Genomic DNA, 141,690 nt, shown 5'->3' with positions numbered 1-141,690 from the left:
GGTTTTTGGTTATATCTTGACACTGCAAGTTGAAGTCCAAGACATATGTACTTGATTCATTCTTTTATACTGCTATAGGCTGAGCAAGATACCCCAGCCTTTCAGGGGTGGCTGATCCCATTGAAATGTCTCCTTGCTGGCTATTTGAGTCCTGGACAAAGTCTAAAATCCCTTGTCCTGAGGTCAACATTGCATCCTATGGGGTTTGTGCCCTATTCTCCAAACATACACCCTCTGCAAAACAGCATCCCTAAACTGGGGGAACTGTGTGAGGGACCTTCTAGCTCATGGTGAGATTTGGATCCTCTTGTCTGTCTCTGGATCCATAAACTCAAGAGTCTGTTGCCTGTTCCTAAATTCTTGTGTCATTGCCTGAATCACACATAGGAATGGCCTGCCCAGGAGGATATCAAAGGGAGCCAACTTGACAACTTGAATCAGCACTTGCCCTTGCACTGGACTGATCCTGAGTGAAGCATCTTGCACTGGCCCAGCATTTCATCCTTTGACTGGTTTGTGGCTTCCATCATGATTCAGCTATCTCTCTTGGTGGGGAGATGCAGAACTTCAGCTATTTCCTGTCACAAAGCCATGATCTGTGAACTGCTGTCAAGGATCCCTTCAAGCATGACCTTCCCAGCCAGCTCAACCTATACCATCATAAGTCACATCAAATCCATCTGCACAAACCTCTCTTCTCCTATACCACACTCAAAAGCCCTCACATCATTCAACTGCACTGACCCTTCCAGCATCCCTGATGTGCCTGAGAAGGTAGCACTGAGCACCACTCACTTTGTCATTGCTCAGTCCTTGAACTCCCTTTGAATGTCTGGACTTATAGTGAGTAGATCTCTTCCAGAAATCATAATGGTCTGGTCCAGTTACTGGTTCAAAACCCTCATCACTGCTGTAGGGTCTTCAAACAGGCTTGTATACCTATAGCCTTTCCTTCCTGCATCCTGATCTTCCATGCCATGCTGCTGGGTTTTTGGCATAGGGGTAGGTCCTAGTGACCTGCCAGCACCTCTGTCTGGATGCTTCCCTTTATCCTTCAAACTTGCTTCAGGAGTGTCCATTGAGCTGGACTGACTAGGTCCTGCCTGCTCTGCTGTCATGGTCGCTGTATGTCTCTCTTTTCCAGGTACCACTACTCCATTGAACTTTGGGGCCTTTCACTGTAGTTTACTCTCTTCCCTTCATGCTGCTGCAAATGCTTGTTCTACTTCTGCCTGTCATGCTTCATACTCTGTTTCCAAGGTGACCTCCTTGGCCATGTCCTCTCCTTCCAAAGCAAACTCTTTGATCCTAGCTCTCTCAATGTATTGGAAAGTGTTGTGTGCTACCACAAACATATTCATGTTTGTTGGAGGTTCCTCTTCATGCTCAATACAGTTGATGGGTGCTTGTTGCTCTTCTCTCCTCCTCCTGTCTCTAGCCATCCACTCATCTATTAACTGGTACATTGGCTCATCTGTCTGAGGAATGTGCATGCTGTCATTGAACTTTACCCTATTGTCTTCAACAACACACCTGCCAGCCATGCAATACCTTTCCAACATGCAACAAGTCCTTGTGCAGTGTCCTTGAAGGAAACAAAAACAGCAGATTATTTCTTGAGGCAGCTCATGTGCTCCCTTGACAACATTTCTGGCCTGTACAGGCACTGCCCTTTTCTGGACCTGTGCTTCTGCTCAAACCTGAGGCTGCCTCTGGACTAACTTGCATGCTATCCTCCCAGCTTCCTCCCTGGGTGATAACTGAATGATGCCCCTCCTTGCAACACAGCTTCTTGTCATATGGTATCCATGCCTCAGCAACTCTTTTATTTCTCATATGTGTCAAGTTCATGATGTCCAGGTTGAGACCAGACTGGAGACCAAAGTGGGCATGAGGCCAAAGGGTCAGGAACAGGTGGGGAACAGAGAAACAGAGATGGACTGGTTGGACTTAGTGACTGGGAAGGCAGTGCTATTCCCTTGTGTGGGTTTCAGTCCAAGTCTGAGGCCAAGGTGGGATTATCAGAATGAACTTAGTTGATTTCAGACTGGGCAGATACAGGCTGAGTATCTACAGGTTTATATACTAGAGACAACTATAGTACAGAGACCAGTAATGCCAGTCTTGCAAAGATTGCTAAGGTGATTGGTAAGACTAGTATTAGTAAGGTATGACTAAGGTAATGAAGACCAGGACAGGGCGAACAAGGGACAAGACTGGGCAGGGTTTAACTGAAGTGACAAGCACTGCAAAGCAGTGTTCACCATGCTAGGACATCTGGGGATAAGGGATTGATGAGGCTGAAGCTGGCTGGGGTCAAGACATGGTTATGACAATATGACCTTGTTCATAGGCCAGGGGTCATCTGAATCACATAAACCATTCCTAAACTTCAAATTCTTGAGCATATCTTTCTGAAGTTCCAGGTCCAAGCCCTCCCAGAAGTAACTGTCATAGTCTTCTTGGGTGGGCTTGTAGCATCTGTTGGGATAGCCCACAATGGTCTCATACTGCCTAAGGTACTCTCCAAGGTCTTCTTCTGTCACTATAATCTTCCTGGACTGTGCTCAAATGAGGTCAGCCAGGTCTGCTTTAATGTATCCCTTCTCTCATTCTCCTGCACCAGGGTACACATTTGCCAGCACCTCCACAAACTCATGCCATCTACCTGTCATCTCTCCCAGGAGTTGCATCCACAGGTTTGCCATATCATTGTCCAGATACCAGATAGCCCACTTTGGCCACTCATACTCATCTGTACACCCTGCCTTCTTGCACAGGTGGTGGATTTCTTCCAGAGAAGGAACCAGGTTGGCTGTTTTCCCCAAGAACTTGGGTGCTTTGTCTGAAAACCTAGAGTGCATTTTCTTGAGTGGCTTGGGTTTGTTGGACACAAGGGCACCTTGTCTGAGAAGCCTAAGGATATGTTGCCCTTCAGATAGTTCTTCTGGCTGGGCTGTTCTCTTCCTCAGCTCCTGTGCTTCTGTAGATGGAGACCTATACCTTGAGTGACATTCCTTCTCATGCTTTTTCTCCTTGCACCTGTAATACCTTCTTCTCATGCTTTTTCTCCTTGCACCTGTAATACCTTCTTCTCACGCTTTTTCTCCTTGCACCTGTAATACCTTCTTCTCCTTTCCTCCTCCTTGCTCAAGTTGCTCAATGAACTGTCCATGGAGTAGGACCTCCTATGGCATCTACTTCTCAACTTGTCCAATCTTTTATGTCCATGGCCATGGGACTTTGACCTGTGCCTTGTCCTGTAACTCAACCTGGAAGTTGATCTGTACCTGGGCTCATGTCTTGACCTCAACCTCAAGGATGACCTCTCCCTATGTCCTGACCTATGTCTCCACTTCACCATCATCCTCAACCTCGAGGGCAATTTTTCTCTGGTCCACCCTTGGTGGACCACAACTTTTGGGTCATTGACATAGATTCTGTCTGGCAACTGCTCTGTCACCCTTTCCTTTCCTTTGTCCCAGTAGGTCATAAATGGCAGTAACTCTGCTTCCTTTTCCTTCTTAGGCATCACAAACTTTGATGAGCTTGTTGGTTGCCTGTCATCCCAGATTGCTTTGTACATGTCCTCTAAGCCTGTAGTGTTGACTTTTGCACCTGTAAATGTAGGAATGAAAAATGGAACATCTTTGGGCTCCTCTATGAATACTGTGAGGGGTAATTCCATGAGTGGCAAAGGTGGTTCTTGTAGGAGCTTCACTGCTTCTTCTGTCAAAGCAAATGATGTTTCTGAGTTTGATCTGATAACTGGCACTGGTGTTTGGTATTCTGTGAAACTGGGTTCTCAGGTCTGTTTTGGCTCTTCTGGTTCTGGGGATTCTGGAAGAGGAACTGCAGTGGGGAGCTTCCCTAGAGATGACTTAGCCAAACAAAGAGGCATTGCTTTCTTCCTTGATTTGAGCACTTCTTTCACTTTCTTGTATCTCTCCTTGTGGGCAACCCTAGCTGCCATTTGCCTGAGGTTGTACTTTACTTCCTGGTCATTGGTTGAAGCCCCTCACAGTGGGCTCCAAGTGTAAGTAACTGATTTCTGATGGCCAAGAACTCTGACTCCAGAAGAGCTAGGTTCTGTTCAAGTTGGGTTGACCCTGAAGGGGCTTCAGTCTAGATGCAGGATAAGCACTTTAGATGAACAAAAGGGGACTCACCCAGGAGGATTTTCTAGACTGAAAAGAAAACTTGACAACAGAGCTGAAGCAGTGATTCTTGCTCTCCAAAGAAGGACCATAGAGTAGACAGTGACATGTAGTACAGTAATCCTTGTCTGCACTGTACTGTAGTGTCTATGTGATGTGGCACACACTGTGACTACTTGTGCACTTAGTCAGCTCTCAACCTTTTGACACTAAGTTCCCTCAGCCACAACCCCTAAGTCTGAACCCTCTTTGACCCTTGCCTACACTCTCCATCCCCAAACCATCCCTTTGACACACTAGAGGAGTGATTTCTCATAGGGAAAAGGTCTGCATTCCCTACACCACACCCAGATGTTTCACCACAAAGCACAGTCACTTGTAAGACAACATTATCCTCCATTCTCCTTCATGGATTCCTGCAAAGTGCCTGATGAGCACATTAGTCAAATCATGGGGATTAAGAGATATGAAAAATGCATGTTCCACACAACTTCTTGGAAATCATACTGAGATCACAAAATAAATGTGCCACTCTTTTCTTGTCTAAACAGGCTTTGGGACAGTCACAGTTAAGCACTTTTTGGCATACTCACAAACACAATCTGCCATTTCATGCAATTCAGCAGCAAGCTCATTTTGATGAGCAGATTTAATGGAGAATGTGACATTGTCACTTGCCTCCCTCTTCTGAATGATATTCCAACAAATGAACAAAAAAGTTGGTCAGCCACAAAGGGTGAGTCAACCTGCTTTAATAAGTTTTTTAACTGACATTTGAATGAAATTTGCTGGGTCTTCATTCTCTGCAGAGCATTAAAGCTGCCTATCCCCCAGGGATCTAAATGAGGAAATGTGCTCATCAGATATGGTTCCATATCTGAAACCAAATGAGACCCCATGGAATTGCTCAAAAACAGGCCATGATTGAGAGCATGTGCCATTGCCTGCACTTTCATAGTCTTGCAACTTTGGGAAGAATGATTACCCATGGTGTAAGCAATCTTCTCCATAATGAAGTCTCCACTGAAACCCTCCCAAACATGTTCTCCATCATTTTCATCTGCTGTAGCAGATGGCAAATGAGTAATCTGCATACCCTGCACAGGAACACAACCATCACTTCCAATGAGGATTGTTTTCCAGATTTTGGCAGTTGAACATTACACCTGAAATCCTGTACCACTCATTCTCAGTGATGAGAAAATTGATTATTGACTTTATAATATTTCTCGACAGAAGAATCAGTTGAAAATGTGCAATTGCTTCCCTGGAGGGATGAAACTTCCCCCTGCAAAAAATGACACAAAATGTATCCCTTACTTCTTGGGGTGAAGGAGGCAACACACATTGCAATCCAGCTACATCCTGAGGTAAGATGGAAATGTATGGGCATCATCAGGCATTCTCCCACCTCACATCAGGTTTGATTGATAGTGATGAGTAATTATTGAAGCTTGTGTTAAACACACCAATGCCAACCAAAAAACATCCCTTACTTCCATAGGTGACTCTTCCTAAGCATAATACTGGAAATTTGCAAGGGTATCAGATGGTTGAGAAGGAGTTCTGCCAGTCAAACTACACCTACAACCATCACACATCTGAATTGTGGCAATTGTGTTCAATGATCACATACTTTTAGGAGATAAAATGGCACCACGGTAAACATCAAGAGCATAGGTTTGTGGTAATACCTTATTGGGCAAGAAATCATTTCAAAGAAGCATTAACATAAGCTCCATGGGCAAAACATTGTGTAGATCACTGTCAAAATTCAACTGAGCACAGACTGTGCACACTCCCAGTTGCAGGCAAGAGGGATTCATTTGTTCCTGCCACTCCTTTATGATTTCAACTTTTTCTGCAAAATCATGCATAGGAGGGAAAAGCTCCTTGTGCAAGTGTGGCTCATTACACTCCTCACACTTTTCAATAGTTTGATTGTGATTGCAGGACTGCCATTGCTGCCAATTATTACCCTCATGAATGATTTGAACATATTCCTCCATAGGCACAGTGGCCACAAGATCCTGCTCTGAGCAAGCACATTGTTGTTGTTGTAACTGCCAAAAAAGAAAGGGTGCACTGTGGTACTCCAGAGTACAACTATGAAGCCAAAGACTGTCATGCAATGCCTGCACAGGAAGATGACAGGAAACAATGATACCATGCCAATCACAGATCCAGTGAGGGACAAAAGTGTTGCAATGTTTGTGAGGTGTGACTTGCTGCCAATGTAGCTCAGGCTATTCTGCACAGATGATCATGATACCCATACCATTGGAAGGGGGTGACTCTAAGCTTTCCAGATTACTAAGGTTCAGTCCAAACAAAGCAATTCATGCCAAGATACACCCTATTCTTTCTGAAAAGTGCATTGCAATGCTTTTGTCCCTGACTGGTGAAATAGTGAAAAGTGATCTTTTGATGGGATTAAGGGCATGAAGGATGGGAAAGTATGATTACATAATAAATCACATGGTCTTCCAGATAATTTGTCAGCATGTAAACAATGACAAACATTGGACTTGTACCATTAACCCTCCCTCTGTTACCACGACTCATGAAATCATCTCTCTAGCTCACATGGTCATTTTTGCAAGGAATTCTTATCAAATACTGGTGGCCACCACAGTGCCATCAGCATAACATGCTCTCAGAACCATCAGTCCCTTAAAAAATCTGCTGTCAGTCATTCCCTGCACTTTTTCTCCCCCATGCCTGATGTGTTCTGGGACTAATCTGTACTTGGAAGGCTGAAAATGTTATGGAGGTTGATCTGGCACTTCAGAACATGATGGACAAACCAGTCCCCTCTCAACCAATGCATTTCTGGCACAGGAACACTGGTATGGAAGTTAGGGCAAGACAAAATCCTCTTTACCCCTGGGTGTCATTAGAAGGATATGCTACTGAACTGCCATGGAGCAGAATCCTGTGCTTCCATCTGGCCCTGAATCTTGCCTTTGGTCACATATGACCAAATAATCCTTCCCCAGTCATCTACAGTTCAGATCAGAGCAAGACCTAGTGAACCCTCTTATGGTGCTCAGAGCACAAGGAGGTTTTATCTCACCCCAACTTCCATACCAGTGTTCCTGTGCCAGAAATGCATTGGTTGAGAGGGGACTGGTTTGTCCATCATGTTCTGAAGTGCCAGATCAACCTCCATAACATTTTCAGCCTTCCAAGTACAGATTAGTCCCAGAACACATCAGGCATGGGGGAGAAAAAGTGCAGGGAATGACTGACAGCAGATTTTTTAAGGGACTGATGGTTCTGAGAGCATGTTATGCTGATGGCACTGTGGTGGCCACCAGTATTTGATAAGAATTCCTTGCAAAAATGACCATGTGAGCTAGAGAGATGATTTCATGAGTCGTGGTAACAGAGGGAGGGTTAATGGTACAAGTCCAATGTTTGTCATTGTTTACATGCTGACAAATTATCTGGAAGACCATGTGATTTATTATGTAATCATACTTTCCCATCCTTCATGCCCTTAATCCCATCAAAAGATCACTTTTCACTATTTCACCAGTCAGGGACAAAAGCATTGCAATGCACTTTTCAGAAAGAATAGGGTGTATCTTGGCATGAATTGCTTTGTTTGGACTGAACCTTAGTAATCTGGAAAGCTTAGAGTCACCCCCTTCCAATGGTATGGGTATCATGATCATCTGTGCAGAATAGCCTGAGCTACATTGGCAGCAAGTCACACCTCACAAACATTGCAACACTTTTGTCCCTCACTGTACCCAACAAATCAACACAGGAAAGAAACTGAAACTGTTCAACAAACTGCTTTAATGAACTTGGAATGGTGGTCAACATGCATTTGTCACTACAATGTGCCTGACCATGCATGCCATGTTCAGCAAAGCCCACAAAAGCAAACTTTTCCCTCAGCTCTGCATAACTCAAACACACACTGCAGTTGTTGGCATGCATGTTGACCAATGTCATCACCTCAGCTGCAGACTGTTGAGGAAGCATGGTTGTCTGGGAAGAAGGTTGCAAAGCCCCTAGCAGGCAAAGGGTGAGAAAAGACTGATGATATGAATGACATTGAATGCTTATAACAAAAAATGATATGATATTTAAGAGGCAATTTGCAAAGTTATTGCAAACCATTTCCATTGCATGTTCCAGAGATGCACATAGAAATGGTGGTGTAGCCATCTGCCTTCAGCCCAGTATGACCATGTGTGACAAAAGATGAAAACAGACCAGGACTGCTATGCACCCTGGAATTCACTTTGATGCACATTCTCACAGTGCTCATAATTCCCTCAGACATGTTGATGCCAACTTCCACAAGTTCTAATGCAGCAAAACTTCCTGAATTCAAGATCCAATTTCATCCAAGAAGCAATTGACCACTGATTTATCAGTCCTATGAAGAGTTCTGTGTTCACAGTGAAAAATCCTCATCCCCAGTTGACAAAACACCTTGGTCCCCATTTCACACATTGGGTGACTTTGAATTCATGGAAATTACATTTGCGTCACTGCCCAACTAGCCACAGGTCAATGCACTGCTGGATCTCTTTGCTCATGTCACACAGGGAGCCATCCAAGTCACACTCAAGAATGATGCCAAACTTCACAAAGTGTGTGATGCAGCTGCAATGGAACTCACTCCAGTAAGATTTTCAAATATCCATTCATTGCCATCCATCCTACCTCTCTAAATAGTTCTCCTGGGTCAAAGTTAAGGTACCATACAAAGAGGAAGAATGTATGTTCAAAGCACATATTCACCCACTGTAGGAGTGGGCACTCAATATCTTAGAAAATCCTTTCCTGGGTCTGCACTTCACATGGGATGCACAGTGAATCTACAGGCACAATGGCATTGAGTATGAATGTTTTTATGCTGAGCCCTGGACTGGAGATCATTGGTGGGATATTCAAGTATGTGCCTGGCTGATATGTCATTCATTCCCATACATGACATGTTGTATATCTGCTAGTTGAGTCTACCAGATATCAAGAATGCCATACTGTTTGGCCCATCTTCACATGACAACATTACCCATTGGCTCTTTCCAAGTCTTATGATACTGTCTGCTGATTTTGAAGAGATGTAATATACTTTCTTCTTCTTGCTCAGACTGGCAATACTAACTCAATGGCCTACTACAGATGCATGATGGCACTCACTCATGGTCACAGTGGCAAATGCCCTTGCCCTGTATGTCTTGTATTATCAGATCTACTCCATGACCTCTCCAGGACTTTTGAACCTCATACACATGCCCAGGGCATTGATACATTATGTGTTCATGCAATGAATCAAGCCAAAAGAGATGGATTGCTAACATGGTTTGGTTTATGACCAATTGAGGTAAGTTTCCACCAACAAATTCCCATCAGCAAACTAATATATAATGGGATGCAGAACGTGTTCTGGCTGATTGGGTTCTCTGATCTCCACCTGGCCTGCAGCTTTGACCCACTGCATTATGGGCATGGTTTTTGGGGCAAGTACGTCTTTGGGGACCTAAAGGTGATTGTAAAGGTGCTCAGGCAACAGATCAAAGCTGACATTGAGAAGTTGTGTGTCACTGTTTGACAATCAATCACTCTGAACATTGTCACTTCTCACCTTTGACAATGACAGCATTACAAGTTTTCCTTGTTGGCAACACCATGCACACTTCAACAAAGTTATCCACATCATTTTTTCAGATGGTAACAAGCTGGCTGATATCTCCAAGGTATGTGTGTCCAATACCAGATGGCTGTCAATGCACTATTTCCCTAGCAAATCTTCTACATGGCAATCAATGTTTTGAAGCAGAACATAACCCCTGAAGGGTACCAGCTCCTCTGAGTCATCCAAAGCTATATACATATGGCTTGATAGCCTTGTTGGCTTAGATGTCCAAGATCAGCAATAAAATATTGACATTTGATCAGCCACTGAAGGCAAAGTCCTCAATGGGTACAATATCTTTGAAAATTAAAAGTTTGTGTAAAAGAAATGATCTTGGATGATCTTACCACAGAGAAACTTGTCTTCAATGTGAACAGCTTTGTTAATGAGCTGTTCAAAGATTTTCAGGTTAGGGTGATGTCAGAGAAAATTAAATAGCAGGCAAGTGAAATGGATATGGAAGTGGATGTCTCAATAGATGAGTATATTAGACAAAGTAACACCAGGCAGGAGGCAGCATTCCTTCAGCCACAAGATGGCAGCAAATGAGCTGGCATAGATGATACCCTTCATTGTGGTGAATGCAACAAGTTGCTCAGCAAATGTGGAATGGTCAGGAGGAGATGCCACTGGGCACATTTGGTTTTTCATTTCAACCAGGCCATGTTCTCAATATCATCTAATGCCATATCTTGTGCTGAAAAACTTTCTGCAAAGGTTTTGATAAGGAGAGAGTAAGTTTTAGCACGAACATTCTGCATCATATTTGAAAGTCATAGAAGCTGCATGCTTCTGCAATTTGTACTTTGCAGCAGAATTGCTTTGCAGGTTCAGGATCAACAACATCATTTGATCTAGTGAGAAATGCAAGTCTGTGAATTATGAAGAAATGTTGCAGGTCATTTAAGTGCTGTTTCCAGTGAAGAAGGTCTCCATTGAGTGGTATGTCTTCTGTTGTCCAGAAAGTACTTTCAGCTATCTTATACATACATACTGCAAATCTGAAATAAGGGTTTGGTGATGTAGGGAATATTTATGGGGAGCACTGTACTTTTGGATATTGAATGGGAAAAAGTACAAAGCATTGATCTGATTTTTTCAGTAGAACTTCTGTATCTTCAATCTTGAAGGGCATTTAAAGTAGCAAAAAGCAGGAGCATAGATGTCCTAACCTTTTGTAACTCAGACATTGTCTACCAAAAAAGGGGGGGGGAGGGATGAGAGGGTTTCATTAATGTGGGGTAAATATTATGTGGAGTAGACAGTGGAGCAGTAAGAAAGGCATCATGCTGGGTGTTTTGTGAACCTACAATGAAAAAGTGATGTCATATACCACACCATTGTTGCATATTGTACTTCAAATAACATGAAATTTGTAGCAGTTAGAAGTGAATATGGTAGACAAGGTGAGCAATGATATTTGTACAATATGTAGGTTCATTAGCAATGTGTGATAGACTGTGCAGAGTGATTAACTTGGAACTGAAATGTGAATGGTTGGGCTTGGAAGAAATGACAAAGCAACATTGGGATTGTGGTGATCTTGAAGTATGATCAAGGTGGTCAGATGGAAAGCAGCATTTATTGGTAGAACTTACTAGACAATGACCATGATTGCAAACAGAGAAGGAATTTGACATTTCTCTGCACAATGTAGATGTTGAGGTCACAAGGAGTCCACATCATTTCCTTTTCAGCTAACAGAAAGTGAAGTGCCATCAACCCCAAGATGACTGCTTGACCTGGATGTAGAAGGTCATACAAGTCTTGTGGATTCTCAAAGAATCTTGTAGCAAGGCTTCATTGACAGTATTCCAGGTAACATCTCCCATTGTCAGTGTGCTGTTTACATGTAAGCATGAGAGTATAAATTTGTGCAATGTTTAAGAAGGTGAGGATGTGATTCCATGTTTCTGCAGTGAGAGAAGAGGATCATCTGTCCATGTCATGGTGAGAAGATATCACAGTTGCAAGGTCAGATCCACAGTGTGAGAGGACAGCCCTTCTTTTTCTTGGTGATGACTGTTCAGGGGAGGGATCTTGATTTTAGAAATGACAAAGGATGCCCCTAATCCTCATAGTTAAAACATCTTTGATATCATGTGATGTGTAAAGCACTTTCATAGTAGGGAATTTCAATTGTGAGAGACAAATAGCTATGAGATTGTGAAAGGTGGCACTTACAATTGAGATGAAGTGTGAAACATATTCACATCTGCAGAAGAAGTTATTGGAAATATGTATACTGCATCTTTAAATCCCATGAAAGTGAAGATCCAGGCTGAAGCAAATGCATCAGGAGAATGCTATGAGTTTTAAAAAAGAGTGGCATGGTACCTGTCAAGGGTGATGACATAAGCTGGCTGTCATAGAATCAAACTAAAGCAATGACATTGTAATGTAGATGAAAGTTGACATCTCCTGTTTGATACCACAAGGAAGAGCTGGAGAACAATGGAAATAAGATATCAATGTTGATGATGTTGATGATGCAATGCTGGACTGTAACTCAAAGAGGTCTCCATTGTAGGACATGTCAATGTGATTGCAATGAATACTGTTTGATGAAGGTGAGATAGGAAAGTATTAATCACAGTTGGCTAACAACACTTATTTACCTTCTCCAAAAAACACACTAAAGTGCCACCAATCACATCTGTGCCAGTTGACATTCTGTATTCAATCATCAAATACATCAATTTAGATGGTTGGCTCAATTTGATGAAAGCACTTCCTTACACATAGAAAATCATCTAAAAATCACTGTTTCTCCACCTTCATCACATGATTGTTCAATATTTTCATTGTCCAGACTCATTTCTTCAAATGCTTGATATGCATAATGCAGTTGTTGGTGGTTCTGTGGCCTTGTGGTTAATGCTCAGGGCTCATAGTGAAGATTGGTCACCAAAAAGTTTGGATGTGTTTGTGGGAAGGGATGAAGCACATGCTTTCATTGAAAGCATCTGGAAAATGGGATTTCAATGTATTTCCTTTGATGATCACCAGAATTTGCCTTGCATGACTTTGCATATTCAAAGTATTGAGATATTGGAGAACTCTCATGCTCTGCTGGTGGTGTTTGTCACTTGCTTGCAGTGTGCTATCACCCCCATATTTGATGCCTGTCACTCTATCACTATGAATGTTATAACCACCACACATCTCTCCAGTGCATATCCTTCCTATACTCTGTGGCAAACAGCTCTTATTAATCCCCATCACCTCATCGATGTTGAACAACCTAATGAAATGGCTTGCAGTAACATTCAAAAGTGTCAGCAAAGGGGGTTTTTGTACTTGGGTTGGTCAAGTTCTGACAGTGACTACAATGACAGCATTTTTATTGCTCAAAATGTGCATGACAATCTCTGCTTGTGGTTAAACTTTGATGCCACCAGCCAATGGTTAGGATTTGTTGCAGGTTTTCACTCTGAGGTGAGGATGGTGTCATGGAAGCTGGGGGGAATGAGGTATGAAAAGAGAAAATGAGTAGTGGTTCTGTACATTCACAAATTGTAAAAGCATCCTCTGTTTTTCTTGTTTTTTAGCACCAGTTTTTTCTTTTTTGCTTTGCATTGCAGATTAGTATTCCGATGCTTCCATGTCACATTACCATCATGGTCCCTATGGTATTTGCTGCCAAACATTTATGTAAAAATATCCAGTTTGCTTACCACAAGCCATTAGATGCACTAAAATTTTGAGGTAAGGAAATTGACATCATTGTACTTCAGGCTGAGGACAGCATCAATTTAGCAGTAGTATATTTTGTTGAACTAGATATGCAAATCCCCAATATCATAGTTAGTAGAACCATCAGAATCATACACATCAGCAGAATGAAGAAGGGACACTGACTGTAATTCAAACTGGGCATGATGATGAGTATACTGACTATCATCATCTCTCACAAAATAATGGATCAGTTTTACTTCCAGCAACACTAGATCTTTCTGTTTTAAATCCATCACTGGATAAAGGTCCATCCTGCTTTTGGCACAGAAGACTTCACATGCATCATAAATGGAGGAAAAATGAGACAAGGTGAGGGACCTGAAGTTGGGATGCACCATATCTCCATGCTTCAAGCTTTGCCATTGGGAAGTGCATACAATGCAAGAAGGTGTGTTGGCAGACACTAGGAAAGGTTATCAATAACAAAGGCAAGAAAGGAAATGTTAAAGAGATAGGACAGACCTAAAGGAGGCTGAGAAAAACCAGAAAGTAGCTCTCCTTGGAGTATGACCTATCAGATTTGGGCAAGGCACAATGGATCTTAGGAATGGAGATCATCCAAGACTGTGATAAAGGAGAAATTGAGCTCTCACAGGAAATATATGTCAAGTCTATACTCCAGCACTTCAGGTTGCAGGATATACATCCTGTTGGTACACCCATTGAACCCAGTCTCAAACTCAAGAAGCTTGATCAGGCTGAGTCAGATGTTGCATGCTATCAGAGTGCTCTTGGAGCCCTGATGTATGCTATGTTGGCTACTCACCCTGATCTTGCCCATGCAATGGGCACCCTTAGCAGGCATGCAGTGACTCTGGGTGAGTGCCCCTGGGTGGCCCTCAAAAGAGTCTACCACTATCTCCAAAGGACTGCTACCTTGCATCTCTGCTATTCTGTGGCATCAGGACCCACTCCAGCTGGGTATGCCAATGCAGATTGGGCATCTGATGTAAATGATTGATGTTCTATCACTGGCTATGCCTTTGTCTTGGGTGGTGGTGCAGTGAGCTGGTTGTCAAAGAAGCAAACCTCTGTTGCTCTTTCAAGCACTGAGGCCAAGTATATGGCTGTTTCAGCAGCCACAAAAGAAGCTATTTGGATCCACACATTGCTCAGTGAAATAGACATGGCTGCATGAGCTGACCCCACCCCTCTCCATGTTGACAACCAATCAGCAATTTTGTTGGCAAAAAATGCAATGTTTCATGATCATACAAAACACATCTCCATTCATCATCACCTCATTCAAGAAAAGATCAAGTCAGGGGACATCTCCATGGTGTACTTGTCTACAAATGAGCAGCTGGCAGATGTCTTAACCAAGGGACTTTCTAGAGATAAGCACATTCATTTTTCTATTGGCTTAGGTGTTACTTATTGAGATATTCACCATTGAGTGGGCATGTTGATGCACATTAATTATGTTTCTTATACCAGTAATATCTTACATAAGCACAGTCATTTTGGCACATTGTTTTTCCTTCATGCACCTCAGTCTTCTCCCAATAGAAGCCTGAGTATCTTCTCTTTTTAGTCTGTCCCTACTCAGAAACAACCCCACAAAACAGTGATCTCATACATGTGTATTCATGTCATCAACCTCCTGTCTGGATTGTTCCACCCTATCAGATACTTGCAACTCATGAAACCTTTTCAGTTTTGACACCCTTTCAATTTGTTCAATAAACATCCATAACAACATCTTGCTGAACAGTGAAGCAGAGGGATGTAAACAATAGTCAATGGTGTTGCTACTGACTGTTAGTGTACCCTTGCCAGCCCACACAACACAGTGCATACCATACAGTGGAGAACAACAGGAGGAATGTTCTTTTTTTTCACAATCAATGCAATTTGATTGTTCAATGATATCAAGGAACTGACAAAGTGCATGTGCCATTGCTTCCACCTTCATATTCTCACAGCTTTTAGAAGAATGATCACCCATGGTGTATGCCACATTCTCCATAATAAATTACCTACCTAACTCATTCCATTCTTCTTCACCACTGTTATCCTCTGCCATAAAAGATGGCAGATGAGTAATCTGCATGCCATCCACAGCAGCATGATCATCACATTGTCACACACCAAAGGTGTTGTGGACATGGTTACAGCTGACTCTGCCTAAGGCATTGACAAGTTGCAGGCCCATGCATGCAGATGAAGACTAAAGCCCTCATGTGTAGAAAGACTGCTGGACATGAGCAGTCATCCTTCACACAAGAATGAGTCATCAGTGCTAAAGAGAAAAGAGGAAGTAAGTTAAGCATGCATTAAAGGTTTTTAGCACCCATGTATGGCATTCCAGTTTTTGCCATATCTCCACCATTTCCAAAGATATTGACTCTGTTCTCACTCTTGCTTAATGTGCTCAGCCATGCCATCCTGCCTTCCAAATTTGGAGAGGATCCTCACACCCTACACATTTCTACAGCACTCCATCCATCAGATGCTCATTTTGCTAAGTCCATCAGAAATGGCCACCTCTTTGTCAATCATCTCACTTGTCTCATTTGCCAGAGACAGTGGCTACATATATCTGCCAGGCATTCCCACCAGCTTCCATACTGAAGCCCCCTGGTTCATCCCATCATCGTCAGCCCCATCTCATCCCATGCAGCTTGGTCAGCATGTTCTCCTTGTCAGTATGACATCCAGAAGGACATTCTTTGGTTGCCTCAGGACTGTCACATAGTCTCCCCTCTTGATGAAGCATATGGATTGTTCCTCCCTGTTCCTTGCACTGTCTTTATTCCAATCTTGTCCATCATTCTCCCCACATTGTGACAGCTGCAGCATAATCTACTGTTCTCTGCCCTCCCTGATTGCATCCATGATGAGTATGACATGCATCTTGCCTTTTTACTGAAAGATCCAGCAGAAGATGTCCCCCCTTCTCCTCCTCCATCAGAGCCCCATTCATGAAGCTTTTGTTAACTTCACTGAGAGGATGAATGGGTGGGAGACACAATCACTTATGCTCCCATTGCCCCACAGACCACCAATGCCCTAGCCCTTTGATGCCTGACTCATGCCCTTCAATTCTGGAATTAATACTTCCCTATCTGGAAACACTGTCCATCTGTCATGCCATCTTTGGATCTAGTGATGTCTCCACTGCAATCTGACTTGCATCACCACCCCCTAATGTGATTCAGTGCACTTACTCAGTTTCTGCCATTATTCGACTCATTCTGTGATATTTTGACTGTCTTTGACTCATTCATTTCCAACACTTACCAATCCTCTTTGCTTGCTTACTTTTCATTTCTTGCTTACTCATCATGATTACTCAGTCCTTACTCATTACTTACCAAGTGTTTGTGCCTCATTTGTCACAGGCTATGCTCCCCCTACAGTATATAAACCCCCTGTTGGAATTGTTTATCAATTACTACCGGTTCTAGACTTGCTTACTATTAATGATGACTCACATGATGTCATGCTTTATAAGTGACTCCACTATGACGTCACTTTACTCCACTTATTCTACGGCGTTCCATGACTTTCTATACTATACATAGTAGGTAGTATCTTTACTTACCATATGCGTCACCTGGTCTGTGCGCATACCTGCATGTATATAAACCAAGGGGTTTCTGCCGTATCCCCTCAGACTAGCAGTCAATCTACTCTGTTATCTCTTCGAGCCTCAACAGCTCTCTTCAACAACCGAATACTTCTAAACACTCAATCTTACTATAAGGCAAGTGCTCGTCTTAAGCTCTCGCCCTTTTCCCCTTTTCGTCCTCGTCCTCTGCCAATAGGTTATGAGCCCTGACATCTAACCGTCGGTGTGCTATTGTCATTTGTGCATTTACTGATCTCTGGCGACGGCCATATCAGCATGCCGATTGATGGCCTAGATGCGCTGGGATTGAGTGTTGCTGCTTACATTGTCTCGCTTTTGATGGCTTTTTATACTACTATCTTTTATATGTCCCTTGGAGGATATGGTGCTTTTAGGGAAATGTTTGCGTGTTCGCTAGCCTTCTGGACTGCAGCTTTAGCTGGTCCGTTGTGGCGCGACATCTACTTGTATTGGGTACGCGCTCGAATCGCTGCTGCTGTAGGAGCTGATCTACGCCTTATCCGCGACGGTCTCCGTCCTCCAATGGTTGAGGCTCCGCCTCCCAACTATTTACTCCACGCTATTCCCGACCGTGACGACGACGCCGATCTCGACCCTGTTCCGCCTTACACGATTGAAGGTGGTGCTGACCCTGCACCTCCTGTTCGTGAACCGACCCCTCCTCTGGAGTTGGTCTTGGCGTTGAATGACGCACTCGCTCAGGCTAATAACCTGATCGCTGAGGTCGATCTCGCTGTCGAAGACAACGCCGAGTTCGATTTGCTTTTTTAGCTGCGTCTTTCACTCTTCTAGAACAGTCGTCTTATGCTTTTCATTCAGCATGTCTCTCGTCGTCGCTAAGCGAACTGAAATCAACATCGCCCGTACTCGTGACGGGATGTATGCGGGAAACAAGTGGAGAGAGGAGTACGTGAAGAAAGTAGTGGAATATATGGAGGCGTTATATGTTAGAGAGTGTTCCCACTGGCGATTCGCTGTACCATCAAGTAGATCTTTCTTCGTGCGCCTGCAGCCTCTGCTTGCCCACGTCCCTCTTTCTCAGATTGAGGTGACTTGGGATGGCTTCCCGACGTATCCCGGTTTCGACACGCCGTTCGAGTTTCCCGGTATCCATACCGCATATCATGGTTACTTAACCGACTTCGCCCCTAAAATTTCCTTCCTCTCCTCTCCAAACGCAATCGCTCATTTTAACGGTTGCGATCTTCCCAGTCTCACGTATGAAGATCCTGCCCTCTGGACCATTCCGGCCTCCACAATCACGCACGACACGTTCGTTTACGTCTATTACAACTGCCATCCCCTCTACATCTCGGGAAGTCCCTTCCGCGAGCTCGTCCCTCCTCTCAGGGTTTGGCACGAGTATTTGGAGAGCCATTACAGAGGACTTTGGAGAGAAGGAATCACCGACGTCGATTGCGTCCCCCCACTCTTCAGAGAGCGACGACCTGGGGGACATCTTTTCGACCTCCAATTATTGGAGTTCATCGACAGTTATAAGGCGGTCGCAGGTATGGACGAAACCCGAGCAGGTTTCAACTCAGCTCGAGGTACTCTTTGGTACCTTGACGCTACCGGTTACAAAAGATTCGTTTACTGGCCCTCAACAGGCACAGTTTATGCGGATCTCGAACGTGCGATGGCCAGTGATCTTGGCCAGGCTTATGTCAAACCCGGACGTCGCGGAATTTATGCCAACGCTCTTGCAAGGTCTCGCGCAGCTGCCGAAGTTAAGCGCAAACTATCCTCTTCCCGGTACGATGGACGTACCGTACGCATCCGCAGGCCGATTCCTCGAGTATCCTGATGGATCTCTTGATCCCTGCCTAGATAGCCCTTATAATTGTTATGAAATTCTGGCTTCTAGGGAGTACGGTAATCGAATCTACGGCTGGTTCCCTTTCCCTTATAGTTGTGCCTCTGAATGGTTAGGATTTTCGAACCCCCATGGACTTCATGAAATGGGGTGGTCGTTCTTATCCTACCATTACTTCCCTGACTTATGCTTCGATTTTCTCGAGTATAACGTTCAGCGGAATTCTCGCATCGCCGAATGGCGTTACGCTGAGAAAGGCACGGAACCAGAGCCTAAAATAAAACATCGAAAACCACGTACTCGGAATCGTCCCGGACAAAAGTCCCGCGCCTGCAAGCGTCGTAAACTTTTACGCGCACTCCTCCAAGGAGACTTTAATCCTTCTATCACCGATCCAAGGAAAACTTTCCTATACGACCATCTAATCCTCGACATCTATTAGAATGTCTTCTGAAGGAGGTCTTGGAAAGAACATCCCGAAACTCAACGGGATGAACTATGCCGTATGGCAAGTGATGATGAAAGCATACTTCCAAACTCTGGGAGTGTGGGGAATCGTATCGGGCACCGAAGCTTTACCGGCTGACCCAGATGCTGCTGCGGTCTGGCGCATTTCCGATTCTCGGGCGCAAGGCTGCATTACGCTATACTGCGATCCGATGATCGCACTTTCCGTTGATGCACATGCGACTTCAAAACTAAAATGGGATGACCTCGAATCCAAGTATGGCAAGCCTTCTGCCATGACTACATTTATGGAATTCCAGAGGCTTCTCCGAATTCAAATCAAACCCAAGGATGATCTCATGGCAAAAATTGCCGAGATCAATATGCTCTTTAAAACCATATCTGGTCAAGGCATTACCTTGGATAACAAAATGAAGTCGTTGTTATTAGTGCACACTATGACAGCAGCGTGGGACCAAGCTCCCACAAATATCCTATCATCTATCGACCCCACACATCTAGAACCAGACACGGTCATTCCTCGAATGAAGGAACTCTGGTCTCATCGATCCGGACAATCGTTATTACCAAGACAAATTGGAGAATCTTCTGGTTCTCAAACTACCGTAAAAAGGGAATCTAATTCCCTCCTATCTCGCATGAACAAACCGCCTTTGTGCAATATTTGCAAAGGCTCGCATAATACTCAGGACCATCGTGGTGGCGGTGGTGGCTCTTCTCGTGGCCGAGGTGGCCGAGGAGGTTTTCGAGGAAGACGCGGAAGAGGGGGAGGCGGCTTCCAGCCTTACCCTCAAAATAATAATAACCAAAATCAAAATCAGAACCAACAGGGTGGTTCGTCCAACCGTGGATGTAACCAGAATCGTCGCCGTGGCAAAGGCAAAGGAAAAGCTAATGCCAACGAGCTTGACATTCCCGGACAGGGTGCAGAAGAATTTAATCTTGCATCCATCGAAGAAGTCCCGGAAAATTACCCTGATGATGATTTTGATATAAATGCAATCAACTTCCGCCATACTTCTCCGGAGTATTCTCCGGATGACGAATCCTTCGAAATTCCTCGTCCTGATATGAATGTCTCCCTTGGCACTCATAACATTCTCGCTTCTCGGGAAATTGATCCCGAGTTAACCGCTGAGGATATTGAGATGGCTATGGAACATGTCGGCCATGTCCCCACTCTGCCTATCCAACCTGATGGTACCCTCTCAGACTGGTATCAGGAGGAGATCCAAAACTCCTTCATCTCTGAAGTTGAGTCAGTGACTCCTCGTGTCAAAATACCCAGATCTGACTCTCCATGCTTATGCTCTATTTGCCTACGCACCTATCGCTCCTCAGAATCGACGGGTTTCAGAATGGATTTATCCCTTCAGGAACCCTTACAACGGGAGAACTCGGATCCTCTATCGAGGAGGATTCCGTTTCCCTCTTCTGAGTCGGGAGCCAGGCCTATACATAGCCCGCCCCTCCAATCCACGAATGGAATGGGAGCTACCGGCTTGGCTAGTGTACCAGTGGCAGGAGAGAGGAATTCTGCAGATGATGAGTCGCAGGTTATTCGAGGAAACAGACATTCTACCAAGTCTTCCCGAAAATCTCGCAGACCACTTAAACTATCATTAGCAGATTTTCATGCGAGCATACCAAATCCTAGGACTTATATTCGTCCTAGACCTTTTATTTGTCTTGATGTACCGGACTTTGATTTTGACCCGGAGAATTCTGTCAGTGGTTACAACCCTGGCAAATTCGACCGCAATGCATACGATGCTTATGACTGTTATCCATTGGATATTTCAGCCAACATCACACTGCCAAAAGGCGAGTCTATTTGGATGCTTGACTCTGGGACTTCACATCATGTGACCCCTTATTACTCTGACTTTTTGTCATTTAAGAAATATTCAACTCCACAGTTGGCTAATACTGCTGGAAAACAAAGAGTCAATTTAATCGGTGAAGGAACTGTAGTGTTGCAGCTTGAAAATGGCTCCACTCTTTCCTTAGAAAATGTGGTATACAGCCCTCAATTTTCGAAGAGATTATGCTCTCGAAATGTGCTTCTTAACAGGGGATACAGAAGCCAAGCGACTTCAGACAATGAAGTAATCCGAACACCTGACGGCCGGATTTTAGTAGAAGCACGATTAGCTTCTCCTAATTCACCGTTACATTGGTTTGTGGGCGTTCCGCTTCCACCCTCCAATGCTTTTTCGGTCCTTTGCCCGATGGTCAAATTAGATGCCGAATCACTTTGGCATAATCGGCTGGCACATCCTGCCAATAATATCCTACATCATACTCGCCGATTGGGTCTTCCTGACATCCCTCTCTATGGGATTCAGTCCTGCAAGGGCTGTGCACAAGGCAAAATGGCTTCCGAGTCATTCAAACCTTCCTGGAAACGTGCCACTCGCCCCTTAGAACTCGTTCATGCCGATCTTTTGGAACTTCCCATTGAATCCTACTTTCGTTCCAAGTATGTTCTAACACTACTTGACGACTACTCTTCCTTCAGGTTCTGCATTTACATGCGCAACAAATCCGACACCTACAAACACTTTACCGAGTGGTTGCTTGCTATGCAAAGGCAACTTAACTTGGAATTGGGTACTCTCCGTTCGGATCGAGGGGGAGAATTTATGGGAAATACTTTCAAAGCGCTCCTCAACTCTTGAGGAATTGCTCATCAGCTTTCTATAGCTGACCAGCCGCAACAAAATGGTCGCGCAGAACGATTCAACAGAACTATTCTGGAAAAATCCGGAGCAATTCGTCATTATGCATGTGTTCCGAAGAAATTCTGGAACTTCGCATTTGACTGTGCACTCCACGTGTACAACAGAACACCGCTCAAGAGGATACAGTTCAAGACACCAGCTGAATTATTCACTGGCAAGATTCCAGATATTTCATACTTTCGTACCTTCGGTTGCAAAGCATATGTATGGGTGCCAAAAGAACAGAGAAAGGATAAACTGGACCCACACGCAATCGAAATGGTTTTCTTAGGATACGAACCAAAAACAAAAGGCTATCGATTTCTCCATGGTCAAAAGATCATATTATCTCGTACTGCCAAGTTCGTAGAAGACTCCTTCCCTTTCTGTTCGGATAGTATTCGAAGAAAATCCGATACCTCAAATGACCCTGATTCCGAAGATGACCAATCTTCTGGTTCTAGCGATGCTGGTGGAAACCAACCAGACTTTGGGATTGATCCTCCCGACCTTGGACCTCATCCAGTCCAACCACAGATTCCACAACAACCTCCTCGTAATCCAAACCCACAGCAGGGTGGTCAAAATAACAGACCAGTCCAACAACCACAAAGACCACACAGAGCTCCTGCTGTACCTCCAAATCTCGTTCAACACCCACACCAACCATATCCTGTTCCCGGAGATAACAGAAATTTACGAAGGGCAACTCCGGAACAACTTGAACGGGAACCTCGTCCTAAAAGAAGAATTATCCCTGTCTCTCGACCTGACAATATCTATGGAGCTAGACCTCCTGTCCAAATTGAGAGAGATATACGGGATAACAGGGACACTGCACAAGAATGGATTAGGAATGCTGAGCAACATGCTCGCAATTCAAGAGAGTATGGAAGACAAATTCGGGAAGAAAGGAGACCTCCATCACCTTTGAGACCACAGGCTCCTTCTGTTCCAAGAGAATGGATATCACATCCTCCCGATTCTCCATTGACCCCTCTACCTGGGTCAACTACTCCTCCTACTCCTACCCAACCAATTGCAGGTCCTTCTCGAACCGCACATGTTGATGAAGAAGAAGATGATCGAAAAGGTGTTTTTACAAATACCTTCGAATTCCTTCTTGCAGCTCGTGTAAAAGAATCTCTGGAACACTTCAAAGACGTCCTTAAACTTAATCCGGAGTTACAAAAGAAATGGTTCGAAGCCATGAAGGACGAGATTAAATCAATCGAGGAACGGAATGTTTGGACTCTCGTGGATCCAAAACCAGATCGCAAACCAGTCAAATGCAGATGGGTTTTCGCTATAAAAAGCGATGGTCGCTATAAAGCACGTCTTGTGGCCAAAGGTTTCACACAAGAATTCGGAACAGATTTTGAAGATACCTTCTCACCGGTCGCTCGTTTTGAGACAGTGCGAATTGTACTAGCATTCGCTGCTCAACGAAATTGGGAAATGAGCGCCCTGGACGTCAAAACTGCCTTCTTATATGGTGGTTTGGATGAAGAAATCTATATGGAACAACCAGAAGGCTTCAAAATTAAAGGTCAAGAGCACAAGGTCTATCGGTTGCTGCGCGCTCTTTATGGTTTAAAGCAAGCAGCATTAGCATGGAACAAAGCCCTACATGCTTCCCTACTTCGCATGGGCTATACAAGATCCAAAGTGGATGCAGGGATTTATATTTTTAAATCCAATGCAGGCATGGTCATCTTTCTTGTTTATGTTGATGATGGTCTATTCTTAGGATCACATCCTAAACTCCTAAAAGCAAAGAAAGACGAGTTTATGAAGAAATGGGAATCAAGAGATCTAGGCGAATGCAAAGAATACCTAGGTCTACAGATCCACAGAAACCGCGCTAAGCGCGAGATCTACCTGGATCAGATCCCTTATGTCAAAAAGGTGATCAAACGATTCCAAATGGAGAATGCACACAATGTCTGCACTCCACTTCCATCTGGCTACCAACCGAAGAAACCTGAAGCTACTTATCAAGCTTCTTCTTCACTTCGCTCCCAGTATCAATCTATCATTGGATCTTTACTTTATATGGCCCTGGGTACTCGCCCAGATATTGCTTTCGCGGTTATTCGCATGTTGCAGTACATGGCCAATCCTACAGAAGATCACAAACAAAAAGCGCTACACATTGTCAAGTATGTGGCATCTACTCCGAAACTAGCGCTTTACTATTCTGGGACCGAATCTCGCATCTTCGGATTCGCAGACACTGATTGGGCAGCCAATGTCGATACTCGTCACTCTACTACCGGATATGCCATGTTTCTTGGCACCTCCCTCATTTCTTGGCGATCGCGCAAACAAAAGACAATTGCGCTTTCATCCACTGAAGCCGAATATATGGCTTTATGTGACTCTGCCAGACAAATCAAATGGCTATTTATGCTTTTCAAAGAACTAGACCTTACTCTGGAGAAGACTATTCTCTACTGTGACAATATGGGTGCTCGCTTTATTGCCGAGAATCCAGTCTCAGATGGTCGATCAAAGCATATTGATGTCCAGTGGCACTTCGTTCGCGAATGTGTCCAGGATAATCTATTTGCCATTGAATATATCCAAACGGACCGACAAAAGGCCGATGGATTAACCAAGTCACTTACCTGGCAGAAATTTGAAACAAATCGCTCGTCGCTTGGTCTCGTGACCTTACCATTCTAGAGCGAGGGGGAGTGTTGGAATTGTTTATCAATTACTACCGGTTCTAGACTTGCTTACTATTAATGATGACTCACATGATGTCATGCTTTATAAGTGACTCCACTATGACGTCACTTTACTCCACTTATTCTACGGCGTTCCATGACTTTCTATACTATACATAGTAGGTAGTATCTTTACTTACCATATGCGTCACCTGGTCTGTGCGCATACCTGCATGTATATAAACCAAGGGGTTTCTGCCGTATCCCCTCAGACTAGCAGTCAATCTACTCTGTTATCTCTTCGAGCCTCAACAGCTCTCTTCAACAACCGAATACTTCTAAACACTCAATCTTACTATAAGGCAAGTGCTCGTCTTAAGCTCTCGCCCTTTTCCCCTTTTCGTCCTCGTCCTCTGCCAATACCCCCCAGTTTGTAACTTACAATAATATCTGTGCATCATGACTCATTAATTCACCAGTCTTGGTACCTATGGTCCAGCCCAGCCTTGGACATCATACATGAATTTGCAGCATCTGACTCCATTAGCTTACCAGACATGGGGTCTCACCTCAAGACACTCCTGGGATCTGCATATGTTGACCAGGATTGGCAGCCTGCAATCAATGCCATATTTGCTGCAGAAAATGATACAAACCTTGCCATCCAAGAAGTCAAGAGACTTGCTACTATTGCAATCAACACATCTCACTTAACAATCCATATCCAACATCCAGGTGGCTCAAGTGGCAAGCAACCTGCACCTCAGATTATCACAGTCAAGAAAGACCTTCTTAAAGCAGTTGAAGAACTTCACAGGTTGAAAGGGATCAAGGATGATGTTCCACCTGTGAATGAGCTGGTGGAACCAAGGGAAGAACATGAGGCTCAAATGGAACCTGACAAACCTATGCATGGGGATGCCAAAATTGTGGCACATGTCAAGCAACTGATCACAGCTGAAAATGAGGATGTTATTGAGATCAGTGACAGCAAGGAGGAGGGCAAAAGTGACTCATCTGCAGGCCTCAGTCTTTCTGAGGTGGCCCAGGTGTGCGAGAAGGTTGAAGCAGCATGCTGGAGGTTTGGTTACTCAGATAATGGGCTCACTTTGCTGCACGAGTTGCGTCGTTTCCATGGCTTCCTTAGGCGCATGGAGATGAAAAGCGCAAAGCAGTCAACACTGGATTCCTGGGCGAAGTGGCAGGATAGTTGAGAGCTCGTACGTGTTTAGTGTCACACATTAGTAATGTTGGTCACACAATCTGTGACATGTGGCTCTTGCATAACCGCCAAAATGCATGGAATTTTCCTCAGCCCGTTCGTATCCGTTATGAGATAATCAACTGTAGTTTCTTTTTTGGTCGAACTATGTTCTGAGCTATGCACACCCGCTTCACTATCCACGCTCTCGTCCGCCTTCTCAAGGCCCCCACAGACCCACCTTCACCAGACGGACCATTCAAAATCGACATCGCGAATGATGTTTGGTCGGATACGTCGTTTGGTGCTGTGAAAACGGCCGAAGTTCTTGTCGAATGGCTGCTGGCCTCTCTCGCACGCGATGGAAGGAGCTCCATATCAAATCCTAAATATTGGTTGCTGCTACAGCAGACACTCTCGTCTTCTGTGTCCTCTGCTCGCCCCTGGAGATCCTGGCTCCTGCCGCTAGTCTATCGTAACAACTTTGCAGGAATTGTCAAGGAACTTATCTCCCTTTCACACGCCCCCGACGTCGATCTTGGCGGTGTATATGCACCTGCACGTGCCGTGTTTGCGACATTATGGCCCTGGGCTGAGAAAAGAGCTGGCATGGATTCTCTCATGGAATGCCTCACAGCCGTATTGGGCGTTTCTGTGCCTTGGAACGTGAGTGGGAAATCAGTTGTATTTGGGGATGCGCTCTCTCAGACAGAATGTTCAGGATGATTTGGCGTGGATATGTATCATGGTAGTCGAATCATACAGAGAGGCTCTTGGGAAATTCGGGAACAAGAAGAAGGTGATCTTCCTACATTCTACCTTCTGTTTGTTTTCCGTGCCAATTTACACATACTAGCTATACACTATCTTCCTTTCGACACACATGCTCCATTGGACTCGTACCCTTTCGCCCTCCGTAGCTTCTCAGTCGTTGAATGCACAATCAAGCCAAGAAGACCCGTCGTCGAAAACCCCGAAACAACTTCATGACACTCTTTACTATGCAGGTATCGAGACGCTATTCTCCGTCGAAGGTCTCAGGCAGCCTCTCGATACGTTATTGGATGCACTTTCGCGCGTATGCACAGACCATCATGGCCTTTCCCTCCTGCCATGCCTTTTTGCTGCCCGTCTTTGTGCAGTAAATCGCCACCGCACAACGCTTTTCCCCTCTTCCTCCGGGTCGGCATCTCCTACCCTGGCCATTCGTGAGGCCGTGCGCGCTGATGCAATGGAGGTTTGGGAGTCCTGCTGGAAGGTTCTTTTACGCAATACCGTAACGATGGACTCCGGACCGCAAAGGAAGGGCGCATGGATGGCGCTCGTAGGGATCTTGGACGTGATCGAAAAGGAGCGCCTGTATACCCCGCACACAACTGTTGGGTCGGGTAATTGGAACGCGGCTCCCGGTCGTGATGCGGAGTCTGCTTTGATAGAAGCGAGGGAGCTTGCGCTAGTCACAGTCGAGCGGGCTGGTCAAGTTTGTAACTCGAATGACATGTCGGTCGTGACTCTGGCAATAGATGTTCTCGACGTACTGGTAAGAGTTGAGTATGAACTGATAGGCAGCGAGACGCGGAGGTTACTGGGCGCTATTGTTAGTGTAAGTAGTAGTAAATTACGTCTTGGTGTACCTCGCAGACTGACTTTCTTCGATTTTTTTAGTTGGTGCGCCCGCTCTCCTTGCGGACAGCGGATGCGATTGAGCGACTACTTTCGGACCTTCTCGAGTATCACACCAAGACCCGCACGGTACACATCTACATCCTCACGCTTCTTACTGCCCTCTCTTCACTCAGCCTGCCCGAGTCGGTCTCCTCGCAATCTCTCCCTATACCACCGCATGACGTGATGTTCAGTCCACTTCGGACACACCTTTCGTGGCTCACTAGAGCTCTCCGTACGGCTTTGACGCCTGTACAATCTGTAGAATTGGGGCCGGCTGTTTTGGAAGAACTTACGCGGGTGTGGAAAGCATACACTGCTGAAAGAGGTCGAAGTCGACGCGGCGATAAGCGACGAAAAACTGACGAAGGGGAGGAGATACCAACAAAAGGACACGATGATGACGATGGCACGCTGCGGTCGAAGTGCCACTCGTTAGCAGTTGGATTTGCTTATGTTGCCCGCGTGTCCGGCGCCGTTCTCGCGAGCCTCCCCCCATATGCGTATGTCCCCGACACTCAGGATCCAGGAGTCCCGTGGGATGAGGTTGGGAAGCTGGGGTGGGATATCGCCTGGGAGTGCATGCGTCACGGACGAGGTGAGTGGCAAGAAGTAGCTCCCCAACGCGAAGACGAAAGCAAGAGAAAGAAGCGCAAGAAGCGGCAACGCGAAAGGGAGCGGCAGGATTCTGATATGCTAACTTCGGATGACGTCGTCGCTTCTGCTGCGTTGCGATGTCTATGTGATGTCCGCGCCCGATTGATACGAGTTGCGAGCTCGCCAACGCCTGTGACGCTAGGCCAAAGTGACGTATTAGGAAGCGATGAAATCGAGGAGTTGCTGGGCGTCGTCCGGGACGAAGGCACGTCTGCAGAATTAGTACTAGAAATCGTGCGTATGGCCTATGTTACTATTCTTTTCTCTGTGCTAACTGCATCCACACATGTACAGGTCAGGACACTCTTCGCGCAAGTTTCCCAAACGCGCGGCTTCCAACATGCTCAGGCTGGTGCCATTATCAAGACGAGCATCGATATTTTAATTCGCCACTTCTCCCCTCAAAGTCGATGGTGCGGCTCTTCAGCAGCGCTTACGCGGGAAAACTTGGGCGTTGCCCTACTTTACGTGTTAGCTGATCGGTGGATAGACGTCGTCGAGTGCGTTCCTTCGATTGCCCCAGATTCGTATCTCATCGGAAACGTCGCCCTACTGTAATATTCAGTGCAGCCGCTCCGGAAGAGGTGCTCCAGAGGTTCATCTGCCTTCTCTTGACCATTCGATTGGAACTTCCATTTGGAACTACCAACGAACTTGACGGACAGTTGGGTTCACACTACGACATTTCACCCCGCGACATTCTTCTCCTTGTTCTAAGGAATGCACAGTTCTGGGAGTTGCCCAATATGCGAAGTGCGTTTCCAGTTGGTTGGCCGTTCCGTCAAATAATTTCTTGCATTTATCCTTCGGTTCTGCAGGTGCCTTCCTGTCGTTTGCATTAAAGCAGACTTCCCTTCTGTCCTCATCTTGCTTCCTTTCTGGGTCTACTGGGACTAACGGACTTGACAAACTTGAGCTTTTACGTGCAAGTGAAGTTTACACTCTTCTTATGTATGTACCTCCCGAGTACTTCACCCGGGCCTCTCGCATGGAACTTGTAAAGAGAGCGGTAGGTGGTGACGTCGCCACATGCTCGGTACTTCAGGTCGTAAGTGGCGGCGGGACAGCGGATCGGAGTGACAGGGAGCACTTGGGGAAGGGAAAGGATATGGTTGATTCACCGCAAATATCTGATGCTGGGTATGAGATGGACATGGACGAAGAAGACGATTCTGGAGTGCGAATGCTCAGAGAACTCTGCGTCCACCATCTCACGGTATTCCGTGCCTTCCTGTATCGTATGGGCCAGTTTACGAACGCGCTGGATTGCACCGTAAGTTGGCGATTATCTTGTCGGATTCGCTTTCCATTTCCCAGTGATTGAACTTTATTAGACATCTCGTGCATACGTCGAACATTTACTGCAGTCACCATCAAGATTGGCCATGTCGCCAGATGCACTTACAAAAGAGACGTTAAATCTTGTCTCGTTTCACCTATTGTAAGTTTTTTACACGAATTTCTGGCCTGGTACAATTACTGGTCATCCTAGTACTCTCCTCCGTGCTCAGAATTCCGAGGCATCAGCAGCGGTGGCCAGCATACTGAGTAGTCTTGTTGCTGCTCAACCATTCTCCGATACATTGTCGCAGGGATTATGGCAACATGTGCTTACCCGATCTGTTGTGTTCCGGCTCATTGAATGTCTAAGAGAACACCATTCTCCAGGAAGGTGAAATTTACTTTTGGAAAGTTTGTCCAGTATTGCTTCTGACGTGCGTACGTAGCCTTGCGACAGTTGTTGTATCCGCGCTGAGAACACTGTACGAATCCTTTACACCCGTCTTCGTCTCAGACGGGGGACAATCCAGAACCAGTGGCGCACTTGCATTGAGCGACCACGTTGAAGCTCGTTCTTATGCGTTATCGTTTGGGCGGTGGCTAGGGATTGACAGTACGTAAAGCCATTGCTGAGCTGCGTGTATACTTGCTCAACTTTTGCAGTAACTGGTAGCGTTGCGCCGATAGGCATAAAATTAGCGACTGGGGTTATGCGAAGCCCACTGCGCAGTCCCTCGCTGCCGGTAGGTGCAGACCGTGCAACGATGTGTCCTCGTGTACTGGCTCTGCTGTTCGAGGAGCTTCGATGTTTCCCCAATATTTCGGACTCGGCATACCTCGAGATAATCGCGGCACTGTATTCAATACATGGCACTGAGATAGAAGGTAATCCATCGTTCGACATCGGTTTCAGCTTTAAACATCTCACGCCATTGCTGTAGTGCGCGACACCCTGGATATGCAAGTCACGAAGGCCACAGCAGAACTGTCGGTAGACAGTTTTGCACGCCTGCTCAGTGTGATAGGAGAAGGAATCGAGGACCCTTGGCTTCCGGTGGGCCAATGCAAAAGCTTGATACACCTCTCGACGATCTTGCTGCATGATACACCCCAAGGTCTGTATCAATCTCCTATTCTGATTATAAGTGGCAGGGTTCGGTAACGTGACACCACAGGGACTCTTAAGGTGGTCCAAGTATTCGTAACGCGCTGTCTCGATGCCTTCAACGATCAACCTCACCTATACGGAGGTTCAACGGAATTGAAAGAACACTATTTGGAACTGATCGCGAAGCATTGTTCTGACAGAGTGAGTGTCATCGCTCGAAACACTTTGGTCAATGTCATTCTTATATCCAATGGCAGCCCGCTGCTGTGCGTTCAGCCGACCTCGGAAACATCTGGTCTTTGCTCTGTAAAATCCTATCGGGGTCCACCGACCACGACACCGCCACCTCGTTTGCGACTTTTCACTGCATCGTTTCTATAGCAGGCTCTCTCGTTCGTCTGAGACGTGACATAGTTATTCATACGCTCCCGCATCTAGCCTTCGTCTTGCATCGTTTGCTGTTGATAATGAGGCGCATGCGCCCCCAGCTAGGCGCTAAGCAGAGTAAACTCGTCGCGGGAACACTTCCGTCTTGGATTTCACCATCCCAGCCGCTCGGCATTGCCGAAAGCCGTGCTCTTAGTCGACTTCTCACCGCACTCACCGTCAAAACCGTCCCTCATACGCACACAACACAACATATCGCGATTGCCGCCGAAACACAAAAAGCTGAATCGCTGGCAAAGCCTTTCGCAAAGCATGTAGGACACGTCCTCTTGGCATACATCGACTCTATGAACAACCCGTTGTGTATCCTAACACCGGATATACGACGAGAACTCGAGCCTGGGCTATTCTCATTATGTGAAATGCTTGGCGAGTACAATCGAGATGCTCTGATGGTCTCTGCACTGGATTCCGGCGGCAAGACTCTCATGAAGTCGCTCTGGAGGGAGTATGAGAAGCAGCGATATGTAGGGAAGGGGTAACACGATATGTATCTGTGGCCTTAGAAATGTCTTCGCCTCTCAGCGAGCAACAAAATCGTCCGTCAAGGGAAGGAGCACCGAGGCATATGTTCTAGAAGCTAATCTATTCAAGTTTAGTTGGAAAAGCCTACGTAGTGGCATATTACAAGCGACTAAGGCATGGAGATTAATAGGTGTCCCATTAGATAGTTATGCAAATTTTGTAAGAGGCTCTGCAACTTCCATGGCTATCCGTTGGAGTCACACACAGCGCGAAGGATAGGATCTCAACTGGTGGAGGTAAGGGAGGATAAGGCGGTAGCCAGAACGCAGCACTCACTGGTGGTGCAATTTGGAGACGAAGCTTGGGTCACATACTGTGGAAGGGAGCAAAGAGACATGTTGCTTGTGGATTTCCCAACTGCACGACCGAGTATTGTGGAAAAATGTTTTTGGAAACCAGATCCTCGAAGGAGCTGGGGAAGCCCTACTGTGCTATGGTGTCTGGTGTGAAGGACGGGGCGAGCATGGAAACATAAAGCCGCTGAGAAGATCGGTAGTACGTTTCACCAGGAGCACAACTAGTGCACCTATCGAGCTGGCTTGGTACCGCGGAGAGCATGGGACGAGTCCCCCTGATATTGCAATGAGCAATGGAAGATAACAAGGAAGGATCGATGGTCGAGTCTTCCTCTCGCCGATACATCACCGGGACGCGGTCAGACGACGAGAAGAAGTGGGACGGTCCAACAGGAACTTGGTGGTCGTAGTTTACGGTTCAATTTTGCATTGACGCGTCGACACACCATTCATTTGGCGTTGTTTATCTTCCACTACCTATGTTCAACAATGCAGTATGCTGATTTACACAACATCTACAAGGTATATTGTGACCACATAAGTGATTACCTGACATTTATGATGGTGTGGTGAGCCTCGGAGCAAGAACATGAATTAGTGTGTGTTATGTAAGCAGGTGTGACTAGTGTTGTCCCGACTACTTGTGTGCCATCAGGCAAGTCTGAGGCCCATGAACACATCTGCTGGCTAGCATTGAGTAAATACGGGATCAACGTCAACCATCCAGTTCTGTCCGAATGTATTAGGCTACTAGCTGTCCACAAATAGCAGTGCATTACTACATCCTAGAGGGATCATGCCTCGTCACCATGGGTATTTACAATTGAGGGGAGTCCCATATTGACACAGATGTAGTCACACTGGTGTGGCTGTGTGAAAATTTTGATTCCATCTTTGCCATGATTGCCAATTCCACTGTCACTCGAGGGGAATCAGTAACTTGACACTGTGATGCAGTTGGTTACCATATGGTGTCACTGTGTGGGTCATCACATCAAATAAGACCATTCCATCATGCCCATTCACTGTCATTGGGGAACCTGACAAGGGGCAGCAAAGAAGGTCAGTTTTACTGGGTGTATCATTGGTATTAGATGTGTACCTTGAATATCTGTGAAGACCAATTTATGCTTGCTGTACTCATATGCAAAATGAGCAAAGGCTGAAATAGTAATTCCAAGTTTGTCTGTTGAAGATGAGTGCTCCAGTGTGCCACTAAACTTCATAACTGTTGTAGTCCGTTGAGGCTTGACAAGCCAAACAGCACCACCATAGTAATTCCCACAGTCTGATTCACCAGATGCAGCAGACAACATCTCATGTTCACAGAGCAGGAAACCTTCAGAAAACACTATCTATGCCATTGGCACAGGTTATTAAGACATAGGGATAGTTAAGGCTGAGTAAACATACCTGAAAAGATGCTGACACCCTGTTGCTTTGCAAGTTCACAGAAATGGCCCAGAAACCACTTTCCCAAGTTAAGTCAGACTAGTTCAGCCTCGAGGTACTTCTTGTTGTCAGTAGTTGTCATGGATTCACCAGTGCCAATGTCAAAGAAACATTTGGCAACAAAAAGATCTCCATTGAGCATTAGCTGAAAGCTGTAAGCAAATGACTAAAAGTGTGATGTGCCTTAGTGACGAACCTTATAAACCTTCTTTGTCTGGCCTTTTGAAAACACATCAGATCCCAGGAAACCCTTGATTGTTTCAACACTGTCATCTGGCCACACAATTTTGACTTCACCTGTCTCAGGCACCATGCTGCAAACTGCATGTAGAAAGGTCACTGAGGTTGAAGGTCCTGATGTAGTATGAGACAGAGATGTTAATGATGGTGTGGGAATGAAGGTCAATGTGAGTCCAAGGTGACCTGTAGTAGTTGAGGTATATATTGCAATTAATATGAGTCAACAATTTGAAATTGAGACTTGCCATGTTGCACCTTTTTGTGTGGTCAATGAGTTACAGTTCTAAGGGCAGTATCCTCATCAGAGGAGTGATCCACAGCAGGGTGCTTTTGGGTGGACATAGTGCAGCTACCTGGCACTTCCCCATGAACATGTTCACACCAGTCAATAAACTTTTGGCAATTAGAACTACAGACTTTGATTGCAAGCACAAAACTCACTGCTTCACAGTCAACATAGAGTTCCAAGAAGAGGGCTGGTCCTTTCACTTCCTTGGATTGGGCATCCCTTGGTTTGTAGAAATCTGCTGACTCGCCAAGCATGTATGCATTATACACATATCCAACAGTTTTAGTTTGATCACCTGGCTGGAAATTCTTGTTTCCAGGAAAACAAAACTGAACTTCACCCCTACCACACACTGTAAGTATGGAATCTGGGGCCAGTGATGTGAAGCTCACTTACAATACCAACCCTAAACCCTCATCTTTTTCCCAGTTGACATTAAGGGCAGTGAGAGAATCCTCAAGGACCTCTGTGGTGCAAATGTCAGAGAGCCCAAGTGGCTAAATGGGCAGTAATAAACATTTAGTATATTTCTCACCAGTAAGGTAAACATCCTTTGCCCAAAGTTTCATCCACTTCCTATATGCATCACCAGCATTGCATTGCTTTGAGGCACCTTTGATTTGGACTTCAATAGCAATTTTGATCTTGTCACTGCCTGGTTGACCACCACCATTCCATGCATAATTGAGGCCAGCAGTTGTGTTCAGAGTGTTTGGAAGTCCAGATGTATTTGGTGATTTCTGCAAGTGGACACTAGCCAACACTGCCTGTGCTTGCCTTGCAGTTTCAATGGCATCATGCATGACCTGACTTGTGCCAGTACTGCTATCACAGTTACCAACTAGCATTGCACCAATCTCAGTCCAGTAATTACTCATTTATAATTGATCACACCTTGGTTGGCTGCAGGTGATGCAGTTTCACAAGTTCCGCACATCTCTCCCTGTAAATTTTTCCATGCCATGCCACATCCTTTGCATTGTGGCATTGCCTGTAAGCAATAGTCAGTAGGTACTTTGCAAAGTCAGGAATCCATGTGTATCAACATACCTGCCATAACTTGATGTCTGCAGAGCCAGCTTGAAAAGAAGCTAATTTATGGCATTTTGCATAGATCCCAGGTTGAGTCTTGTGAGGAAAGATCTGCCCACAGCCATCACCATCACTAGCTTCACACTGTGAAAGAATGGCCATTCTTAGGTTAAAGACTGAAAGGAATGCACTTGACAAAAGAGAGAATCAAACTGGGGAGTACCTGTAAGGACAGAATGGTGTTGTTGGATGACACTGAACTGTAGTGTGCCCAGCCCATTTTATATGACTTGGATTGTGCAGTACATGTGGCCTTCATATGCAGATGGATCAAAATTCTATGTACATCATGTCAAGCCTGCAGTTTCCATGTACATTATTTCCATGGCTGGTGATATCCTTTGTGTTGCTAAAATGGGAGTAGCATTTTGTTGCATGTGGAGTTGTGACCACAGAGATGCTGCTACATCTCAGACTCGTATTAAGTTCTGATCTGTGAAATAGCTAATCAACGTAAATACGGATATAAGAGCTCATCAACCTGAAGTTCATCGACAAGGATTTCCTCCATTTGTTGAAAAATAGCCCAGCCTCCGTGCAGCGTGAAGTTGGGACATCCAATTTCTTCATAGATCCTTTCGGCCAAATTACCAAACTCTTCACTTACCCAACACATTGACACATCTCTCGAAACTGGGATTTCATGCCTCAGTGCATCAATTACGTCTTGGGTAACGGGAACCTTGCAGTCCTGTCCACCTTGTGATGCTGGGAGAGTGAATGCATGTCGTGGAGAGGTACCTGAAGCATTGGATTTTCGTTTCTGGTAGCGAATGCGGTGGTTATTCCAATACTCCACAAAAGAATCCAATTCGCCCCGCAAAATTTTCGGCCAGAGCCAGTAGAAGAGTTGCCTAATGGCAATGCCATCCGTCAGGTAAAGAAAAATATGGGTAGTGAATGAAGCAACGCACTTGTGAAGAGATTTATTTGGGTGATATGCTCCATCATGTAGTCCGCTTCGTAGCAAAATTTTTACATTAATACCCTTCGTATCAAGAAACCAGTGCCACAAGCCCTCAATGGGTGTATTATGGACACTCTTCAAGAACTGGAATGGCGGGTATTGGTTGGCATCGATGTTAGGTGCAAAAACCGTGCTAGCATACACAAGCAGGGTTTAGTATATTTATTAGCAGTGAACTAAGGAATTGTAATATACCACAGTGCTGTCTGGTTGGCGAAAATGATACCTGTTTCTGAGCCTCTGTCAGTAACAAATGTCGGAGGTATTGCTTCCACATCAATATTGAGTACGAAACTGCAAGGGAAACAAGCATAACACTAACCCATGTACTTTGTGATGTAGTCGAGGTGCACATGGCCAATTGTCGCTGCAAGCCGATGGTTTGGAACTACAACAAGATGGAGAAGAAAACTACTCCATTGGTCCTTTATCCCATATATGTCAAGTCCTACACCGCCCATCTGCAAAGCCTGTGCATTCAACTTCGCAAAACCATCCGCATGATGCTGGTGATTTGGCCCAATAGCCGATAAGGTCGATCGGCCAACTTGCTTGCCACGAGGAAACCGTGCATTCAACCCATCTGGTGCATGGCAGGCAAGCACAGTGCGTACAAAATCACTAGATAAATAAATGCATAAGGAATGTTTGTATGACATATAAGGGTCGCACCGAGGCAGGGGCATTCCTTCACTACTCGAAAGTGATGTGATCGTTCGGACTCCATTTGCCTGGTTGACATCATTCGCAACTTTCTCCAGAACAGCTTGGGTTGCAATATCAGTCGGGGGTGGCTTTCGTGGACTTGGACCGTCACACTGCTTGTTTAGTTCATGCAACCGGGACTTCCTGCCAAAAGTATGGTAGTGTCAGCTTGATAGCATAGACGGAATCAAATCCTTGGCCTAACTTGACAGTAAGTTGGAACTCAGAGTTCAGTCTTGCCAAACGTTCCTACACCGTGAGTCGTTCCTTGGCATACTGATGGAGTGCCTCACGAAGGACATCTTCAGGAGGATCTGTGTTGCAGCAACATCAGCTAGTCAGCCAGTGATATACTAATGGGACAAACACTGCTTGACTCCGTATCCATTGACACCCGTTTGATTGTGTGCCATCCAAGTCCAGTATTGAGCATGCACTGAACTTCGCAGAGTCGGCGCAGCGCAGCGCAAGGCCTTGCGGCAGTGTTCTCGCTTACATAACATACACGCATCATCCGGCCTCCGAGTCGTACCCACGACCTGAACCTACACTCTTGCCTACTAATCTCTTATGAGGTCACGATATACCTTGCATCACGTCAATCAGCATACTGTATTCTGAGCTGTGTAGCACATAGGTGGTGAAAGATAACAATAAACAACGCCAAACGAATGGTGTGTCGACGCGTCAATGCAAAATTGAACCGTGGACTTCTCGACTACCACACACGTGTCAGGCTGCGCACCACAGATAGGCACGTTGATTCAACGCAACTTGACTCCGCAGCCGTTTGCCCTTCGCACACCACCACCATCGTTCCCTACAATCATAGCACGCTACTGTTCGAGACATCCTAAGATCTTTTTGCTCATCTTCACATCACCATGGCGCCGTGCTCTCTTCGTTCCTGGTGGCGTTCGTTGCGGGGTTCTCAACCTCCGAGTGGCAATGTTGGTGTGATATTCCCCACCGAAGCCACTTCTTCAGGTGCTCCGGACGCGATCGTCCCTACACGGGCTTCAGATGATTGCTTAGATCCTACCGAGGCCAAAAAGCAGATTGATCGCATCCCTTCTCAAGCCCCGAGTGGCAATGCTGGTGTGTTACTAGTTCCGATTCCAACTGAAGCCACTCCTTCATGTTGCTTCGCATGCAGTCATCTCTACACGGGCTTCAGACGATCGCTTGGATCCTGCCGAGGCCAAAAAGCAGATTGATCGCATCCATTCTCAAACACTGAATCGCAACGCTGGTATATTACTCCCCACTGAAGCCACTTCTTCAGTTGCACCGGATGCAGTCGTCCCTACACAGGTTTCGGACTATCGTTTAGATCCTACCGAGGCCAAAAAGCAGATTGATCGCATCCCTTCTCAAACACTGAGTCGCAACGCTGGTATATTACTCCCCACTGAAGCCACTTCTTCAGTTGCACCGGATGCAGCCGTCTCTACACAGGTTTCGGACTATCGTTTAGGTCCCACCCAGGCCAAAAGGCGGATTGATCACATCCCTCGTTTTCGCATTCTTGTCATGGGCAGAGCAAATGCGGGTAAAACGACTGTTTTACAGCGGGTCTGTAACACTACGGACCAGCCCGAGATCTTCGATGGAAACGGAGAGAAGGTATGTGGATGTGTCATGTGCTTCGTATTTGTAAGCATGTCATTCTGTCAGGTTGATACTGGGGCGGTGGAGGGTTCACTGGGGGTAAGGCCACCGTGTGAAATTACATGGTGCTCACATCAAACTTATGCAGCGTGGCTACCATAACATTGAAGATGAGCTAGTGTTTAAAAGTAACCCGCGCTTTGTGTTCCATGACTCATGTGGATTTGAGGCGGGGAGCGAGGCAGAGTTTGATGAGATGAAGAAATTTGTTATAGATCAAGCAAAGTCCACAAAACTGGAGAAGAGAATACATGCAATTTGGTAGGGACATGTCTGACTAGTGCCACTGGGGGTCCACTGACCTGGATTTTGTGATTGATTTAGGTATTGCATTCCATTGAATGAAAGGCATAGGATGGTCACGGCTGCTGAAAGGAAGTTCTTTAATGAGTGTGATTCAGGACATGGTATGTGTACACAAATATCACATCATATTTAGTGCAAGGGTTTAGGATTTGTGCAGTTCCTGTGATTGTGCTACTAACAAAGGCAGACACCTTGTATCTTGATGCATTCCAGGAGCTCAGGAGAAGTGGGTTAACTGGAGATGATGCAAAGAAAAAGGTGCCAGAGGTAGAAAGACAGCTGCAAAAGAGCTGTCTGGAAAAGATCAAAGGGTGGCTGAATGCACTGAAGTTTCCACCTCAAAGCTACCTGATGCTCACTGGTAAGTATGTCATGAATAAAAAAAACTGCAGGTTGGCATGTATCTCTCCAGGCATGGAACAGGAGAGTGCAGATTGTGAAGAGTTATTGAGATGCACAGCAAATACTTTGACAGAGGAAGGGCTGCAAGGACTGCTTATATCATCACAGCAGTCAAACTTGGGACTCTGCATGGAATTTGCCATAATGGAGTGAGTGGTAAAAATGAAGTTCTACAGGGTACTGATTACAGAAAGGACATTGAAGAGGGCCATGATCAAAGTGGTTGATCAGAACCTGGGCAGCTTACAATATGAGCTTGCATCATGGTTCCCATTTGTAAGCAACCAGTGTGTTGGGGGAATTAGAGGCTAATTAGGTGATAGGTGGTGTGTGAAATTCTGCAAGACTAAGTTTAGCTGATACTAAAGGTGATTGTGGTTGTTGTGTTGGACTGGGGTTTACAGAAAGTGAGTGGATCATGGCGGATGGTGGTGGATGCATGCTGACATGTTCACTCCCACTCTGTTGCACTGGGGTTCATAGGCAGTGAGTGGAGTCATACCAGATGACAGTGGATACATGTTGATGTGTTCACCCTCCCTGCTGGACTGGGGTTCATAGTATGTAAGTGGAGCCATGGCAGATGGTGGTGGATGCATGCTGACATGTTCACTCCCACCCCATTGGACTGGGGCTCATAGGAAGTGAGTGGAATGATGGCAGATGGTGGATGCATGCTGACATGTTCACTTCCACCCTGTTGGACTGGGGTTCATAGAGAGTGAGTGGAGTGATGGCAGATGGTGGATGCATGCTGACATGTTCACTCCCACCCTGTTGGACTGGGGTTCATAGAGAGTGAGTGGAGTGATGGCAGATGGTGGTGGGTGCATACTGACATGTTCACTTCCACCCTGTTGGACTTGGGTTCATAGGTTGTGAGTGGAGGGATGGCAAATGGTGGCAGATGCATGCTGACATGTTCACTCCCACCCTGTTGGACTGGGGTTCATAGTTTGTGAGTGGAATCATTGCAGATGGTGGTGGATGTATGCTGACATGTCCACTCCCACGCTGTTGGACTGGGGATTACAGAATGTGAGTGAAGTCATGACAGATGGTGGTGGATGCATGCTGACATGTTCACTCCCACCCTGTTGCACTGGGGCTCATAGAGAGTGAGTGGAGTCATACCAGATCACAGTAGATGCATATTGACATGTTCACCCTCCCTGCTGGACTGGGGTTCATAGGTTGTGAGTGGAGCCATGGCAGATGGTGGTGGATGCATGCTGACATGTTTACACCCACCCTATTGGACTGGGGCTCATAGGAAGTGAGTGGAGTGATGGTAGATGGTGGTGGATGCATGCTGACATGTTCACTCCCACCCTCTTGCACTGGGGTTCATAGGGAGTGAGTGGAGTGATGGTGGATGGTGGTGGATGCATGCTGACATGTTCACACTCCCACCCTGTTGGACTGGTGTTCATAGTTTGTGAGTGGAATCATGGCAGATGGTGGTGGATGTATGCTGACATGTCCACTCCCACTCTGTTGGACTGGGGTCTACAGAAAGTGAGTGGAGTCATGATAGATAGTGGTGGATGCATGCTGACATGTTCACTCCCACCCTGTTGCACTGGGGTTCATAGTATGTAAGTGGAGTCATACCAGATGACAGTAGATGCATGTTGACATGTTCACCCTCCCTGCTGGACTGGGGTTCATAGCATGTAAGCGGAGCCATGGCAGATGGTGGTGGATACATGCTGACATGTTCACACCTGCCCCATTGGACTGGGGCTCATAGGAAGTGAGTGGAGTGATGGCAGATGGTGGTGGATGCATGCTGACATGTTCACTCCCACCCTGTTGGACTTGGGTTCATAGATTGTGAGTGGAGCCATGGCAGATGGTGGTGGATGCATGCTGACATGTTCACTCCCACCCTGTTGCACTTGGGTTCATAGATTGTGAGTGGAGCCATGGCAGATGGTGATGGATGCATGCTGACATGTTCACTCCCACCCTGTTGCACTTGGGTTCATAGGTTGTGAGTGGAGTGATGGCAAATGGTGGCAGATGCATGCTGACATGTTCACTCCCACCCTGTTGCACTTGGGTTCATAGGGAGTGAGTGGAGTGATGGTGGATGGTGGTGGATGCATGCTGACATGTTCACTCCCACCCTGTTGTGCTGGGGTTCATAGTTTGTGAGTGGAATCATGGCAGATGGTAGTGGATGCATGCTGACATGTCCACTCCCACCCTGTTGGACTGGGGTTTGCAGAAAGTGAGTGGAGTCATGACAGATGGTGGTGGATGTATGCTGATATGTTCACTCCCACCCTGTTGGACTGGGGTTCATAGGGAGTGAGTGGAGTGATGGTAGATGGTGGTGGTGGATGCATGCTGACATGTTCACTCCCATCTTGTTGGACTGTGGTTCATAGAGAGTGAGTGAAGTCACACCAGATGGTGGTGGGTGCATGCTGACATGTTCACTTCCACCTTGCTGCACTGGGGTTCATAGCAAGTGAGTGGAGCCATGGTAGGTGGTGGAGGATGCATGCTGACTATATTCATCACTGCTTTGCTTGACTTGCATGCATAGGATGTGAGTGGATGGATGCAAAATGGTGGCCATGGATAGTTGCTGAATGTGATTCTCTCTCCTACCCCATTGCATTTGCATTCATAGCATGTGAGTTATGTTGTGGCAGCATTGCATCTGCTGGAGGAAAATTTATACTCACAATCCCTATTATTTCACTTTTGGCCTCTGGATCTTAGAGAGTGAGTGTTGTGGACATTCCCCATTTAGCATGCTTTTCACAAGGTCTGCTCATCAAACAGATGGTGTGCTTGATCACTGCATGTATCTCTACTATATTATTGAGACATTGCCTTAGGATGTAGGTGCAATCTTTTGATGGAGTATGCCTTTTTTCTTACATCTCCTTTGTCATTCTCAGCATGTTAGTTGTTATAATTCCTCTAACATCCTGACAAAGTTTAACCTATTTCCAGAATGTATGGTTTTGTTCAACATCCCATACTCATTCATTGCCCATATGTTTTACAGTTGGTTTGTCACTCATTTTCCTACTTCAACATTGGTTCATGTTTTACCCTTTGTATCTTGTTAGGTGGTATGTTTCAATTCCTTTTCCCCCTTAGCTGTCTATGACATGTTGAATTGGTTGGTCACAGCAACCAGTTGAACTTGAAAGCAGTTATATCTCTGTCCCTAGATTGTCCACATCAAGGCAGCCTTCCCTGATGGCACTTGCAGAACATGGCATTGGTAAATTATCTCTTGATACTGCTTTAATCTGAAGCTCATGATTACAGGTTGTGTAATTGTCTTTGAATACTTGTTTTTCCAGATGCAGGTCAAGGATGGGTGCACTACAAAGGAGGATTTGCAGCAGGATCTGACAGTGATTGTCAGAAAATATCAGACATCAGGCATCCAAGAAATTGTTAATGCATGCATTGCAGAAGCCTTCCAGCAGCATGGTGAAAGTGTGGATGATTTATGCTCCATGCTTGTGGGTATAGCACAGGCAAACCAGATGTGTAAGACATTCTTTATCACAATGATGGAAGTCCTATTTGAACTGTCCACAGCAAAGAAATTCCTGAAATGAAAAAAAGATAATTTTAACTCTTATGTGCTTCACTGTTCTTGGTTTGTCCTTTGGTTTCCATCTGCTAACCAGTATGAAGATTTGGTTTGTAGCATCTCAATGCCTACAAATGTCTTTTTGAAATTCCCCTATTGCTATGGAGAATCCTGTGAAATTTGGAGTCTGCATGTTATTGTGTACATTCATGTCCTCTTATATAGTCCTATGCACCCTTCAAACTTGAGACCTGATTTCTTGCCATCAGAAGTTGGGGGTTTGTGCTGCCTTTGTATAACCCCATATAGATTGCTGGGATTTGACAATGTATACAACAATCTCCAAAGTCCCATATACATCCAAACTACCACCACAATGTCACATTTCTCACAAATGTGTCCAGTGGTATTAGCCTTTAAATACCAAGACATCCATGTGCATACTGTTATGAATGGATCTTTTCACCATTCATGCAGTTATTATTCTGAGAAGTTTTCAGAAAACAGACTGTTGATAAAGCAAGGAGGCCAATAAAGTTTATGTATAGTCACAAATAAGAGTAGCATGTTGGGGTATGGGACTATTGCTTATCATCAATTTGTCTGGCATGTTCAATATCCATCTCCACTGCAGCATGACTAGTGTAAGGTTGTGGGGAGTTATCTCAAGCTTGCATGTGTGAAGTATACTACATGGTATTCACACTGTTGGAAGATACACAGATAAACTTATTTACAATATTTTCTGAGCCTGGTATACATAAAGCATTGTGTGCACTGAATGTTACAACCCCGAGATGACTACTTGTTCAGGAGGATATCCTTTCAGGGACTACCACACTCAGTAATTAAGAATGTCTTTGAAGCTTGCAGAATATCTGCTGAGCACTCAACAATCAAGGAAATCCTTGAAGAGGTATGCTGCATGGAAATGGTGCAGAAGGCCACAAACATGCATATGAGAATGAGCCATGCTGGCTTTGGATGGAAACCTCCCAGGGATAAAGTGGTTCACACCCACACAGCAAGAGGACTGATCAACACCCTTCATCTAATGAAAACTTTAAATACATAAAGAAAGGGGATACCATTTATTGAAGAAAGACAAATGTTCCAATGAAGCACAACAGACTCCTGAGGAAGGACAGTGCAGACCATCAATCTTGTCAATGAGAACAGGATCACTTGTATGGTAAGGGGAAACAACCCCAGAAGTTCCTATCAGGGATCACCTGCTTCAATTGCAACAAGGAGGGCCATATGGCTCCTGATTGCCCCTTCCTAAAAAGGATAGAGGCAAAAGTGCAGCAAAGCTGTGACTGTTCACAGTCAATGTCCAAGAGGACACATGGGATGAGTATATATACATATCTTGTTTGACCCCAGCAATACTCAGTCCAACTGTCAGTCAGTCTGGTTCCTTGCCTCAATGTAACCTCATGTAACTCTCTAGAATTTTCCATTCCACTATGATGTCACCCCTGACATCATGCCCTTTACCTAGTTACCATGCTGTACTCCTCATGTGCTGTAGTATAAGTACCATTCTCAATCCCCAGACATGCTTCTCCTAAGCTAGTTCATTTGGGTCTCTGAGTCCATTTACAACCTTGTGTTAAGTCTCACCACACTTGAACCACTAGCTTCACTGTCTTGAATCTTTGCACCCAGACTCATCCAGAGTTAAGGAGATCATTGCTACATGCTCCCCAGCTGCCAGAATCTTACTCTTGGTAGCTTCAATAGCATCATTCCTTGCTTCCTTTTTTTGGTGGATGCAAATGCTAGGAAGGCAACTGACTAAGTCTGCCCCTTAGTAGCAGGTTGGGATTTGGGGTTTGTTTGCCCAAGGATCATATCAAAGCATAATCATATAATCATAAACCCATAGTATCACCTTCATGAAGTCCCCTATCATTCCTTGCTTCCTCCACAAAGGCTTGTGAGTGTACTTGCCAAGTCCCACTGTTTTCATGCATGGAGAGGAAAAATGTGAGGACTGTTGTCATTTTTTTGAGACTGAACTCCAGTGATCTGATAGATAGATTGTCTGTTTATACTGCATGATGCAGGGGGGATGGTGGAAGATCAATGAGGTCAGAGGAGATGATGGTACATAGTTGGGTTGCCACCCCAAAAAATAAAATGGCAGGGTGATCTGATGGAAAGTTTAGTGGGGAAAGTGATGGCATACTTGATGTGTGAGCAAGAAAGGGGGAGAATGGAGAGTTTTAGATCTCCAATCCTGTGATTTCAACACCACTGTCCATAGATTGGTTCATGTTAGCAACACAGGGCTCTTGTAGAAGATAGATGGCTTGCAGTTCAAATTGAGCTTTAGAGATTGTCCAGCAACTGTTTTCATCCTTCTGATGGTTTCATTTGAGGTGTGTCTTGATTGGGACAAGTGCTTGTTTTTCCAGGTAGGAGATATCCAGTTTTTTCATCATGCTTTTACTTTTTGGGATTTCTCATGCATCATAGATGCTGTTGAACAGTGATGGCTAAAATGGTGGTTGAAGAATGTCAACAGGATGAGGATGGAGGACATATGACACCACCACCATGGGGACTTTGCCACAGAATGGCATGGATGAGGCCACTGATCCTATTGGTTGATAGTTGTGGAAGAAATTTGTGGAGGTGAGCATGTGATTTGGGATGCAGAGAATAGTGGCCATATGTAGAGTGGGGGAGGAGAACTTTGATACTAGTTGGGTCACATATTGTCCAAGAGTCAAAGAAAGTGGCACAATAGTAATGGAGCATTGATTTTCAGGAGTGCCATTTTTTCATAAACCACATGCTTGTGATGTGGCCAAGGATGCATATATTGATGGGCTTGTCAGTCTTTGGATTGCAGAGCATCTTACTGCAGGCTTTGAATGCATCTGCAGTTCCCCATGTTGTGCTAGGAAGCATATGTCCAAGTGCAAAGGTGTTGGCTGCCAGGTTGGAATATGTGGAAAGAGTCTGAATGTGTCTAGGGGGGAGGGGATGTCAGGTTTGGATTGCAGGGAATACAGATTGAGCCTTACCTCAGCAGTGGCTCTGGACAAGTGGCCATGTGCTTAGGATCAAGTATGCATGAGAAGGTGCAGGTCCCACAGTGCCTATGGTGGCAGTGACAGTAGCCAGGATAGGGGGACTGCTACCAGAAGAAATAGGGAGTTGAGGGGGGGCAGGAGTCTGCTCTGCCTGTACTTCAGACATGGGCATTTGGGGCACAGGTTCTTGATAGGGCATGGCAGCATCAGCTGGAACAGAGGTTGGGGTGCTTGGGAGTATGCTGGTTGATAGACTGGAAGAAGGTAGAAAGTAAGAGGAGCTGGGTAGATGCTTGGGGATGATCTTGGTGTGTTTGGTAGAGACCAAAATGGACATGGATTGTGCAGTGTTTGCCTGCAGCCACTTCAGAGGTGATGCATCTTTAGATTGGGATACCTCATGCTTGGGAGCCATTATGGAAGTCAAAGGCAGGTTACTGGGCTGCTTGGTTCTGTCTTCAATGTATATGTGAGGGTGGTGGCTGTTGCAATGGCCATTTGTTGGGGCAGTTGAATAATGCTCAGGGTAATTGAAGGCACAGCAAACAAATGGAGAGTGTATACAGTTCAAGGACATATGTGCATCAAGCAAAGTCTACTGATCTATGTAATAGCTGATGTCTGGAGCAAAATAAACAAGCAGAAACTGAGGAGGAAGAAGTTACAGTGACTCCAAAAATCCTTTCAATGTTTGCTCTAAATGGAGTGTGTGAGGTGTAGGACACAAAGGGGTGGAAATTTTGCTTCATTTCTCTAGGACCAAAATTAGTACTTGCTCTTGGCTACAGAATAGTGCCTGTGCTACATGATTTGGTTGACAGGCAGTGGAGATATCATTGATTTAAAACTGCAATAGCATTGAAAGGGTTTTTTTTTTCATTTTTGAATTGAAAAGGGTATTTGGAGAACTAGAAGCTGAGGTGCCATTCACTCAGAACCCTTCTGGATCATAGCACTGTATGAAATTATGGAGGGCACAGAGAGCAGCAGGTACTTGAGTTTGGGTGTGGATGCTATATTTAGGGGGAATTTGAAGAATCCTCCACCTGCATTTTATAACACCAAATATCCATTCAATGGCATTTCTAAGTCCAGCATGGTGAAGGTTGAATAACTCCTCTTGGTTTTGAGGTCTATAAAATAGAAGCTACAGGTACACTGGGCAGGATGGAATAGCAACTTACCTTAATCCAGCCTGGCACCATTCTTTCAGATGGTAATGAACACCTCAATAGGGAACCAGAGGTACATCACAGGTCCCAAACCCTGCATCTGCAAGATGGTACTTCCCATGTGGCATGTGCAAGTCATTCCTGTGTGCATCATGCCACATGGTTGGATCTGCAGTTGACCCATCAAAGCCAGTGAAGGCATATGTGAAGAAGAAGTCAAAATCACAGATGAAGAGACAATTTTGAGAGAGGTAGCCCTTCCAGTTCCTCATGTAAGGCTGATCCTCAGCAGCAGTGAATGCTTGAATATGAGTGCCATCAACTGCACCAATACAATCCTGGAAAAATCAGAAGCATGGGTCACTAGTAATCATAGTTGATATGGGAGTGTTGTTGGTGGGGAATTGCACTTGGGATGCATAGAATTGTCCCCCAGAAAAGAAAGCCAACATTGCTTTGAAATGTCTAAAAAATTGTGAGAAAAATATCAGACAGTCCAATGGACTCCCTACCTAGTGATGGTCCATGGTGAGTGTTGGAACCTCTCAGCAACATGCCAGGATGACAACCCAGTAACACAGGTGCAGAGGAATACCCCAAGTTGTTCCTCCACAGAAATTCCATTGTGAGGAGGCACAAAGCCATGGTGGGTGAGCACCTGCACCAAGCAATCAAAAACCCCATGGCTGACACCAAGGCAAGTCTGTATCCTGTCTGGATGGCCATTCAGGAGCTCTAGCATCCACCCCTCACCAGTCAGGATTGAGGTATGGTAGGGGATTGGTTCTGAGTCAGAATGAAAAAGGAGGTCATAGAGGCATAGCACCTGGATCATCACTGCTACTTCAAGTGCAGCAAGACAGTGACAATGTGGTGCTGGAGCTGCTGTGCTTTAAGATCCATAGCAGAGTTGTTTGATCTCTTATCACAATGTTATCTATTGGCATCAGTAAACTACAAGTTGTGTTGTTGTCTTATATAATCATCACATGACTACATTACTGAAGCACAAGCCCAAAACTTGGACTTTGCATTTGCACAGGTGTGCACAGCTTATATAAACATCATGTGACTACTTTGCTGAAGTTGAAGTTGAACACTTGGACTTCAACTTTGGTGGGTGAACAGTGCCTGAGATCTTGTGAGGGATGGGAAAATAAAATTTCATAATAAACCACACAATCTTCCAGATGATTTGTCAACATGTAAAAAATGACAAACATTGGGTTTGTACTGTTAAGCCTCCCTCTTTTACTGCAACTCAAGAAATCATCTCTCTGGCTCACATGGTCATTCTCTCAGGGAAATCTTATCAAATACTGGTGGCCACTACAGTACTATCTGTATAATTATGCTCTCAGAACCATCAGTCCCTTAAAAAACTTGCTGTCAGTCATTCCCTGCACTGTTTCTCCACCCATGCCTGATGTGTTCTGGGACTAATCAGTACATGGAAGGCTGAATATGTTATGGAGGTCAACCTGCCACTTCAGAACATGATGGAAAAACCAATTCCCTCTCAACTAATGCATTTCTGCCACAGGGACACTCATGTGGAGGTTGGGGTGAGACAAAACCCTCCTTGCCCTTGGGTGCCATCAGAATGATATGGTGCTGAGCTGCCAGGGTGCAGAAACCTGTGCCACCATGATTATTTCCTTTTGGTCACATATGACCAAATAACCCTTCCCCAGTCATCCACAGTTCAGATCAGTGCAGGATCTAGTGAACCCTCTTATGGTGCTTGGAGCACAAGGAGGTTTTGTCTCACCCCATCTTCCATACCAGTGTCCCTGTGGCAGAGAACCTAGCTTACTGCAGTAGTATCACTATTCCCATTTCACAGCATAATCTTGAATGTAACTTGCTGGAGCATCCTGCATGCTGGGGAGAGGAGAGGCATTTGCAAACAAAACATTAAGGCAGGTGGACCTTTAAATATCAGTGATAAAGGACACAGTGCAAGGCATTCTTGTGCCCCATGTGCTGTGATAAGATCACTTCAGGTAACCATTTTTCATAAGCATTTAGGCTGAATAGTTTCTCCAAACCATCCAGCCTAATAGCCTCCCAGACCAAGGTCTGCCCAGGGACATCTGGTCATGTCCCAGGGCTATGCAGATTTTTAGGCCCTGGGACAGATGGGATTTCCCACATAGCCATCCATTCAAATGCAATTATTTGGGATGTCCCAAGACTGCCTTCGGTGGCAGGGGTCCCTACTCCTGAAAGTGCAGCTTATATTAGCATTGAAATAGCTGCAGAAATCCTAGCCCCCTTGCTCCTCTGACAGGTTTAATCCACAAAGTATCCTTTGACCTACACATCCCCTCCCATCCCACCATGCATAGTAGTATACAATAGTACTTTTCATGTACATCTTTGCAATGTTGATTCTGCTGTATTGGGACATCTCACTAGTTGCCAGGGGGATGACCCACCTGGGCCTCCACATTTGCCATGAAAATTGCAATAATAAATTCAATCAATTTGTGTCTATACCTCAATCAATTTGTACTGTATGAAGGAAGAAGTAAATGGTTTTTGAACACTTGTGTGACAAGCCAATATCTCAAAGTCCCTCACATAGAACATGGTGTTGGTCACCTTTGCAACACCATCTGCAGAGGGCAGAATGTCTGAGATGAGCCTCTGAGGTTGTCATGGGGCATTGTGCTGGTCTGCAAAGGTAACTTAGGAGGATGTGCCATCATAGCCCCCTGAGGCTGGGATGGGACATCCCACTGACTTTCATAAGGGGACTTGGGATGTCCCACAACAGCCTCTAAGGCTAAGTTGGGACATCCCACCCCCCTGTCTGGCAAGATGTCTCACAACACCCTCCACATAACACAAGGCCAAAATGCTATCAGATCATTTGCATGACCATAGGAAGCATGCACCCTTGTTGCACTCCAAAAATTCCCAGATTGAAGGACCATGTTGGAAATGGTGTATTCTGTGCACTGCACTCCACATAGTCTTGTTCCCACATCACTGGTTTATGCCCCATGCTAGTGGAGAATCTCCAAGCAGGTGAGAGGAATCTCCATGCAAGTGTGGAATATCACCAAGTGGAATGGGAGAATCTCCAAGCAGGTATAGGGAATCTCCATTTAACTGTGGAGAAGTGACATTTAGCATAAACAATTGTGTTTTTCCAAGTATTTTGTGTTCTTCTCATGCAAAATTCCACTTTCTGATAAGATAAGCATATGGTCATGATTGTATAATCAGGGGCTACAACTTTTATTATGATGACATCACTCCATTTACACTTCCTGGGGTGGTAATGCAGTACCAGTACTGGCTATAGTAGTTATTAGTGTTGTGTAGTGTAGGCTATGCTACACTTTGGTAGTGCACATTGTTGACTACCATTGACTACAAAAAGTGTAGCATTGAGTGGTAGTGGTCAAGTCACATGACAAAGGATCACATGATGCAAGGTCATGTGCAACGATCATGTGACCAATTATGTAATGGTCACATGCCTCAGTGTGGTCTGAATGCAGGCACTACTCTGATCACATGACTGTCACTGCCCACAGTCCTGTGACAGAGTGTCACAGAGCAGGATGGTTGTTCAGTCACATGATCAGTTGCCTTGGGTGGCCAGAAAGATTGGTCACATGACCTAATTAGTCATGTGTAGGCATGAACCCCATGTCACATGACATCATGTGGCTGAGGTTACCTCATGTTTGACACTGTGAACCTGGCATGTGACTAAACTGCCCCTGAATGCATGCTGTTCCAGAGTGTGGCTGTGATACAATGTCAATCATGTTATTGCTCATTCATTCCTTGGTGGAATGGTCTGTATTTTGGTAGGTGAACCGGTCTGCATAGTATCTACATTATGTCCAAAGATCAACCAATCAAAATCTCTTGTTTCTGGGATATACAAGGATTGAAAAAAGCCAGAAAACATCACACCATGCATCCCTCACTGGGTGCATGCCATATTTAATACCTCAACTGGATTCCCCATGCCTACATCCATCTATTTGCAAGATTTCAGGGCAGTCCATTGGGAATTGAGTGAACAGGGAGCCAATTACACATCCCAGATGCATGGGAAAACCCCAAAAAGTGCAAATAAAATAGTGGAGATTGCCAAAACATATCAAAAACATTTCATTGCTCACTCCCCAGTGGGGCTATGAGTACCAGAATTGAGGTGTGACATGGTGAGGCATGCCCCATGAGATGGGCACCATGTGCCTTGCAGTTGCACCATCTCAAAGCCCCAGAAATACAAATGGGCACATCTGAACACCAAGTCTAGTAGTGATTTATAGCATTGTGATGAGCATTACAAAGTGTACCATTGGACCATGTTGCATTTCTGTCACTTTGAGGGGATGCAACTGCAAGGCACATGGTGCCCATCTCATGGGGCATGCCCTACCATGTCACACCTCAATTCTGGTACTCATAGCCCCACTGGGGAGTGAGCAATGAAATGTTTTTGATATGTTTTGGCAATCTCCACTATTTTATTTGCGCTTTTTGGGGTTTTCCCACACATCTGGGATGTGAGATACTGCACAGTACCAAAACATGGGCTTCAAATACTTTGATTGTATGCAAGAACTTGCCCTTCCTGACAAGGCAAGGGGCACCAATGCACACCATGCTGCCAGTGCCTGACCCCCTGCCCAAGGGTCCCAGGTTTCTACTTCTACATCATCCAATTTTCCTGGCTCCATTGTGCACCCTGTCATATCGCCTCAGCCTGCTATGCAGCATCAGCTACTGTTCACACAACCTCACATGCAGTATTGGCCACTGCCTGTGCAACCTGCTGCACAGTTTACCTTTGTGCAGGATCAATCCAGGTTTCCCAATCAACATCAAATCATGCAGACTCCTTGGAGTGTGCAGTCTGCCATAAATGTTCAAGGTACACCTGTACCACAGGGTGTTTCACAGGCCCTGTCTAGTGTGCTGCCTGTATCCCTGCCTGGCCCCATGGTTTCCCCTTCATCCATTCCTACATCACCACCATCTTCTGCAATGACATCAGTAAGCACTTCCATCAATCTGTCATCTAGTTTGTTGTCTTGTGGCAAGAAGCACAAAAGCGATGCCACTGCTGAGCTTGACACCACATCCACAGCGGCTTCCCTGGGAAGCTCTAGTGGTTCTCAGAAGCAGTGCTCACAGATGGCTGGCCTTGAAGATGTGGTGCAGGATCTAATGTCTGGTGTGCAAGACAGTACCTCCAAGATGCTCACTGCTCTCAACAATCCCAAGGGCTGAAGTCTTGACAAAGCATGTGTGTTGATGTGTGAGCTTGAGAAGAACCTTTCAGAGCAGAACCTGGTCCACTTGCAAATGTTGTTTGAAGAGAAATCCTCCTATGTCACAGGTTACAAGAACACTGCCACTCAGTTGGCAACATACCAAATGTTGTGGGTTAAGATGAGGCTTGAGGCTGCTGGCTATGAGGTTCCAGAATATGTGAATTTGGGGGGGAAATAGGTAGTTTGTCTGTACTTGTGCATTTGTACTGCAATCATGACTGTTCCAAGTTGCCATGCAAGTGTGAAAATTGAGGGCAGATAGGAGATTTGCTGATAATTGTGATGTAGTGGATACACAGGTAGAATGCAAAACTAGCTACTGAACTACTGAATCAACCCCTTCTTGTGAGCTCAGTGCAATAATCTTCCCACATTTGCACTGCAATCATGTCATGCATGGCATTCATCTGACTATGCAACTCAGAGTTCAATGGAGTATCTTGCAAGCTTCCAACATCCATTTCTTCAGATGTTAAAAGTGGCCCATTGTCTTCATTGGATTCATCAGGATCTGGCATGTCAACATTGTCAGGATCATGGAGGTGGATGATATTGTGAACACAGCATGCTGCCACAGGCAAGCAGGACTGGATTGCCATGTCATATTCAGGTGGGAGAATGAGGGTTCAAAAATGTTGCTTTATAACTCCAAAATTATGCTTGATGTCATTTTGAAGCATGGCATGGTGAAGGTTGAAAAGCTCTTTGCCATCCCTGAGCCTGTAAGGAATGAATGAGAATCAAACACACATAAAAATGTAATGGTACTTACCATAGGTTGGCTTTCCCCCACTCAGCCAAATGATAGCATTGGCTGCAGTACAGTACAAGTAGCTGTGGAGTTGACAGATACCCCACATCAGCAAGGTAATACTGCCCATCAGGAATAGTGAAGTCCTGCAAGTGGGCATTGTGGTAGACCATGGCATCAGCAGCTGACCCTTCCCAGCCTCTGGGAATGTATGTAATGATACCATCAAATGAACATGTGACAAGACAATTTTGAGATAAGAAGCCCTTGTGATTGCACATAAGGTCTCATTCACTTGTGATTGGTGCACATGCAATGTGTGTACCATCAAGGGCACCTATGGCATCCTTGAAGTATGGATAAAATTTGGGATTGGTGGCAATATGACTGGGGACTGGTGAATCAGCTCTGGGAAGGCAAACATATGTGGTATAAATGTGACCCTCAGAGAACACATGGAGCATTCATTTAAAATACCTGGGTAGTGTTTAGCAGAATTTCAATTCAAATGACAGTGCACTCACCATGATATTGTATCCATCAAGCATTGGAATCACTCATTGATGTGCCAAGCTGATAAGCCTGCCACCATTGTGTACAGGAAAATTGCCAGCTGCTCCTCTAACATGACATTCTTCAAATCTTGGAGATCCCCTTCTCGAAGGATGGATATCAGCCTGAGGAAGATACATTTGTGGACACCAAGCTCAGTTCTGATCTGCTTGGGGTGCCCATTAAGCAACTCATTTAGCCATCCCTGTCCTGAAAGAGCAGATGTATGGTAAGGTTCTGGGGTAGTGCCTCAAAGTGTTGCAACTGCAGCCTGGTATAGACCAAGTGTAGCAGCAACCACTGCATAGTTCCAAACCTGCTGCATGACTAGCACCCTCTGAGCAATATCAGATGTGGCATCAGAATCTTCATCCTCCTTGTCCAAATTGTTCTTGTCCCTCACAGTGATAGGGCAATTCTCGACCATAGTGATAGTCTCAATGGCATAGTGGCATATGAGGTTGATTACCATGTGACCACAGCCGAGTATCAACTTAGAAGTCCACTGAACTCCACACAGAGTTGGTTTGCAAATGTTTTGCATAAGGAAGTGGAAATTCCTCTACTGTTTGGGCCCTAAGTGCGAATATTTATTATGTAAGCTTGTATGATGTAAGCAAAAGTCAGGTAAAGGGGACAACACTTCAACAAGATGTTCCTGCCTTCTGTTGGATGGACAAAGTTTTACTACCATCAGCAGAGAACTTAGTCTGCTCTGCCAGGCAACCAACAACATAAAGTGCCATGCCAATTGCATAGTTGCATGCAAGAGAGTGATCATTGAAACTATGGATGAGCTAGAGTCCATACTCAAAAGTAGGCCTGTGACACCATCCCCTGAAGACTTTTGGCCTGTACCTTTTGTGGCCAGTGCATAGTAATTCTAGCCCTAGCCCTAGCTCTGAACTCAAGGTGACACTTCTGGCAGATGACCAATATTGCTCTCCCATCAATCATATGGACTCTATCACACAAGTCACACTGGTCATTGGCATCATCTGCAGCATAGTAATGGATGTCAGTACTCAGGCAGGCCACTTTATCATGAACACCCTTTCACTTCCACTGTTCCTTGCCTTCAAGGATACCAGTGCACAGCTTAGTGTCTCTCATAACATCCTCACACAAATCCCATCATCTATTGCCAGCACCCTCAGCAAATTCAAGCTCACAGGTAACACCATTCCTTATGCTATCTGCAGTTGTCATTGTACATATGCACCAACATATGTGAATGACCCCAAGATTGCAAGTAACCCACCCCACTGTACCAATCATCCTACACCTGAGACTGTCTGTGGTGAACCACTGCTGGATGAATGTTCTGATGGTCAGCTTCATCCCAAGAAAGTTTTTCTGTACCATGACTCCAAAGACTACCTCACTGGCCTCCTTTCCTGTCACATCATCAAAATTATGATGGACACAGCTTGCAATGACTTTGCAAAGTCACTCCACTTGTCACCACCTCACTTTGTCATGAATCCCTTTGAATCTGAGTTCCTCTGCCAGTTCACAGGTCCCCAACCAGGTAAACTCTTTGTTGACAAGGGAGATGAAGGTTGCTATGCTTCTGTGCTACATGTTGATTTCTTCAACTTAGAGGGGATGCATCAGCATGGGGAAACTGTATCTTCAGGAATCATATCCATGGCTCACCTTAATTTACCACTGGACATCTGCTACCAGCCAGAAAACCTATACTTAGCAGGTACATTCTCATCCACAGGACTGTCTGGAGAATGAAAACTCATGTTCAGCAGGTATTATTCCTGGCCCAAAACAACTATCCCTAGAAAAACTTAATCATTACATATGTTGTTGCAAATTTTCAAGGCACCTGATAATGCCACCAGCTGACAATGCTCGTGAGTTTCCTTATTAGGGTCATTAAAATGGTCTGGTAATGATATGTCAATGGCTGGGGGGCAGTGCCAAGGGAAGAAGTTTCATTGGACAGGAGTTACCTGAGTTACTGAGTGATAATGATCTGATAATGACTGATATTATGATATTATGGCATGACATTTGTCTTACATCAGCCAAACACAGTGTATGCAGCATGTCTGACAACTATCAGTCAGCTACAAGACTTCTTCTCTCATGGCTCCCTCCTGTACCACCTGTTTGGCTTTGACCTGTCAAAATGCTGAATGGAATCATGCCATTTTCCATCAATGCCCACACTGCAACAGGAAATTTCAGAAAACTGGTTTCAAGCAGCATGAGGCGAGTTGCAGGAAGTGCAAAGAAGATGAGAGGGAGCATGTAGCTTTTGAATGTCAGTACAAAGAGAAACAATGAGGTATGTGAATTGGTGTGTAGCACAGGCAGACTCAATCTAATGGTTTCTGGCTTCAATTATTAACTCAGCTGCCCACCATTGAGCTGTGAGAGCATTTGTACTCAAATTGCAGCCTTGAGTGCTCGAAGCTCACCATACAGATACAGGATATTTTTTCATTGATGAACCCAGTGAGTCTGACTTTCATTTATGTTGTGGTCCTAGTCTCAGATAAGCTGTGGCTGGAGTTGAGGTGACTATGGGACAAGATTACAATGAGACAAGCAACATGCTCCATGCCTCAGGTATGTATTCACTTCAGTGCGTGTTCTTGCAGTGCTCATAATTCCCTCAGATGTGTCAATGCCAACTTCCACAAGTTCTAATGTGGCAAAACTTCCTGAATTCAAGATCCAATTTCATCTGAGAAGCAATCACCAATTTATCAGTCTTATGAAGAGCTCCATGTTTGCAGTGAGAAATCTGCATCCCTGGTTGACAAGATACCTTGGTCCCCATTTCACATGTTGGGTGACTTCAAGTTTGTGGAAATCACACTCACTTCACTGCTCAACCAGCAACAGGTCAATGCCCTGCTGGATCTCTTTGCTCATGTCACACAGGGAGCTGTCCAAGTCACAAAAGGATTTCACCATAATTAATATACATTAGCCTGAATATGTCAGGGTGACTGGGGTCCAGATGGACCTTTCTCCAGCTGAAATTGGGCCTCAATGGGACATTCTCTATGCTAAAAAGGACCCAAATGAAGCTTTCCCCAGCCAAAATAGGGCCTCAGTAGGGGATTCTCCATGCCAAAAATGACCCAAATGAAGCTTTCTCCAGTTGCAATTGGACCTCAATGGGACATTCTCCATGCTAAAAAGGACCCAAATGAAGCTTTCTCCAGGCAGAATAGGGCCACAATGTGACATTCTCCATGATAAAAAGGATGCAAATGAAACTTGCTCCAGGAGAAATAGTGCTTCAATGTACCCAGTAGCAATGATGGATTCTAACAACCCCATTGATGTGGACTGAGTGCAGTGACTTGTTGGAGAAGAGCTGAACAATCACTCCATGGAGGTGTGGGGAATTCCCCAGGTTAGTCTGGAGATATCTGAACCAGCCATAGGCATTGCTGGTATCCATTATGGTGTGGAGAAAATTTGTACATTGGAAGTATAGGTCAGCTTGTCACTCCATTGGTTCCACTGTTCACCCAACTATTGTGCAGATTGGGGAAATCCACCAAGAATGGGTGGGGACAAATTAGTATGGGGAATCTCCAAGTGAGTATGGGGAATCTCCAAGTGAGTATGGGGAATCTCCAAGTGGGGTGGGAGAATCTGCAAACAGGTGTGCAAAATCTCCAAGTAAGTATGGGGAATGTCCAAATGGGTTGGGGGAATCTTGAAGTGGATTGGGAGAATCCCCAAGTAGGTGTGGAGAATCTCCAAGAAAGTGTGGAGAATCTCCAAGTTAGTATGGGGAATCTCCAAGTGGGTTGGGGGAATCTCTAGGTAGGTTGGGAGAATCTCCAGGCAGGTGGGGAAAATTGCCATGTGGGTGTGCAGAATTGCCAAGTTGGTATGGGGAATCTCCATGTGGGTTGGGGGAATCTCCATGTGGGTTTGGAGAATCTCCAAGCAGGTGTGGAGAATCTCCAAGTGGGTTGGGGGAATCCCCATGTGGGTTTGGAGAATCTCCAAGCAGGTGTGGAGAATCTCCAAGTCAGTTGGCAGAATCTCCAAGCAGGTGTGGAGATTCTCCAAATGGGTTGGGAGAATCTCCAAGTCAGTTGGGGGAATCCCCAAGCAGGTGTGGAGATTCTCCAAGTTAGTATGGGGAATCTCTATGTGGGTTGGGGGAATCTCCAGGCAGGTGTGGAGATTCTCCAAGTAGGTTGGGGGAATCTCCAAGCAGGTGTGGAGATTCTCCAGGCAGGTGTGGAGATTCTCCAAGTTAGTATGGGGAATCTCCAAGTCAGTTCAGGGAATCCATGTGGGTGTGCAGAATCTCCAGGTGAGAATGGGGAATCTCCAAGTGCATGTGTTCCTTATTTGTTCCTTCAGATTCATATCAATATCACAAAAATCACTGTCATTTATAGCTAAGGACAAATAGGTATCCAACAATGTGCAAACAGGTGGTACCTAGTCCATAAAGCAGTCCAAGAGGATATAATATGAGTCTACAAAGGTAGCTAGTATGTGGAAGTGAGTAATAATGGAGACAAAGGGCCCAGTGGGTAAATCTGATGATGTTCAATTATTAATTGAGAATGACCAAATGATAGGTGACTAACATGTGGCAAGGTATAACACTGGTCTGGATATGTGGCCAGTGATGGGGCACCACAGTGAGAAAGGGCAAGGGCAAAAGATGGAGTCACAAGGAATGTCAGCCAAATGATTGCATAGGTGGTGAATAATGGTATAAGACTATGAGGGGCAATCATCCAAACATAAGATTCACACAAGACAATGAGTGAAACATGACCTACCTGCTTAGTGTGCTTACTGCACCACATGGTGATCTTCATTGTTGGAATCATGGTGATGATGCCTCTTATGTGGAGGCTCCTGATAGACATACTGGACAACACTAGTAATTGTTAGTTACAAAATGCAGAACACAATGATGTGGATATACCTGCAGTGGGTTCTCTGTTGTGAGTGTGGCAAATCATCATCACCTGAATTCACCTGATATTCCCTATAATGCTTGTGAGATGCCTGCTGGGAGCAGTGTTGAGGACGTTGTCACACACCAAAGGTGTTTGGTGAGGTGGACATGGATACAGCTGATGAATGGAGATGAAGACCATAGCCCTCATGCAAAGAAGGACAGCCAGAAATGTCAGCAGTCATCCCTCACACAAGAACAAGTCATCAGTGCCAGAGAAAAAGAAAGGGAGCAAGTTAAGCACTGGCTAAAATTCTTAAGTGCCTGTGTATGGCATTCCAGTTTTTGACATATCTCCACCATTTCTGCAGATACCAAGACCATTCCCACACTCACTTGTAGTGCTCAGCCATGCAATCTTACCTTCCAAAATTGGAAAGGATTTGCGCACTCCACACATCTCTACAGCACTCCCTCCAAAAAGATGCTCATTTCACTAAATTCTTCTGATATGACTACCTCTACATCAATCATTTCGCTTGTCCCCTTTGCTAGGGACCATGGCTACATATATCTACCAGGAGTTCCTACCAGCTTCCATCCTGAAGCATCCTGGTACATCCCACCCTTGTCTGTGCCCTCTCAGCCCATCCAGCTTGGACAGCATGTTCTTTTTGTCAGTATGACCTCTAGGAGGACATTCTTTGGTTGCCTCAGGTCTGTCATTTGCTTGGAAAGGTCTTATGTGGTCATTTCAGTCTCTCCAGTCCAAGAAGCATATGGATCCTTCCTCCCTGCTCCCTGCAATGTCTTCATACCAGTCTTGTCCATCATTCTTCCAAGATTGCGACAGCTACAGTATAATCTACTGTTCTCCACTCTCCCTGATCACATCCATGATGAGTATGATGCACATCTTGCCTCCTTGTTGCAAGATACAGCAGAAGACACTCCCCCTTCATCCTCTCTTCCAACAGAGCCTCATTCATGAAGTTTTTATTTGCTTCACTGAGAGGATGGTTTGGGGGGGAGGGTTGTGATCCCCTATGCTCCTGTCACCCCACAGACCCCCAAAGCTTGACCCCTGTTGACATCTGACTCACCCTGTCCACTTTTGGATGTACTATGTTGGCATCAGATCAGCACTGCCTCTCTGTCATCCCACCTTGGCCTAGAAGTGATCTCTTTGAGATGTGACATGCACAGCCTCCCCCTAATGCGATTCCAGTGCACTTTCCCAGTTCCTGACATTACTTGACTCATACTTTGACATTCTGACTGTCTTTGACTCACCTATTGCCAATACTTACCAATCTTTTGACTGTGCTTACTGATTCTTTGCTTTTTGGCTTGCTAATCCTTACCAATGCTTACCAATGCTATTCCAAGACTGATTACCCATCACTCACATTCCTTACTCATCAGTTACCAATCACTTACCAAGTGTTTGCACCTTGTTTTCCAAGGGCAACACCCCTGTACTGTATATAAATCACTGTACTTAGATAGCAAAAAGGAAGACATCAGAGAGCCCCTCTTGCTTGCATTTTATCATCACTCAGTAATTCATTCAGCAGCTTTGATAGTTGAGACTTTATTAAGGGTCTAACTATTGTCTACTTCACTTATCCTTGTCTATCATCAATATACTTTGCTCCAAGCCCTCCCTGAGCTCAGTGCAGCTTAGGCCATTGAATTAAGTCATCATCCATCCTTCTGTAGGCTGACAGCAGTCTACCCTATTGCATTCTCTCACATTCCTGCTTCTTCTTCATCAGGAGCACCCCCAACCCTCAGCACTCATCTTTGAGTGTTGTAGCTTGCAAAAACCCTCCCAAAGAACAGGCTCTACCATCTAGGTACTGCATAGGCACACCACCACTCACTCTTTTTGTCTTTTGTGTTGGTTTTGGTTGGTTTTCACCACTGAACCACACTTTGACTCACACCAGGCAATGTGAATGTTGTTGGGCTGGGAACTGGGATAGGATTGCAATGGGCTAGTGACACAGGGGGAGTTAAGGACCAAAATTGGGGCTCATGCAATAGGATGAATGGTCATGATGATTGGCCAGCTGCTTGAGTTGGGTAGATGTAAGCTGATGATCTTGTGGCAGCAGGTGACTGAAATGCCAGTTCTTGTAAAGGACTGACCAGTGGGGACTGAAATGGTGGGGACAACCCCCAAGGTGGCTTGTGCAATGGCATACCTGGGGCAACAGGTGGTGGTGATTTGTCCCATGCTAGCTCAAGTAATGGGGTGCTGTCAGAGAGGTGTGTTGATATGGAGTCCCAAGGAGGCTCAACCAATGGGCTGCTTGAGGAGGGAGACAGTGCCAATGACTCCAATGCTGGCTCTATCAATGGTGATCTGGGCAAACCAGAGGACTGGAAGGAGGGTTCCAGTCCAGCTGTGCATGTTGGTTGAGCTGGGGACAGCTCAAAAGGTGGCTTGCTGTCACACACCAAAGGTGTTGTGGACATGGTTACAGCTAACTCTGCCTAACTTGTCAACAAGTTGCATGCAACACCCATGCCATGCAGATGAAGACTAAAGGCCTCATGCATAGAAAGACTGCTGGATGTGAGCAGTCATCCTTCACACAAGAACAGGTCATCAGTGCTAAGGAGGAAAGAGGAAGCGAGTTAAGTGTGCATTAAAGGTTTTTAGTGCCCATGTATGGCATTCCAGTTTTCATCATATCTCCACCATTTCCAAAGATATTGACTCCATTCTCACACTTGCTTAAAGTGCTCAGCCATGCAGTTCTGCCTTCCAAATTTGGAGAGGATCCTTGCACCCTATGCATTTCTACAGCACTCCATCCATCAGATGCTCATTTTGCTAAGTCCATCAATCATGGCTGCCTCTTTGTTGATCATCCTGCTTGTCTCATTTGCCAGAGACAGTGGCTACATATATCTGTCAGGCATTCCCACCAGCTTCTGTCCTGAAACCCCCTGGTTCATCCCATCATTCGTCAGCCCCATCTCATCCCATGTAGCTTTGTCAGCATGTTCTCCTTGTCAGTATGACATTCCAGAAGGACATTCTTTGGTCACCTCAGGTCTGTCACTCAGTTAGAAAGGTCTTGTGTGGTTGTTTTGGTCTCCCCTCTTGATGAAGCATATGGATTGTTCCTCCCTGTTCCTTGCACTGTCTTTATTCCAATCTTGTCCATCATTCTCACTACATTGTGACAGCTGCAGCATAATCTACTATTCTCTGCCCTCCCTGATTGCATCCATGATGAGCATGACATGCATCTTGCCTTCTTACTGCAAGATCCAGCACAAGATGTCCCCCCTTCTCCTCCTCCTCTGTCAGAGCCTCATTCATGAAGCTTTTGTTAACTTTGCTGAGAGGATGAAAGGGTGGGAGATGTGATCACTTATGCTCCCATTGCCCCACAGACCCCCAATGCCCTAGCCCCTTTGATGCCTGACTCATGCCCTTCAATTCTGGAATTAATACTTCCCTGTCTGGAAACACCATCTATCTGTCATGCCATCTTTGGATCTAGAGATGTCTCTGCCAAGATCTGACTTGCATCGCCACCCCCTAATGTGATATCAGTGCACTTACTCAGTTTCTGACTCTGTTTGACTCATTCTGTGATATTTTGACAGTCCTTGACTTGTTCATTGCCAAAACTTACCAATCTTCTTTGCTTGCTTACTTTTCATTTCTTGCCTACTCATCATGGTTACTCAGTCCTTACTCATTACTTACCAAGCATTTGTGCCTTGTTTGTCATGAGCTATGCTCCCCACAGTATATAAACCCCCATGTACTTAGCTACACCCCCAGTGAGCCAGAAGCCATTCACTCAGCAGTCAGTTCAGCTCAGCTCAGCATAACTTGTTGTCAACAGTTGAGGCTCATTCAGAAGAGTCTATCTGTCTTCATTCATATCATTGGTAGTTGAGGCTCTACAAAGGGGTCTATCTACCTCCATCATTATCTGAAGCTTCATCCACACTTAGTCAGCAAGTCTGCTTAGTCATCCATCCACTCCTGCATAACTCATCATCAACTTGCACTAGGAGCACCTGCCATTGAAATTTCCCCCACTTTAGGTTTCTCTGCCCTCCAGGTTCTGCAGAGGTAAACCACCACTCACTCATATTTGTCTTTGGTGTTGGTTTTGGTTGGTTTTCACCACCTTTCCACACTTTGACTCACATCATGTAACAGGGATGATGGCACATCCAGCAGGTCATCTTCAGTAAACATTTCCTCATCCTCATCAAGAGATGTGAGCTGCTGCATATCATGGCATGATGGAATTACTGCCACAGTCATTAGAAGTAATGGTCCTTGGACCAGTTGACTTACAGAGTTTATCTGGACTGCTGGAACTGAATCTAACATTTCTGGGAGCCATATGAAAGTTCAAAATGTTGTAGGTGCCATGGGGATTACACCAATGTTTGAGAATGATTTTGGTACCAGTGATAAGATTGTATTACACAATATTTTTTCACCAGTCATCATGCAGGATGTGCAAGTGCATACATAATGGAAATGGGACACTTAGTGGAATGACTGTCAACTGCCATACATTACTCCCACCAAAATATGTTCAATGGTTAAACCAGTACATTGAATATTGTAAATCACAGCATCACCAGAGTGAGCATTTGTATTGTGCTTATGTAAGCCTGTTGAATGGTGTGTGCTAGCCAGTGAATTCACCACACCACTCAAGCACCCACCACCTGCACACCTAAGCTTTAACAGCACTATGTCTACCACCAACACCAGCACCTTCATCCTGGCACAATCAACTGACAACATCCAGCCAGTCATCACCACTGAAAATGCCAAGTGGATGGTCGAGGAGGCTGCCAGGGTTACAATGCAGGCACTGAGAGGACTTTGGGGCTGGGATGCTAAGCACTGGGGCAAAGTGGCTCAGCTTGTGTGGGCCCAGCTGGTAAGTGAAATCACAGCCATGATATCCATTCCTGACATCTATGTAGGGAATGGTCTGCATGGTTGTTGAACATCTACTCCCAGCATTCAAGATCCCTCTGCATCTTATTGCTATCAATATGCACATGGTTGACCTGGCAACAATCTTTGCCATGCAGATGTGGCTGCCTTTCAACCAGATGATGATGGCACAAGAGGCTGATATGAAGGATCATGCATGGTATTGCCTTCATCACCAGCCTAAGTCTCACCCATATTACAAGGTCATGGCAGAGTTTACCAGGCCTTTGTCAAGGGCCAAGCACGAGGACAGCCCATGGATAAGGGGAAGGGGAAAGAGTTGGGTACAGATGAGGCTCAAGGGATTCAGCTTCCAGGTGAGCACTAATTCTGAAGATGGCAATTGGGTAGACTGCTGATACAGGATCTGAAGATGCACCCACAGACACTACAGCTAGGACCACTATGGCATTGGCACCAGGATGGCATTCATGGCATTGGTGCTGGGACAGCTTGACTGATGGCCTCATAGCATTGGGGATGTGCTGGAACTCATTACAATGGTGCTGTGACAGCCTGCATGATGGCCTCATGGCATTGGGGATGTGCCAGAACATATGGCATAGGTGCCAGGACAGCTTCCATGGCATTGGTGTTGTGCCAGAACACATTACAGTGGTGCTGGGATAGCTTGCATGATGGACTCATGGCATTGGGGATATGCTGGAATACATGGAACCAGTGCTGGGGCAGCTTTCATAGCATTGGTGTTGTGCCAGAACACATTACAATGGCATAGGTGCTGGGACAGCTTCCACAGCATTGGTGTTGTGCCAGTGTAGGGAATAGGCACTCCCTACTAAGGGGATTTAGTTATTTTATCTTTTCTACTGTATTTTTGCTTTGATTTACATTAGGGCCCATTCAGGTAATGCAATTAAGAATGATTTTTCCTGCAAAAAACTCAAATGAAATCATGAAAATTTGATTAAGTGAAATATTACCTGATGAGTGTTTGATGGGCCTCATTGTGGTCTGTCAAATGTCACAACATGAGGGAAATTTTGATTGCTGTTCAGTAGCCCTTATTTTACCAGAGCATAGTTGTTCTGTTTGTCTTCCTGTCACCTTCTGTCCCAAGTCCTTATGGCCAAAAAGTCTGCGAAGGAGTTTCAAGTTTCCACAGCTGAACTTGGCGCAACAGGTGGCACAGCCACACCACGAACAAAGGCAGATGCCATGTCATGGTCCAATGCTGATGAGTCAGTTCTTGTCAGCAAGCTCCTCGAAGCCAAGGACAACATACTCGCAACAGATAGTGGATTCAAGTGCAAGGCCTGGGTTGAGGTTGAGAAGGCCCTTCAGGGCAGTGAAACCAAGTCAGGTGAAGCTCCAAAAACTGTTGAATGGTGCAAAACACATTGGGCCAAGGTGAGTTTGGTTGTCAAGGAGTCTATCATGCTGACTGAATGCCCCAGCTCAAGAAGGACTAGGGTGTTGTCAAGGAGCTTCAAAAGGCATCTGGGTTTGGGTGGAATGAGGAGACCAAGATGGTGCATGCCACAAAGGAGGTCTGGGATGCCTACATTGAAGTGAGTCCACATTACCTGGCTGTTTCTATACTGACAACTATCAATAGATTCATAAGAGTGTGAAGTGTTGGCAGACCACTCCATTCCCTCTGTATGATGCCATTGCAGAGCTCCTTGATGGTGTAGTTGCCACTGGTAGTCTAGCCTTTCATCCTGTTAGTTGTATCTCAGCTGTAGATGCTCTTGATGGCCTGGATGTAGGTGATGCCACCCTTACTGACTTGGACATGGAGTCTGAGGATAATACAATTGAGGTAAGTGTGAATACTTCTTGCCCACTAAACATGTTGTCTGACCCAGAATAAGCCAACATCCATGTCTTGCAAGTGCTCTGCAATGCAGCTCTCCCCCCTCCCAAAAACCCCAGCCAAGAGGACAGCAACTACCTCACACCATGGCCATATATCTGGCCCCCAGGCAATCACCTCTGTCAGTGATGCACTTTTGTCCCTTGCTGATGCTGTGGCTGCAAGGCCATCATCATCAATGACTGAGGCACCAGCTGGAGGCACTTTGTTCATAACCTCTCTGGTGACATTCCCACAGTGACACATGGCTGCAATTCACCTTGCTTCAGAGGAGGAAGGTCTGTCTGATAATAAGATGGCTGATGTTGCTGACTTGTTTGGCACAAGTCAGGCTGCTTTGGAGGGGTATCTCAGCTTGAGGAAGGGTGCCTGGTCAGTTTATTTACAGAAACAGCTTGAACATTTCTATTCCTCTGATTCTTGAGTACCTAGATCAACTGTACCTACTGTTCAGCTAGATACCTCTGAAACTCTGTCCACATTGCATCTGCAATGTTGTCTTGTCATCTGTCAGCCCTAGTCTTTTCTGCAGGGGAAATTTCTCCTCCAAGGTCATCAATGGTGTATCCCTGATTCTCTGAGCTCCCCACATCCTCCAACCCTTCTACATCATCACTGTCCCTGAGATCATCAGGATCATGAGTGCAAATAAAGTTGACAAGGAAGCATATGGCATGAATTAGCTTGGCTTGCACTTTGATGGAAAATTCAAGAGGTGTTTTCAGGGAGGGGAAACGATGCTTGGAAACACCAAATATGTGCTCAACTACATTGCGAGCTGATGCATGTCAAAGGTTAAATAGCTCCTTTGGATTCTGAGGTCTGATACCCATTCAATGCTGGTACATGAATAAAGAACCATGTGATGACATACCTATTTGCTGATCTTTCCCATTCCTTGAGATGGTAGCAGACCCCATGATATGGGACAAGCAGAGCATCACAAGAGGGGAAACCTGCATCAGCAAGATAGTACTTGCAAGGGGGAATGTGAAAATCCCTCTCATGAGTATCATGATAGATGCAACTGTCTGCAGCACTGCCCTCCCAGTCACTGAGGACATATTGAAAGCATATGTCAAAACTGCAGGATGCAAGCCACATTCTGTGAGATAAATCCCTTGTGATTTTGATAGGGGGCTTGCATGTGGGTGGGCACAAGAGCAGCAATATGAGTCCCATCAATGGCACCAAGTGCATCCTTGAAAAAAGTGTAGAACTTTGGCTGGCCATGAATCTCTGGTGGGATAGGAGCATTATGGCCTGGGAGTTTGACATAAGATCCATAGACAGGTGGTGAGATACAAGCTTCAAGCACCTGATGAAACACTCTGATGGTTACAACTCAATTCAGATCTCATCTAGTTCAAATCATACTATGGACTCACCTTGATGTTATGTCACCACTGTGCTGGAACCATTCTTGTGTTTCACATTGGAGTGGCCCTTTAGAATAGTGGCACTCAAGGTGGCACTGGAAGTGCTCTGGAATTGTTCTGGAATGGCATCTGCAACTGGCATTGGCCTTGTGGAGTTTGAAAAGTTATGTCTCCTCTATGACCACACATTCAGTGCTCTGCTTGCCTGCAAGCAATCTCAGGTCAGCCCATGGTGTCTTCAAGTGAACAAGCCCATCAAGGAGGATCTGACAGACCCACCAGGAATTCAGGCTCTGGTTGTGGATTGAGCAGTAGATCTACTCATGGCAGAACCAAGGGCAAGAACCTGGCTTCATCCAGCCAGCAGGCTGTCACCACTACTGGTGACGCATCTACTACAGAAGGTCTTCAGCTGAAGAACATCAACTGGGATGTTCCTTGTACTGATATACTCATCAACTGGTTGCTCACCCATCCCACAAACCGGAGAATCCTTTTTAGTGATAAGATCACAACCATCTCACCACCTTCACCTGACAAGGGGCCAGTGGGCCATAACAAGAAAGAAGTTCAAGCAATTATTGCCAAAGTCGTATTCAAGAATGACCCCTACTACAAGGACATGTACATGGTGGGTGCTGCTAAGTTCCAAGTTAGCATAGGCAACCACATCACTACATCAGTCTCCTCTTCATATTTTATCTGTGATTTTTTAATGATCATTTAGGCTGAAGGGATCATATCGCAAGTGCCATGCACACTTTAAACAATCAGGGGAAGGCATTATGCCTGGTCATGCAAGCTATGCAAATCTCCATCATAAGTTATCAATTGATCTAGTGGGATTACAGTCGCTGATGTGTATGATTACAGAAGCTGTTCTCAACACTTTACACTGGTATGATGATCTGCATTCCATCTGGCAGGGCAACCCCTCCTTCGACTCTGACCCAATTAATTCTGAGCCAGACAAAAATCACACTGAAGATTTTTTTAGCCATTGTCCAAAATAAATCATCCAGTATGCAGAAGACTTCAGACTTGGGAGTGGGGTCACCTGCCACTCTGGTGGATGAAGGTACCCCTTCAAATACTGGGACCAAGGAAATCCATGGCAATCGAGATCTGGAGGATGGTGAAGTCAACAAGAGGATGTCTCATGTTGGTGATCTAGTCATGAATGAGGGGGATGAATTTGCTGATAGTATCTTTGATCTGGAAGGCACAGACCCTGGCTTTGGAGATGGAGAGGATGTTAACATGGACTCAGTGTCAGTTCATGGTGATCAGGTGCATTTCTATTGGGACATCACTAATGGATCATTGTTAATGAATCAGCAGTCATATCCTCAGCCATTGACTCCTGAAGTGCAGTCTCAATTTTCCCTCCCTTGCAAGTCTCACACACCTTTCTCAGATAATCACTCTGCATTCCACCAATTGCCATACCTTTGTCCCCCCACTTCCACTGGAAGTGTCATTTCCTCTGCATCATCATCATCTAGCTCTTCCTGCAAGGGGAAGGCTGTTGCAAGGACCCCGTGGTCCTCATCATCCAAGACAACATCAATGGAGGCAAGTTCTCTCCCAGTCACTTGCAACAAGTCTCAACTTCAAAGCCAGGTCATTGACTTGAGTCAAGAGGCTGAGTCAATACTAGCATCCTTGTCTTCTGGTAAGACTGTGCAGTACCTGGAAAAATGCAATATATGCTGAAGGATCAGGAGCTTGAGTTGAGGAAGGAGCAGCTCAGGATGCAGTGGAAAGATGTGGAGGATAAGCATCAAAGGGAGCAGGAGCTCTGGAAGCTCAATATCGAGCTGAAGAATGCCAAAGAAAATGCCTTCATGAGGGAGGCCGAAACCCTTTGACTCACGATTCAACTCACAGAGCTCATGAAGAGTGGCAGCAGCTCTGGCTCAATGTCTTCCAACCCCACTGCTTAGGCCAGCCACCCTTTGCAATCATGTCCATTTCTTTTTTTAATCCATTGTCACATCTCAGCTCAGCTCATCATCTTCTCTGTTGTACTTGTGTCTCAGTCCCAGTGTGTCGCACAATCATTAAGTACACACTCACCCCATACTGTATTACTTCTCCATCTCCCCCATACTCACCCCAACACTGTATCAAGATGCAATGTAGGGTACATTTCATTTGCAGAATGCATGTGGTATCATAAGTGACTTCTCCAAGGTCAGTCATAAAGCGCCTGGATCCTGTGAAGACCCTTTACACACCCTCGTCATCAATGGGTGGGACTTGGCTGATTCCTACAGCATCACTAGCTATGCTCCTTCAACTTTATATGGCAACTGTTTTGGTCCATTTATACTAGGTATGTTTGCACCCCAGATATTGGAACAGCTCATCTAACAGCTTCATTCAAAATTGCTGACCTGGTGTTCCCACAGCCTCTCCTACCATGACCATGTCACTGTCCTGTTGGCCCAACCCCTCCTCCATTACCCACCGACTCAAGGGCTCAATGATGCCAACCATCTCCTCAAAACAGATCACCATGTTATGCAAGATGATGCAACATATTACCCAGTAAACTGTGACCTTAACATCCCTCTCATTCTGGATTTTCAAGCACAGCTTGCAGAGACTCTGAAATTGACCCTTCAAGGCAGCAACTGTGTGCTCAACGCAGACATGGACCTTTCAACATGATTAGCATGCATACCAGTATGAGGTAAGTATCACCTTAGAAAGATATTTGTTATATAAATTCTGATCACAAGATAGCCACCCACCCTTGGGTTTTTTAAAAGGAACAGTGCACCATTCCTCCATGGGATATGCACTATCTGCCCAGGTCCAGTGATCTTCAGGGATAAGGTCTCCCAGTTGTGATGCAATGTGAGTACCTTGAAATGCCCATGCGTTGTCACACACCAAAGGTGTTTGGTGAGGTGGACATGGATGTAGCTGATGAATGGAGGTGAAGACCATAGCCCTCATGCAAAGAAGGACAGCCAGCAATGTTGGCAGTCATCCCTCGCACAAGAACAGGTTGTCAGTGCCAAAGAAAAAGGAGGAGGCAAGTTAAGCACCAATAAAATTCTTAAGTGCCTGTGTACGGCATTCTGGTTTTCAACGTAGATCCTACCTTCCAGGATTGGAAAGGATTTGCGCACTCCACACATCTCTACAGCACTCCCTCCAAAAGACACTCATTTTGCTAATTCTTCTGATATGGCTGCCTCCACATCAGTCGTTTTGCTTGTCCCCTTTGCTAGGGACCATGGCTACATATATCTACCAGGGGTTCCTACCAGCTTCCATCCTGAAGTGTCCTGGTACATCCCACCCTTGTCTGCCCCCTCTCAGCCCATCCAGCTTGGACAGCGTGTTCTTTTTGTCAGTATGACCTCCAGGAGGACGTTCTTTGGTCGCCTCAGGTCTGTCATTCGCTTGGAAAGGTCTTATGTGGTCGTTTCAGTCTCTCCAGTCCAAGAAGCATATGGATCCTTCCTCCCTGCTCCCTGCAATGTCTTCATACCAGTCTCGTCCATCATCCTTCCAAAATTGCGACAGCTACAGTATAATCTACTGTTCTCCACTCTCCCTGATCGCATCCATGACAAGTATGATGCACATCTTGCCTCCTTGTTGCAAGATACAGCAGAAGACGCTCCCCCTTCATCCTCTCTTCCAACAGAGCCTCATTCATGAAGTTTTTATTTGCTTCACTGAGAGGATGGTTTGGGGGGGAAAGTTGCGATCCCCTATGCTCCTGTCACCCCACAGACCCCCAAGGCTTGACCCCTGTTGACATCTGACTCACCCTGTCCACTTTTGGATGTACTATATCAGCATCAGATCAGCACTGCCTCTCTGTCATCCCACTTTGGCCTAGAAGTGATCTCTTCAAGATGTGACATGCACAGCCTCCCCCTGATGTGATTCCAGTGCGCTTTCTTGGTTCCTGACATTGCTTGACTCATACTTTGACATTCTGACTGTCTTTGACTCACCTATTGCCAATACTTACCAATCTTTTGACTTTGCTTACTGATTCTTCGCTTTTTGGCTTACTTATCCTTACCAATGCTTACCAATGCTTTCCAAGATGATTACCCATCGCTTACATTCCTTACTCATCAGTTACCAATCGCTTACCAAGTGTTTACACCTTGTTTTCCATAGGCAACACCCCTGTACTGTATATAAGTCACTGTACTTAGGTAGCAAAAAAAAAAAAGACATCAGAGAGCCCCTCTTGCTTGCAATTTATCATCTCTCAGCAAATCATTCATCAGCTTTGATAGTTGAGACTTTATTAAGGGTCTAGCTATCATCTACTTCGCTTATTATCATCTATCATCCATATACTTCGCTCCAAGCCCTCCCTGAGCTCAGTACAGCTTAGGACATTGAATTAAGTCACCATCCATCCTTCTGTAGGCTGACAGCAGTCTACTCTATCGCTTTCTATCACAGTCTTGCTCCCTCTTTGTCAGGAGCACCCCCAACCCTCAGCACTCATCTTTGAGTGTTGTAGCTCACAGAAACCCTGCCAAAAAAAAAACAGCTTCTACCATCTAGGTACTGCATAGGCACACCACCACTTGCTTTTGTTGTCTTTTGTGTTGGTTTTGGTTGGTTTTCACCACTGAACCACACTTTGACTCACAGCGTCATGGACACTTCCAGGGTGACCAAGCCCATAGTCAACCACGAGAAGGTTGTGTGGCATGATAACAAGCTATGAGCAGTAAGTATTCCATTTTGCATGCATTGGAATACACACCTGACAATTGAGTGAATACCTCAATTTTCTGTCATAGAAGCTCTCCCCAAATATTTGGGGCTTTTTGAAGAGCAGAATCGATGAGCCATCTACAGCAAAGACTCCATTTCTCCATGCCAGACATGTCCATGATTCAGTGAAGGTACACACTCTTTCCATATCCTCCAAGTCATGAGGGGGAATATTGACAAATGTATCATGCTCATCCAGTATTGCGACCATAACCCAATTGGTGAAATTGATCACTGATCCCACACTAACCCCAGCCCACTGGGCCACATCCTCTGGCAATGCCACATTCCCATAATGCCCTGCATGGAAAAGGAAAGTTGCAAGTTGAATGGCAACCAGCAACTGATGATTTTCAGAGCTACTATGAAATATCAGGTGGCTACTTATTTGATCAAGGATGCAATTGAAAACTTCTGGCCATACATGAAGGTGTCTAAGGAACAGATGAGGGCGATGGTCAGCAAAATGGTTGAGCAGGCTGAGCTGCAATGACCTTGCATCAATGGTACAGCAGGTTTTTCAAGAACCTGCACATGCTCTACCTCATCCTTCAGAGCCTCAATCACATTCAGGAGCCATCCACACTGCCTATCCCTCTCAACCATCAAGTCTGTATCATCAGAAACACTGGAGTTGGAATCCATCGAGATTGGAGATGGCAGAGTAATGAAGAGGATGCTCTGAGATGAATCAGAATCCCTGTATGTTGTGGTTGAATTGCTATTATCGCTACTATCAATTTCACAATGCGCATTTTCCAGCCTGGCCATTGCTACCTGCAAGCTAGTTTCATCAAGTTGTCTGAAGAGACTTTTGCAGAGAGATTTGCAGGGCATTGTTCTTCAAGACTTAGCTATTTAATTATTTGATATCCTGCTAAAACTACTGTAATTTATTTTGAGTCTGACAGGATGCTGCACTGTTTGGCTTGTTGGAGTTGAAAATGTAGTGGCCAGAACATGTTTCCAGAGCCAGTGCCAGAACACAGACAGCACTTCCAGAGCCACCTTGAGCACCACTAATGTAGAGGAAGATTGCAAGATGTTCCTCCACTGTAAGGTTACAGGTGGGTCACAATTTGCCCACTGTCCATAGAGTATATGCCAATTGATAGAATGTGGGCTGAGCCATACCAATATTCTCCTGGAATTGCAGGGGATGGCCAGTGCAAATCTCATCTACCCATTTCTGACCAGTCAGAACAGAAGTGTGCTTGGGAGTTTTCTCAAGTGAAGCTGCATAAAGAGTTGTGACAGCAGCAGCAGCTCCTGCAGCTAGGGCAACTACTTGTCTATCTCTGATTCAACTACACCACCTCTTGTAGCTAGGATGGTTACACACTGATGCTTCTGCATAATGCTGCCTTTTTCTTTTGTAGTTTGCCACTGTTGTGCAATTGAAGTTGAGGGAGACATTGGGGGCTAATATGATCAGCATGATCAGCAAAATCCAATCTCATTCAATTTTGTTCCCATGATTGGAGTCATGCCACACTTGTGACCATGAGATTTCATTCAAGTTCTCATGATTAGGTAGGGTTCAAATTCACTTCAATCAGACTTAATTGTGTTACCAAACAGGCCCTTAGTGATACTTAGCTTACCTGTCTGGCGCATTTTTGGTAGCTTAGTCAGCATTTTTGTGCACTAGTGTAGATCTAGAGTACACAAATAAAAAAAGAGGAAGAACCAGACTGCAAGACAGCGACAAGTGAAGACTGCAAATGAAAGACTGTGACAAGCCCTCTTTGAGGCACTCCCAGACAACCTCCAGATGCCATTATTTGCTCATTTCCCCACTCCATTCATTTTGACCAACTCCAGCCACTCCTTCACCTCTTTTCTCAATACCAAGCTCAGAGCTCCTCTGGGTCAAACTAGACCCTTTTCTATCAAGCCCTAGGAGTCCCCTGCACTCCCTAGTTTCGCTTTTTTACCTAACTTACAACTGGAGCCCACTGTGAGGGGCTCTGCTTTGCTTGGATCCCTTCCTCCTCCTCCTGCCTCATTTTCGCTTTTTGGCAGGTTTTACTTCGCGATCTTAGCCCTCGGGAGTCGTAGGTCGTCGCCTGCATTCGTTTTTCACTCATAGCCAGTTGTTTTGAGCTGCTCGAACCCTCTGTCAAGTCGTTTTCAGGCATTTTGCCTTCAAGGGCCCTCAGGTCGCATTTTACCCTCTTGAAGTCATTTTTTCCAGCGCGTTTTCGGCCTCCTAGCACGCCGTTTCATCGCCTTCAATCGCCTATCTGCCAGTAGACTCCCTTCCCAGCCTTTTTCAGCACTTCTTGCCACATTTGTGTGCCTTCCCCCTCCCCCCCCCAGAGTCCTCTCCAGTCGCATTTTTGGCTGTTCGAAGCAGTTTCTCTCTGCATTTTTGGTTGTACAAGGTCTTCTGCATCACCCTTGCTTGTTCCCCATTATTTTCGGCCATCTCACCCCATTCCAGTCACCGTTGAACCGCATTTTTCGCATTCAAGACCCCTTTGAGCCACTTGGACCATCGCTTCGGCTACTCTAGGCCTTATCCTGCCGTGTTTCTGCTGTCTTTAGCTGTTTATCATCGCCAGCGCTTGTTTCTCGGCCCGTAGGAGTTGTCCACACCCATTTGAAGTTGCACCAAGTCGCTTTTGGGCACATTGCCCCCAGAATCACCCTCTCCCCCTCCTTCTGCCAGAGTTTTACTCTTGGCAGTGTTTCTGGCTCGTTTTCGGCATCTTAGTGCTGCAGGTCACTGTCCCCAGTCGCCCGTCATTGTATTCTCTGCCCTTTGGCGCTGTTCCAAACTGCTTGAGTCCCTGTCGAACTGGCTTCGAGAACCCCTCAGTCTTCCAGGGTTGTACCTCTGCTATTTGTGCTCTCGTTTTCGCCTCCAGCAGTCATCTTTAGTTGTGCTGAAGCCCTCCCACTTGTTTCGCAGTTTTTGCAGTCATTCTTGGTCACCTCCTCAGGGCTTCGGGTTCAAATCTACATCACTAGTATTCGTGTCTTAGTGTTACTGGTCAAATTCTAGCCTTTGGGATCGTATCTGGGTGGACTGTGCCCCTTGAGTGCTCGAGTTCACATTTTGGCCCTTTGACTTGAGTATTTCCACTTCGAGCTCATGATTTCACTGTTCGCACTCACTGTCTGAGTCATCGAAACCTTCGGGATTGCATCATAGACCTTTGAGCTCACTTCGAGTCCTTGGTACTTATGTGCAGCTGTATTTTCCCTTCAGCAGGAAGGCCTGAGTTCTCGGGAGACCCACAGGACCTTCAAGACTACTTCAAGCAGGTAGTCAGGTACTGCGAGGAAAGGAGAGTCTTTGAAGACAAGGTAACCATCCGAGTTGCACTTCAGTTTGCACCTCCAAGCTCATCAAAGCTTTGGTCGCACTTCATCAAGCCTAGTAATGGTGAATGGGATTGATTTGTAGACCTGGTCATCCAGCAGTACCCTGAGCTCAAGCAGCCAGGAGATGATCTCAACCCCCTCAACAAACTCCTTGCCTTTCTCGAGAAGGCTTGTACCTTCAAATTTGATTCGCTCTTGTCCCTAGGGCAGTACCTTCGAAGTTTCCAGCAGCAGTTCCTGCATCTTGTAAAGCAGGGTATTTTGGACATCAAGGCACAGTCAAGGCTCTTTGTTTGAGGCCTTTTGTTACAGCTCACAAAGAAGGTGGTGACCAGCCTCCTTTGCTGGTTCCCCCAGCATGCCCCAGACCTCTCCTGGCACTTCATCAATGTCATTCGTCACACCAGGTATGTGCTGGTGAACCAGCTGGTTGGTGATGGCACAGGAAAATGGTGGAGTTCAGACCCCCCTCATCGTGTCAAGCCCCCTTCAGCTTCAAATAGCCAGTATCCTCTTCAAAATGAACCTTCGACCTCAAGTAGACCCTCTCACTGCTTTGAGTCAACTTTGAACAGTCCCCCTCATCAAGTCAAGCCCCCTTCAGCTTTGAATAGCCAAAGTCCTCTTCGAAGTGAACCTTTGGCTTCGAGTAGACCCTCTCACTGCTTCAGTTCAACTTTGAATGGTCCCCCTCGACCGGTTTCAAGCCTGTGTGTCCCTGTTCCTCAGCAAGGGGCTCCAAGTAGCATCCAACTTCACTTCGAGTTGGTTTCAAATGACTTGAATTCTCATTCAGCCTTGAGTAAGCCCTCCCCACAGCCCAGTTTGACTTCGAAGAGTCCCCCTCGACTCAGCCCTTGCTCAAATGACTCCCCTGTTCATCATGGAGCCTCAAAGCAACCTTCTGCCCTCAAGAGGTTCAGTTTCTGTTTCTTCTGTGGTCAAGAAGGTCATGTTTGAGCTCAGTGCAGTGTGTGCACTTCGTATCTGGTGTTGGGCAGGTGCAGGATTATTCATGGCCAAGTTGTACTACCTACAGGTCAGGAGATCCCTCAAGAGGCTCTTGGGTGAACTCTCAGGGAGTGGCTTGACTTCTGGGCCCTGGCTCATGGTCATGGTAGTTTGAGTTCACAGGTACCTCCCCCTGCTTCACCTCTGTCCTCTCCAGAACAACCTCACCTGTCCCCTCTGCACTCAGTTTGAGTTTGTAGCCCCCTCTGGCTGAACCTTCTCCCCAGCCATGTGCCTGTGCCAGTTTCCTTCCTGATTCTGCTCACATCCCCTGTGGGTTGGTGAAGTGAGTCATGTGGACTTTTCCTTTTTTCTTGATATGGTCTCCTTGTTTCTGTTTCAAAGCTTGATGCCTTTCATTTTCTGGACTTGTCTTTGATATGATACCTGTTCCTTCATTTCCAACCCCCCTTTTTTCATTGACTGAGGACAGTCATTTTCTCAAGTCCCCCTCAGATGTAGGGAATAGGTACTCCCTACTAAGGGGATTTAGTTATTTTATCTTTTCTACTGTATTTTTGCTTTGATTTACATTAGTGATACTTAGCCTACCTGTGTGGTGCATTTTTGGTAGCTTGGTCAGCATTTTTGTGCACTAGTGTAGATCTAGAGTACACAAATCAAAAAAGAGGAAGAACCAGACTGCAAGACAGTGACAAGTGAAGACTGCAAATGAAAGACTGTGACAAGCCCTCTTTGAGGCACTCCCAGACAACTTCCAGATGCCATTATTCACTTGTTTCCCCACTCCATTCATTTTGACCAACTCCAGCCACTCCTTCACCTCTTTTCTCAATTCCAAGCTCAGAGCTCCTCTGGGTCAAACTAGACCCTTTTCTATCAAGCCCTAGGAGTCCCCTGCACTCCCTAGCTTTGCTTTTTTACCTAACTTACACCAGAACACATTACGATGGTGCCAGAATGGCCTGCATGATGGCCTCATGGCATTGGGGATGTGCCAGCACTCATTACAAAGGTGCTGGGATGGCCTGCATGATGGACCTGTGGCATTGGGGATATGCCAGAATACATGGAACTGGTGCTGGGCTGGCCTCCATGGCATTGGTCTTGTACTGGTACACATTACAATGGTGCCAGAATGGCCTGCATGATAGGCCTCATGGTATTGGGGATGTGCCAGAACACATGGCATAGGTTCTGGGATGGCTTCCATGGCATTGGTGTTGTGCTGGAACACATTCCAATGGTGCTTGGATGGCCTGCATGATGGCCCCATGGCATTGGGGATGTGCTGGAACACATGGACCTGGTGCCAGTGCTGGCTCACAATACATTGGTGCCAGGACAGCTTCCATGATGGCCCCATGGCAGTGGCAATGTGCTGGAGCATGTGGCATTGGTGCCAGCATGGCTTCCATGGCATTGGCATTATGCTGGTTCACATTAAATCAGTGCCAGCCAGGATGGCTTCCATGGCATTAGTCCTGGGTTGTTGTTGGCCTGGCTCACATTGCATTGGTGCTGGGACACCTTGAATGGCATTGGTATTGGGTCTGCCCACATGGAATCAATGCCAGGACAGCCAGCATGGCATTGGTGTTGTGCCAGCCTGCATGGCAATGGTATTGGGCCTGTTCATATTGCATTGGTGTTGGCCCAGCTCACATGGCATTCATCCCAGGATGGCCTGCATGACATTGGTGGTGGGCTGGCCCACATGGCAGTGTTGCCAGGATGGCTAGCATGGCATTGGTGTTGGGCTGGCTTGCATGACAGTGTTGCCAGGGGTGAACTCAGGGGCTGAGCTCATCCATACCTTCTGGAGACACCCAACTCTGCACTTACCTGGGACTACTCATATTGCAGTGGCTACACCCTGATCCCACAGCTGGCTTGTACCCCATGATGACAATTCTAACCTCTGCCCAGCCATTCTCCATAATGACTCTTACTCTTGGGCTCAGCTGTATGCTATGGTGACACTCATTTATTGGGCTCTCCCATAGTCCATGATGACACTTACTCCCCAGCCTGCTTGTAACTGACAATGACAATTCAAACCACAGCTGCACCATTCCTCATGACAACATTTCCTCTCAGGCTCAGCTGTACTACTGTTGGAGAACAGTATGCTGTCCAGTCTACACCAAGTTGATTACATAATATGTTAGGTACTTAGTTTACACTTCATCTTACCTTACACCTCAGACTTTGTCATTTCAAGTCTGAGGTACAGTGTTCTTCCACTACTAAAGTACACCTTTCTTTACTCACTACCTACACAGTTCTGTGTCTAAGTTAGTAGATAATATAGACTTCATCATTTCAAGTCTGAGTTCTGTGTCTAGGCTAACTTAAGTAGCCTTCTGCTCTCACCCTACCCACAAAACCTACATGGTGACACTCATCAGTTGGGCTCTCCCATACTACAAGGTGACAATAGGTTCATGGCTCTCATGTAACACATGTGCACAAGCCATACATGGGCTCTAACACCTGGGATACACAGCTAATGCTCATCTCACAGGCCCCTATCTCATCACAGCAAGGAGGTGCTTTGCACCTCTGCCCACTTGCTTCTTTACTCTACACTATCCACAGTCACTTCCCCAGCAGCTTACAGTAGTGACATGCAAAGACTGATATATAAGTACTCCATCGATACATGATGGCAGAGGGGAATTACATTCCCCTGTATCTTACATTATCCCATTGCAGTGCAACAGGAACTGTTCTAATGGTTGCAGAGCAGCTCAACAACTAGCAACCTTTGCACATGTTGCTTCAAAAACATCTTCTCAATCTAATCATCCTCTCATGTATCTGTTTCAGCTGCATCTGTGCAACTGTTTATGACCTAGTTATCAGCACGAACTGACAAAAACTAAATAGAAAATAGCTCAGCCACTGCCTGAGTATGGGCAAGATGACTGGGTTGTTCACCTAAATAGAAAATAGCTAACATACAATTAGTAAGGTGTAAAATGAATACAAGGGATAACTATACCTCAGCCACTGCCTGAGTATGGGCAAGATGACTGAGGGTTTTGTCAGTGAGAGAAGTGAAGTATATATATGTGAAAATGAGCTTGTAAGAACAAGGGACAAGGGGTAAAAAAAGGGTTAGTGGTGATACATAACCTGTCAAAAATAGAGGCACAGAAAAAAGGCCGGTTTGTCTAAGGTTCATCTAAGGTTCATCAGAGGTTCGTCTGCTGGCCACTTATGTAACCTTGTCACTTGTTGACACGAACTTCCCAGCCCTGGCCATCCTTGTCACACCCAGTGTAACATTCACGTATGCAATTAGCTCCGGCAACATTGATATACAAGTTGCAACATCATATGATAATAGAAGGATCTCGATGTGGACACTGCTATATGGGGTGGATCCACTCCCGGACGTTGGTCTGTGGGCAACTGTCGGTTTTCCAAGGGCACTGGAAGTTATCGACCGAGGAAATGGCACCTTCGTCATATGCACGGGACACCTTTTCCCGTCGTCGCACCAGATGCTCACGTACTTTCATGCAGACTATGCTGCTGAATCTCCCTCGCAGGACACACACTGCGCTGGATCTGCAACTTCAACAAACCCTGTGAGTCCCTACACACCATAGGTACAACCCATTTCTCGCCAGACGCTGCGGTAATTCCATTGAGCTAGCTGGGTTCCAGGATGTCGATGGCCAATTCTCTATTGTTTACAAAGTCGACGGGAGCAGCCTTGGCGGGCGAGGTCCCTGTGGAAATGCAAGTGAATAATACTCCACGCCAACTATGCTGCACTTGATGGAGGCGGACGCACTTACACCGACGGGAAACCCTGTCCAGATGCTGGATCACAGCCCACAGAATGGTCCGTTGATCGAAGCGCCCATACTCATCCTGCACAATGGGACGTGAGTTTTGATCTGGAACCGAGATTACACAAACCATTGGGTACTTTATTGGTACCCAAGGTTGCCACCTTGGCCGCACCGTTCGGGACCATCTTGTGGTTACACTCGCGAGCTTGCTGTCAGGGACAAAGGGCTGTAAATCTGCTAGATCATATGCACTCCAAGTATGTCGTAGTACAACTACAAAATGCGATTATAACAGTGAAAGAAACGAGAACCTCGTAGTTCAATAAAGAGTAGCTCAACGATTGAACGAGTGCGAATTGTCAGCAACGGTAAACCACTTATCGTCTCGCTCCAGATCCCCAGGTCGAATATTGGCAAGGTCCCTGGTAATGCCTCGGTCGTCAACCACACTCATCCCAAGTAAAGAAACGATCTCGTCGAGGACGGCGTCGCGGCCCGGGATTATATAGTCTCGACTCATGATCTGCTCGCGAGCCTCGCGCTGTATTGCTGACTGATAGTATGCGTTGAGAGCCAAACCAATGGCTCCACGGGAAAGCTTCTTTTCGTTGTTGTTGGCAGTGAGTGCGAACAATATCTCCAAGATGTGGACCAGATCGACAACATAAGCCATGAACTTGCGATGCACGTCCGGTCTAAGGAGAGTTTACTCGTAGGAAATACCGAATATAATGTCACCCACAGTCGCTGATATATCTCGTGAACCCATTGTGCAAGACCCAGTCCCACTTTAAACGGCAGAATTATAGGCAGAGCAAGCAAGATGGGAGCTCCTGACCTTGGTGAGTGACTCCTCATAAGTGTGATGTAGTGGCGGCTTACACAGTAACACTTACTCGCATGTGTTTTTGGTACTATCAGCGCGAGGGAGACGCGGCGTCGACGAATCAATGGTCCCCACCAGGTTTATCATCAGTTCTCGAAATTCAGTGCTATAGAGATACTACGGGACAGGCATCATTTAGTAGATCACTGCGGCGGTGATTGAGACACTCACTTGAGATGGGTCATTGAAATTCCAGACGGACACAATGTCAGTATGAATAACAGCAAGGCATTCAAGAATCGTATGGTTGCCAAAATTGGCACCAGAAGTCAGCGCACTCCAATATCCTTCAAAACATGGGTATCAATGTTTCACATAGTTGCCAACCATACACGGTTGCTTACTCTGCTTGCCAACACTATATGAGAATACGACTTCAGGTCGTGGTATGGAAACAAGTGAGCGCAACTTACGTTATCGATCCCTCAATTTTCAACCTTGGCGAGACTCTCTGTGCCATTTGGGTCACGACCGAAACTGGGGATGGTATGCCCAGCTGGGACCCAAAAGTCGCAGTGACCTTCTCATGGGTGAGCTCAATCAGTTCCTTAATCCCTTGTCTACGCCCGCCGTCCTCTAATAACACAGCAGTTGGACCGTGGAGCGGAGTCAAAATGAATTAAACCTACCACAGCTAACTGGGAGATGTGTTAGGTTTGGGTTTGCGGTGAACTCCTGGATGGGCTTGATGCAATTCTCTTTTAAGTACTCTTCTGCAGCTGAGCCAAGGTTGGCAACTCCCTGCAGGTCCAAGCTGTCCAGAAGCCTGTCATATTTCGTGAATACCACTATGGTGGGAACTAACGGCAATCAAGAGGTTGGAAGATGACAAAAGTGCTGATTTGCTTACTGTCCCCGATAACACCCATATCTTCTCGCAAGATTTTCTCTGCGCTTTTTTCCATAAGCCGTTCGCCTTGATGTACGAGGGGCGTTCGGAAGCACAGCCTATGGCATAACCGTCCGTCAGGGTCTCCATGATCATCTTGGATTGGCTTACCAGACTGCATGCAATTGATCTTTGATATGTGGCTGATGTTTGCGGTTTTCTATGAACGTCTTCACATCGCTATAGTTGTTGCGTTCCGCCGGTTCGAAGCCCTTGCTGTCATGTAAGACAAACCGGTCGTTCTGCGGCGAGATAAGTTCTTTCTCAATATCAGCTTCTCCCGGCTTGTCATCCTCGGCGACCTGGGAATTTCATGAACAAAGAACATGCACATGTTCTCGGTTACTCAACTGCCTGTTCGACTCCAAAGGCTTGGCCAATCAGTGTAGATTTCCCGACACCAGACTGAAATGATATCGTCGTTAAAAATAAACTCTGCGGCGGCGGCCAGTGTTCACTACCTGCCCGATTACCAATACCCGAAAACTAGCGTAGAAATGTGAGATATTTGTGCAGTGGTAGGTTGAACACACTCACCGAGGGCACTCATTAAGGAGGTCCTCAGTGGTAGGACGAAGGTCACCAGTGTTCGGAGGCGCAGACATTACATTCTGTAGATGCTCCATCAGAACCCTAGAGGCTCCATCCAATTGCACGTCGACCGGGGTGCTACTGGGTGAGAGTCCAATAATGATGTCCAACTTGTTGCGCATTGTCTGAAACTCTACGGGCGTTTAAATGGAACACGGAAGAAGGGGCTAGTTCATCCTCTGACTTACTCTGCTCTGGCGAATTAGATAGCACATCCTTGACTTTGATTCGGACGACCTTAACGGCCGGAATGAATTTAGAATACCACGTTTTCCTATGAACGGATAAAGAGAGGGCTTCGCCTTCAACGGTACTATTGGGTACAAAGAACTTCAGGAGCGGTAAGCGCGTCAAACAGACACTCTTACAGAGGCTGAGGGAAGTCTTCCCGAAAGAGGCTTTTACTCTGTGATCGAATACTGCGTCGACAACCGGGGAGGATTAACTCGATAAGTTCAATATTATCCTCCCTATTCTGCAGCTCAATATCTGCCTCATCGGCGTCAGTCTTCAGAATCTTGGGGAATGGAAATTTCGAACGTCGTACATGAGATTCGCAGAGGCTGAGCTACGGACATGGTTGGAGGTCGATGTGAGCCTTGGCACAGGGTTGCCTGGTGGCGGGTGGTCGAAGGAAACCGTTTAAGCCTATCAGGCCAGGCGGTGGACATGAGGCTGAGTGCATGTCAGGATGATAATGCAGCCCGGCAGACTCGGGCCGGCAGTTGCTTATGTAAACTGGTCTCGGATTGCGAGTCATGCTTTACTTGGTCTTGGCTGGCACTGGGTTGGGTCTTCCTCTGCAAAGCACTGTTCCTTTTACATTACCCCTACTCGTCCTGGCATTGAGAGGTAACAACTGTGAATACTGTCATTTGCAAGGTGGACAGGTGGATGATGAATTTAACCCCTAAGCAATGGGCTGGAACTCCCTGAATCTTATGTTTGTTCCCTGTTACCATCCCTAATGGCACTTGTGTTCATACCCTTTGATATACAGTCATCTACTGGCACTTGAACCACCACCACTGTTATGCCCAAGCTGAGTGACTTTGTCAAATGGACTAGGCATGAGTGGCATGAGGGGAAGTCTTTGGGCTGAACTTGTTGTAACCCCTATGGCTCAGTGGTATTGACAAAATATGACAGTTACTTCCACTGGTGAGTTCTTCTGAGATTGTGATGGGGAAGGAACAAGGATGAAGTCAAAGGAATAAGCTGAGTTGCAAGCTATCAAAAAACTGAGGATACAAGGTAAAGTACAAGGGTTTATATACCCCTAAGTATGAGTACTGTACCAGTCATGACAAGACACATCATGACACATATCCACAGTAATCAACAAAACAATCAGTCAAATAGATAAGGCAGAGCAAGTCATACAGTGTCATATGATGGGGGTAGTGAAGGGGGCAAAGGCTATACCGGCTGCACAATCAATGTGCAGTGAGGAGCCAGACACTGGAACTATAGTACAACATATGATCAACATAGATGAGTCAGAAACAAGTCACTGGAACAAGAACAAAACATGTTGTCCATCAGAGAGGGCAGTGGAACACTGGATCAGGGCAAGGGCATGGTGTCAACAGGTATTGGAAATACTTTGACAGCTGGAGATCTGAGCAAGCCTTGCAGCATATGAACCCCTAGGATAGTGATGATTATGAGAGATGCAATGAGGCACATGACACACATGACTGCAAGGAACCAAAAAAGGAAAGACCCCTGACACAGGCATAACATTGCCCCCCCTCTAAGGTCCTCAGACCCATGAGGATGAGCCAGGTGTGAGGAAAGGGGTTGGCAAGTGGTATAAATGCAGGAATGGGTGTGGGAAGTGACAGGTGATGAAGGCAATGGGGTTGGTGGTTCCTTGAGGGCAGGGGTGAAATGGGAGCCACATCCATTCTGGCAGGACCAGTGTCCCAAGTAATGGCACTGGAAACATGCATGTTGGTAGAGGACATGGTCAGCTGGGATGGGGGACTGCCCTCCAGGATAGAAACAGAGCTGATCAAAAGGGACAGAGACAAAGGGATTGGTGGGGAGGGGATTGGTGGTGTGGATGGCATTTTGATAGTTCTTATGGACTCCTGCCCACGAAGCGTCCTGTATGAGGACCTCCCAGGTGGAGCTGTGAGTCCCTGTGCCTAACTGAGCACCAACCTCTTTATATAAGTCTGCTGAGTCCACATAGGACAACTCCAGTGCTTTCCACTGATTGACTTTCTCCTGTTCCATTACCTTCTTCTCTCATTCCTTGTGGGAAACCAATGGTTCCTCTTGTTTCAGGCAAATGCGACCAAGAAGTTGAGAAGCTGGGGGAGCCAGGAACTTGCTGATCTGCTGATGGAGAAGATGATGGTAAGCCCCACTGCTGACAGCTTCTAAAAGTCCCAAGGAGCTTCTTTCCAGCATGTTGATCATGATTACCTCCAACAGGGGTGCAGTGCCACTAAGTTTCCAGGTGCGTATCTTCAAGACAGCAGAATTAATCATGTCTGTCACTCTGCAGACCCCAGACAGCAACCCAAAATACTTAACCCATTCTGGTGAGCACCCATCAATGTGGTCCCCATCATGGAAGACATCAAGTGCCCTAACAACACCCAGGTAGTCAGCTGCTGCAATTGGTAATTGTGGCTCATCATCCCTGGCAAGGGCTGCCAAGGCAAGGAGGTCAAGAGCTGCATGGTGGGTGCCATTGGAGTAGGTGGTGTAGGTGGTGCATAAGTGGGGAGATTTGGGAGCATCAGGGGTATCAGTCTTGGCTACTCAACCACCGGTGTCATTGTCAGCTCACGCCTTACCCTTTCCCTTTCCCTGCTGGTAACTGTTGCCACTGAGGGGGACTCTGGCCTTGGGGGCAGGAACCCTCTTAACTGAGAAGGACACGTATGGACATGGCCAGAGAGGGTGGGCAACAGGGGGCAATGTTGCACAAGGCTGCAAGATGGGGGATGAGGGGTATGAGTCAGGAAAGCTGGCAGTGGTCATTGGAGGTGAGGTCAGGGCATAGACAGTGATGGGGGGGATGAAGAGGTCATCCCAGTCAGCTGCAGGGTCATAAATGGATTTGGGGAGGGGGAGATTGGCATAGTCATTCTCCATATTGACAGAGCAAGGGGAGTCCATTAGTTCCTGAGGTGACAGGCGAGCTTGTACTGGTCAAGTGTGTCAGAGGCATGGTCTTTTATATGTTCCTCTGGTTCCCAGGTGTTAGATGAATGAGGGAAACCTTTCCACTTAACCAGATATTTCCATCTACCCTTGTGCCCATCAACCTTGTGATTTATTATTGACTTGACCTCCCATTCAATTTCATCATCCACAAGTTCTGGAAGTGGTGCAGGCAGGGACCAACTGTACAGGTCATTTTCCTGGTAAGGATAAATTTGAGAGGCATGGAACACTGGGTGTACCTTCCAAGTTGGCAGAAGGTCCAATTGGAAGGCCACCAGAGAGACAACTTGAGTCACCTTAAATGGCCTGAGTCTCCTGGGTGCAAGCTTGTCACACTGGTTTTTGATGCACAAGTGCCCAGTATCCAGGAGCACTTGATCTCCAACTCTGGGCAGAGTATAGGACCCTTTTGAATGTGAACACATCAAGTCCTGTGCTTTCTTGTGTGCAAGAATGGCAACATCATGATTTGAGGCCAGTCTTTCCAACCTTTTGTCAACCAAGGGAACCATAGTTAGCCAAACTTCTGGATAGGGGGACAGGTCATAGCCCAGGAGGAGTGAAAATGGTGTCATTTGATGGACAGAATGGATGCAGGAGTTATGGGCAAATTCTGCAGAAGGAAGTTTTGCTGCCCAAGAGTTTGGTGCTTTGGTGCAATACAACTGAAGATATCCCTCCACTTCTTGATTGACCCATTTGCTTTCTCCATTGGTTTGTGGATGGTACCCTGTCGAAAGTTTAGGGGTTACCCCTATTGCCTTGTAGAGTTCCTTCGTAAATGATGATGCAAACTGTGGTCTGTGATTGGAGATCACAGATTCAGGAACCCCAAAATGGGAATAAATGAACTGATGGAAGAGTTAGGCAATCCTGACAGAATCAATTGTCTTGTGACATGGAAGGAACAGGACAGCCTTTGTGAGGCCTTGATTGACAACCATGAGAACAGAGTCATACTTCTGTTCTCCCAAGACTGGGAGATCGGTGATGAGATCCATAGATATTTGTTGAAATGGAAACATGGTCTTGGGTGTATTATGCAGAACAATGGGCAGTGTTGGTGGGTGAGTCACCACTTTAGTGGTTTGACAGACAGGGCATCCTGCCACATAAGCTCGTATATCTATATCCTTTCCCATACCTTCCCACCATACTTCCTTTCACATCTTTGTGAACATTGCCTTTTGTCCTGGATGTCCTGCTGATTCATGGTCATGATATGACTGCATGCAATGGTGGTGATCTTTGGGAGGGATATACAGACACACCATTCCAAATCTTTTTGTCCTGTCTTTTGCAATAGTCACATTATCCTTGGGTTCAGGACCTGTCAAGTCCTTTGGCATATTGTTTTTGATGTGCTCATACAGATCCGTGGATATTGCATAAACTCCTCACACTCCTTTTACAGGATTTGCCAAAGGGCAAGCATCAGACAGCCAATTCTCCTTGGGCTTTTTCTCAGCTGGGTGAGAATACAGCTTCGAGGTGTTCTTTGACCATTGTATCCATGTGGGAAGACATCCTATTCTTGTGAGATGGTTAATTTTTAGTTGTTTTTGTAGCCTTGTAACAGAAAAAGTGGGCAAAACAAGACAAATTTGGGGATCCACCCCCTCTGAAAGCCAAGGGTCCAGGGGTAGGACTGTGGCAATGGGGGCGGGCTTCGAGGATTCATTTTTGTGAGAAAGAGTATCAGCCAGGACCTGTAGGCAACCAGCCTGCCAGGAAAACCAGATAGGGTAGGACTGGATGGTAGTGGCCCAGCAGGCTTGACAAGGAGTGAGCTGCTGGGGTTTGCAGTAATATTTGAGGTTTTTGTGATCAGTAAAGACCATGGTTGGTTTGACTGGGGATAGAAGATAGAGATGGAAGGCCTTGAGAGTGCGAACGATGGCTAGCATTTCCAAGTCATAGACTTGGTAGTGCTGCTCAGCACCAACCAATGACTGAGAGAGGTAAGAACATGGATGCCACTCATTGTCATCTCCTTTCTGGGCAAGGATGGTGTGAGTCAAAGTGTGGTTCAGTGGTGAATACCAACCAAAACCAACACAAAAGACAAAAAGAGCAAGTGGTGGTGTGCCTATGCAGTACCTACATGGTAGAACCTGTTCTTTGGGAGGGTTTTTGCAAGCTACAACACTCAAAGACAAGTGCTGAGGGTTGGGGGTGCTCCTGATGAAGAAGAAGTGGGAATGCAAGAGAATGCAATAGGGTAGACTGCTGTCAGCCTACAGAAGGATGGATGACAACTTAATTCGATGTCCTAAGCTGCACTGAGCTCAGGGAGGACTTGGAGTGAAGTATATTGATGATAGACAAGGATAAGCAAAGTAGACGATAGTTAGACCCTTAATAAAGTCTCAACTATCAAAGCTGCTGAATGAATTACTGAGTGATGATAAAATGCGAGCGAGAGGGGCTCTCTGATGTCTTCCTTTTTGCTATCTAAGTACAGTGATTTATATACAGTACAGGGGTGTTGCCCTTGGAAAACAAGGTGCAAACACTTGGTAAGTGATTGGTAACTGATGAGTAAGGAATGTAAGTGATGGGTAATCATCTTGGATAGCATTGGTAAGCATTGGTAAGGATTAGCAAGCCAAAAAGCAAAGAATCAGTAAGCAAAGTCAAAAGATTGGTAAGTATTGGCAATAGGTGAGTCAAAGACAGTCACAACATCAAAGTATGAGTCAAGTAATGTCAGGAACTGGGAAAGTGCACTGGAATCGCATTAGGGGGAGGCTGTGCATGTCACATCTTGAAGAGATCACTTCTAGGCCAAGGTGGGATGACAGAGAGGCAGTGCTGATCTGATGCCAATATAGTACATCCAAAAGTGGACAGGGTGAGTCAGATGTCAACAGGGGTCAAGCTTTGGGGGTCTGTGGGGTGACAGGAGCATAGGGGATCACAACTTTCCCCCCCAAACCATCCTCTCAGGGAAGCAAATAAAAACTTCATGAATGAGGCTCTGTTGGAAGAGAGGATGAAGGGGGAGTGTCTTCTGCTGTATCTTGCAACAAGAAGGCAAGATGTGCATCATATTCATCATGGATGTGATCAAGGAGAGTGGAGAACAGTAGATTATACTGTAGCTGTCACAATCTTGGAAGAATGATGGATGAGACCAGTATGAAGACATTGCAGGGAGCAGGGAGGAAGGATCCATATGCTTCTTGGACCGGAGAGACTGAAATGACCACATAAGACCTTTCCAAGCAAATGACAGACCTGAGGCAACCAAAGAATGTCCTCCTAGAGGTCATACTGACAAAAAGAACATGCTGTCCAAGCTGGATGGGCTGAGAGGGCACAGACAAGGGTGGGATGTACCAGGATGCTTCAGGATGGAAGCTGGTAGGAACTCCTGGTAGATATATGTAGCCATGGTCCCTAGCAAAGGGGACAAGTGAAATGATTGATGTAGAGGCAGCCATATCAGAAGAATTTAGCAAAATGAGCATCTTTTTGGAGGGAGTGCTGTAGAAATGTGTGGAGTGTGCAAATCCTTTCCAATTTTGGAAGGTAAGATCACATGGCTGAGCACTACAAGTGAGTGTGGGAATGGTCTTGGTATCTGCAGAAATGGTGGAGATATGTCAAAAACCAGAATGCCATACATGGGCACTTAAGAATTTTAGCCAGCACTTAACTCACTCCCTTTCTTTTTCTCTGGCACTGATGACTTGTTCTTGTGTGAGGGATGACTGCCAACATTCCTGGCTGTCCTTCTTTGCATGAGGGCTATGGTCTGCCTTGAAGCAGCATTTACTAATCTTGAGGCACAAACCTTCCTTCTTGCAGATCTTCAGGAACTTGTGTACATGTTCCTGAAGTTCTTCTTTAGTCTTTGCATGGACAGTGATGTCATCCATATATCCTACTTTTTTTCCATGTTGGGATTCAAAGGTCTTATCCATATATCTCTGGAAAGAAGGAGGTGAGTTGCACTGTCTGAAGAACATTACCATGGGTTCAAACAACCCTCTGGGTGTGATAAATGCTCCTTTCCACTTGTCTCCTTCCTTTACCCTGAGATTTGTAAAGCCCCATTGAATATTGAATTTAGCATAATATCTTGATTCGACAAGCTTGTCAAACAGAGCCTGAGCATCCGGAATGGTAAACAAGTTGAGATAGCAGTAGTCTTGAATCAACCACTTCTTCCCATCTTTCTTTGCTACGAAAAATACTGGCACCACTTGCAGTGAAGTTGATGGTCAAATCTTTTTTCATTTTAGGTTTTTGTCCAAAAACTCATCTAGAACTTTAAGTTCATCAGGGGACATAGGGTATACCACTGCTTTCTTCGGTTTGAAGTTGTCATGAAGCCAGATTTTGTGATCTAACCTGGGCCTATGAACTGGGAGAGGTATATCATCTTCTGTGAACACTTTGGCAAACTCCTTGTATATTTCCAGAAGCACAACTTCCTCTTTTGTACCTGCCAAAGTGGCTTCAAGTTCTGTGGACAATGTGGTTTTATTAATAGACACTTTGGGTGTTTCACCCAAGTCCATTTTTATTTCTTTTATGAAACAGTCACTTCCTTCAGGATAGACATACCTGTCATCCCAGCAAGTTATTTTGCCGGTTTCCCAGTTCATTCTTGGCTTGAACTCTTTGAGGAATGGCATCCCAAGAAGGACATGTTCTTTTCTGACTAGTGGGCCTATGTAACACTTGACCTGTACAATGTGCTCCTTGATCTCCATCTTGAGGGTTACCTTCTGAGTGACCCATTCTTCATCCTTGCCAGTGAACAAGGTTGTTTTAAACTTCTTTTCGACTTGGTAAGTTGGGATTCTGAGTTTCTGAACCATCTTCTCTGAGATGAGGGAGACTTCCACACCTGAGTCGATACAGGCCCATATTCCTGCTTTGTAGTCCAGTAAAATGACCAAACTGAGAGGACAATGAATTTGCATGTTCGATTCATCATCTATAGAAGTACATTTAGTGGACAACACCAAAATGGGACTGACTGATGCAGGAGATTCATCAGTCCCCTTTAAAAACCCAACAACTTCTGCTCTTCTGCATTAGCCTCCCAATCTCTGACATAAGTGGTCTTTGTTCCATCTTCAGCTATAACAACATGGACATTGGACAGTTGAGTCTTCACCTTGACTTTACAGTCATGCTTGATGTGACCTTTGGCTCCACAATTAAAGCACTTAATTTCTGAACCAGAACATCTAATGTTCCAGTTGTGTTTGTGGACATCCATCACATCAGGATCTCAGGAACCTCCACAATAATGAATAAACTTTCTTTCATACTGAGATTCCTTCCCTTCTAGGATATGCTTCATAGCAATTGCAGTTCGAGCCTCTCCCATGCATTGTATCCACTCTATGACTGTGGAAGGGGTGTGTCCAGAATTAAGAACTCAATTGCAATATTCTTTGTTTAAGCCTTTCCCAAAGAAGATCCCTGCTTCACGCAATTCTTCCTTGAGTTGAGCCTTGTTTACTAGTCCAGTGAACTCAGTGATATATGCCTCAAGTTCTCATTTGCCTTGTTGGATGTCTGACAGGCACAATATTGTGAGAGCAGTCTGGTCACCAGATTTGAAAGTCACTTTCAGCCTCTCAACAAACCTCTGAAAGGTTTGGTGTAGTAGATTGAGCTGTCGAGCAACTTGTTTTCATTTTGATAATTTTCAGCAAATGACACTGCTGCACCCTTGGTCATATAAGTGAGCATGAATGAGATCTTGAGAGATTCCATGTTGTAGATGTGTCTGTTCAGATTCAGATATCCTTCAACCTGCATAATCCAGGTCTGAAGCCCATTGTGGCTTCTGTCATATTCTCTGGGATGCCTGACATTAAACTCCTGACCTTTGTTGGGCGGGCAGCTTGAGTAGGCATCATCATCATCAGCTGTGGCTTTCCCCTTACTGCTGCCACCAGCAGACAGCTCTGGGGGTACAGCCTTCCTGAAGTTCCTACAATACCATTCTTGCAAAGCCAAGTCAGTAGGTGTACCTGTTGGGAATGGGTCACTAGTAGTTGCATGCATAGCCCAGCAGAGCTCCTCCACCATGGCAACTCTTTGTTCTTCCAACCTCTGTCTCAGTTCTTCTTCCAAAATGGTCCTTGGGGGCATCTCAGGAACTGAATCTCCATGACCAATCATCATGGACATTGTTTCTTGTACACATGCTTCTTGTTCTTCTTTGAGGACTGATCCAAAAGAAGTTTCAGACTTCTGATCATCTTCTTCTTCTGAACTAAGTGTGATTTCTGAATCCCCAAAACAGGACAGATAAGATAACTGGGGGTTTGTTGCAGTAACCAAAGGACCGAGTTGTCCTAAAGGGATGGGTGGTAAGGGAGGATTCCTACCAAGTCTGAGCAGATTAGGTTGAGGAGGGACTGGAGGGCTCGATTTCTGCAGGTTAGACACTTTTACAGATAGTGACAGTGAAAGCTGAGGGAGGATTTATTTCCTGAAAGAAACCTGTCAGCAAGAGGGGTAGTGTGCACAGGTGTCTTTATGTGTAGGGAGGCATGAGCACTAACTCTAGGGAGGTGATCTATTAAAGCCTAATGGCTGCCTGTAGAGTGGTGTATTTGATTGAGGGTAGAGGGGTGCTTTCTCGATCTTGTTTGACAAGCAGGACAAAGGCAAGTCAGTTTTTACATGTAGGGAAACCAACAAGCCTTGTTTGGAGTTGAGATGGTTTGTTGAAGTTCAGTAACCAGGGACGAGTAGACTTTTCATGAAGAGGTTGATGAGTCCCAAAAGCTGTGCAGAGTTTTTCAATTTTGTTATGCCTGAGTGCAGTGACTTCTTCAAATGGAATAGGCACAAAGCACATGAGGGGAGTCTACAGGCTGAACATGTCATAACCCCTATGGCTCAGTTATTGCTGAAGTCCAACAAAGGTTTGCTCTGCTGGTGATCCTCTGGGGTAGTCACATAGAGAGGGAACAAGGATGAAAGCAAAGGGATGAAGCTGATTTGCAAGCTATTGAAAAACTGAGGATACAAGGTAAAGTATGAGGGTTTATATACCCCTAAGTATGAGTACCATACCAGTTGCAATGCATATCCACAGTAATCAACGAAACAATCAGTCAAATAGATAAGGCAGAGTGAGTCATATGGTGTCATATGATGGGGGTAGCGAAGGGAGCGAAGGCCATACCAGCTGTGCAATCAATGTGCAGCGAGGAGCCAGACACTGGAACTATAGTACAACATATGATCAACATAGATGAGTCAGAAATGAGTCACTGGAACAAGAACAAAACATGTCATCCATCAGAGAGGGTGGTGGAACACCGGATCAGGGCAAGGGCATGGTGTCAACAGGTATTGGAAATACCTTGACAGCTGGAGATCCAAGCAAGCCTTGCAGCATATGAACCCCTAGGATAGTGACAATTATGAGAGATGCAACGAGGCACATGATGCATGTGACCATGGGGAACCAAAAAAGGAAAGACCCCTGACATGGGTGTAACATCAACAAGCAAATGAGGAGAATCATTCCTGGCTTACATCTGAAGAGGAGGAGAGCATTGTGGAGTATTGCCTTGACCTTGCAGCAAGAGGCTTCCCACTCAATCACAAGAGGCTCAAGTTTCATGTTGACACCCTCCTACAAGCATGACTTGGCAATTCTTTTCTAGAGACAGGGGTTGGAATGAATTGGACTGGGCATTTCCTTGATCAGCACTCAGAGCACTTGGGCACATACTGGAGTTCTCCACTTGATTCTGCTCATGGGCAGGCAGTCAATGAGCACACCCACAAAGTATGGTGTGACTTACATGAGAGCACCATCAAGGATAATAATATTGTTGAGGACTGCATCTGGGCAGCAGATAAGACTGGCTTCCAGCCTGGGAATGGATGCTGACAGCATGTCATTAGTCCTGCACAAAGGAAGATGCAACATCAGCAGCAGGATGGAAATTGTGAAAATATCACTGTGATGGTGACCATTTGTGCTGATGGTGGATCAATTGCACCAACTATCATCTACAAGGGGAAGTCATTTTTGACAAATTGGCATCAAGACAATACTCTGAATGCCTCATGAGTTCACTTTGCCAGGCCTCCAACTAGAATACTAAGGACTCACATAATTATAGAGTTGCTCATTCACCCAAAGGGTGGACTGATGGCTGTTAGATTTGGCAAGTCATACATAGTCTGTTCTGAATGCATCCACTCCAAGTTGTGAGAACTATTTTCTGTTTTTGACCCTTTTTTCTTACTTCACATTATTACTGAATGTGCAACTAACTCTTTGCACCTTTATGCTTATTGTATCTGCAATGTCTCACACTCATGTGCATGTTTTCTTGTTATCCACAAAGACCATAGCATGTCTCACAATGAGACAATACTTATTGTGTGTAGACAGGTTCAACACCTGGTGTTTCACATCCGTTGTTACAACTACAGTATTTAGTTCTGCATTGTAAACCCCATCACCTCAGAGGTTGTTGCTATCTGCAGGCAACTGAGGTGAGTACAATACCTTTCCACTTACTTTACTATACTTACTGCACACCTAGTCATCTGTATAGGTGAATATATTTAGACATTGTTGCTATCTGCATGTGACTGAGTCATCTGTATAGATTCTTGTCAGGTTATGAGCCCTGAGCTCCAATAGCCTGTATGACATCTCACCATCATTTCAATATTCTCACTGCCAATCAACCCTCATCTCCCCTTGATGACCACTGCTATCCCTGTCACCACAGACACACTCCTGGGCGACATTCCAAAGCTTGATATCAAAGGTGCAAACTGGGTGATATTTTCCCTTCACTTCCAGACTGCTGTCAAAGCTAAGGAGCTATGGTCCCATTTTGATGGAACCTCTCCTTACCCTGCCAGCACAACCTCCACTGATCAAGATGGATTTGTGACTGTAGTCCCTCCTGACACTGATGAACTTGCTAAGTGGCAGAAAAGCAAAAATATGGCAAAACACTTACTTACTCAACAGATCCCTGATTCCACTGCCCTTTGGGTGTGTAGCCTTAGCAGCATTGCAGCCATGTGGAATGAGATCATTTGTGAGTACACCAAAAAGGGAGCTTATGCTCAAATGGACCTGTGAATGAAGTTTCTAGGCATGCAATGCCCTGCTGATGGTGATGTCTGCCAATTCTTGGACATTCTGTGTATGAAGAGAGACAAGTTAGCAGCTGTTGGTGTACAGATTGAAGAAAAGGACTATCAATCAACCATCATCCAATCCTTACCCAAATACCTCACCAGCTTCGCATCTGGTCAGCTCACAACTGCTCATTTGTACAGCCCAACCCAAACTACAATATTCTCATCTCCCTTATTATTGAGGAATCAGAAAGATGAAGCCACAAGGAGACACAGCACTCATGCCCAAAGCAAAGAACCTGCAAAGGTGACATAGCCTTGGACATGACCCCTGGGAACTCCTCCAGTTGAGGATGAGGGAGTTGGAGAGGTTGAGGAGGAAGCTCCAGAGGGCACACTTGCCAGCATGGACCCTGCTGGAACTGTGGGTTGAGGGAGCACTATAAGTCTCAATGTCCTGATCCTGATAAAAAGAAAGAAGCTTCATCTACTGCTACAAATGGATCTGCTCATGCTGTAACACTTGACTCTGATGAAGAGGGTGCTGTCTTGGCCCATGCCTTGGATGCACTGGATGATGAGATGACACTCCATGATCTATTGAGTGTTGACAGCCCTATCAGTGCACATGTCATCAAACTCTATTATTCCAGATCCACTCACCACATCTCCCCCTACAAGGAGAGATTTTTGACCCTAATGAGCATACTGCCCAAGTCATTCTCAGCTGCAAACAAACAACTCTTTAATGCTACAGCTATGGGGGAATTGGTTATATGTAGAAGTACCAAACAGGAATGATGTAACTAAATTGAGACTTACAGAGGTGCTATACTCACCCAAGGTAGGATACACCCTTGTGTCTGTTGGCTGTCTTGATCAGCTAGGGTACTCCATCACCTTTGCTGAAGGCACCTGCGTCATCAGAAATCCCACCAATGATGTTGTTGGATGTGTCCCCAAGTCCAAAGCCAGTCTCTATCACATCATTCACAATAATGATCATGATGAAGTGAACTCTATGACTGAAATGGTTACAGTCATGGAGCTCCACTGAAGGATGGGTCATATATCCCCAACTGCTGCTTGTCATTTAGCTGAAAAAGGACTTGTGTCAGGATTGAAGTTTGACTTGTCAAAAGGCAAACTGACCTTCTGTGAAGCTTGTGTATATGTGAAGGCAACCAGAAAGCCTGTCACAAAGGAACACATTAGAGAGCGAGCCACTGAATTCATGGAAGAGGTACATACTGACCTCTGGGGACCCACACCTGTGGAAATGCTTGGAGGACAACATTACTACATCACCTTCACTGATGACAAAATGTGACTCACCTACATCCACCTTCTTTGCCAGAAGAGTGGGCCTTCACAGCCTACAAGGAGTTTGAGGCCACATGTTGCACCCAACATGACACTTGCATAAAAGTCCTCCACTCTGATCAAGGCAGTGAGTACCTAGGAAAGGAATTCATGATGCATCTAAAAGCAGCTGGCATGTAGCAGAAGCTCACCATGCATGACACCCTGCAGCACAATGGAGTTGCTGAGCATCTCAATTGCACTCTGCTTGAAAAAGTTTGTGCAATGTTACACAAGAGCAGTTTGCCTCACACTCTATGGGGTGAAGCAGTGTGTCATGCTGTTTGGTTGAAAAATAGGACCCCCACAAAAGTGCTTGATGGAGGAACCCCTCTTGAAGCTGTGGCCAGAAAGAAGCCAGACCTTGGTCAAGCCCATGCATGGGGCTTGAGCATCTGGGTATGGATTGAGGGTGGTAGTAAGCTTGGAGGACACATCACTGAAGGCTGATGGGTTGGAATTGATGATAATAGCCCCAATGGCTGTCATGTGTACTGGCCTGAAAAGAAGTCTGTAACCATTGAGAGGAATGTCTACTGGAACCCCTCCTCAGCTGAGCTGTTACCTCAGGAGGGGGAGGAAGAAGAAAACTACTTACCAAATGTGATGCTAACATCTACAGCTCCTGTTGCAGAGACTGTTGTAGCCCCATCACCTCCACTGGTTGCCCCAGCTCAATTCATGCCTCCATTGCCTCCAGCCAAAGCACCTGTTGTGAAACAAATCCAAAAGCCCAGCCAACATCTTGCAGAAATTCTCACTGGAAGAGGAAGCACTGACCATTGTGGTACACCAGAAATACCTAAAGGAGTTCAGCTACCTACCATTGTCAAGGAATGTCCCAACCCTGTCAGGCTTGAGGGGGAGGAAGAGGCTGTGGCCCTACTTGCATCTATCATTGAAGACTTGGATGATGACCTATGTTGTGTTGACCTTGCTATGGCCATGGATGAGATTATTGCCAAGACAGAAGCTCTCAAGCCCAGCTTGCTAGCTGAAGCTCATCATTGTCCTGATTGGCTGCAATGGGAAGATGGAATAAGAGAGGAGTCAGCAATGTTATGAGATGCAGGAACTTGGGAACTTGTTGACTTACTGCCTGGTGCAAATGTTGTAGGATCAAATTGGGTGTTCCAGGCCAAGAAGGATGCTGCAGGGAACATCATGCAGCACATCAGCAAATCACTTTGAGCTGTGGAGCTCTCCACAGTGCTCCATAATACACATAGTCCCCTAGCTAGGTCCAGGCTGGACAGATGCACCCAACAACACTTTTTGCTATGGCTAGTTGCCTGTTACTATGGAGTGGTCACATTGTCATTGAACTTTGTCCAGTATCTTACTTACTATGGATTGCTATGGAACTTTCATGCTTAGATATCACTGTACAAAACTGGCCAGACTGTATTCTCCTTGGGGCATTGTCCAGTACTCCCCATCTCAATGTTTACTTTGCAAACATGTGATCACTCCACAACTAGGAACAGTTCACAGCAGGTATGACAGGAACAGGAGCATTGGCATCAATTGCATACTACATGTAATGACAGGTATGACAGGACTAGGTATTATGAAATCAATCAAGGACTGCCTGAATGTGCTGGTACCTTTCTACATTCAAATCAACCTCTTGCAGTGCAGCCCTGATACAAGGAGTCAGTGCAAGCACATTGGCTGCCCCAGTACTTATCATCCTTCCTTCACCCACTGAGAAAGCTGATCATGCAACCTTGCACTGTGATAGGGATTACAAAGGATGTTGTTCAGCACCTTCATCATGCCATGGAAAATGGAATTGTAAGCCTTGCTGGAGAATTGAGGCATCGTCTTTCCTGTGCCATTCTTTGCAAATCCATCCAACACACAATGACACTGTGAGAAAAGTTTGAGTTGCAGCAACTCAGGGTGTAAAATAACTCACTGCAGCTGCAACAAGAGCCAGACAGGAAAGGGGAACTGAATTGTTGAAGGACTCAGGATGCTTATCCATGATTCAATAGGTCCTGGTATAGTAGAATTGTATGACAGCTTCCTTGAGGGCAGGGTGAGTGAAATTCCTGGTTTTTCCCTGATAAACCAATCTGTTAGTAGTGCAGACAACAAACTGCATGAACATACATTCTCGTCAAAACCATCTTGCAGGAAAAGCAAGTTGTCAAGGAGCTTTGCAGCAGCAGTCTCTATCCATTGTACATGAACCCATGGTGCAACATCAGAAGGAGGGATAAGGTTGAACATGGATGGTGTGGTTGCCAGCATAACCAACTTCAATTCCAAACACCAGGTAGATATATCACCAAGGAGCAACTGGCAGTATGTCAGTAGCTGTAACCAAAAGACAGGACTACTTATGAGGCATGCCATATCTTGCTTGTGGTCAGGCCAGTAACCTATAAAGTTAGGATAATGAGACATGTATAAAGCAAAAATATTGTTACTCACCATCTTCAAATTGCACACTGCGATGATTCCACTCAATGATGACAGTGACAAGTGCCTCTGTTATGGAGAGGTTGAGGTTGTGAGATTTCAATGGGAATGGGTTAGAAAGTGCATGTGCAGCCCTGCATTCTCGCTTAGCATCTTTGAGACAGTCCTTCCATACTGCCTTGTAAAATCTCAGTTGTGAAGGCAATGGGCTCTCATCCTTAGCTTTCTTGGAGTTATGAGGGGCTCTGGCATGCTGAGATACTTCATTGACCAAGTTGTGCACAAGGGTCAGAAGATCATGATTGGGAACAGGATGGCTGTTAGTGTGATGGTGGCATTCAAGAACATCAATGACAGTGCCACATTGGGAACCCTAAAATAACAATCTGAATAAATAAAGCTAGCAGGAATGGCATTTTCGTACCTCTGGCTGAGCCTTGTCCTTGGATTGTAAGCTTTGCAGAGCCACATCATCATCCTCATCACGTGAGTACTGAAACTCATGGTCATGGGGTAAGGAATTGTGGCGAATAGGATTGTTTGTCATTGTTTCTTGGGAGAAGCCTAACAAAGAACATTGAGCCAATACCATAATAACCTCTGACATGTACCAGGATGAGTTGATTGCCTAAGATTCATTGCAGCCCATCCAAATGCATCGTCCTCATCTTTGTTGAACTCATCATTGGAGACCTTGCCAGCCTCTGCATCTGATGGGTTATTACTCAAGGACTCTGACTCCTCTTCTGAGGAGCCCTCTGATTACAGCTTCTCCAAACTCTTGTGGAAAATGTCAGCAGTTGCCAAAGTTTGTCTCAGTGAGAGCGAGCTATCAAGGGAGGGGTCAATACAAGAGTTGGGGATGGTAGCAGGTGGCTGGTGGGGGATAAACCAAGACTGGTAGTTGGGCTGGGGTGTTGGTGGACGAGATGTATTACTGGGAACTTGGTCTCCCCAAATTGTGGTGATATAAGGATTATTGAGCACTTGAAGGTCAGGTTCCATCCCAGGAGGCATGATATGACCTGGCTGTTGAGCCGGAACACTGAAACCAAAGCAATGGGAGTCTGTGGGGTGCTGATGGAAGACAGGTGTTGCTACTGCTGTTGAAGACTGAGGGATGGGATTCTGAAATGAACATTGTATATCAGTATGAAAAGACACTCACTGGAGGCATATCAGCTGGGCTAGGACCATTCACAATGGGAGGTGCATAGGGTGGTGGGGTGACATTGGACTTTGCAAGCAGTTAGCTTGATATTTGCAAATAACTAGAACTGACCTTTGGTTTTGCATTCTGGCCAGCACTGCAGCCCCCACCCTTTTTCCACTGAGTGGGTGGAGGTGCAAGAGGATTTACAACAGAATTATTGGGGAGATCTGTTGACTTTCACAACTGTGTAGCTTGGCCTTCAAGGGCAGTACCAATCTGCTCCAATTGCTTGGCCCTTCCACCTGAACCCACCCCTGCCCTTCTGCTATGATGAAGTCCTGCTGTGGAAACAGACTGAGACTCTTTGAGATCGATGGGTGGGCTTCCTAGACACTTGTTTTTTGTGGGTTGAGTGCTTCTGTCAGCCTCTGGTTGTCATTTGGCTTTTTTGCTACCCTTCTTTTTTTGGCAGGATCGTTCCAGATTGGGTGGACATCTGAAGGTACAAGCAGTCAAACAGAGAACAGTATAAGATGGAAGCCTGGGGACCACGACAAAATGACATCTTGTGAATCCATATAAACATTGACAGGTTCATTGCAAGATGTAAAATGAAACAACATGTGGAGACAGTTACCCACTGCAAATGAATTGAAACACTTTACATGTAATGTACAGAATGTGAACTAAACATAAAATTCATGCTAAGATTACATGCCTTTGAAGCATTTATTGGGTATAGGAGGGTTATCCATGCTCCTTACCTCTTCACAAAGGCATTTAGAAGACATAATTGCTGAAGACATAACATCCATATCATTCTCCTGACTTGGACACATGCTTGAATTAAGTGCTTTGTGCTGGGCAATGATCTGCTGGAATGCATTCATCATCTCCAGTGGTTTCTCATATGGCATGCTGGCCAAGAAACAATCAAAAAGGGAGATAATGTCAGAGAACTGCACTGCAGTTCCACTCAGCAGGGACTGCCCAAGCAATATGCACCACTCATTAGCCAGAGGGATTAGATCTTGAAAATATTGCAAGAGCTCAGAATCCAGCCTCAACTCAGACAGGTCATTAAGGAATGTGAACTTGGCACATCTGGCAATTTTGAGATCTTTGGCCACCTTTTCACTCCACAAGCCAAGAAGTGTCTTTTCATGGCTGATATCTTGATGCTCATGGCCAAGTGGCCCATCATAAAGGATGAGGATCCAGATGAAAATGTAGAACAGGGATTTGATATCATCCACAAATGTATGGTGTATAGTAGTAGGGTGATCAATGAATATGTGGGTGAGAGAGGTGCTTTTCCTGATCGATGGGACATTAGTCTTTCCACTTTTAGTGATGGCTTCCTTGAGTTGGCAGAGGATATTCACTGAAAGGAAGGGGACTGTCCCCTTTGCATACTATAAGCTTTGAGTTCCAAAATGTTTTGCATAGTACTTACTGTGCTGCCCAAGTCATATTCCCCCTGTAATGTGACCCATACAGCAAATTCCCAGTCAAGGAGAAAGCCATGTGACCCATTTGTGAAGTCCTTTATCATTGTATTGATGATCCTACAATCTTGATGGAGGACACCCCTCTCGAGTGCCTGCTGTTGGACTGTTAAAGCAATTAGTATTGATTTTACAAGTGGAAGAGGATATGTACTTTGTAAAATATCTTGGATGCATGAAATGAGTTCCTTTTTTGTCTTGAACATTACAATTGGCCTTGCACATCGCTTCATAGCCAATTGCACATGAGTTCTCCAAGACTTCATGCATGATCGCCACTTCTCATCACAATACCATTCAGTTTTATTGACAATGCCTGGCTCAACCTCGATGACCCAGTAGTGTTGCAACTTGGGAACTCTGTCAATGTCCTGGACCAGCTTCATCATGTTGACTTTGTGCAGGGTTGTCCTCTGCTCCGACTCCTCCACCCAATAATCCTTGATGATGTAGTATTCCCCATTGTAGCATGCAAGGTAACAAACAGTACCCCTTCCTAGAAAGCCTGTGCTCAAGAATAATACATCGAGCACCTCATAGAAGGTCTTGTTTACTTGGATCCTCCCAATTGCTGGGATGTGTTCAGGTGATGCAGGAGTTGGGAGTGAGTTTGCACTGGGGAGGATGCCTGATTCCAGGTGAGGAGAAGGCATTGCAGGAGAGGGGAAAGGGGAGAGAGGTATCACAAGTGCTGTGCATTTGTGGCTGTGTGCAGGATGGGGGGATATCTCTATGGTCGAATCAAAGCCAAGGGTTGAGCAGGAGCTGAATGCAATGGCACATACAATGTATATGAAGACTTCTGCATCAGTGTGGATATTGATAGAGAGTGAGATTGCACCACCAGAGTGGTTGTAAAAGTGAAGTCAAAGAAGTTCACTATCAGTAATTGATAATCCAAGGACATAGCACCTCCAGGGCTGGTTGACAAGGGTTAGATATGCCTTAGTGTCCATTGTCTTCCCAAGGTGGGATGCTGGCTTGAAAGACTCCTTTGAGTACTTGGCAATGACTTTGGGACTTAACCACATAATCTTGTCAAGGGATACTAGGGTGTTATCAACAAGGATGAGGTCAGGCTTTCAGGAATAACCTGTAGAACCTCACAAGCTGGTTCTGCTCCAGTCTGCCATCCATTGACACTGGGGTTTACTGGATAGACTGGGCATTGTGGATTTGGCAGTGGTTCTGATAGCATTGAGAAACAGAGCAACTTGCTTTTCAAAGCAGAGCTTTTCCAATTCTACCAGCAGCTCTGGGTTGCTCAGGAGGTGAATCAGAGCCTGGGGGTGGATGAAGATCCCAGTTCCAGTGCTTTCTATCATCATTGTATAGGCTGACCAGGCTGACCTCTGACAAGCCACCCTGGTTGAAGGAGGTGGAATAGCTACAGACACATGTGGGAATTGTTTTCAGAGGGACAATCAGGGACCTGGGAGCTATGGAGGTAAATGTATCTCTGAAGGACTTGAAGATAATATTTGTAACATAACTGAGGCTCTGAGGAGAGCTAACTTGTATCCATGGTTCATGGATGATGGTGCCCTCAAGTTTTGAAGCAGTGAACTTGTCCATAACATGAACTGTGTGGCATGTGTGGGCAGGGGGAGAGAACCAATCAGCTTGTAGGTACCATCTATTGTTTGATATCTGTTTTTGTTCGAGTCTTTGGACATTGCTGAGGGTCATTGACAAGTAGGGTCACACATTTGAAAATGGTGCCACCACTCAAAATACTGATGCATTTCAACATTAACATGTAATAAGCTCTGGTATATGGTAAGGTAACATGTATGTTGACTAGATGGGAGGAGAGTCTGAACAACTTAGGGCAAAGTACATATTTTTGTCAAAGTGTTTGTTGAGATAGAATTCAGTAGAATGCTCGAAGGAGTTGTATGCTGTCAATCAATTATCTGCAGTTTGCCTGAAGTGAGGTATGAGATGTGTGAACACCCGGACCTGACTGAATGGGATGACATCACCAAGATGTTGGCCATTCACTCTCTTTGCACACCTAAGGATATGTAGGTGTGTTGCATCTTCAGCTGCTATGTCAAAACATTGTATGTAGACCAAAAAATGGTCTGTCCACAACCATCTTACCCCTCTCTTGCCAAAAGGGTGCATCAGGAGATGGAGCTGGCCAACAACATGACCTAAGATACTCTTGTGAGTGACATGGAAAAGTAGTGTGGACCATGATCCTTTCAGGCTGCTCTCTGGCCATTTGAAATGGGGGTCCACATTGATAATAGCTGCATCATAGCAGCCAAGGGTCCAGGTCTTGCAAGGTGGAGAACAGAAGAGAGTCTGGGCAGGGAGGATGTCTGTGATATCATGTATCACCATGTTCTGCAGCCACATCTTGTACCAAACCTGCAGATCAGTAAAAGGCAGGGTTGAAGAGCTTGATCCCCGACATTGCCCACTTATAGTGTGCACAGAGCTTGGTCCATACACCTTCTCACAATTTAGAAAATTGACAAGGGCAGCTTGGAGGTCAAGTAGTCCAAACTTCTTGGCAGCACCATCAACACTAATGTGTTGCAAGGGTGGGTCATAGGAAAGGTTGATCACCATACCATCTGTGATAAAACTATGCAAGGGGAAGGGAATGGAGTCTGGATCTTGGGTCCTGAGGCACGCAGAGATGGCGAAGTAATTGGTGATGGGCCACATGGGACCTGGTGTCTTGGAAACTAGATCTGCCTCCTTGCAATCACTGATCTCACTGTTGCCATCATCAGAACTCCCATCCTCAACCTCCAAGGACTTTTCTTCTGCATGACCATGGGAGTGAGTCTTTGATTCATATAATGATGTTGTGAGTTCAAATGTCCTACATTTTTCAGTGCAATCAAGGTACTGGCAAATTTGAGGATTGTAGTTATTGTTACTGCTAGCTGATGTGGGTGTCTTGATCTCTGATACATGGGTGTGTTCAGTTACATTGGCAGTCCATTGGATGGTGACCCCAACATGCTTCACACTTGGTATGATGCTCTGCATGAGTTCTAACTTGGGGATGTGCCAATTGTCAATGGGCTTGTTTCCCTTACCACATCGTGCACTGTGATTGAGTATTGACTGCTTGTGCATGTGAAACTCATCCAGTACAGAAGATATTATACAAAGATTGTCATCATCAATGCAGTAAGCTTGGACTCAGTATTGGAAGTCCATGAGTGCACAAATAGCAGTAATAATTTTGGGAGGGGCTGGTCCAGCAATAACACTGATGATGTAATGTTGGACATCATGGTGCACACATCCAGTCACCTGCTTCAGCTTAGCAACACCACCTTTAAAGTGATGCCTATCTTCGAGGAGGCCACACATACACTTGTTCTTGTGCACAAACTTGGGGATGGGGAGGAGAGCAGCAAGCATAAATGAGTTGGATGACAATTTTAGGTGTGTGGGCATCTTGATATTTGCTAGGCTGATGAGAAGTGGATGAGCAACTCTGCCACCACATAAAGTAGTAATATTTGTCTTGTCTGATGAAAGTATCATGCCAAGAAGAGTCACTCCACTCAGAAGCTGTGACTGGGGTACATCAATTGAATAAAAGGATCTATAACTTGCAGTGGAAACATACCTGCATACACCAAGCATCATCAGCAGTCATCCACTCTGTATACACCCTACAAAGCTTCTTGGGCATATTGTATACATGCCTCGGAATGAAATCAAGCTGGTCAGAGAACAAAGGGTGCTTGAGGAGCCACACAATGCATTCCAGGGGATCACACCAGTACAAGTGCACAGGGTGTTTGGTTGGCCATGAAGGAGTAATCTCCATTGAGTGCCAGCACAGCCCACCAGGGAGTAACTCAGCCAGCCCATGAAGTGCTCTGGCTGTACGAAAGGAAATATTTAGTAGCTGTACCTGGTGCACATCAATAATGATCTTCAGAGAGAATAGGGACAGGCTTATGATTGACAATGACAAGAAAGAGTCTATAGCTCTCATGCTCAGGCCTGAACAAAGTAACCATGATGCCAGCTCCCATTCATTGTGGGAGTTGAAGGGGTAGTACAGATTTGATGCCTGTAGGTTGCTGAACTGGTTGCCATTAAATTTGTCCATAAATGTTGGGCCAAGTCCAAATGTTTTAGCTGTGCCCTCAAAGTCATCTGTTGCCATATGAACAAAATCTGGGTAATTGTGAGTTGCATAGTCATTGGGGTTGGTGCTCATTGGGACATCTTCTAAGTGTGTTGGGTGTTGAGAGTTATGAATGTTCAAGCTCGAAGGTTGGAGAGACTTGTGAAGGCAGACTAAGTTATTGACCCAGGTATTGCACCCAGAGGACAGCTGGCTCATGTGCATTGTGACAGTACTGTGACTCTGGAAGCTGCCTTTACTGCAACTTGGACAGCAGGGCATACTCTAGATGGTCAGGCAGGCCGATTCCATGTTACATGATTATCACTTCAGTGCAAATCAGGACGTTGTTCAGATCGCTACAGAGTGTATTTCTCATATACTACCCAATCACATCCCATTCACAAACATAGTCACTCATGTCCATTTATAACCTCAATCACACACACCTTCATGCTGGATTGACCATGCCCACAGTTGAGCATCACCCAGGCAGCAAAGGACTGCCCCATAAGCCTCATGATGGCAGGTTCTCTTCCTGCAACAGTCCCTCTAGCAGTGCTGAGGTCAAAGTGGAGACAACTAGTGTCTTAGCTGAGATGTATGGAATATTGGAGTCATCCACTCACACAGTAAGTTCTTTTTTTCCTTCCTAATAACCACTCATTGATAGGTTTTCAATCTGCAGCATGAATCAAAGAGTCAGCTGAATCATGAGGCACTTCTCCTTCTTGACATAGTGTGTGCACAATGCAAAGTCTTTTGTGCAGAACAAGCTCTGGCCACATGCATTGCCCACAAATACGAATTGATGGCCAAGTTGTACAAGTACAAGGCAGGCAGCGGCAAGGCAAGAGTCCATGAAAAAGATATGGAGGTCAGCTCATTATGTGTAGCAATGAAAAAATGCAGACTGGGGGAGCCTATTTTCAACATTAGTGTTCTGGCCAGTGAGCTGCAGCCATCTCTCAAGTCTGATGCTATGCTATGCTTGCTCTTTTCTTTTGGGCCACTATTTTACTTCTGCTGGATCTTGATAGGCACAGTTATTGAGCATGCTGGTAGTCAAATACTTGCCATTCATCTAGACTAGTACTATCCATTACTTTCCTGTACTTATCAAAAAATGCTGTATGTTATGTCTGTGTGTTGTTGCCTTCATGCATAGGAACAAAGTTAGATCTACCAAGTTCTCTACTACAGTGGGAATCTAGGTTGCTGTATTAGCTAGGTGTGTCTGTTCTCTTGTATGCTAGGTAGCTATTGGTCTTTGGATTGCTGGTATCACTGGTGTGGCTTACTCAGGTGCTATGAGTTGCTTGGATGCTGGCCACTACTTTGGGCAAGTCTGGTGTAGTCTACTCTGGCACTATGAGTTGCTAGGATGCTTGACATTGCTTTGGACTAATTTGGAATTGTGCAAATACTATGGGCAGCTATGAGTTACTAACACATTTTTGTGTTTTGCTGATGCACAAGGCCAGACTTGTTGCCCAGGGGTACTCACAGGTTGAAGGTGTTGATTACTTTGATACATTTACATTTGCACCAGTAGCAATGCTCATGTCCATCTGTGTTGTGCTTGTGATGGCCACTGTGGGACATGACTTCTGGGAAGCATGCAACTAGAGGAAGGCTGTAGAGAGAATTCCCTAGGAACATCCCAAGGGGTGCTGGATGGAAGGAGAAGCCAAGGATAAATCTAGAAGGGGAGGGGAATTCATGCAAGGGCCACAGAATTTTCTGGAGGGATGTGGACATGCAAGGAACAGCAAGATGGGTATACAAAATTCTGAGAAACCATTATGTGATGAGAAGAGTGTATTTGAGGTGAGAGGGATACAGGATAAGGTGTGCAGGATTGGAAGACACAGGAGACATGAGGACCACTGGAGACACTGTAGACACTGTAGACTCAACATATGCACTTAGACTCTGGGAACTCTCAAACTTGCAGAACACACACAGATAGTGACCCTAGAAGTTGGTGGTATATTTCTGACATTATGGCAGAATTATATAGCACAAGGGATGTGGGTACAAGTCAGAGTAAGGTGGGGCAGAAAAACTAAAAGACTGGAAAATAAAGGAAAGGACAACAGACATCAGCAAATTACAGATGCATGTGAAATAGTCTAGCAAGTAGTAGTTGAGAGTAAAATGGAACAACAGTAAGGGGTATCTTCCAACAGAATGATGGTACATGTACAAGTGAGAGGTGGAGCTGGTGGGAGGGGGAAGCACAGGAGGGCAGAGCATACTGGCATGAAGTCCAGCTTGCAGAATTTGGGGTGACAGGGGTAACCAGAGTTTTATAGAGATGAATAGCATGGATGAGTGGTGATGTGGGGTGGTGGCTCAGCTACTGAATTCTGGATGACCCTGGGCAAATGCAGAATTTCCAGATCAGCTCATTGGTGACTGGGTGACATGCTGAAGGTCAGGAGAAACTCTGAAGGCAGCAGGGGTTGGGAGGAAACACAAGGTTATGAGCAGGAAGAATTCCAAAAGTGTCCAAAGGCCTAGAGTGATAGGGGTTTGTCAGAGGCCTGTGGAATTTAGTGACAGATTCTTGTTCCAGCCTCAGGGAGTATATGGCTCCCTACACCTCCCAGGGACTTCAAATGCTGACCATCCTTGGTCAGACTGAACTGAGATGCAACAGAGACAAGCATGGAATATTGGCAGGCATTACATAACAATGATGGCATGTGGTTGGAATTCTGCCTCATGCAGAGGGGAATTCTGCATTGTATGAGATGGCCCTGCAGAATTTAAACTCACCCAGAAGGTGGCTCACTGCTGTAAGGAATCCACATTCCTTGGACACATAAGCCCCTATCATCAACTGTTCTATGACTACCATTACATTTCTGGACCTCCTGCATCCACTGTTGTTCACATGCTACCTTCCCACACCATCACTTCCTCTTGCACAATGCTATACCCATGGCCACTGTGCTCCAGTTGCTCCCCTTCCTTTGGACTCTTTCTTTTACCATGGTCTCTGTTCCCTTTTCGTTAGTAGTATACCCTTGGCCTCTGTTCAGCCTGTCTTGTATGTACATGCTGTTGCATGGCTTTCCATTACTTGTACCCTGTCTTACTTAGGTTCTGGGTTTGCCCAGACTATAAAGCCCTGTACTTAGGTACAGAATGATACCTTTTGGCACTTGGAAGGTCACCATGAGTTTCTTTTCCACTTTGTCTACACTGCACATTTTGCATACTGCCATGCATGAACTATGCACACTGCCTGCATTTCCAGTACTACTCTGCAGACCACACCATGCATGTCACAAATTGTTACCACTACAAAGTGCTGGGTCTCACCTTCTAGTCTTGGCAGTCCAGAATCCCTCAGGACAAGCAATTCATTCCCTTCATTTTTATTGTTCTTATCTGAGCCATCTAGCTCTTATTATACAGCTACTTGGACTTTTCCTACAACTGGAGCCCACCATGAGGGATTCTGCTGTCACTTCCAGAAGGTCACTCAGGTGCACTGCTGTAGGGAATGCAGACCTTTTCCCTATGAGAAGTTGCACCTCTAGTGTGACAAAGGAAAGGTTTGAGGGTGGAAAGTGTAGGTGATGGGTTGAAGTGGGTTTGGACTTAGGGGGTGTGGCTGAGAGAACTTAGTGTCAAAAAGTTGAGAGCTGACTAAGCACATGGGTGGTCACAGCATGTGCCACATCACTTAGAGACTACAGTACAGCACAGGCAAGGATTACTGTACTACACATCACCACCTTCTCTGTGTCCTTCTTTGGGGAGAGCAAAGACATCACTGCTTCAGCTCCTTTCTGTCAAGTTCTTCTTTAGAGTCTAGATATATCCTCTTGGGTGAGTTCCCTTTTTGTTTGTCTAAAGTACTTATCCTGCATCCAGACCAAAGCCCCTTCAGGGTTGACCCAACTCAAGCAGAACCTACCTCTTCTGGAGTCAGAGTTCTTGGCCATCAGGAAACAATTTCTTACACTTGGAGCCCACTGTGAGGGGCTTCAACTGACAACCAGGAAGTAAAGTACAACCTCAGGTGAATGGCAGCTAGGGTTGCCCACTAGGAGAGACACAAGAAAGTGAAAGAAGTGCTCAAAGCAAGGAAGAAAGCAACACCTCCCCATTTAGCTAAGTCATCTCTTGGGAAGCTCCCCACTGAAGTTCCTCTTCCAGAATCCCCAGAACCAGAAGTGCCAAAACAGACCTGAGAACCCAACTTCACAGAATATTGAACACTGGCACCAGTTATTGGATCAAACTCAGAAACATCATTCAGTTTGACAGAAGAAGCAGTGAAGCTCCTACAAGAACCACCCCCACTGCTCACAGAATTACCACTCACAGTATTCATAAAGGAGCCCAAAGATGTTCCATTTTCCATTCCTATGTTTACAGGAGCAAAAGTCAATACTACTGGCTTGGAGGACATGTACAAAGTGATCTGGGACAACAGGTGACTGATGAGCTCATTGAAGTTCATGATGCCTAAGAAAGAAAAGGAAGAAGAGTAACTGCCATTTATAACCTACTGGGACAAAGGAAAGGAAAGGGTGACAGAGCAATCACCAGATAGAATCTATATCAATGACCCAAAAGTTGCAGTCCACCAAGGGCAGAGCAGAGAAAGGTTGCCCTCAAGGTCACAGATGAGGATGAAGTCAAGACATAGGTCAGGACATAGGGAGAGGTCATCCTTGAAGTTGAGGTTGAGACATGAGCCCAGGTACAGATCAACTTCCAGGTCAAGTTACAGAGCAAGGCACAGGTTGAAGTCCCATCACCATGCACATAAAAGATTGGACAAGTCAAGAAGTAGATGCCATAGGAGGTCCTACTCTATGGATAGTTCATTGAGTGACTTGAGTGAGGAGGAGGAAAGGAGAAGAAGGTATTACAGGTGCAAGGAGAAAAAGCATGAGAAGGAACATCACTTGAGGTATAGGTCTCCATCCACAGAAGCATGGGAGCCAAGGAGGAGAATGGCCCAGCCAGAGGAACTATCTGAAGGGCAATGTATCCTTAGGCTTCTCAGACAAGGCACCCTTGCATCTGACAAACCCAAGCCACTCAAGAAAATGCACTCTAGGTCTTTGGACAAAGTGCCCAAGTTCTCAGGGAAGACAGCCAATCTGGTTCCTTGTTATGCTCCCATCAGGGGTCCTGCCTTTTTTGGCTTCTCATGGTCACATGCATCACATGCCTGCTTGCATCCCTCATAATCATTGCCATCCTAGGGGCCCATATGTTGGAAGGGTCATTTGGATCTCCTGCTGCCAAGGTATTTCCAATACCAGTCGAGACTGTGCCTCCCCTTTGATCTGGTGTTCCACTGCCCTCTCTGATGGACAACATGTTTACTTCTTGTTCTGGTTGACTCTTTCTGACTCACTTATGTTGCCCAAATGTTGTACTGTAGATCCAGTGTCTGGCTCCTCGCTGTGCATTGATTATGCCACCAGTATAGCCTTTGTTCCCTTGCCTATCCCCATCATATGACACCATATGACTCCTCTTGTTTAAGTTATTTGACTGATTGCTCTGTTGATTACTGCAGATACACATCATGTTGCGACTGGTATGGTACTCATACTTAGGAGTATATAAATCCCACATACTTTACCTTGTATCCTCAGTTTTTTGATAGCTTGCAACTCAGCTAACTTCCTTCTCTTTCGTCCTTGTTCTCTCCCCATGTGACTGACCTAGCAGATCACCAGAGGACAGAACCTTTGTTGGACCTCAGAGATAACTGAGCCATAGGGGTTATGACATGTTCAGCCTGTAGACTCCCCCTCGCACATTTCATGCCTATTCCATTTGAAGAAGTCACTGTGCTCGGGCATAACATTCATTATCATTATCTAGAAGAAATCTACCACCTGTGCAAGAAGGCAGGGTGTACAGATGAGTATGAGTGGCCAAAGTGGGCTATCTGGTATTTGGACAACGATATGGTGAACCTGTGGATGCAACTTCTGCAAGAGACAACAGGTAGATGGGATGAGTTCATGGAGGCACTGGCAAATGTGTACCCTGGTGCAGGAGAACAAGAGAAGAGGTATGTTAAAGCAGACCTGGTTGATCTTGTTCAAGCACAGTCCAGGAAGATTATAGTGAGGGAAGAGGACCTCAGCGAGTATCTTCAGCAGTATGAGACCATTGCAGGCTATCTCAACAGACATTACAAGCTCACCCAAGAAGACTACAATGGTTACTTCTGGGAGGGCTTGGACCCAGAACTTCAGAAAGACACACTCAAGAACTTGAAATTTAGGAACAGTTTGTGTGATTTGGACAACCCCTAGCCTATGAACAAGGTCATATGAGAAATAAAAGAGTTTCTGAGGCATGGGTACCATACAATGAGAAGCCATGCTGCAAGGAGGGGCATCATTCAGTTATTGCCTGGGGAGGAAGCCAGGAGGATAGTGCACAAGTTAGTCCAGAGGCAGCCTCAGGTTCAGGCAGATGCACAGGCCCAATGAAGGGCAGCACCTGTACCAGCCAGAAACATTGTTGAAGGAGCATGTGAGCCACCTTCAGAAATAATCTGCTTTTTCTGTTTCCTTCAAGGACACTGCACAAGGACTTGTTGCATGTTGGAAAGGTATCACATGGCTAACAGGTGTATCATCAAAGACAATTGGGTAAAGTTTAACAATGGCATGTGTGTTCCTCAAATGGATGAGCTGATGTACCAGCTGATAGACAAGTGGATGGCAAGAGACAGGAGGAGGAGAGAAGAGCAGCAAGCACCCATCATTTGTATTGAGCATGAAGAGGAACCTCCAATGAATGTGAATATATTCATAGCAGTGCACAACTCTTTCCAATGTGTCAAGAGAGCTAGGATCAAAGAGTATGCTTTGGAAGGAGAGGACATGGCCAAGGAGGTCATCTCAGAAATAGAGTATGAAGTGCAACAGGCAGATGTAGAACAAGCATTTGTGGCAGCATGGAGGGAAGAAAATAAGCTCCAGTGGAAGGCCCCAAAGTTTGATGGAGTAGCAGTACCTGGAAAAGAGAGATGTACAGTGACCATGACAGCAGAGCAGGCAGGACCTAGTCAGTCTGGCTCAATGGATGCTCCTGAAGCAAGTTTAAAGGATAAGGGACAGCAACTGGACAGAAGTGCTGATCAAGATGTGGGAAGGAAAGGTTATAGGTATATGAGTCTGTTCAAAGACCCTACAGCAGTGACAAGGGTTTTGAACCAGTACCTGGGCCAGACCATTACAATTCCAGGAAGAGATCTACTCACCATAAGTCCAGATGTTTGGAGGGAGTTCAAGGACTGAGCAATGACAAAATGAGTAGCACTTGGTGCTACCTTCTTGGGTGCATCAGGAATGCTGGAAGGGTTGGCACAGTTGGATGATGTGAGGGCTTTTGAGTGTGGTATAGGAGAAGAGAGGTTCACACAGATGGATTCAATGCCACCAGTACCTGGACCAGACTGTTACAATTCCAGGAAGAGATCTACTCACCATAAGTCCAGATGTTTGGAGGGAGTTCAAGGACCAAGCAATGACAAAATGAGTAGTGCTTGGTGCTACCTTCTTGGGCATGTTGGGAATGCTGGAAGGGTCAGCACAGTCAGATGATGTGAGGGCTTTTGAGTGTGGTATAGGAGAAGAGAGGTTTGCACAGACAGATTCAATGCCACCAGCACCTGGACCAGACCATTACAGTTCCAGGAAGAGATCTACTCACCATAAGTCCAGATGTTTGGAGGGAGTTCAAGGACTGAGCAATGACAAAACGAGTAGCACTTGGTGCTACCTTCTTGGGTGCATTGGGAATGCTGGAAGGGTCAGCACAGTTGGATGATGTGAGGGCTTTTGAGTGTGGTATAGGAGAAGAGAGGTTCATGCAGATGGATTCAATGCCACTTATAATGGTAGAGGTCAAGCTGGCTGGGAAGGTCATGCTAGAAGGGATCCTTGACAGCAGTTCACAGATAGTGGCTTTGCAACTGGAAATAGCTGAAGTTCTGCATCTCCCCATCAAGAGAGATAGCCAAATCAACATGGAAGCTGTGAACCAGTTGAAGGATGAAATGCTGGGCCTGGTGTGAGATGCTTCACTCAGGATCAGTCCAGCAGAAGTGCAAGTGCTGATTCAAGTCATCAAGTTGGCTCCCTTCAATATCCTCCTGGGCAGGCCATTCCTATGCACAATTTGGGCTAGGACACAAGACTTTAGAAATGGGCAACAGACTGTCAAGTTTACAGATCTGGAGACAGACAAGAGGATCCAGATCTCACTGAGACCTAGAAGGTCCCTTGCACAGTTCCCTCAGTTTAGGGATGCAGTTTTGCAGAAGGAGTATGTTCAGAGGATTGGGCACAAACCCCATGGGATGCAATGTCGACCTCAGGACAAGGGTTTTTAGACTTCATCCAGGACTTGAATAGCCAGCAAGGAGACATTTCGATGGGATTAGCCACCCCTGTAAGGCTGGGGTATCTTGCTCAGCCTATAGTGGTATATAAGAACAAATCAAGTACATACATCTCAGGCTTTGACTTGCAGTTTCAAGATATAACTGAAAACTGAAAACAAGAATTGACATTAGACATAGAGGCGACCAGCCATAGAGTTTCCTTGAGATTGAGCATGAATAATGCACTGACTTTTCCTGCAGGTATAAAAATCAGATCACAAGATGTTTGTCATAGAGACACAGGACAGTATCATAGAGATGAACCTTTTTGTAAGGGATGCAAAGAAAGAGGAATGGATAGAAGCATTGAGGAAGAAGGTCAAAGTGAAGAAATAGAGATTGAATGCCCAGGGGCAAGACTGAAAGGTTACAAGATGATGTTCACAATGACAGAGGAGGACTTTGAGTCCTCAGATTTATGTTTCAAATCTTATTTGGTAGAGTCTGACCACTGAGCTACAGGATGAGGAAGAGTGGGTAAAGCAAGTGATGAAGTACAAACCCATGGTGAAGAAGGTTTGGCCAGTTGCAATGGAGATGCCAGCAGAGTTCAGAGTTGAGAGGAGAGAAGTGGGGGACCCTTTAGCTAACCTCCCCCAGATACCAGTTAATCCCCCAGAGTTCACACCCAGGAAATGACTTACCCAGGAGAGAGCAGACAAGTTTGAATGGGACCCAGGCAGATTTTTATGGCCTGAAGAACTCAAACTAGTCAAGTGGCTAGTATGAGTCCATGAGATGGCCTTTGCTTGGGATGCAAATGAAAGGGGGATGTTCCAAGAGGACATGTTCCTGCCTCTCAAGATTCTGATGGTCCCACACAAGCCATGGGTATATTGGAATATTCCCATTCTACTGGCAATCTATGGGGACATCATGCAAATAATCAAGGAGAAGATCATGGCAGGAGTTTACAAACCATTGACTTCATCTTATCAATCAAGATGGTTTTGCATAGTGAAGATGGATGGGAAATCACTGTGGCTGGTCCACAACTTACAGCTGCTCAACACAGTCTTGATACAAGATTCAGGAGTTCCCCCACACATGGAGTGTATCATGGAAGAGTTTGCAGGACAAGCAGTGTATGGCATGTATGACCTTATGGTCAGATACGACCATCAAGTGATCCATGAAGACTATCATGACCTTACAACCTTTCAGACACCAATTGGCATGTTCAGGTTGACCAAACTCCCCATGGGCTACATGAACACTGTACAAGTGTTCCATGGGGATGTGTCATTTACACTCAGGGAGGAAACACTGGAAGTAACCATGCCATTCATTGACAACATACCAGTAAAAGGACTGTGATTGAGGTACATGCAAGAGGATGGAATGTATGAAATGATTGAAGGGAATTCAGGAATCAGGAGGTTCATATGGGACCACCTTGTCACTACTAATCAGGTTCTACAGCACCTTGAGCACACCAGAGCTACCATCTCTGCAAAGAAATTTGCAGTAGCAGTCCCACCTATCACCATAGTGGGACACAAGGTTTTGTACAAAGGCCAAATACCTGATGAATCCAAGGTACAGAAGATTTGAGATTGGCCCTATTGCAAGAATGTCATGGAAGTGCGAGGTTTCTTAGGCCTCTGCAGCTACTGTTGCATCTTCATTCAAGACTTTGCAAAAAGGGCAAAACTGTCGATCAAATCGACCAAGAAGGGAGTAGTCTTCAGATTCGACAAAGTACATGAAGCAGCAATGGATGACTTGAAGGAAGCACTCACCAACTCACCAGTGTTAAAACTGATAGATTACAAGTCAGGACAACAAGTCATTCTGGCTGTTGATACCTTGCACATGGCAGTAGGCTACCTACTTTTACAGGTCAGAGAAGATTTGAAGCATTGTCCATCAAGGTTTGGGTTGATTGTGTTCAATGAAAGGGAAAGTCATTATAGCCAGGCAAAGCTAGAGTTGTTCAGTCTATTTCACATGCTTTGGGACATATGCAACCACATATTTGGAGTCAAAGATTTAGCTGTGGAAGTCAACACCAAGTATATCAAGGGTATGATCAATAGCCCTGACCTGCAACCAAATGCAACCATCAATTGATGGATTGCTGGTATACTCCTTTTTGAGTTTGAACTGATACACATACCAGTGGAGAAGCATAGAGGCCCAGATGGGTTATTGAGGAAACCTTGAGTGGATGAGGATCCAGAACCAGAGGACAACTATGAAGACTGGATTGATGAGGTAGGATCATTTGCAGTTGAACTCCTCAACCCTCAGCACAATGAACAAGAAGAAGCCTTTTTCCAAAGTCAAAAGGTTGTTGAACTGAAACTAGGATGGATCCCCTATGTTGGAGAGCAGAGATTGGAGAAGTTGAATGAAGTGACCAAGACCCTGGTGGTTTTATCGCAGGCATCAGGGATGGATGCTACTGCTGATATAGAAATCCCTAGGACAGAGAAAGGGAAGTGGCAAGATGATCAGTTGGAAGTAGTTCACAAGTTCCTTGAAGATCAACAGTGACTGCCCAGAATGTCAGACCTAGATCTGAGCTTGCTGGTCAAGTATGCAGCAAGATTCTTCTTGAAGAATGGAGATCTATGGCATCAAGAACTGAGGGGACAGCATCAAGTAGTACCCACATACAAGAAATGCCTGGAGTTGATGAAGCAAGCATATGATGATTTGGATCAAGACATACAATGGTTCCTCCATACCTGCTACAAATGTCAAATTCAATGCATGGACAAGATACATATCCCACCTGTCATAGCCATGCCCAAGCCTCTGTTTTACAAGGCATACATGGATTCAATGGTGATGCTGAAGTTGAATGGGTTCTGGTACATAGTAGGTGTTCCCTGACTTTGTATCCTGAGTGCAGATGCTGCATGCAGAACAGGACAAACCTTAGGACAATTCATATTCAAACAGATCTTGTGTTGGTGGGGTGCCATAGGGGAGATTGTCATGGACAATGGCTCTGCATTCAAACAGGCCCTTGCTTACCTCACAAAGAAGTACAATATCAGGCATATAAAGATCTTGGCATACAATTCTCAGGCCAATGGCATTGTCAAGAGAAGACATCTAACTGTTCGAGAAGCTCTCATCAAGACTTGTGAGGGTGAAGTGGGCAAATGGTCATCATATGCACCATCAGTGTTCTGGGCTGAAAGGGTGATGACACAAAAGTCGATGAAACTTTTGCTGTATCAGATGGTCCATGGGATCGAGCCAAGATTGCCATTCAACTTTGCCAAAGTGACTTTTCTGATGAATTGGGACAAGGATAAGTATTTGACTGAAGAACTGATATCGTATAGGTGCTGCCAGCTGCAGCGAAGACAAGAAGACTTAGAGTGGGTTTGTCAACAGGTATACAAGGCACAGTGCCAGATGGCAAAGGAGTTCAAGCAGAGGGTGAAGGGGTCAATACAAAGCTACAAGTTCGAACCAGGAGCACTAGTCTTAGCTCACAATATGAAAATTGAGAAGGAACTCAACCACAAGATGAAGCCAAGATACTTAGGCCCTATGGTAGTCATCAGGTGAACTGAAGGAGGCTCCTACCTATTAGCTGAGCTTGATGGCTCAATTTCTCAACTTCAATATGCCACATTTCACTTACTCCCTTATTATTCTAGGAAACAAATCTCAATAGCAGTAGAGGAACTCATGAACTGAAGTGAAGAAGAGCTGTGCAAACTCAAGGAGGAATTGATAGAGGATGAATCAATCCCCAAAACCAAAGACATCCTATGAGAAGAGGACATTGAGGGGAGTGAGTCAGGTGAGGGTATCTGAAACCTTCAGTTGTAGATATTGGTGTGCTTGTTCAACTGAGGCACTTTGACTATTGGCTCAAATTTGAGCATAATTTGGTGCAACCAGTGACTGACTTGTCCTATCAAAAAAAAAAAAAGTCACAGCTTTTGACCATTTGACAACTGCTGATTGATTCTGTGTTGGACAGGGATATACATGAGGTATGATGACAGGGCTGTTGAAGCCCAGAAAAGAGAGTGTGTAAGGTACTTAATCACACAATTTCCTCTTACCCAATGCCTTCTTGGATGTGACATGACCCTTCGAAGCCTGGTCCAACACTTTGGTTGTGAAGCACGACTGGCATTTTGGTGTTGGAGAGCGAAGGTAGCAAGGAAGGGGAGGTCAAGGTCGAGGTGATTGGAGCCAAATTGGAGGAGGATGCACCAGAAGTTGAGGGAGGAGGAGTTGGACTAGGGGATGGAGACTTGACACAAGCATGTTTTGAAGCATGAGAAGGCCTTTGGGTGATTTTGATGATGGGTTTGGCAGGGTACTGAGGAGGAGTGAGGGCCAGAGGGGTAGGGCCCATGCAAAGTGCCTGGACCCAGGCTTGGGACTGCACTGAGTTGTTCTAGAGTGGCATCAACAAGGGAGCCTTTAGGTTGAGAGAGAGGAGGAAAACATGCACATATAGAGGGCAGGTATAATGAAGTTGGCAGCAGCATGCACACTTGAGCCCTAGGGCTCCAGAACAGACAGCTTGAGCAATGTGACACTGGTTGCAGGGGACAGGCAGGTAGATAGGAAAGCCACCATCCTTCGAGGTATGCTTGACAAGCTCAATGTGCCAGTCCAGATGATACATGTGCCATTGGAGACCAGATTCTCCAAGATGGTCTGCATTCTGGGCCTTGAGAAGTCAGCTATGCAGCAGAGAGGAACCAAAGAAGTTAAGGCTTACTGATGGACAATCGAGAGACATGTGGCCAGTCAAGGGAGAGTCAGCAGGAAGATGATCAGGGCCAGGCTCAAAGGCATTGAGTGCCTGGTGAGTAGGTGTGGTAGGGTCTGCCAGTGTGGCAGCATCTGGGACAGAGGCCAGACAGTCAGGTGAAACAGTTGGCATGAGAGGGGATGGAGGGTCCAGAGGATTGGGGAGCAAAGGAGAGGGTGTGTGAGAAGGCATGATGGTGGATGTGGACAATGGGATGTCTGGGAGCATGTTGAAGGTTGGGAGGTCGAGAGTGGGGCTGGGGTCCAGTTCCTGGATGATGATGGTCACAGGTGTGGGCTCTGCAGGGGTGTGGTCAACCAAGGCAGTAGTGGCTGCAGGTGCCAGCTTGTCTTGAATGATGTCAACAGGAGGAGTGTCAACCAGTCATGCAAGGGAGGTGACAGCTTGGGGCTCAGGAATTGGAGTAGGTGGCAACAGTCCCTAGGGCAAAAGGGTGGTGTCAATGGAAAGACAGTCAAGAAAAAGAAAAAGGGAATGCACCATGAGGGATGCCAATTGTGCCAGCAACATGTTCCTTGACTCATTCCCACCCTGCAATTATCCCAGTAGAAGCTGGAGGATGGAGGCAGCACATGCAAGGTTGTCAGCTGGGAGGCCAGCATTGGGAGGTGGGTTGTTGGGGTTGGACAACATGGGAGCAAGGGTGAGAAAAAGATGAGGGAGGAAAAGTGGAAGGAATGTGCAGGGTAGCTTAGATAAGAAGAAGGGGAGACTGGTGGGAAGTCAATTGAACCAGATCAATTATCACCAGAAGTCAGAACCTTCACTCGATGCAGCAGCAGTCTTACACAGTGGTTGTTTCAATGTTATCAGACACTTGAAAGAGTATTCTAAAGTGAAAACAAAATATTTTCTTATGAAATGGATTACAAGCATGTTATAATTTTTTATTCTGAGTGGACTGATGAATTTTGTCTAAAGTTTATATGATGACAAACATTAAAGCATCTATCTAAATGTGATTGAAAGGTAAATATTAGGAGGACATCAAAAGATTATTGATAATAATATCTTAGTCAAAAGGTACAAACAATAATGAAAAATTAAAATCAGAAATTGCTTCTAAGCCACGCATGATTTAATATTATGTAATGTATTATGGGGTGTATCAAAATAAAATATTTCCTATAAAATACAGCCTTTTTGTGTGCAAAATATTTTATTTCGATGGATCTCATAATACATTACATAATATTAAATCATGTGTGGCTTGGAAGCAATTTCTGATTTTAATTTTTCACTATTGTTCATACCTTTTGACTAAGATATTATTATCAATAATCTTTTGATGTCCTCCTGATATTTACCTTTCAATCACATTTAGATAGATGCTTTAATGTTTGTCATCATATAAACTTTAGACAAAATTTATCAGTCCACTCAGAATAAAAAATTATAACATGCTTGTAATCCATTTCATAAGAAAATATTTTGTTTTCACTTTAGAATACTCTGTCAAGTGTCCGATAACATTGAAACAACCACAGTGTTATGGTCTTGACACACTCAAAGAGCCATAGCACTCTTAATATATTCTCATTTCTTTCCTTTCGTGTTACAGCACTTACAAACATTCTACACTAGGAAGGGTGACAGTCCAAAATTGAATGAGCCAACTAAGTATGAAGGATAATGGCAGACCATGAGGGAAATGCCCAACTACATAAACACCCTCAGGGGTCACTGCACATCTGTGAAAGGTCACTACAGGAGAGGTATGCAGAACTGGAATAAGCATGAAGAGACATGAACCTGGTAGAAGCAGCACTGGAAGAGAAGCTTAGCCAGGGTAGCTGTGTGAACAGGTGACCTGTTCTGTTTCAATTTGAATGCATTTTACAGTGAGGATCAGATACCCTAGCACAAGAAAAAAGTGGATTGATGGAGGACAAATGTCTGAGGTTGAGCAAGGGCCCAGATTCACACCCATCAGGGTTGAAGACCTATCTTCAAAGTAGACTCAAGAAGCTATGAGTTCAAGGTGAAGTGTTCTGTTGTGGTTTGAATATATACTATGTCAAAATGTTTTGTTTTCAGCATCAGAAAGGTGGAGAGAGGGAACAGAAAGCTCTTGGATGTATATAGAAAAATGTTCACTGATGGAGTCTACAGGTACATATGAAGAGACAGGGATACTAGAAACATGAGCTGAAGGCTGCTGGTATCATTATGTGCCATAGGACTGAGCTAAAAGGGATGAGACCATGCTCTTCATCTTGGCCACCAGATGAAATTTGTTCCTGTGTGTGATGTGCAAACCCAGGAGTCGAGAGAGGGGCCAGTGTACCATAAAAAGAACATGGGGTCAAGCAGAAGAAGTCTCCTGGGGTTCAAGTTTTTGTTTTTCTTGGTTTCATTTCTGCTAAGTCATCTTAAGGATGAAATGGAGTTGAGAGTGCACAAAGCACTCTCATAGGATTGTGAATATGTTGCTGATAGAGGGTTTTACAGGTATATAATAATCTTTGAGCTGGGTCATATATACAGAGGGTCACTGTCATAGTTGTGCCTTGACCCCAGCTGGACTCAGTCTCACACTTGTTCAGTCTGGCCTTGGCCTTGCCAGTTCCTTATCCCCAGATGTCCTAGTGCAATGAACACTGCTTTGCAATGTGTCACTTCAGTTGATCTCTGCCTGGTCTTGTCCCTGGTCTGCCCTGTCCTGGTCTCCATTACCTTAGTCATACCTTACTAATACCATTCTTACCAATCATCTTAGCAATCTTTGCAAGACTGGCATTACCAGTCTCCATACTATAGCTACTTCTAGTATATAAAGGCTTAGATACTTGGCCTGTACTCCCTCAGTCTGAAATCAACAAGGTTACTCTGATAACCTCACCTTGGACTTGGACTTGGACTGAGACCCATGCAAGGGAATAGTGCTGTAACCTCAGTCACTAAGTCCAATCAGTCACCTCTCTGTATCTTCATCTTTCCTTCTGATCCTGACCCCTTGGCCTCCAGTCCAGTCTCAACCTGGACATCCTGAACTTGACAGTCACTACCCCCAGCCACTGTGCTGTGTAAATGCCCTGTTGCAGTTCTACTGCTGACTGCATTTTGATGAGCTGTCCCTACCTCACTCCACACTCAATTTATCACTCACTTGTTCGCATGTTCGAAGTGCTCTGATCATCACTTGGGCAAAAGGTTGGCTTTGGGGGTGTGGAAAATTGAGGGTGCAAGGTGATGGAGGAGGTACAGGAGAGTTGGCTGTGAGGAGTCTTGGGGATGTTGGTGAGAGTAAGGGAGAGGTTCGAGGAGCACAGTGCAGGTTCGAGGTCAAAGGGATGCATTGTTGGAGGAAGAGGGGGTTGAGTATGGGGTAGAAGGTGACATGGGGTACAGTGAGTGAGGGGAAGGCAAGGAGAGTCAGAGGGTGTGGGTGAAAGAGGTTAGTGAGGATGGGTACACAGCTGAGCATGTCTACATGGGGAAGGGGGACAACTGAGGACAGTGTCACACACCAAAGGTGTTGTGGACATGGTTACAGCTGACTCTGCCTAACTCATTGACAAGTTGCATGCAATGTCCATGCCATGCAGATGAAGACTAAAGGCCTCATGCATAGAAAGACTGCTGGATGTTAACAGTCATCATTCACACAAGAATGAGTTGTCAGTGCTAAAGAGAAAAGAGGAAGTGAGTTAAGTGCATGTTAAAGGTTTTTAGCACCCATGTACAGCATTCTGGTTTTCATCATATCTCCACCATTTCCAAAGATATTGACTCTGTTCTCACACTCACTTAAAGTGCTCAGCCACACAGTTCTGCCTTCCAAATTTGGCAAGGATCCTTGCACCCTACACATTTCTACAGCACTCCATCCATCAGATGCTCATTTTGTTAAGTCCATCAATCATGGCCACCTCTTTGTTGATCATCTCACTTGTCTCATTTGCCAGAGACAGTGGCTATGTATATCTGCCAGGCATTCCTGCCAGCTTCCATCCATCCTGAACCCCCCTGGTTCATCCTATCATTGTCAGCCCTGTCTCATCCCATGCAGCTTGGTCAGTGTGTTCTCCTTGTCAGTATGACTTCCAGAAGGACATTCTTTGGTTGCCTCAGGTCTGTCACTCAGTTAGAAAGGTCTTATGTGGTCATTTTGGTCTCCCTGGTTGATGAAGCATATGGACTGTTCCTCCCTGCTCCCTGCACTGCATCATTCTTCCTGCATTGCAACAGCTGCAGCATAGTCTACTGGTCTCCCACCTCCCTGATTGCATTCATGACAAGTATGACATGCATCTTGCCTTCTTACTGCAAGATCCAGCAGAAGACATCCCCCCTTCTCCTCCTCCATCAGAGCTCTGTCCATGAAGCTTTTGTTAACTCCACTGAGAGGATGAAAGGGTGGGAGACATGATTGCTTATGCTCCCATTGCCCTACAGACCCCCAACACCCTAGCCCCTTTGATGCCTGACTCATGCCCTTCAATTCTGGAATTAATACTTCCCTATCTGGAAACACCATCCATCTGTCATGCCATCTTTGGATCTAGAGATGTCTCCACCAAGATCTGACTTGCATCACCACCCCCTAATGTGATATCAGTGCACTTACTCAGTTTCTGACTTTATTTGACTCATTCTGTGATATTTTGACTGTCCTTGACTTGTTTATTGCCAATACTTACCAATCTTCTTTGCTTGCTTACTTTTCATTTCTTGCTTACTCATCATGATTACTCAGTCCTTACTCATTACTTACTAAGTGTTTGTGCCTTGTTTGTCACAAGCTGTGCTCCCCCCACAGTATATAAACCCCTGTGTACTTAGCTACAACCCACAAGCAGTACAAAAGCAATCCACAAGCAATCAAGAAGCAGTCCAGAAGTCAGTTCAGTGCATATCTCATCACTGACAGTTGAGGCTCATTTGGAAGAGTTTAACCATCCCCATTCATCATCCTAGGTAGTTGAGGCTCCAATAAGGGTCTATCTACCTTCATTCATTATCTGAAGTATCATCTGTGCTTTGTCAGCACACCTGCTTAGTCATCCATCCACTCCTGTGTAACTTGACATCAACTTGTGCTAGGAGTCCTTTTGGCTGAACACCCTTGCTCCATTCAGCATCCCCTTCTCAATCAGCATTCATTCATCTTCTCCTGTGTAACTTGTCATTGACTTGTGCCAGGAGCACTCCACTTGAAGACCCCCCCCCCACATTTTAGATTTTTTTCTGCACTCCAGGTTCTGCAGAGGCAAAACCACCACTCACCCATTATTTGTCTTTGGTGTTGGTTTTGGTTGGTTTATACCACCTTTCCACACTTTGACTCACAATGTGCACAAAGTGCACCATATGGTATTCACACAGTAAGACATAGAGACAAAAAAGATATCTATCTAAAATTTTCAAGATGACACTTATATACAAGGAGGCATGTGATACCTCTGTATCACATGCCCATACTAAGTAGATCCTATTTTTGGGGCATAACCCCTAACACACATGTAGATGATTTCATTGTTGGTGAGTGTGCCATTTGGATATGCCCCTTTGATGTCTATCTGATGGAGTTCTAGATTGGAGTGAGCAGTGTAGAGAGCTGTATACTCCCTGAGGCTGGAACAGGAATCTGTCACTAAATTCCACAGGCCTCTGACAAACCCCTATCACTCTAGGCCTTCAGATGCTTTCAGAATTCTTCCTGCTCATAACCTTGTGTTTCCTTCCAACCCCTGCTGCCTTCAGAGTTTCTCCTGACCTTCAGCATGTCACCCAGTCATCAATGAGCTGATATGGAAATTCCACATTTCCCCAGGGTCATCCAGAATTCAGTAGCTGAGCCACTGCCCCACATCACCACTCATCCATGCCAGTCACCTCTATAAAACTCTGGTTACCCCTGTTGCCCCAAATTCCACAAGCTGGACTTTGTGCCAGTATGCTCTGCCCTCCTGTGTTTCCCCCTCTCACTTGTACATGTACCCTTGTTCTGTTGGAAGATACCCCTTACCATTGTTCCATTTTACTCTCATCTACTATTTGCTGGACTATTTCATGTGCATCTATAATTTGCTGGTGTCTGTCATCCTTTCCTGAGTCTACAGTGTCTACAGTGTCTCCAGTGGTCCTCATGTCTCCTGCATCTTCCAATCCTGCATGCCTTATCCTGTATCCCTCTCACCTCAAATACACTCTTCTCATCACATAATGGCTTCTCAAAATTTCATATACCCATCTTGCTGTTCTTCATGCATCCACATCCCTCTGGAATTAAATTCTGTGGCCCTTGCATGAATACCCCTCCCCTTCTAGTTTTATCCTTGACTTCTCCTTCCATCCAGCACCCCTGGGGATGTTCCTAGGGAATTCTCTCTACAGCCTTCCTCTAGTTGCATGCTTCCCAGAAGTCATGTCCCACAATGTTTTGGAGCCCAATGTGAGGGGTCTGTAGATCTGGAAAGGAGATCCTTACAACCCACTCATCAAAGAACCAAACTTGAAGAGCTCCTAGAGCCCTTCCACAGACTATCTATCTCTTCATCAGAAATCTTATTCCTGGTAGCTGATCCTAGAGATATTTCAGAGCCACACTCATCATACTCAGATCTCAGTTTAGATGAGATCTTTCAGAGCCCAGGGTCCCCGGCATTTTACCCAGCATTTCCAGGAGGTTTCAACTTTGACAAACCTTTTGATCCTCCTGTGCAGTGTCAAGAACTTTTGCCTCTTTCAATACTAACTTCTTTGTTGCCCTCACCATCCAGTGATTCAGAACTAGCTGCTGAACAGCTTCTCCTTCCTTCCTACTCCCTAATTGCAAATTCTGCTGTGAGGAAAGATATAAGACTGAGTTGTGGATGGAGTACCAGAATCTGAGAGGGAGTGAGTAAGACCAAAGGGGCTCCTATAGCCTGAGCAAAGGAAAGGTGGTGTAGGGGATGGTCTAGGGGCAGTCTGGAGCAGTCTTGGACTTGTTCTTGTCCTTGGGGGTGACTCATCTATTGGTAAAAACTTACAGTATGAACAAACTCTAAGTAAGTGCTGACTAAGCACACAAAAAGCGAACTACAGTACTCAAGTATAGTACCCACAACAGTAAGTAAAGAAACCATAAAACAAATAAAATAGGAATTAATGCCCAATCCCATAGTAAGGAGATCTTTCTCCTTACACCTGAGGGGAGCCTTAGATGTTGACTGTCCCCAGTCAACCCGAAGAGAGGAAGCACCAGCACTAGCGAGCATAAACGCTGAAATGAATGACCAAGACACTCAACGAGGGATGCGAGGGAAGGGGGACTGTTGATCAACAACAACGACTCGAAGCGCTACAAGCCGAGAGGAGGCCACAGAGGGGACTGCGACGAACCAGTCGCAAAAGGATTGAAGGGAGACGGGGCACCCAGTCCCAAGATATTCGCAATTTCGTCCACAGCTGCCTCCGACGACCAAATGGGGCATATCTCTGCAACGACGGCGCGGAATTTCATGAATGCGGTGTCAACGGGGAGGGTTAATCGAGGGGAGTGTACATCCGAAAAAGCGAGAGGCGCGACGGCGAAACGGGGGAGATATGCGGGAAAGCGTCCTGGGGGAGGGGAGAGGAAAGACTCTCGCGCGACAACGGCTGGGGCGATCGACACGAAACAACGGGGACTCGTGGACGACCTCTTGGCGAGTCTGGCGCAAAAGGAACCACATCAATCGAAGCACCCAACCTCGAGATATTCACAAGGTTGTCTCGCATATCTATGAACGCGAAAACGGCCATATCTTGACAACGACTGCGCGAAATTTCACGAGCAAGCAGTCGATTTGAAGGGTTCCCAGAGGGGAGTGTGCAGCCGAAAAAGCGAGAGGCGCGACGGCGTAACGAGCGAGATATGCAAGAAGGGGTTCGACGGTGTGCCCTCGCTCAAATCACGAAACCTCTCCAGGGCCACTGGGCGCGTCGAAACGTTCTGGACACCATTGGAACGCACTCGACGAGTAGTACGTTCACGTAGAAAAGCGGGAGGCGCGATGGCGAAACAAAGGAGCTACACGAGAAAGTGTTCAAGGGGAGGGGGAAAGGAAGACCCTTGCACGACAACGGTTCGGGCGATCGATACGAAACCTCGGGTGCTTACAGACGGCCTGTAGAAGAGCCGGGGACAAAAGGAATCATACCAATCCGACCTCCCAATGCCGAGTTATTTGCAAAGTTATGTCGCAGACCTCTGAAAGCGACAACGACCATATCTCAACAATGACTGCGCGGAATGTCACGAACCAGGAGTCGACGGGAAGGGTTCCTCGAGGAGAGTGTGCGACCCAAAAAGCGAGACACGCGACGGCGAAACGAGCGAGGCGCGCGAGGGTCTTCGAGAGTGCGCCCTCCCACAAACTGCAGAATTTCTCTGGAACCGCTTAGCGCATCGAAGCGTTCTAGGTATCGTTGGAGAGCTCTCGTCAAGTAGTACAACTGCGCGAAAAAGCGAGGGGCGCGATGGTGAAACGAGCGAGATACGCAAGGAAGTCTTTGAAGATGGGGAGAGGGGGTCAACACGAAACTCCAGGAGGCGGTAACTGCCCTCCAAACGCGACAATGGCAACATCTCAACAACGGCTGTATGGAACAAGACGAGAAAGGCCTCCCCAGAGAGGTCTCAGCGAGTGGAACAAACGGTTCGAAAAGCGATAGGAATGGTGCTGAACCACGCGAGCTACGACAGCAAGTCCTCGGGGTGAGCCTTCTCGCAAGAACGCGAATACCTCTGGAACCACTGGGCGCGCCAAGACATTCTTGGGATCTCTGGAAAGGTCTTGTCGTGTAGTACTAGTCTGCGAAAAAGCGAGAGACACGGCGCAGAATTGCGCGAGATATAGCCAGAATGGAACAAATCTGGAACCGCTGAGCGCGGTGAAACGTTCCTGGGGTCCCTGGAAAGCGCTCACCAAGTAGTACAAGGTCGCAGAAAAGCGAGAGGCTAAGCGATGAGGCGCGCGAGATACAATCTTGACGTGCTGGCCTTGCTCCGTTGGGAATGGGACAAGTGTGTACGAACAGAAAAACTAAGTAACACAAAAATGACCAAAGAAAAATGATGAAAAGCGAAGTCTATATAGCACACGAAAGAGACCATGCCGAAGCGAGGTTACCACTCTATGAGGTCCGCTGTTTCGGGTGGAACCGGTGGTGGACGAGGCTGTATAGCGGGCTGACCCACGACTAGCTGTGTGAGCGCGTGCGATAGCAGTGGCGAGCGGCTGCGAGTGCGCGAGTGCGATGGAGCGCGGGAGTATGCAGCTGGTATGGCAAATGGGCATCCTGACAACGCGACTGGGCGGCGTACGGGCGACGGACTGCGAGCACGCACAGTCAGTGGTATCACCTCCAAAATCCGCGTGCTCAACGACTCCAAATGAGGGCTGGGTGGCGACGACTTGCTGGATGGCCCATCTGGCAGCGCGCGACTGGGCTTACCCTTTGGCAGCACAGCTGCTTTAGTTGGTACGTATGAGAGCGGGTCGACTAAGTCGCAAGAAGGCGGGAGTGTGGGTGGACATAGATGCGAGAGCGACCGACCGGGTGACTGAGCGGGTGACTGAGCGGGTGACGAGGCCAATTGAGCCCCATGCACACAACTACCTTCCTCCAGCTGTGTGCGCGCGACGGATGGAGGCTCGCTTACCAAGAGCAACTCGGGCTGGCTTGTCAGCGAGGCTCAGTTGTCCAGGCGGTCTCACAGAGTCCATCCGGCAACCTCGCGCAGGATTTCCTGTCCGGTAGGTAGTGCAACGCGACCGTTTACAAGGCAACACCTTCCCGCGGCCAAATATGACTTGTACGAATGGCAGCTTGCGCGTATATGACCCGAAAGTCCGCAGAAGAAGCAGAATGAATATGACAGTGGGGTGGGCGATTGTCCGAGCTGCGTGGTGGCTGCACGCGTGAGTCGTCGACCTTCGAACACCTCCAGAGGCCATTCCAAAGTGCGAGGATCCGTTTTGCTGCACCTATGATACTACCAACAGTAAGCGCCTTCGTCTGGCGAGTTGCTGTGACACTCGAGGAGCTTGTGTCTGAACTCGGGTGGGAACCCGAAATAAAACATCTCGGGTAGACGAGATGTCGACCCTTTCTGCTTTTCGAGAGACTGCTAATAACAACAAAAACTGCGAAAATACTCGCCGAGAGAAGATATGGAGACGGTGTCCGAGCCTGCAAGTGCACTTCTAAGCCTGAAAAACCGGTTCCTGCAAGACTGCTCTAGCTCCGGGTACAGTCGGACCACTTCTGAGGTAAAACATGTCCAGTCTCCACCACTATCCTCCACGAAATGCGACCAGAGGTTGGCCGACTCGAAAGGCGCATATTTGAGTGCGAGTTTGATGCGCACGTGTCCATCCGAGAGCCTGTATCCATCACAGAAGTCGCTTATGTCATCAAAATAATGTTGAAGGTCCTCGGGGCGCCCAGAGAAGCTCGGAGCTTCGGGAGAGCCTCGACACGGAATTCTAAGGCCGAGCATGATGTCGGGGGGTAACACGAGTGTGAATAGTTGATATGCGAATGCGCGCGAGCGAGAAAACACGAATATGCGACTAATGCGACTGTGAAAACGAGGCCGAGAGGCCAAACTTGCTAAACTGAGCCTGAAAATTGCAAAAATGAAGCAGGAGACTGCAAAAATGAATCTGAGACTGTTTGGAGGGGTGCCAGGCTAAGACAGAAGCCCCTTGCAGTGGGCTCCATATTTGAGGAAAGATATAAGAGTGAATTGTGGATGGAGTACCAGCATCTGAGAGGGAGTGAGTAAGACCAAAGGGGCTCCTATAGCCTGAGCAAAGGAAAGGTGGTGTAGGGGACAGTCTAGGGGCAGTCTGGGGCAGTCTTGACTTTTTCTCATCTTTGGGGGTAACTTGTCTATTGGTAAAAATTTACAGTATGAACAAACTGTAAGGCATTGTTCACCCTGTGAATGCAAAGTCCAAGTTTTCAACTTCAGCTTCAGTTAAGAGGGTCATGTGATGTGAACTATCATGTGCATCCACCTGAGGTATGCAACCATTGTCACCCAGTTACTGTGATCATCAAATGTCTGGCTCATCTGTGGGATCAACCCACTCATTGTGCTCACATGGCCTTACAATCAATCCTCTAGACCCATGGAACCCCCTGCCTCCCCCCAGGACTCACAAGAAAGCTGTAGTATGGACAACAGAGGAGGAAGGTGCAATACTGGATTTCTTGGCCTCTCATCTTTCACAGGCCAGTGATGGGAACTTTAAGAAGGCTATGTGGAATGCCACAGCAGCCCACATGGCTCATAATTATCCACTGGGTCTGGATAATGGCAATAAGACAGCTGAATTGTGTGAGTGGAAGTTCAAGGCAGTAAGTCATTGTATCATTCTTTTTTTTTGCCTTGCTAACAATTATCCAGCTTAAAAAATCCTACTACACCATCACCAATCTTAAATCAGTGGCCTCTGGCTTTGCTTATGACAATGAGCATGGTGCAATGATCTTGCTGGACAACACTGATCTTTGGGATTGGTATGTAAAGGTAATGTAGTTTTTTTCTTGTCAGATCATCCACTAAACATCTAGTCAGGTGCACAAAGACACAAAGCTGTTTCACAATTCCAGGTTCCCCCACTTTGCCAGCATAGAGCTCCTTCTCCACTCACATGGCTGAGGTCAGTTTATCTACTGGCCACATGCCACTACCGCACCTTCTACAACCATGACCTCTGCCTTCAATACTCCTGCCTCTACCACACCCCCCACCACTTCAACTATTCCTACCCCCCCTTCCTCCCTCTCCCTCCTCAACATGACACATGCTCTCAACACTCACCATCACAAGGACATGCAGTCCATGGATCCAAACTTCATCCCCCCTTCTGCACCATCCAGTTTTTGTCACATGTATCAGCCAGGTCATTGTTGTCATTGGCCATCACCAGTATCAGTTGTGGAAAAAGGAAAGCTGAGTCCATTGTGATGTCCGAAGGTGGATCAAAGTGATCTCAGCCCCCATTGGCCAAAGTGCATGCTGAAGAAGATTGCAGTTCATTCATCACTGCCATCACCTCCAGGCTCAATAACTTCATGCATGTGATTGCTGCCCAATTGCCCCCACCACCCATTACCAATCCCCTTGTTGACACTGCCATGGACTACACCAACAACATGCTGCAGCTCTTGACAGACAATCAGATCAACATCAGCAACTACTTCCTCAGTGTGACCCTGGATGAAGTGAATATTTTCCTCAAGCATCAGGAGCTGGTGAAGCAGATTTGGATGCAGTATTGGCTGATGAAGTACCAGGATGGGCAGAGATAGGTGTTTGTTTTGTTTTTTTATATACAATATACAAATGTACCCCCCCCCCCCCCCCTTTATACAAATATGTACATAATAAAATGTACATGACTATGACTAGCTTCCTTTTGACAATGGAAGTTATTTTTCTACATGAGTGTGGAACAATTGTAAGAACATATATTTGTACACCATGAAATCTGAATGTTCAGGCTCAGAGAAGGCCCCTAATTGTAAGCTGGTGCTGATAGTCAATCCACATCTCTGCAATGTTGTCACACCTATTATCAGCCCTTCTCCTCTCTGCAGCATCTGCTGGTCCATCACCAAGGCTTCCAATACCATCATCCTCTCCTATGTCCATGGCAAGTTCAGGGTCAAAGAACTCTTCTGGATCATAGCACCATATGAAATTGTGGAGGGCACAGAGAGCAGCAGGTACTTGAGTTTGGGTGTGGATGCTATATTCAGGGGGAATTTGAAGAATCCTCCACCTGCATTTTATAACACCAAATATCTGTTCAATGGCATTTCTAAGTCCAGCATGGTGAAGGTTGAATAACTCCTCTCAGTTTTGAGGTCTATAAAATAGAAGTTACAAGTACACTGAGCAGGATGGAATAGCAACTTACCCTAATCCAGCCTTGCACCATTCTTTCACATGGTAATGAACACCTCAATAGGGAACCAGAAGTGCATCACAGGTCCCAAACCCTGCATCTGCAAGAAGGTACTTCCCAGGTGGCATGTGCAAGTCATTCCTGTGTGCATCATGCCACATGGTTGCATCTGCAGTTGACCCATCAAAGCCAGTGAGGGTATATGTGAAGAAGAAGTCAAAATCACAGATGAAGAGACTGTTTTGAGATAGGTAGCCCTTCTGGTTCCTCATGTAAGGCTGGTCCTCAGCAGCAGTGAATGCTTGAATATGAGTGCCATGAACTGCACCAATACAATCCTGGAAAAATCAGAAGCATGGGTCACTAGTAATCATAGTTGATATGGGAGTGTTGTTGGTGGGGAATTGCACTTGGGATGCATAGAATTGTCCCCCAGAAAAGAAAGCCAACATTGCTTTGAAATATCTAAAAAATTGTGAGAAAAATATCAGACAGTCCAATGAACTCCCTACCTAGTGATGGTCCCTGGTGAGTGTTGGAACCTCTCAGCAACATGCCAGGATGACAACCCAGTAACACAGGTGTAGAGGAATATCCCAAGTTGTTCCTCCACAGAAATTCCATTGCAAGAAGGCACAAAACCATGATGGGTGAGCACCTGCATCAGGTGATCAAAAACCCCATGGCTGACACCAAGGCAAGTCCATATCCTGTCTGGATGACCATTCAGGAGCTCTAGCATCCACCCCTTGCCAGTCAGGATTGAGGTATGGTAGGGGATTGGTTCTGAGTCAGAATGAAAAAGGAGGTCATAGAGGCATAGCACCTGGATCATCACTACTACTACAAGTGCAGCAAGACAGTGATGACAATGGTGCTGGAGCTGCTGTGCTTCAAGATCCATAGCAGCATTGTTTGATCTGTTATCACAATGTTATCTATTGAACTACAAGTTGTGTTGTTGTCTTATATAATCACCACATGACTACATTACTGAAGCAGAAGCCCAAAACTTGGACTTCATATTCATGTGGGCATGCACAGCTTATATAATCATCATGTGACTACATTGCTGAAGTCAAAGTTGAAAACTTTGACTTCAACTTTGGAGGGTGAATGGTGCCCAAGTAAAGAAACCATAAAACAAATAAAATAGAAATTAATACCCAATCCCATAGTAAGGAGATCTCTCTCCTTACACCACTATCACCCTTTCTACTCAAATACCCATACAGAATACTCTTGCCTTGACTCTCTCAAGTTCTGATCCAGATCCCTGCACCACCTCACATAATGTCTGGAGCAAAAGATATGCTACTCAGGGGTTCCAACAAAGCCCCAAAGTTTTCCAGGCATACTGAAGATATCACCCATTACCTTGAAGACATTGAACAACTCTGCCTCAATGCTGGTCTTGTTTCTGGAAAAGATAAGATCCACTGGGTCATTCATTATGCTGACCACAATGAGGCAGAATTTTGGTCCACCTTAGATGCTAAAGCCAACCTTGAAACTCTACTCTACCATCAGGTTCAGAAGCCTATGGAGTCACTGGAAGATCTTGGGAAATACATCTGAGAATTCCAATGAATCCTCAGCTTTGTCCAGAAGAAGAAACTCCCTGAGGACTACATCAATGAGAAATTCCTTGAGGGGTTTCCTCTGAGGTTTCAGAATTCCTTGCTCATGTGATTGCAACTCTCTGACCTAGATCATGACATTGATGAACCATGGGAGTTCAATACAGTCTACAAACATGCCAACTACCTCTTCAGTGGGGCCAAACAAAACCTCCCTCAGCCAGACTCTTTGGCACTGTCTCCCCAGAATTCTGCTCCAACTTCCTTGCTGACTGTTGCCACTATCTTGAAATGAGAGTATGTTCATGTTGCTCAGCAACCTATCTCTGCCCTGCCTACTCAACAAGGTCAAGAAGGCCAATTCCATCATTCCTTTGATCCACAGTGTTTCTTCTGCAGAGGAACAGATGGCCACAGAACTGCAGATTGTGTGCTGTGTCATGACACTTCAGGTAACCATTTTTCATAAGCATTTAGGCTGGATGGTTTGGAGAAACTATTCAGCCTAAATGCTTATGAAAAATGGTTACCTGAAGTGGGTTGCAGCACTCAGGCCAGTTGCAGATCTTTTGCACTTTGGTTTCCTCAGGAACATGACCTTCAAATGTGCACTTGTGGCCAATGATCACAGTGGACAGGGCAGCTAGCACAAACTTCTTTGCTGAGACAGTGGCTCTGACATTCTGCAAACACTGAAGGATGCAGTGAACAACTATACAGTGATTCCAGATAAACCTCCAGATCCCAGGGTTCTCTGGGATAGTCTCATAGGAGCCATCTGCACACTGATAGTGAGTGGTCTCAGATTTTATGGGGAAGTCATCTATGAAAGGCAAAGTATGATGTGGAATCTCATCCTGAAGCACAAATGCAGTATCTCCCTGGTATACCTGGACTGTGTTTGCATGACCTTGTGGCAGAGTAGTAAGCTGATGCAGTTTGAGTGTGGTACTGAAGGTGGTGAGGTTGCAGGAATCAATGTGAAGTGCATACTGGTCATACCTGGAGTAGAGATCCATCATCACATACACTGCATATCCAGTGAAGGACTCTGTGAGATGTTCTATGAAGGGCAGGATGGATGCATGACAGATGGTCACTGCATTCAGGTGCTGTAAGTCATGTACAAGGCAAAGCGACTTTCCATCTTTCTTTACTATGCAGAGCCAGTGAGAGCAGTAAGCCACTGTAGAAGGTTCATACATGCTGCACTTGATGCAATCTTTAATCATGTCAATGACTTGGGCATGTATTGTACTTGGAATAGGGATATTGCATTGGACCCAAGGTGTGTGTGGGATCATGGTTACAGGTGGGAAGTAGCATTCATCTAGGTGTCTGCACTCTGTGATGTCCCAAGTGAATGCAGGCTTGTGGACCAAAATGAGCCAAGTCACAAGTTTAAGTTCCTCTGGCCAAATCCAGTCTGCAGGGTCAAGATCGAGCTCTGCAGCCCATTTAGCAGTGAAGTGGATGCCTGGAGTGAAATCTGGTGGATGTGTTGGAAGTGGTTGGAGACCAGTGAGCAGATTGTCCATCAGGCAGGCTGCACATGATGTGGTATTCTTCCTCCATTGGGGCAGGTACCATCTGAACCTTCTTGGCAACTGGCTTGTAAACAAGAGTATGAACTGCAGCATCTAATTGGCAAACACTGTTGAAAAGTGGCTATAGCAGAGGGGTTTAGTATTGTCTGAGTGGAGGAGAGGAAAGTGAAAGCAGGTGAGGGTATTCCAGTGGGTATGTTCTGCAGTATGGATGCCATGGCTGAAGGGAAGTTCATTGAGGTGAAGGCTAGGGAAGAAACTGTGGGACTGAGGAACAGATAACAGCAGCTGAATAGGAAACAGGTCATCTTAGTAGGCTCTCCCCAACCATTAGGTGGATCATCAATACTCAAAAACCCCATTTGACAATACTCTGGTGACTATGGCAGTGCTTGCTGCACTTGCAGTGTGGACAGCCCTTGCACCACAGGTGCATGGGCAGAGCATACTTGCAGCCATCATTTGGGTCACAGAGAGTGATCTGCTGTCTGCCATCAGGATAGTTGTTTGTTACCACACTCATAAGGCAGATGAATGAATGCCTGGGAAGCATGTTGAAGTTGGTGTGTTCATTTACCTGAACCTGGAGCATGACTGGTCTGGCTCCAAAGTCGAGTTTCAGGTTCTCTAAAATGCCTACAGTAGTGTCTTTAGACATGTTAGCAGAGGTCAAAGTCATGAGATGGTTGCTGCACAATGGCAGCCCAATCTTTTCCCAGATGTGCCTAGGCATAGCAACAATTTCCAAACTGGAATCTAGTACACAGTTGATTGTGACATCAGTCCTGGGGACCTTGGTTTCAATGCAGCAGAGTGGTAGAGTGTGGTGAGCCACAATGGAACTGTCATCACCACAGATGACATGGTCTCCATACTCACACATGGTTCAGTGAGGGTCATGGCCAGTCAGTTCATTTACATGCACTCCTTCATTGTCATTGCTACAAGCTACCTCAATCTCATTTGTGGTGATGCACTTGGCCATGGTGATGTCCCTGAACTGTTTGTGAAACTCAGGGGCCACTGCAAACAATTCTTTGACTGGCAAGGCAATGCTGGTTTTGAGTATGCACTCCACAATATGCTTGGGCATGGCTTTGTCTTCAAGTGGGAATGAGTAATGATACTGGTTCTGGTTGCAGGCTGGAGCTGGGTATGATGTTTGCAATGGGACAATTGCCACAGGCATGGGATTCTTGCATGCAGGCCTCAGAGTGGGATTAGTTGGGGGAACATATGGTTTCACAGTGGTGGATGTTGATGCAGGTGCAGAGGGCTTGGATTCCTGGCGAGCAGCATGTGAACTTTGAACACCAGAGGAAATGATTTCCTCTTCAACAGTGGCTGCACAAGGATCTACTCATGGAGGGTTGGCTGGATGTGCCATGGGTCAAGCTGTAATCTCAACCACATCAAAGCAGGCTTTCTTTCCATGGGAAATGACTGTGCCCTTGTTACCTTTGTCTGCCTGATAGTTAGCCCAAGCTTGCACAACATATGCTTGGAAGTCTCAGTCAGCTAAGTCTGCAACAGGTTCATTGACATCTTGGATGGTGTTTAAAAAGGCAGAAGGCTGAATCTCCAATTGCACATTGACTTTGGGGTGAGTAATGCAGAAAAGATTAGCAGTGCCTTGCATGGAGCAGCAGGAGTCACAGCATGTGCACCGGCCTGGTCTCTGTCAGCCATGACACAGTCAACAGCCTCTTTCAGTGAGTCACATTCAGGGAAGCACAGAATTTGGCTTCCATCTGCAAGATAGAGACAGTTGTCCATACCCCTTGTGATCTTACCAGTGCAGATATAGACTTCAATGAGCACACACATCCTCATCCAGTGATTGGGGTCTGTGCAAAAGCCACAGCCTGGTCTGTGTTGCTGTGGCAGATGCTGTGTCTGGAAGCTGTATTCCTGTTTGATGACAGTGCCAGCAGGTGGTGCTTGTGGCATGTAAGCTGGTGAAGGAGGTGCAGCTGGCAAGGCTGTGGTAGCCATCATCAGTACCACACTACATAGGGCAGAACCCATCAGGAGGAACTTGGTGGCTTTGACAACTTCTGCAAGTGGGTATGGGTCATCTGGGTGCAGGTTGGTGCAGACTATGGAGAGTCAGTGGCAAATAAAATCTGCAATGGCCCTTGGGAAGCTGTTAAGGAACATGGAGTCCCATTCTGTCTCTGCTAGCTTTTTAGTTTTAATGAGGAGGGCAGAAATCTTAGCAAATTTCTGCTGGTATTCTCCTAGGTCATCCTGGTTCTGCATGGGCTTAGACTGATATTCTTCAACAAGGTACTGCAAGTCTGCATGGCAGTAGTGGTTGTCACCTTCACAGCCAGGGTACAAGCCCTTAACAGTGACTATGAAGGCATCCCAGTCATCAGCCATGGGAGTGGCTTCTGGAAGTGTTTGCCAGACCTTGGCTTCTTTGAGGTCAGCATAGCAGATTGCAGCTCTGATCTTGCTGTGGTCATTGAGAGCAGTGAGAGTACTGAGGAAGTCAATGTCTTTGAGGTAGCACAGAAGCTGTGTGAGGGAATCCCTGCTAAACTTAGGTGAGTTCTGTGTGCCACAGAGCAGCATCTGAAACTGAGGATTAGCCATTGGTGGGTTAACCTGTGGTGGCAGTGCTGGATTGGCAACAGGTGGAATGGGTATTGGTTGCAGATGTGGAGCAGGTGGTATAGTGTGTGAGCAGACTGGCAGAAGTGTTGGTGGGTTACTAATTGGCTGATGCATGGTCTGTGACCAAGTTGGTGGTCACAGCAGTGTGGTGGATGGAGCTGGGATTCTGGGTACAGATTCAGAGGCAACTGAAGAGATGGGAAAAAGAGGGCATTGGTGATGATGAATCAGATGATGTGATGGGTGTTGAAGGTGATGGCAGGGTTTCAGGCCTTCAGGGAGTTGAGTGGATAAAGCCACCAGGAAAATCAGGGGCAGTGAGATCTAGGTGATCCAGCATGATGAATATCTGATCTGCCAAAATATCAGGAGGAGTGATTGCAGGTAGTACCCATGGAATGTCAGTGGGTAATTGCATGTGATCTGGTGTTATGGGTGAAACAGGGTGGAAGAGGTCAGAGTCTTCTGACAGGTTGAGGTTGCAAAGTGCAGGCATAAATTTTCTAGTTCAGTGCATTCAGTGGTGTAAGAAATTGTTTTCTGATGGCCAAGAACTCCAACTCCAGAAGAGGTAGGTTCTGCTTGAGTCAGGTTGACCCTGAAGGAGCTTCAGTCTGGATGCAGGATAAGTACTTTAGACAAATGAAAAGGGAACTCACCTGAGAGGATATTTCTAGACTCTAAAGAAGAACTTGACAGAAAGGAGCTGAAGCAGTGATGACTTTGCTCTCCCCAAAGAAGGACACAGAGAAGGTGGTGATGTGTAGTACAGTAATCCTTGCCTGTGCTGTACTGTAGTCTCTAAGTGATGTGGCACACACTGTGACCACCCATGTGCTTAGTCAGCTCTCAACTTTTTGACACTAAGTACATTTATTCTGAAAAATTTGCAGGTGGCTGTGCTTACAGCCACTGCAAATTCACTGACTAAGCAGAAGGTGTGCATGTGAGAAAGTGAGGGTCAGGAGACTTGCAGGTGGTGCACAACCCTTGCCTGTACATCTGTACTCAATTCAATGCTACTGGAAGCCACTCTATGTTGGCCATGTAATTATTCACAAAATAAATGGGTATTCTGCAAAGAGACCCACCCAAATTTGCTAGATGAGTGGTGTTCAGGTGCAGGAAGAGGTCACGTGATCATGCCTCGTGTGTGGCACTTGCACTTCAGGCTCAGCTGCACATGTGCAAATGTCTGCTCACAAAAAAATTGGCATGGGCTGCCCTCCTGCCTGGGAAAATTTGCTTATCTGGCTGCAAATTTCCTGGTGCTAAGTCACTTAGCACACTTTACAATGGATTTTGCACTTTACAACCCATTCCTGATGCAAATTTCCCACTTTTCATTGGTTAAGAGCATAGATAAACATGTGTAGGATGTGAACAGAGTTCCTCAGCACCCTCCTGAGCTATCCTGCCCAAGCCCTGACATTGTGATACCCAGCAGTGCCCACTTGAATGCTCGAACCCCCTCCCCACCCACCCACCTGAGGGCAGCCTTTCCTTTTAAGGAAGTTCCCACAGCATCACCACCTGCAAATTTTTCATGCTAAGTTCTCTCAGCCACAACCCCTAAGTCCAAACCCACTTCAACCCTGCACCTACACTTTCCACCCTCAAACCTTTCCTTTGATACACTAGAGGTGTGACTTCTCATAGGGAAATGGTCTGCATTCCCTACATCCAAGGGGGGGTTTAGATGCTGACCATTGTGTGTCAAAGTGTGGAAAGGTGGTATAAACCAACCAAAACCAACACCAAAGACAAATAATGGGTGAGTGGTGGTTTGCCTCTGCAGAACCTGGAGTGCAGAAAAAAGTCTAAATGTGGGGGGGGGGGGTCTTCAAGTGGAGTGCTCCTGGCACAAGTCAATGACAAGTTACACAGGAGAAGATGAATGAATGCTGATTGAGAAGGGGATGCTGAATGGAGCAAGGGTGTTCAGCCAAAAGGACTCCTAGCACAAGTTGATGTCAAGTTACACAGGAGTGGATGGATGACTAAGCAGGTGTGCTGACAAAGCACAGATGATACTTCAGATAATGAATGAAGGTAGATAGACCCTTATTGGAGCCTCAACTACCTAGGATGATGAATGGGGATGGTTAATCTCTTCCAAATGAGCCTCAACTGCCAGTGATGAGATATGCACTGAACTGACTTCTGGACTGCTTCTTGATTGCTTGTGGATTGCTTTTGTACTGCTTGTGGGTTGTAGCTAAGTACACAGGGGTTTATATACTGTGGGGGGAGTACAGCTTGTGACAAACAAGGCACAAACACTTAGTAAGTAATGAGTAAGGACTGAGTAATCATGATGAGTAAGCAAGAAATGAAAAGTAAGCAAGCAAAGAAGATTGGTAAGTATTGGCAATAAACAAGTCAAGGACAGTCAAAATATCACAGAATGAGTCAAATAAAGTCAGAAACTGAGTAAGTGCACTGATATCACATTAGGGGGTGGTGATGCAAGTCAGATCTTGGTGGAGACATCTCTAGATCCAAAGATGGCATGACAGATGGATGGTGTTTCCAGATAGGGAAGTATTAATTCCAGAATTGAAGGGCATGAGTCAGGCATCAAAGGGGCTAGGGTGTTGGGGGTCTGTAGGGCAATGGGAGCATAAGCAATCATGTCTCCCACCCTTTCATCCTCTCAGTGGAGTTAACAAAAGCTTCATGGACAGGGCTTTGATGGAGGAGGAGAAGGGGGGATGTCTTCTGCTGGATCTTGCAGTAAGAAGGCAAGATGCATGTCATACTCATCATGAATGTGATCAGGTAGGTGGGAGAACAGTAGACTATGCTGGAGCTGTTGCAATGCAGGAAGAATGATGCAGTGCAGGGAGCAGGGAGGAACAGTCCATATGCTTCATCAACCAGGGAGACCAAAATGACCACATAAGACCTTTCTAACTGAGTGACAGACCTGAGGCAACCAAAGAATGTCCTTCTGGAAGTCATACTGACAAGGAGAACACACTGACCAAGCTGCATGGGATGAGACAGGGCTGACAATGATAGGATGAACCAGGGGGGTTCAGGATGGATGGAAGCTGGCAGGAATGCCTGGCAGATATACATAGCCACTGTCTCTGGCAAATGAGACAAGTGAGATGATCAACAAAGAGGTGGCCATGATTGATGGACTTAACAAAATGAGCATCTGATGGATGGAGTGCTGTAGAAATGTGTAGGGTGCAAGGATCCTTGCCAAATTTGGAAGGCAGAACTGTGTGGCTGAGCACTTTAAGTGAGTGTGAGAACAGAGTCAATATCTTTGGAAATGGTGGAGATATGATGAAAACCAGAATGCTGTACATGGGTGCTAAAAACCTTTAACATGCACTTAACTCACTTCCTCTTTTCTCTTTAGCACTGACAACTCATTCTTGTGTGAATGATGACTGTTAACATCCAGCAGTCTTTCTATGCATGAGGCCTTTAGTCTTCATCTGCATGGCATGGACATTGCATGCAACTTGTCAATGAGTTAGGCAGAGTCAGCTGTAACCATGTCCACAACACCTTTGGTGTGTGACACTGTCCTCAGTTGTCCCCCTTCCCCATGTAGACATGCTCAGCTGTGTACCCATCCTCACTAACCTCTTTCACCCACACCCTCTGACTCTCCTTGCCTTCCCCTCACTCACTGTACCCCATGTCACCTTCTACCCCATACTCAACCCCCTCTTCCTCCAACAATGCATCCCTTTGACCTCAAACCTGCACTGTGCTCCTCAAACCTCTCCCTTACTCTCACCAACATCCCCAAGACTCCTCACAGCCAACTCTCCTGTACCTCCTCCATCACCTTGCACCCTCAATTTTCCACACCCCCAAAGCCAACCTTTTGCCCAAGTGATGATCAGAGCACTTTGAACATGCGAACAAGTGAGTGATAAATTGAGTGTGGAGTGAGGTAGGGACAGCTCATCAAAATGCAGTCAGCAGTAGAACTGCAACAGGGCATTTACACAGCACAGTGGCTGGGGGTAGTGACTGTCAAGTTCAGGATGTCCAGGTTGAGACTGGACTGGAGGCCAAGGGGTCAGGATCAGAAGGAAAGATGAAGATACAGAGAGGTGGACTGATTGGACTTAGTGACTGAGGTTACAGCACTATTCCCTTGCATGGGTCTCAGTCCAAGTCCAAGTCCAAGGTGAGGTTATCAGAGTAACCTTGTTGATTTCAGACTGAGGGAGTACAGGCCAAGTATCTAAGCCTTTATATACTAGAAGTAGCTATAGTATGGAGACTGGTAATGCCAGTCTTGCAAAGATTGCTAAGATGATTGGTAAGAATGGTATTAGTAAGGTATGACTAAGGTAATGGAGACCAGGACAGGGCAGACCAGGGACAAGACCAGGCAGAGATCAACTGAAGTGACACATTGCAAAGCAGTGTTCATTGCACTAGGACATCTGGGGATAAGGAACTGGCAAGGCCAAGGCCAGACTGAACAAGTGTGAGACTGAGTCCAGCTGGGGTCAAGGCACAACTATGACAGTGACCCTCTGTATATATGACCCAGCTCAAAGATTATTATATACCTGTAAAACCCTCTATCAGCAACATATTCACAATCCTATGAGAGTGCTTTGTGCACTCTCAACTCCATTTCATCCTTAAGATGACTTAGCAGAAATGAAACCAAGAAAAACAAAAACTTGAACCCCAGGAGACTTCTTCTGCTTGACCCCATGTTCTTTTTATGGTACACTGGCCCCTCTCTCGACTCCTGGGTTTGTGCATCACACACAGGAACAAATTTCATCTGGTGGCCAAGATGAAGAGCATGGTCTCATCCCTTTTAGCTCAGTCCTATGGTACATAATGATACCAGCAGCCTTCAGCTCATGTTTCTAGTATCCCTGTCTCTTCATATGTACCTGTAGACTCCATCAGTGAACATTTTTCTATATACATCCAAGAGCTTTCTGTTCCCTCTCTCCACCTTTCTGATGCTGAAAACAAAACATTTTGACATAGTATATATTCGAACCACAACAGAACACTTCACCTTGAACTCATAGCTTCTTGAGTCTACTTTGAAGAT

At 45.8% G+C, this 141,690-nt stretch overlaps 19 protein-coding genes across 19 annotated transcripts; 10 read left to right on the top strand and 9 right to left on the bottom strand.

Moving 5' to 3' along the window:
• Window positions 1-4,700: 4,700 nt before the first annotated feature.
• F5J12DRAFT_722917 (uncharacterized protein) lies at window positions 4,701-4,880 on the bottom strand (the record flags this gene model as incomplete). The annotated part of the gene is made up of 1 exon (XM_051741411.1): window positions 4,701-4,880. A coding segment is annotated over one exon (180 nt), but the record flags the coding sequence as incomplete, so codon positions are not given.
• Window positions 4,881-5,273: 393 nt separating this feature from the next.
• F5J12DRAFT_722846 (uncharacterized protein) lies at window positions 5,274-5,540 on the bottom strand (the record flags this gene model as incomplete). Its single annotated transcript, XM_051741402.1, has 1 exon — window positions 5,274-5,540. A coding segment is annotated over one exon (267 nt), but the record flags the coding sequence as incomplete, so codon positions are not given.
• Window positions 5,541-7,651: 2,111 nt separating this feature from the next.
• F5J12DRAFT_783758 (uncharacterized protein) lies at window positions 7,652-8,457 on the bottom strand (the record flags this gene model as incomplete). Its single annotated transcript, XM_051742906.1, has 4 exons — window positions 7,652-7,856; window positions 7,879-7,909; window positions 8,090-8,182; window positions 8,289-8,457. The coding sequence occupies 4 exons, from the start codon at window positions 8,455-8,457 to the stop codon at window positions 7,652-7,654; spliced, it is 498 nt and encodes a 165-aa protein (XP_051598714.1).
• A 16,862-nt stretch (window positions 8,458-25,319) lies between these two features.
• On the top strand, window positions 25,320-26,045 carry F5J12DRAFT_913828 (uncharacterized protein; the record flags this gene model as incomplete). Its single annotated transcript, XM_051749103.1, has 1 exon — window positions 25,320-26,045. Exon 1 carries the CDS (start codon window positions 25,389-25,391, stop codon window positions 26,043-26,045), a length of 657 nt encoding a protein of 218 aa, XP_051598713.1. The 5' UTR covers window positions 25,320-25,388.
• Window positions 26,046-26,120: 75 nt separating this feature from the next.
• Window positions 26,121-31,905, top strand: F5J12DRAFT_206114 (Urb2/Npa2 family-domain-containing protein). The gene is made up of 14 exons (XM_051738410.1): window positions 26,121-26,698; window positions 26,754-26,831; window positions 26,889-27,635; window positions 27,698-28,588; window positions 28,649-28,854; window positions 28,920-29,107; window positions 29,173-29,627; window positions 29,689-29,795; window positions 29,847-30,026; window positions 30,082-30,248; window positions 30,299-30,520; window positions 30,577-30,750; window positions 30,811-30,944; window positions 31,001-31,905. Exons 1-14 carry the CDS (start codon window positions 26,213-26,215, stop codon window positions 31,670-31,672), a joined length of 4,707 nt encoding a protein of 1,568 aa, XP_051598712.1. The 5' UTR covers window positions 26,121-26,212; the 3' UTR covers window positions 31,673-31,905.
• A 1,024-nt stretch (window positions 31,906-32,929) lies between these two features.
• On the bottom strand, window positions 32,930-35,186 carry F5J12DRAFT_783756 (uncharacterized protein; the record flags this gene model as incomplete). The annotated part of the gene is made up of 11 exons (XM_051742905.1): window positions 32,930-33,051; window positions 33,114-33,366; window positions 33,425-33,482; window positions 33,523-33,608; window positions 33,660-33,777; window positions 33,983-34,119; window positions 34,145-34,334; window positions 34,389-34,458; window positions 34,528-34,833; window positions 34,887-34,983; window positions 35,043-35,186. 11 exons carry the CDS (start codon window positions 35,184-35,186, stop codon window positions 32,930-32,932), a joined length of 1,581 nt encoding a protein of 526 aa, XP_051598711.1.
• Window positions 35,187-35,334: 148 nt separating this feature from the next.
• On the bottom strand, window positions 35,335-37,263 carry F5J12DRAFT_839977 (uncharacterized protein). The gene is made up of 7 exons (XM_051746093.1): window positions 37,124-37,263; window positions 37,012-37,070; window positions 36,962-36,978; window positions 36,370-36,900; window positions 36,247-36,345; window positions 35,999-36,184; window positions 35,335-35,938 (listed from the first exon to the last, which is right to left on the bottom strand). The coding sequence occupies exons 1-7, from the start codon at window positions 37,257-37,259 to the stop codon at window positions 35,533-35,535; spliced, it is 1,434 nt and encodes a 477-aa protein (XP_051598710.1). The 5' UTR covers window positions 37,260-37,263; the 3' UTR covers window positions 35,335-35,532.
• Window positions 37,264-37,282: 19 nt separating this feature from the next.
• Window positions 37,283-39,527, top strand: F5J12DRAFT_206031 (uncharacterized protein). Its single transcript, XM_051738409.1, has 9 exons — window positions 37,283-37,854; window positions 37,913-38,382; window positions 38,434-38,466; window positions 38,516-38,688; window positions 38,752-38,834; window positions 38,891-39,094; window positions 39,146-39,284; window positions 39,330-39,411; window positions 39,459-39,527. The coding sequence occupies exons 1-9, from the start codon at window positions 37,641-37,643 to the stop codon at window positions 39,483-39,485; spliced, it is 1,425 nt and encodes a 474-aa protein (XP_051598709.1). The 5' UTR covers window positions 37,283-37,640; the 3' UTR covers window positions 39,486-39,527.
• A 1,949-nt stretch (window positions 39,528-41,476) lies between these two features.
• F5J12DRAFT_205992 (uncharacterized protein) lies at window positions 41,477-42,648 on the top strand. The gene is made up of 7 exons (XM_051738408.1): window positions 41,477-41,534; window positions 41,693-41,786; window positions 41,935-41,993; window positions 42,109-42,166; window positions 42,228-42,230; window positions 42,292-42,385; window positions 42,468-42,648. Exons 3-7 carry the CDS (start codon window positions 41,935-41,937, stop codon window positions 42,566-42,568), a joined length of 315 nt encoding a protein of 104 aa, XP_051598708.1. The 5' UTR covers window positions 41,477-41,534; window positions 41,693-41,786; the 3' UTR covers window positions 42,569-42,648.
• A 20,552-nt stretch (window positions 42,649-63,200) lies between these two features.
• On the top strand, window positions 63,201-64,103 carry F5J12DRAFT_947380 (uncharacterized protein; the record flags this gene model as incomplete). The annotated part of the gene is made up of 3 exons (XM_051749758.1): window positions 63,201-63,392; window positions 63,439-63,768; window positions 63,803-64,103. The coding sequence occupies 3 exons, from the start codon at window positions 63,201-63,203 to the stop codon at window positions 64,079-64,081; spliced, it is 801 nt and encodes a 266-aa protein (XP_051598707.1). The 3' UTR covers window positions 64,082-64,103.
• Window positions 64,104-78,994: 14,891 nt separating this feature from the next.
• On the top strand, window positions 78,995-79,463 carry F5J12DRAFT_839947 (uncharacterized protein). Its single transcript, XM_051746092.1, has one exon. It carries the CDS (start codon window positions 79,111-79,113, stop codon window positions 79,363-79,365), a length of 255 nt encoding a protein of 84 aa, XP_051598706.1. The 5' UTR covers window positions 78,995-79,110; the 3' UTR covers window positions 79,366-79,463.
• A 425-nt stretch (window positions 79,464-79,888) lies between these two features.
• On the bottom strand, window positions 79,889-81,934 carry F5J12DRAFT_839937 (uncharacterized protein; the record flags this gene model as incomplete). Its single annotated transcript, XM_051746091.1, has 10 exons — window positions 79,889-80,249; window positions 80,297-80,392; window positions 80,451-80,557; window positions 80,612-80,717; window positions 80,854-81,016; window positions 81,070-81,240; window positions 81,291-81,388; window positions 81,441-81,631; window positions 81,681-81,762; window positions 81,867-81,934. 10 exons carry the CDS (start codon window positions 81,932-81,934, stop codon window positions 79,889-79,891), a joined length of 1,443 nt encoding a protein of 480 aa, XP_051598705.1.
• Window positions 81,935-97,563: 15,629 nt separating this feature from the next.
• F5J12DRAFT_893968 (uncharacterized protein) lies at window positions 97,564-101,314 on the bottom strand (the record flags this gene model as incomplete). The annotated part of the gene is made up of 11 exons (XM_051747701.1): window positions 97,564-97,638; window positions 97,689-97,960; window positions 98,013-98,373; window positions 98,425-98,564; window positions 98,612-98,710; window positions 98,780-99,128; window positions 99,169-99,237; window positions 99,283-99,387; window positions 99,918-100,559; window positions 100,610-100,767; window positions 100,816-101,314. 11 exons carry the CDS (start codon window positions 101,312-101,314, stop codon window positions 97,564-97,566), a joined length of 2,769 nt encoding a protein of 922 aa, XP_051598704.1.
• A 2,707-nt stretch (window positions 101,315-104,021) lies between these two features.
• On the bottom strand, window positions 104,022-104,781 carry F5J12DRAFT_684197 (uncharacterized protein; the record flags this gene model as incomplete). Its single annotated transcript, XM_051740285.1, has 2 exons — window positions 104,022-104,213; window positions 104,266-104,781. Coding segments are annotated over 2 exons (708 nt in total), but the record flags the coding sequence as incomplete, so codon positions are not given.
• A 461-nt stretch (window positions 104,782-105,242) lies between these two features.
• F5J12DRAFT_783747 (uncharacterized protein) lies at window positions 105,243-105,863 on the top strand (the record flags this gene model as incomplete). Its single annotated transcript, XM_051742904.1, has 3 exons — window positions 105,243-105,407; window positions 105,449-105,652; window positions 105,816-105,863. The coding sequence occupies 3 exons, from the start codon at window positions 105,243-105,245 to the stop codon at window positions 105,861-105,863; spliced, it is 417 nt and encodes a 138-aa protein (XP_051598702.1).
• Window positions 105,864-110,807: 4,944 nt separating this feature from the next.
• F5J12DRAFT_682034 (uncharacterized protein) lies at window positions 110,808-111,083 on the top strand (the record flags this gene model as incomplete). The annotated part of the gene is made up of 1 exon (XM_051740264.1): window positions 110,808-111,083. A coding segment is annotated over one exon (276 nt), but the record flags the coding sequence as incomplete, so codon positions are not given.
• A 309-nt stretch (window positions 111,084-111,392) lies between these two features.
• On the top strand, window positions 111,393-112,076 carry F5J12DRAFT_893966 (uncharacterized protein; the record flags this gene model as incomplete). The annotated part of the gene is made up of 1 exon (XM_051747700.1): window positions 111,393-112,076. One exon carries the CDS (start codon window positions 111,393-111,395, stop codon window positions 112,074-112,076), a length of 684 nt encoding a protein of 227 aa, XP_051598700.1.
• A 5,181-nt stretch (window positions 112,077-117,257) lies between these two features.
• Window positions 117,258-118,496, bottom strand: F5J12DRAFT_783745 (uncharacterized protein; the record flags this gene model as incomplete). Its single annotated transcript, XM_051742903.1, has 4 exons — window positions 117,258-117,602; window positions 117,729-117,881; window positions 117,933-118,315; window positions 118,439-118,496. 4 exons carry the CDS (start codon window positions 118,494-118,496, stop codon window positions 117,258-117,260), a joined length of 939 nt encoding a protein of 312 aa, XP_051598699.1.
• A 7,711-nt stretch (window positions 118,497-126,207) lies between these two features.
• F5J12DRAFT_783744 (uncharacterized protein) lies at window positions 126,208-126,629 on the top strand (the record flags this gene model as incomplete). Its single annotated transcript, XM_051742902.1, has 2 exons — window positions 126,208-126,315; window positions 126,378-126,629. 2 exons carry the CDS (start codon window positions 126,208-126,210, stop codon window positions 126,627-126,629), a joined length of 360 nt encoding a protein of 119 aa, XP_051598698.1.
• Window positions 126,630-141,690: the final 15,061 nt, after the last annotated feature.

This window comes from Pisolithus orientalis (genome assembly GCF_024613125.1).
Source record: "Pisolithus orientalis strain OTSU chromosome Unknown F5J12scaffold_20, whole genome shotgun sequence".
Lineage (NCBI taxonomy): Eukaryota > Fungi > Basidiomycota > Agaricomycetes > Boletales > Pisolithaceae > Pisolithus > Pisolithus orientalis.
Note: the sequence above shows the minus strand (reverse complement) of the source record. Positions and strands in the feature narration are given on the sequence as shown.

Excerpts from the sequence above, each read along its gene's own strand:
- F5J12DRAFT_205992 (XM_051738408.1), top strand. The coding sequence starts at position 41,935 with ATGGTGTGCTTGATCACTGCATGTATCTCTACTATATTATTGAGACAT. Across the intron at positions 41,994-42,108 it reads TTGAGACATTGCCTTAGGAT|AATGTATGGTTTTGTTCAAC; the intron begins GTAGGTGCAATC and ends ACCTATTTCCAG. Across the intron at positions 42,386-42,467 it reads ACTTGCAGAACATGGCATTG|ATGCAGGTCAAGGATGGGTG; the intron begins GTAAATTATCTC and ends TTGTTTTTCCAG.
- F5J12DRAFT_206031 (XM_051738409.1), top strand. The coding sequence starts at position 37,641 with ATGGCGCCGTGCTCTCTTCGTTCCTGGTGGCGTTCGTTGCGGGGTTCT. Across the intron at positions 38,835-38,890 it reads TGAGTGTGATTCAGGACATG|TTCCTGTGATTGTGCTACTA; the intron begins GTATGTGTACAC and ends GGATTTGTGCAG. Across the intron at positions 39,285-39,329 it reads ATGGAATTTGCCATAATGGA|GACATTGAAGAGGGCCATGA; the intron begins GTGAGTGGTAAA and ends GATTACAGAAAG.
- F5J12DRAFT_839977 (XM_051746093.1), bottom strand. The coding sequence starts at position 37,259 with ATGTTATGTAAGCGAGAACACTGCCGCAAGGCCTTGCGCTGCGCTGCG. Across the intron at positions 36,346-36,369 it reads ATCACAAAGTACATGGGTTA|TTTCGTACTCAATATTGATG; the intron begins GTGTTATGCTTG and ends TTTCCCTTGCAG. Across the intron at positions 36,185-36,246 it reads GCCAACCAGACAGCACTGTG|CACGGTTTTTGCACCTAACA; the intron begins GTATATTACAAT and ends TGTGTATGCTAG.
- F5J12DRAFT_206114 (XM_051738410.1), top strand. The coding sequence starts at position 26,213 with ATGCACACCCGCTTCACTATCCACGCTCTCGTCCGCCTTCTCAAGGCC. Across the intron at positions 26,699-26,753 it reads GCGTTTCTGTGCCTTGGAAC|GATGATTTGGCGTGGATATG; the intron begins GTGAGTGGGAAA and ends CAGAATGTTCAG. Across the intron at positions 30,751-30,810 it reads GCTGCATGATACACCCCAAG|GGACTCTTAAGGTGGTCCAA; the intron begins GTCTGTATCAAT and ends GTGACACCACAG.
- F5J12DRAFT_839947 (XM_051746092.1), top strand. The coding sequence starts at position 79,111 with ATGTGGACACTGCTATATGGGGTGGATCCACTCCCGGACGTTGGTCTG.